General features: G+C 36.3%; 5 protein-coding genes across 14 annotated transcripts; 3 read left to right on the top strand and 2 right to left on the bottom strand.

Annotated features, from left to right (window-relative positions):
- Positions 1-41,768: 41,768 nt before the first annotated feature.
- Positions 41,769-42,640, bottom strand: LOC147510853 (PHD finger-like domain-containing protein 5A). The gene is made up of 2 exons (XM_086602695.1): positions 42,538-42,640; positions 41,769-42,334 (listed from the first exon to the last, which is right to left on the bottom strand). Exon 2 carries the CDS (start codon positions 42,310-42,312, stop codon positions 41,980-41,982), a length of 333 nt encoding a protein of 110 aa, XP_086458821.1. The 5' UTR covers positions 42,313-42,334; positions 42,538-42,640; the 3' UTR covers positions 41,769-41,979.
- Positions 42,641-46,144: 3,504 nt separating this feature from the next.
- LOC147510852 (putative disease resistance protein RGA3) lies at positions 46,145-49,144 on the top strand. Its single transcript, XM_086598266.1, has 5 exons — positions 46,145-46,163; positions 46,716-46,954; positions 47,139-47,394; positions 47,430-48,489; positions 48,777-49,144. Exons 1-5 carry the CDS (start codon positions 46,145-46,147, stop codon positions 49,048-49,050), a joined length of 1,848 nt encoding a protein of 615 aa, XP_086454392.1. The 3' UTR covers positions 49,051-49,144.
- A 15,411-nt stretch (positions 49,145-64,555) lies between these two features.
- LOC147510851 (DNAJ heat shock family protein) lies at positions 64,556-66,922 on the top strand. The gene is made up of 3 exons (XM_086602694.1): positions 64,556-65,094; positions 65,215-65,645; positions 66,176-66,922. Exons 1-3 carry the CDS (start codon positions 64,930-64,932, stop codon positions 66,612-66,614), a joined length of 1,035 nt encoding a protein of 344 aa, XP_086458820.1. The 5' UTR covers positions 64,556-64,929; the 3' UTR covers positions 66,615-66,922.
- A 7,845-nt stretch (positions 66,923-74,767) lies between these two features.
- Positions 74,768-84,355, bottom strand: CENP-C (centromere protein C). Of its 5 annotated transcripts, none has more exons than XM_086602691.1 (12): positions 84,103-84,355; positions 83,844-84,007; positions 83,676-83,767; positions 83,486-83,597; positions 83,194-83,385; positions 82,410-83,088; positions 82,140-82,328; positions 80,948-81,050; positions 79,472-79,557; positions 77,780-77,900; positions 77,584-77,691; positions 74,768-75,273 (listed from the first exon to the last, which is right to left on the bottom strand). In XM_086602691.1, the coding sequence occupies exons 1-12, from the start codon at positions 84,241-84,243 to the stop codon at positions 75,158-75,160; spliced, it is 2,103 nt and encodes a 700-aa protein (XP_086458817.1). In that variant the 5' UTR covers positions 84,244-84,355; the 3' UTR covers positions 74,768-75,157. The 5 variants fall into 5 exon arrangements, with proteins under 5 accessions (XP_086458817.1, XP_086458818.1, XP_086458815.1 ...); XM_086602692.1 differs by having other exon boundaries at positions 79,472-79,548; XM_086602689.1 differs by having other exon boundaries at positions 82,101-82,328; positions 84,103-84,354.
- Positions 84,356-92,553: 8,198 nt separating this feature from the next.
- Positions 92,554-98,462, top strand: LOC147510849 (AT-rich interactive domain-containing protein 4-like). 6 transcript variants are annotated; one of them, XR_015219043.1, is made up of 6 exons: positions 92,561-92,794; positions 92,886-93,081; positions 94,189-94,290; positions 96,869-96,969; positions 97,153-97,737; positions 97,884-98,462. XR_015219043.1 is itself a non-coding variant. In XM_086602683.1 (4 exons), exons 2-4 carry the CDS (start codon positions 93,041-93,043, stop codon positions 98,139-98,141), a joined length of 456 nt encoding a protein of 151 aa, XP_086458809.1. In that variant the 5' UTR covers positions 92,561-92,794; positions 92,881-93,040; the 3' UTR covers positions 98,142-98,462. The 6 variants fall into 6 exon arrangements, 4 of the variants coding, with proteins under 4 accessions (XP_086458810.1, XP_086458809.1, XP_086458811.1 ...); XR_015219042.1 differs by having other exon boundaries at positions 94,134-94,290; XM_086602683.1 differs by lacking the exons at positions 96,869-96,969; positions 97,153-97,737 and having other exon boundaries at positions 92,881-93,081; positions 94,134-94,290.
- Positions 98,463-108,362: the final 9,900 nt, after the last annotated feature.

Below are 108,362 nucleotides of genomic sequence, written 5' to 3'. Positions count from 1 at the left end.
GTTGAAAGAGATTGATAGACAAATGAAAGATGGCAAGTTGCGAGAATGCAGGGCTGACGTTAGACCAGTAAAGACTGCAACAATACATGAGAAACCCCTTGGAGTAATCAACATGATCTACAAAGGGGATATACCACAGAAGAAAATCATTCGCAATAAAATAGGAAAGATTTTAACGGTAAAAGAGGTGCTCGAGGTTAATGTCGAGCCTATTCTAGTAAATTAGAGTCTGGTATCGGCGAGCATTCTAGGAGCAATTATGTTCGTTCTCGATGACTTATCGAAGGTGATGTTGCCACACGATAATGCATTGTTAATCACTTTGCATATCTTTGGCTATGATATACAAAAGATATTGGTGGATTGTGGTAGTTCTATGAACATTTTATTCTGAAAAGCATTCACAGGCATCGGTCTCGATGAGACTCATCTAAAAGAACCATAGTTAAGCCTGTACGGTTTTAATGGAAGCTCTACCAAGCCCGCTAGAGAAATAAAATTGCCAGTTCGAGCTAGACCTCAAATGGTAATGACTAAGTTTGTGGTCATCAAACACCATTCAGATCACAATGCAATCTTGGGAAGGAAGTGGATACACGACATGCGCGTTGTGCCTAGTACGTTCTATCAAGTCATTCGATTCCTAACAGCATACAGATTACATGAGATCAGAGGAGACCAATCAAAATCAGAAAAATATAATTTTGTCACTGTAAAGGGGATAATGAAAGGAAAAAGGCAAGACACTGGGGGCGTCTTGGAAAGCTCTAGTTAGCAGTTACAACAACTAGATGGATATTCATAATACTTCCAGATTCTGATGGCTATTTTGGATCAGCTCAAAACGGCGTTCGTCGTAAATAGTGGTATATAATGCTTCATCAGAATGCCATTTGGGTTGAAAAACGCAGGAGCTACTTATCAAAGGTTAGTGGAAAAAATGTTTAAAAAGCTCATTAAGCGTCAAGGTGTATATCGATGATATGGTTATAAAATCTATGAGAGCTGAACACCATGTGAAAGATCTCGATACCGTATTTCAGATATTAAAGGAATTTAATATGAAGCTTAACCCAGAGAAGTGTACTTTCGGGGTTAGCTCTTGAAAATTCTTGGGATATATTGTTCCCAAGCGAGGTATCAACGCTAATCCAGATCAAATACGAGCACTTCAGCAGATGCCATCACCAACAACTAGAAAACAGATACAAAGGCTGATTGGAAGAATAGCTGCTCTCAACAGATTCATTTCTCATACTTCTGATCGATGTAAGACTTTTTTCAAGTTGCTTAAAAAGAATACGAAATTATATTAGAATGAAGAATGCGAAGAAGCATTTTCTGAGTTAAAGAAATATCTCTAAGAAATGCCAACACTTACAGAACTAGATGAGGGAGAAAGTTTGCTATTCTATTTGGTTGTATCATAATTTGTTATAAGTTCAGTGTTGGTAAAAGTTGAGAATGGTGTCGAAAAACCATTGTATTTTCAAAGCAAAACAATGCTCGAGGCTGAGACACGGTATTCGACACTAGAGAAGTACGCGTTAGCACTTTTATTCTTATCTAAGAGGCTGAAGCCGTATTTTCAATCACACTATGTGATTGTGATGACAAATCTCCCATTAAAGCAGACTCTAGCGAAAACGACGAAGTCAGGAAAGATGTCGAAGTGGTCAGTTCTAATAAACGAATTTGGAGTCGAATACCAAAACCGGGTATCGGAAAAAGTCAGGTACTGGCCGACTTCCTGAAAGATTTTCCATGTGAAGATGCTAGTTGGGGCATGGAAGAAGTGGAATTCTCAACGCTGCAAAAGCCTGAAGATATTATTGATACAAATGATCCATGGGATGGAACAAATGGTTGGAGACTATTTGTCGATGAATCATCTGGGAATAAGGGATGTGGCATCGGTATCGTGTTGGTCACACCCGAAAATCAAAGACTCAAAATAGCAGTAACATTAGGATTCCATGCATCTAACAACGAGGCTGAGTATGAAGCTTTAATCGTTGGGCTCGAGATGGCCAAGTCTCTCAAAGTAAAAGAGTTATCAATTTTTAGTGACTTAATGCTGGTGGTTAGTCAGCTTAATGGAGGATATTTAGCAAAATGTGAAAACATGGTGGATTACTTGAGTTCCATAAAAACCGAGTTGAAAGACTTCAATAGAATAAGACTCCAACACCTCAACAGAAATGAAAACATGCATGCCGATGCCCTGGCTTATGTTCCAGTGATGTTGGAAAACATTGAGGGTCGCACCTTGCACATTGACGCTCAACAGATGCCAAGCATCGATATCGATGAATAAGAGGTTATGGAAATCGACACACTGGGGGCGTCATGGATGGAAGCATATATATCATACTTATTAGATGGTAAATTACCTGAGGACAAAAATGAAGCCAGAAGGATTAAGTCTGATGCACAAAGATATGTATTGCTCGATAATGAACTATATCAAAAAAATCCTGGAGGTCCGCATTTGAAATCTATATCACCCAAGGATGCGCATCTAATAATTGCAGAGCTTCATGAAGGAGAATGTGGAAGCCATTCAGCTGGAAGATCATAGGCAAACAAGATAACGAGGCAAGGATATTTTTGGCCTCAAATGCGAAGAGATTGTCTTCGATATGCAAAAAAGTGTATTCAATGCCAAATACATGGAAAGGCTATACATGTTCCAACTGAGGAATTGCACTGCATCTCGAATCCATGGCCTTTTGCGCTATATATGGGGCATGGATATTGTCGGTCCTCTAGCACCTGGAAGAGGTAAAAGGCGATTTATGCTCGCTGTAACAGACTATTTTACCAAGTGGGTAGAAGCCATAGCGTTAAAACACATAAAAGAGCAAGATGTGATAAATTTTCTTTTCGAAAGGGTAATATGTCGATACGGGTTGCCATATGCTATTATATCATATAACGGGCTACAGTTCGAGGGAGGCAAAGTAAAAGCTTTCTTGGAATCATACAAGGTAAAACACTTCACTTCTGCACCATATTATGCTCAAGGTAATGGGCAAGCTAAGGCAACGAATAAAACCATTATGGATAACATTAAGAAAAAGCTAGAGGACAAGAAAGGTCTCTAGGTGGATGAACTAAACAACGTTCTATGAGCTTATAGAACGACACCTCGAACTGCCACTGGTGAATCTCCTTTCACATTAGCTTATGGCATGGAAATGGTAACTCCATCAGAAATGGTGGTATCAACATCCAGAACCAAACTCTTAATGAATGGCCAAAATAATGAAGTAATGGCAGCAGAAGTCCTCAATCTCGAAGAAATAAGAGATCAAGCAAGATTAAGGCTCGACATTTACCATCAGCAGCTCAGAAAAACTTTCAACAAGATAGTAAGAGAAAGAGGTTTTCAGGAAGGTGATTTGGTCTTGAAAATGGTCACTAGCAGCAAGCTAGGAAGGGCCTTATATCATTCACAAAGTAGGGATCAATGGAGCTTATTACTTAAAAACAGCTGAAGGTGTAATAATACCAAAGTCTCAAAATGTAAGCAATTTGAAAGTATTTTATCAATAAAGAATATTCTAAGTTATGCATTCAATAAAGAGAATGAAATTTTCACAGACAGTATCTATATAAATATTGTAAATATGGCTATCTGTAGAATTATATGTTAATAGCAGGTCAAAGAAAAAATCATGGTGATCTGTAGATTCTCATACTGATACCAGGTCAAAGAAAGAATCCTAGTGATTTGCAGATTTTCATCTCGATACCAGATTAAAGAAAAAACCCTAGTGATCTGTAGATCCTCATCTCGATTCCAGGTCAAAGAAATAATCCTGGTGATCTGTAGATTCTCATCTTGATACCAAGTCAAAGAAAAAACCCTGATGATCTGTAAATCCTCATCTCGATACCAGGTCAAAAAATCCAGTTCTTGGCAGAAATGTCGAGTTTGGGTCAAAAAATCCAGTTCTTGGCAGCAATGTCGAGTTCGGGTAAAAAATTCTAGTTCTTGGCAGCAATGTCGAGTTCGGGCAAAAAAATCCAGTTCTTGGCAACAATGTCGAGTTCGGGTAAAAAAATTCAGTTCTTGGCAGCAATGTCGAGTTCGGGTCAAGATCGTAATGAAAATCCTAGTGTTGGTAGAAATGTCGATATCAGGTCAAGATCGTGATGAAAATCCTAGTGTTGGCAGAAATGTCGATATCAGGTCAAGATCGTGATGAAAATCCTGGTATGGGCAGAAATGTCAATATCAAGTCAAGATCATGATGATACAAATCAAGAATCATCCTGAGTCATAATCAAATAAGCTCAAAGAAATTCCTGGTATTTGTAGTGTCGTGTTCTCGATACCAGGTCAAAGAAAAAAGAGGCAAACAACTAAGGTATGCAACACAAAGGACACTACTTTTAAGTGGAATAGTATCGAATTTTTAATTGTTGATTCAAATATGTCTTAATACGAATCGGTCCTACTTTTGAGGCGAGTAGTATCGAAATTGCAATTGGTTTTCCAAATTATTATAGGGGTCATTTGATAATATGTGTAAAGGGTGTAGCATCGAAATTTTTGTTGTGGGTATTGCAATGTTAAGAAATTGAACATTTTAAGCACAAGTAGTGTAAGGGGGATTTCCCGTCATTGAATAGATGACACGTGTATGGGAAATAACCTAAGAATATAGATGTCCAGAATGAGACGAGGACCAATGGATCAGTTCTGTGAATAAGTGATCTCTTGCTTAACACGAGTGTTTAGTGGACATGTGCCAGGCACGTGGCTGACCACCTCTAAGTATAACAGTTCTCCAAGTCATTAGGAACTGACATAGACAATTCTTGAACAGAAGGAAACTGAAAAGGGTGCACGATATCAAATGCACATCGCCAAGCAGATGAGGATCATGAACAGCGAGCTGACTACAAAAGCTCAGGTTAATGCGGTACCCACAAAGATCCACTCATCCTCTTCACTGAGGCTGACAGTTGTAGCATCCAGAGCCCCCATGAGGATGCACTTGTACTGACACTTCCTTTTGGAGATTATGATTTGCATCGCATATTGGTTGATCTAGGCAACTCAACAGATGTGTTATACTACGATGCATTCAAGAAGATGTAGATTCCTAATTCTGAAATGGTCACCACCAACTCCCACCTATATGGATTCAGTGGGGATAAAGCTCTGACAGTTGGGGAGATCCAACTGCCCGTAGCTACTAGTCTAGTGACCTTGCCTCTTTTTGTGTATGTAGATGGTATATGGATGATGTAGATAGATGATGTAGATGATGTATGGTCGTTGAACAAAATAGAAGCGTATCAAAACCTAATTATCCCTCAATAAGTAAAGGATGAGTAGGGTATCGTTCCACTTTTAAGTGTATGTTATGTGAAGGACAGGACTGGAAAGGGGGTTTAAGGGATTAAAACTATGATTGTAGAGATTTTAGATTTTAATGCTAAACTAAACTAAATTAACTAAACTATTAGGAATTTATAAGAGAAGGAATTCAAGAGATTAGAATCCACCAATACTTTTAATCTATGACCTTCTGCTTCATGGTTATTCTTACAAGTAGACTACAATTAGACAATCGAGCGAGTGTCGATACCCTCTTAGACGAAACATCGTTAACAATTAACTCTACTTAAGGTTGTTCCTATGTTTATGCTATTAATATCTTCTTTCCTTTTATGTAAGCTCGGGCAGCCATTCAATATATTACTGAGAGCAACATCAAGGAGTACTTCCTAATAGGGCGGCCATTCAATGAATCACCACCTAAGGCAAACACAAAGAATACTTCCCCTAGGCAGCCACTCCCTGAGCTACCCCTAAGGCAACACAAAGAATACTTCCCTAACTCTAAAGAACTATACTACTAGAAGAAAAGTAAAAAACACTAGCATGATATTAATATTGCAAAACATAAACCCTATTCTATACTTCCATCCCCTGGTGTGGGCAATGGAACTAATAACTAAAAATATAAAGAACTAACCTGATTGAAGAACACCATGAACCAGAAGAATCATTAAACCTTAAGCATCGACTTTATCTCCTCCCTTAAAGGAGAAGATTAACCTTCCATAAAGAAGGAAGAACACGAAGAACAAGAAGAAGAAGAGTCGAAGAACATAAGACTAGAAAGACTAATTTATTAAGACTCAGCTAGTTAAAACCGATCTTTTATTATTAATCTCTCTCTGCCTCAAGTTCTGGAGACAAGAATATAAGTGAATTGGCAAATTACATGAGGCACTTAGGTCCTCTATTTATAGGGGTTACAATGAGTTCTAGAAGCATTCCAAACCATCATTTGTTTTCTAATACAAATAGACTTCTTTCAGAGTCCAACTTTGTCTCCAAAACTGAGAAGGAATTGGCTACAGTGTCGTTTCATGCGTCTGGACGCACGATCCATGCATTTCGGACGTGAGAAATGCATCTGGACGCGGTATGCATGCGTCCCAAATGCGAGAAATGCATCTGGACGAATGATCCATGTGTCCCAGACGCAAAAGTCTATTTTGTCTCTTCTGCTCTATCCTTCTATCCTCTTTTGCGGGCTGTGGTCCAAGTAACGAATCCTTTGGCCTTGGGCTTCCAAATAGGCTTTAAAATAGGTCCAAGTTGCATCTTTATTAACTTCAATTCCTTGGTCTTCTCCATGATTGTCCACGGGCTTCCCATGTGATCCTTAATGCTCCGAATTGCTCTGTTTTACCCCTTTTTCTCTTATTTTCCACAAAACTCCCTCTTTCACCTGTAGAATCATAAAACATAATTTACCAACACTATTAGTCCACTAAGATGGCTAAACAAGAGGCATAATCGAGAGTTAAATTGCACCTTTTGAGCACTTATCATCTAGTTACTCTCATCATAAATTTTGTTGTGGTAAAAGCTAACACACCCTATCATATGATCTTGGGCAGGACCTGGCTGCACAGACTCCGAGCTGTTCCTAGTACCTATCATTAATGTCTGAAGTTCCCGCATAATGGGACAGTTAAGACGATTAGAGGGGATCAGGTGGCTATCAAAGCATGCTATGCTCTGGCAACGAAGCAGTCCCCACTCCCTTTTGAACCAATGGAGGTGGGGCGACCCGCCAAATAGCAATTATAGTTGGATCCACCTCTTTCGGACCTCGTCTCAGGAGAGAGGGAGGATCCCCCCTCACTGATGCCGTTAGAGGAAGTGGAAATTGTAGGAGGCAGCTCGCCAAAAATCACTTTCATTGGCACCTTGTTGAGTTATGAAGAGTGTCAGGCTCTGATACTGTTCCTCCGAGAGTATAGAGACATGTTTTCTTGGTCATTCGAAGAAATGCTAGGAATTGACCCCCACATGGCATGCCACCAGCTTAATGTCTGTAGTGATGCAATAGTAGTCAAGCAGAAATCGAGAAGGATAGGTGCTGACAGATCTAAAATGGTAAAAGGTGAAGTTGAAAAACTAAAGGCAGCAAATTTTGTCAGGGAAATCAATTTCCCCACCTGGATTTCTAATATTATCCCAGTAAGAAAGAAGAATGGGTCATGGAGAGTTTGTATTGACTTCACATATCTTAACCGTGCATGTCCGAAAGACAGCTACCCTCTACCACGAATTGACAAATTGGTGGATGCAATGGCTGGACATGAACTGTTATCTTTCACAGATGGGTCATCTGGCTATAACCAGATCCTGCTGCATGAGGAAGACTACAAGCATGCTAGTTTTACAATCGAGGATGGCCTATACTGCTATCAGGTCATGCCATTCTGACTGAAAAATGTTGGGGCCACGTACCAGCATTTGGTGAACAAAATGTTTGAAAGATTGATAGGAGACATTGTGGAGGTGTATGTAGACGATCTCCTGATCAAGAGTTTGAAAAGGAAAGATCATCTATCCCACTTGAAACGTGCATTTGACGTTCTCCGATAGTACCGCATGAAACTCAACCCTGCGAAATGTGCTTTCGCTATATCATCAGGGAAGTTTTTAAGGTATTTGGTTACTAAGCGAGGAATTGAGGCAAACCCAGATCAGATCCGGGCACTCATAGAAATGCCTTCACCTAAAAATATGAAAGAGGTTCAAAAAGTTACAAGCAGGTTAACAGCTCTGAACAGGTTTATCTCCAAGAGTTTAGATAAGTGCAAACCTCTATTTTAGTTACTTAGAAAAAACACCTCCTTTGCATGGATGGAAGAATGCCAAAAAGCATTCAATCAGCTCAAGACATACCTGGGGGCACCCCCAATCCTTTCCAAACTAATTGAGGGATAAGTTTTAGGTCTTTATCTTTGTTCATCTGACTACGGTATCAGTTCTGTACTAATACGTGTGGATGAAAAGAATGTTAAAAAGCATGTCTATTTCTTGAGCCGCACGCTCCTACCAGTAGAAACAAGATATCCTAAACTCAAAAGAGTCGTTTTAGCCCTTGTTTTTGCAGCAGAGAAGTTACGACCGTACTTCTAGTCCCACACTATCAGGGTAATCACAGAATACCAGTTACGATTAGTTCTGGAAAGGCCGAACAAGTCAGGGAGATTAGCTAAGTGGTCCGTGCAACTGTCAGAATATGATATTATCTACGTTCCACAAATCTCCGAGAAGAGTCAGGCACTTGTAGAATTCTTAGGAGATTTCCTAATGACCTACACTAGGTATGACTCAACAACTCCCAGTTTAGATGAAGGCATCCTACCTGAACCTCCAAACGCCTGCCCAGACCTATGGGAGTCGAGCTCCAAATGGCGACTGTTTGTGGATAGGTCTTCAAATGACAGAAGTGAGGAGTGGGAGCTGTGTTAGTTACTCCTAACAACATGCAACTGGAGAAATCCATCTGGTTGGGTTGGAACACCTCTAACAATGAAGTAGAATATGAGGCGACACTTGCTGGCCTCACAATGGCTCTCAACCTGGGACTAACACACCTCACAGTTTTCAGTGACTCACAACTAGTTGTGTTTCAAGTTGATGAAGGATATAAGGCCAGAGATGAGCGAATGGCCAAATACCTAGAACTGGTAAGGGGTCTTCAAGGCAAGTTTGAGAATATTCAGTTCTACCAGCTGCCTCGATCAGAAAATTGACACGTAAATGCTTTGGCATATGTTGCCTCGATGTTGGGCAACAACGAGTCTCATTCCATCCCGATAGAGTTCTAAGAGAAATCCAGCATCCAAGCACTCACAATTACAACAGTTTATGTTGTTCAAGCCATCACTCCAAATTGGATGGATCCATACAAGTCCTACCTTAAAGATGGGACACTCCCTGAGAATAAGAATGTAGCAAGGCGTCTGCTTGCAAAGATACAAAGATTTACCCTCATTGAAGATGATATGTACAAGAATTCCTTTCTGGGACCTTATCTCAGATGTCTCTCCCCAAACCTCACTGAATAGGTTATGCGAGAGGTTCATGAAGGAATTTGTAGCAACCACGCTGGGGGCAGAACACTAGCTCTCAAGATCCTAAGGCAAGGATATTTTTGGCCTTATATGTAAAAAGATGCACAGGTGTTTGCCCGCAAATGTGAAAAGTGTCAACAACATGCTCTGCTTATCCATGCTCCAGTATCGGAACTGCACCCATTGGCCAACCCATGGCCATTTGCACAGTGGGGAACTGAAATTGTAGGACCTCTGCAACTGGCTCCTAACAATGTCACATTCTTACTGGTCGCAACAGATTACTTCACCAAGTGGATAAAAGCAGTTCCCCTGGTCTTCATTCGAGAACAGGATGTCTGAAAGTTCATTTGGAACAACATTGTCTGCAGGTTTGGCATACCCAAAGTTATCATCTCAGATAATGGGCAACAGTTCGCTAGGGGATTGGTCGCTGAACTCTATGAGGAGTTTCACATTACCCATCTGTTTTCAACTCCAAGGTATCCACAAGGCAATGGCTAGGCTGAAGCCTCTAACAGGGTCATCTTGGATAACATGAAGCATAAATTGGATGATGCAAAAGGTTTATTGGTCGAGGAACTACCTAAGGTTCTATGGGCATACCGAACTATACCCAGTCGATCAACTGGTGAGTCCCCATTTTCACTGACCTACAGAACTGAAGCTGTCATACTTCCTAAACTGGTAGCTCCTACTCAGAAATCTGATGTTGTGCACACCCTAGACAATGAGGAATTGTTATGAAGAGAAATGGATCTCTTAGATGAAAAAAGAGAAGGTGTCACACTACACTTATCTGCCAATCAACAGATTTTGAAAATATCATACGACATTAGAGTCTGGATTCAATCTTGCAAATATGGAGATATGGTTCTGCACGAGATCCTAGAGCCCAACGACAAGCTTGGGCCTAACTGGGAAGGACCATACATCATCGACACGGTTGGTGGAATTGGTTTTTACTACCTACGCACTATTGAAGGGGACATTTTTGTCAAACTATGGAATGCACAACACCTTCGCAAGTATTATCAGTAAATTGTTATTTTATGCTTCTTTATGCATTGTTGACTCCTCTCCATGTCATCAATAAAGTTCTCCACATTGCCATCGAATTTATTCCTTGCATCAGTTCTTTATTTATGATCCACAATGGACTAAGCCTTTAGGGAATTATCTTCTCACTATCTGTTCAAGAATATTGTATACCAATTTGCTTTAGATCCAGTGATACTGAGTATGAGAAAGTTGAACTGTATGCCAAATCCTTTCTTATTTTCATGCAGCTGGAACTGTACGCCAGTTCTTTCAAACTGCGATTATCCTCGATGGGTTAAGCCTTTAGGGAATTGGACCACACTAACTATTTAGTAAACTGTATGCTAGTTTGACTTGGAGCAACAGATAGTATTCTTGAGAGCCTGAACTATATGCCAATTCTTGCTGCTCTCAAAACATCAACATAGGAGTTGCTGGGAAGATCTAGGTTGGATCCAGATCCTAGCACGCAAATCATGGGCCTAGAACTGTATCGGCATGATGGCGCTGAGAAAGACCTCCCCCACTGCTGTTCTGGCGATACCCTATTTATTTTTTAAATAAATAGGACCTATCGTTATTAAACACAGTGTCTTACTCATGGCACCAAGTTACTTTCGCAAAGACATATGACTCTATTGCGATCGAACTCCTAATTACAGTTAACTTGAATGGCTTCCATGATATCCTGATCAAATTTTGGTCATACCTCATTTTAATCTGTTAAGCCTACTAGGGTCACTTATTGTTGTTCCAAATAAACTTTGGGGGCATCAGGGGTAGAGTGTGCATAGTAACATATATCATAAAATGCTTCTAATGTATACATAAACTAGAAGAGCTACAGAGCTCAGTAAGTAAATATTATGTATACATAAACTAGAAGGGCTACAGAGCTCAGTAAGTAAATAGTATGCATGCATAAAATAGAAAAGCTGCAGAGCTCAGTAAGTAAATTGTATGTGAGCTATATAGCTCAATATTATAGACCCATAGAATAATTATTTAAAAATAATTGTTTATGTGAATCATTAACTGAAAGGCTTATGAAGCAAGGGTGGAATCAAACTTTGGTTCACCATCAGTGCTTGCTACTGCACCATCGTCAAGAACTCTTGTTTCACTCTCATGAACAGACTGTGTGATTGGATTAGCTGGAACGGTTAAGAGCTAAACAGAGCACTCACCTGAAGCTTAAACTGGCAGAAAAGGAAGTTGAATGGGAGGCATGCCATCATCGGTGTCTTCTTCAAAAGATGAGGAGGCATCAAGCATAAGTTCATCCTGGATAGTTGAGATACTGGTGTCTAGGTCAGGAAACAAGATGAAAGGGTTGGTCAGTCGCCCCTGATCATCCAACTGAGAGACATATCCAGTAGCCTCAATAGCATCATCAAACTTAACTTGTCTGGCTGCATGGAAGGACTCTTCAGAAACATCAAGCACCCTTAGAGCAAAGCGAACGACATTTTCAGCTGACCACTTCTTCACCTCCTTTACCACTTGAGAATAGAACTCAAAGGTCTCCACCAAGAGGTCACCAGCCTTCTTATCAGAGCGAAGACGCTTCTCTTTTAGAGCCCTCTCATAGCCTGACATGACCTCATTTGCATGGGCAATGGCTTGGCCAAGGGTCCTCATCTTGGTGTTCCTACGATGAAGTTCCCCTTGGACCTGGTCATGTTTTGCTTGCAGGGTAGTGAAGTGGGCACGCAGTTCCAAGAACTTCACTTTCCAAGTGGCAGCATCAGCAGCTCCTTTTGGGCTTTCTCTAGAGAGCTCTGAAAGTTGGAGACAGTGCCTCTCATATTCTTGAAGCCAGTATCAAATTTCTTCTCTTTCGCCAAGAGCTGGTCAACCTGCATCTGCAGCTCCACAGTTCTCTTCTCAACAGCATCTTTCGCCCAGATCAGCTAACCAGTAGCCATGGCATTAGAGGATGAATCGGCGAAAGCCGCAAAGATGGATTCTTTCATGGCCAAAAAGCTATTCACTAACTAGAAAAGAATATAGGATGTGTAAGTAACATAATGAGAGAAACCGAACATTGAACAGAGAAGAAAGTCTTACCTTGGCAAGGTGAATAGCAGATCTGCAAAAGGACAGGTCCAAGGTCCCAACTATGTTGGCTTCAGCCTTATCAATATGAAGTCGCGCAGCTTCCAAAACTCCAAACGCGATATCAACATCTTTAACAGAGTGTTTGTTGGTAACAGATAGTTCATCAGTTCATCCCCAACGCCTCATCTCCACTATCATCTCCCTTTCAGGGGAATCTGGAGATCTTGGCGAAAAGGGAATATCGTCACTCTCCTATCACTAAATTGAGAAGGAGGGAGAGCGATAGTAACAACAGTTGTTTCAGCAATGCATTTCCCCTAGCGATTATCAAGGAGGGAAGGGTTAACAGTTAGAGGGACTTTGTCACCAGTTTGTGCATAACCTATGGGAGGATCTGGAACTTGTAGGGGTATAGCTACTTTCTCAAAACCGAAATGGGGAATAGTCACAAGAACCTTAAAAAGTGTTTTTTCATTCACAAAGAGAGGGTGAAATTTCATCTTCTTACCAGACAGGGCAACATCAGAACCAAAAGCAGGAGCAGCCCTCTTTAGCTTATGACAGTTGGATGCACGCACTTCCCTTTTAAAATTACTAGCTGCCAGTAGTTCATGAGGCAGTTCAGGGCCTCTCCCACCAGTGATCACACAATCATCACTGACAGCAAGCTCCTGAACTGGGCCTGATGCCGCAGCATCACTAGAGGTGGCCACAGAGCTCTTCTGCTTACGGTTTCCTCCTCTTCTAGTACTTAAAGAGGACTCATCCTGAACTGGAGGAGGAAGAAGTCCAGCATCCTGGTTCATAGGAGGAGGAAGTGTTGTGCGCCCAGAATTCACAGTATTTATCCCAAAAGGGGAAAAGCCAGGGGTAAGTTGCAGCAATTCTTTAGCAGACATGTTGAAGTATTCAAAAAGACGAGTGGGATCAGGAACTATCACCCAAGGCATCCTCTATTCCTTGGGGATCTTCTTGATGAAGTCCACCGTAGTAGCATCAATTATAGTTAGTTGATTCCATGGGGAAGAGTCATCTAAGGAAAAATAGTAAAGAAATTCAGTTGAAAGACTCTCATAATGATTGCAAAATTCATAAGGATAGAGACTTACTGGTTGGAGCATGGGTGTGTTTTCTGGGAACAGGAATTCTTACAGGCTCACCATCATTATCAGAAGGACAAACGTCTCATGCATCACCCAGCACACAGAGATAGTGGTCAGCCCAGCCTTCGTCACTCTGCTTCCCCTCAAAAAAGATGATTGGAGAGTTCTTGTCTCTGGTCATGAGGTAGTAGTAGGATTGGTCTCAAATACGCTGATCCTCATAAAAGTAACCAAACACCCAATGGTTCAGAGCGAATCTATGTCTCTTGGCAAGAAAGGCAGAATACATGACAGTTCTGTAGAACAGGGGTGTTGCTTGACCAAGAGCAAGATTGAAGTGAATCAGACACTCTCTCAACAATGGGTGGAAGGGAAAAGTGAGTCCAGCCCTAAGCTGACCAATGGTGATGATAGCCACTTCCTTATAGGCCAACTCATCAAATAGCCTTTCCCACTCCAAGCCAATATCTTCAGGGATGTGAAATTTCTCCCGGATCAGTTCTAGGGACAAAAGTTTACAAGTGACCAGTTGGGATTCATGATCGGAAAAGAGGAAAAGTTTCAAGTTTCAGTTAAAGCCTAACGGGAGATCAAAAGGTTCAGTATACAGAAAAAAGTAGCAGAAGAGATAATGAGAGTTCTCTCACCAGATCCTTTATATACAAATAAGATGGACAGTTACGATTAGCCCAAGTGGTGCGCCTTTTTGGGATGGAACTGCTATCATTACCTTTTTTGGGAAACGGCGTGTCTGTTCGAGTCGTCTTTTCAGAGCCTTCATTGGTTGGATACGTCAGCAGTTCTAGTAACAGTTTAAGAAAAAGATTCTGGCGCTAAAAGCAGTGTCGCTTCAAGTGACCACGTGCTAAATGGCACGAGAGGGGGCATCTGTAAGGGGATTTCCTGTTATTGAACAGATGACATGTGTATGGGAAATAACCTAAGACTATAGATGTCCAGAATGAGATGAGGACCATCAAATCAGTTCTGTGAATAAGTGATCTCGTGCTTAGCACGAGTGTTTAGTGGACATATGCCAGGCACGTGGCTGACCGCCTCTAAGTATAACAATTCTCCAAGTCATTAGGAACTGACATAGACAGTTTCTAAGCAGAAGAAAACTGAATATGGCGATCTCTGATAATAAGGAAGGAATCGTGATGACATATCTTAGGAGTTACCTTTTAGACATAATCTTCCCATACATGATGGGACATTATGATCAACAAGGAAACTTATCTCTCATAATATATGGTCTAGATTTAGACTTCCATAAGAAGAGGAATCCTAATAGGAAGGCAAAGTCCAAAGATAGAAGGGAACTCACAAGCGGTGAGAACAGTCCTAACTTTAGGACTCTCGTAGCTCTTCCTATATAAACCATAGGGATTTGCTCTTAGGAACTACGCAAAAGAGGGTTTGATTCTCCTAAATAAACAAGGAGATATGTAGGCAGCCGTCAAATGGTTCAACCCTGAACTCACAATCATCTCATCCCTTCTCCATTCAGTCAAAGCTCCTAGATCACATGGCATAGAGGAAGATCAGGGGATATTCGAAAACTCCCCTACAAGTAGTACGATAATATTTCATCTAAAAACAGAATATTGAAAAGTAAACAAAACGTTACAAAGTAAAGAACATAAAGAAAACATCAGTCATCATCCTCATCCTCATCATCATCTTCATCTTCATCCTCGTCATCTGCCTTATAATCTTTATACTCATCACCATTATCACCATCAGTTGAATTCCCTTCATCACTTTTTTCTTCATAACAATAAGGGTTTCGAAGCCACTCATCTTCTTCTTCTTATTCTTTTTTTTCTTGTTTTTCTATTTTTTTCTTGTTCTTTTTTTTTTCTCCTTCATCGTCTGAGTACTCACTGGTAAGACAATCTGACCAATGAGACCACTTAGGGAGAACCATGGAACCAACAAAAGCAATAAGTATGAAAGATGAGACATAAGAATTTGACCAAGTTAGTTGTTTCAGTAAGAAAATTACAAAATGCAGGTTAGATTCATGTAGTTTGAGGGTCTTTTTAAAGAAATAAAAAATTATAGAAACGATAAAATTTAATGGTGATTAGCAAGAAAACGAGGAAGCTTAATGGAGTTAGTTGAGAATTTAATTCTTGTTTATCGGTGCACAGGAGTGTTAATTCATTAAATGATAATTCATTAAAATTTAATGGTTTTGGTTTTTAATGCATGTTGGATTTTGAACTAGTTTTTCTGAATTCATTTATTATTGGTAATGTGAGTCTTTAAGTTGAGTAAGTATTCAAGCCAATAGGTAAATATTACAAGTTTCATTACCAAAATTGTCGATCAAGACCAAAGCTACTAGTTCAAAGGTAACGGTATCTATACAGCTATCTTGATACCCAAGGTATGTTATAAATTGATTCTACTTTTACGTGGTGTAGTATCGAAATTCCAGATTTCTTTTCAAAATTTGCTAAGTATCAATTGATACTACTTTTACGTGGTGTAGTATCGAAATTCCAGATTTCTTTCCAAATTTTGTTAAGTATTAATTGATACTACTTTTACGTGGTGTAGTATCAAAATTCCAGATTTCTTTCCAAATTTTGCTAAGTATCAATTGATACTACTTTTACGTGGTGTAGTATCGAAATTCCAGATTTCTTTCCAAATTTTGCTAAATATCAATTGATACTTCTTTTACATGGTGTAGTATCGAAATTCCAAATTTTGCTAAGTATCAATTGATACTACTTTTACGTGGTTTAGTATCAAAATTCCATATTTCTTTCCAAATTTTGCTAAGTATCAATTGATACTACTTTTACGTGGTGTAGTATCGAAATTCCAGATTTCTTTCCAAATTTTGCTAAATATCAATTGATACTTCTTTTACGTGGTGTAGTATCGAAATTCCAAATTTTGCTAAGTATCAATTGATACTACTTTTACGTGGTGTAGTATCGAAATTCCAAATCTCTTTTCAAATTTTGTTGTATCAATTGATACTACTTTTACGTGGTGTAGTATCGAAATTCCAAATTTCTTTTCAAAATTTGCTAAGTATCAATTGATACTACTTCTACGTGGTGTAGTATCGAAATTCTAGATTTCTTTCCAAATTTTGCTAGGTATCAATTGATACTACTTTTACGTGGTGTAGCATCGAAATTCCAGATTTCTTTCCAAATTTTGCTAGGTATCAATTGATACTGCTTTTAAGCGTAGTGGTATCGAAATTCCAATTTTCTTTTCCAATATTTCTAAATATCAAAAGCTACTAACAGATTTATTTTAAACAAGCAACAAGGAAATTTAAGAAAATGTTGCACGGTCATCAAACCATTGTATCAAAATATTACAAAATATGAGAAATCCTCCAAAGGAATTTAGCTCTGGCGAGAGTCGATGGTAGGGTCTAGATCATTGCATCTGGCCTCGAGGCTTTCATCAATGCAACCAAGCATATCGATTCCCTCTAGAGCGGAAGGAGTAAGAAGTAAGGCATTTGGGTTGAAGGATGAGGGAGTTGAGGTATCGACTAGAGGAATTGCTTCCACATCATCATCACTTGCTTCCTTATCAGTCTTAATAGCCTCTTTATCAACCTCGACCACCTCCTTGGCACTCTTAATAGCAGCTTCAGAAGAAATTACATTCTCATCATCATCATGAAGGTTATACTGGTCAATAAGATGTTGAGGAAGATAGGGACTGAAACTCTTCATGGTGGTGACACAATAATTCATGTTTTCATCAGCTTCAGCCAAATCGAGATCGGCCTGGGCCAGTTAGGCTACGAGCTCAGTTTTCTCTTTCTCAAATTCAATTTTTTCTTTCTCATATTTAGCTGTCATCTGGGCATATGAGGTTTTTCAGATCATCAACAATAGTTTTTCTAGATGTTTCTGCAAAGCCAAGCTTTGTGATGGTGAAAGCATGTTTCTTCTTTTTTTTTTCTTCAAAAGAGTGTTGGAGGCGTTCAATGTCCTTTTTCAGTTTTTCATTTTCTTCCTTGTAATGGCAGAAGGAAGCCATATCGACCTCGAATTGACTGACAACAGCAACTTTAAATTGGAATCAAGAATACAGAAGATGGATGCATTATACATAATGATCGAACAATTATAAGGACAAGCCTAAAAGTTTTATACATACCTTTTCAAGCGAAATGCACATGATTTGGAATCGTTCATTGACCAAAATTTCAGCCATTGTTGATCGATCTCGAGGAAGAATGGTGTTTAGTACAATAGCCCCACCAAGTTCAGGTGTTGAAGGCTCAGCAAATAAAGAAGAAGATTTTAGAACCCTCCGATTATTGCAGAGAACAAGATCTAGCACAAAAACCTCACCAGAAGAGAAAGAAGTATATATGAGATTTAGGTTGAGCATTAGTGTGATCAGTTGAGGAAGCAACTGCATGTTTAAATGGCTTTGAGATAGGTGCGGTCGATGTTGTAGTCTTCAAAAAATTTGATGTCTCGACATCAGGCAACACTTCAGTGGTAGAAGGTTGTTTTCTTTTCTTCTGAGGCTGATGAGTATCGGTAGACTTTTCTTTGGAAGAAGTGGGAGCCTGGGATGAGCTACCTCCAGTGGATTTTTTTGAAGCTAGAAAATTGCTAGTTCCTTTATTGTTTCCAAGAGGGAGGCGAGATGACATATCTGTGTACAATAAGCAGTGGTGATCAAACACATCTTGCAAAAGTGGATAATTATAGAAGTCTGGAACTTCTTGTTTGATTTTTGGAAAAAGATCTTTAGTAATAATAGAGCCATTAATTATATAATCAAAATAGCATCGAGGAGTATTATCAGGAAAAAGATCTTTAGTAATAATAGAGCCATTAATTATAGAAGTCTAGAACTTCTTGTTTGATTTTTTGGTTGTGATTTGTAGTAATATAAAGGAGTACGTACTTGATGGGATGTATTTGTGAGGTTTTCTGTTTATTGGTAACTTTTGTGGAATTTTCAAAAAAAAAGTGGGGGCATTTTATGTAAGTGATTGGTGAAGGTGGTAAACGTGTGGCAGGAGAAAATTATTTTTTTTTTCAATACAAAATTGTTTTGTAATGGCAAAAAAGCGTTACTAAGCTCTTCAATAAGTAACACTTATAAAGTAGGAAAAACGTTAAAAATGGATGCAAAAACCGTTAGTAAATGATTCAATTAGCAACACATACTACACAAAAAAGTGTTACTAATTTCTGATAACTGTTACTAATATCTTCATTAAGCTACATGTATAAACCGTTATAAATTGTAGGAAACTGTTACTATTGTTGAAAATATTTAATGCAATTGAGTCTAGAAAACCGTTAGTAATTAATTTTAGTAACGCTAAATAACCATTACTAAAAAGAATTTGTAACGGTTAAAAACCGTAAGTAAATAACTTAACATATTAATAACGCCCAAACAGTTACGGAAATAAACCGTTACAAATATTTTTAGTAACGGTTCTGAGCCGTTAAGAATATCCTGTTTTGGCATAGTGGTGGCGGGAATGACTCAAGGTATTCATTGAATGTGTCATGAATGACCTGTTAGTGTTATGATGGGGATTCCTTGAATGTGGCAGGAATATGACCCAAGGTATTCATTGAATGTGTCATGAATAACATGTTACTATTATGATGGGTATTCCTTGAATGTTGTGGGAATGACCCAAGGTATTCATTGAATATGCCATGAATGACCTATTAATACTATGATGAGTATTCCTTGAATGTACGGGAATGACCTGTTGTTATTGTTATGCCCAAAAGAGGCTTTGTTTATGCTCATTGAAAGCTCAGAGATGGTTGTAACTTATAAGTTACTAGTTTACAAGATGGAAATATGTTCCTGGAGGCGATATCCCCGATTAGGAGATATGTCTTGTAGTGGTACTCGGTGTGAGTGAGACACACGGGTATGTGTGATTTGGCAAATGTGAAAAGTACAAATCGTGGAGTAGGAACTAACGGTTGGCCAGTGTCTATTAATAAATAAGCTAATGAGATAATTAATAAGCAAAGTAAAATATTGATTTTATATATGAGTGAGTTATTGCATATGAGTATGTATGTATTATGATGTACATGATTTCTTAAAAGAAATGTATTCGTGGTTTGTGTGAGTTGATTCTCACGAGGGATGAATGTACTCTCTAGTTATGATATATTTTCTTGTTCTCATAAGTAGACGAGTAGGTTTTAAGTAAAATATTGGTTTTATGTATGAGTGAGTTATTGCATATGATTGGTTTTGTATTATGATATGATGCATATAATTTCTTATGAAGGAATGTGAATGTGGTTAGCATGATATGATGGATATGGTGGTGTGACATGAATGCTAATATTGGTGAGATATTATGTCATATTGTGTATTCTCATAGTTGTTGTGAGAGCAAAGTAGATGTATGATTTAAATGTTTATGTTTGGGAAACCTAATTTTATTTTTCAGGAGGGTAGGACTTATTAACATTTTATGCAGGGACGTTATCCTACCCCCAACACGTAAGCAGTTATAGGTAAGATTTTAATTAAATTAATTTACTAGATATTAGGATTGAAATCTTACTTGGGAAGAAACTACATATCATTTTGAGAAAACGAAACTAACCTGTCTTCCAAGTTTAAATGATTGAAATAGTATATTTTTTTATTCGAAAGATATGAACGTATTGATATTTTATATTTAGTCTTACTCATACCAGCAAATTCAATTTGCTGACCCATGTTTGCTTTGTGTTGCAACAGGGGTGTGTTCTTGGAAACATAGATGGTAGAATATAGTGGATGACGACGCTTGATTTGGATTCACTCTTGGAGTCTTACTTGTTTAAGTTTTATGAAGTGTAAAGTTTTGATTTGAAACAGATGTAATAGAGTTGGTTAGTAATTTGTGAATTCATGAATGAAGAGTTGTTATTTTGATATAGCTTGATCTCAGATTTTTTTTATTGTCGTGTTTATAATGGGTTATTAGGGTTTCCTTTCATCCTAGGTTTTCAAATTATTGAAGAAGGTGATGATTGAGATAATTATATCTTGGATAATTCCCTATTTTAAATTTTCTGGAAATTTGAGGTGTGACAGTTTGGTATCAGAGCCTAGGTTAGCCTAGAATGAGAAGGTCTAAGCGATCCTCGGATTGTGGTAATAGGTAGTAGGAGTGCTTCTTTGTGGTGTTGAACTTCCTTGTTGATTTCATGTTTGTTTTGTTTTAGACTTTGGTCTGTATATATATATATACAAGCCCGATCTTAGAAGTACATACTTATTTTAGTGTTAAAATAAGTACGTAAGTAAAACGTCACCTAGAAAATGTATTCAACTCTAATTTTTTGTGGGTATTACCTACATACCATAAAGATCATCTCCACAAAATTTGAACTCATTTGGAAACCTCTAATCTAGCTAAAAATTGTTGTTATCTTTAAAAAGAAATCTAACGGTCCAGAAAATAATATTTTTGCAATCATCTTTTGCCTAAGTTAGAGATTTCCAAATTAGTTGAAATTTTGTAGAGATGATGTTTATGGTGAGTAGATAATATCCACAAAACATTAGGTTTGAATTCATTTTCTACATGAAGTTTTACTTACATACTTATTTTAACTTAAAATAAGTATGTACTTCTAAGATCGCATTAAAATAAGTATGTACTTACATACTTATATATATATATATATACAGCCCAGCTCCTAAAAGGACCTTAAATAAGTACCAAATCTAAAACACCCACAACTTCACCTACAAAATGATTTAAACCCTAATCTTTTGTGCATATGATCTGCTAACTATAAAGAACATCTCTACAAAAATTCAACTCGTTTGACAATTTTTAACACTGGCAAAAGATGAATGCAAAAACTAGACATTTCTGGACCTTTATATATATATTCAAAAGTGGAAAACAATTTTATCTAAGTTAGAAGATATCAAACGAGTTGAATTTTTGTAGAGATGTTCTTTATGGTTAGTAGATCATATGCACAAAAGATTAGAGTTTAAATCATTTTGTAGGTGAAGTTGTGGGTGTTTTAGATTTGGTACTTATTTAAGGTCCTTTTAGGAGCCGGGCTATATATATATATATATATATATATTAAGGACCGGCTACGATGACATACTATACTAACATACTATCTTGACATACCCAGCCAACCCTCAGATCAAACAAAATCTGAGGTCTAGATCTATTTCTAAAAAAAATAAGGGCAAAAATGACATTTTATTTGTTTTGTAAAAGGAAAACCTTTTTTCTTCTTCGTAGCTTTTAAGCTTTTACACCCAAAAAAACACCAAAAAGAATAACGAGTCGCCATCTCTCTCTTCCTATCTTAAACTTTCTCATGGTCGTTCTCGCTAGCTCATTCCACTTCTCTCAATCTCTATCAATTTTTTGTTGGATTGAGATCGCATTAATTCTCTCTCACTTGAAGCTAACTCTCTCGCTTGAATTGGTGCGCAAAAGAACAATATTTAAGGTCCAATTTATTTTTATTTTTATTTTTTGGACTTTTGGTAACAATTTTCAGTGATTATAAACACTTAGAATCAAAGTTTAATCCCCATGTGTAACGTCACTTGTAGTATACACACATTATGTTAAGTGGAAGTATATTTATGTGTGGGCACTTTTGAATAGTATATTTATATATTTATTATGGTCAATGGAAGTATATATACATTTCAATATTTGTTGTGTCCATTGCTCATTATATTTCAATACTTGCTTTGTTCATTGCTTGATCCTTGGTTGAGTAGTTACCCAACAAAGTCCAACCAGCCGCCCAACACCTAATGAAATTATGTAACAAACTAACCGTGTAACACCAAAGTGTTTGTGGATTGTATCAGGTCATGTCTCATTACAAGAAATATCATGATGAAAATATCGACTTGGGTATTGATTAAATGAAATATGACATATATGCATGCTTTTTCAGACATAGTTTTTTTTTTTTTTTTCAAAAGTTTAGAGGTTATGGCAGACCTCAACCTGTATTAGAAGAAATTCTCAAGTACATAGTTCCTTTTCTATCCTCCTCCACAATACTATGTAACTTAAGATCAAAAGGTGGAGTAAAAGAAATGACAAGCTCATCCCGAGATTTGTACAACTTTGAAAGGTAGTCAGCTGCCTGATTACCCTCTCTATATACATGCTTTAAAGTGCATTTAACAAATAGCCTTCTTAAAAAAGCAATTTGGGACACAATGTTTGCACAGTACCATGGGCTTTGGCCTGGATCCTAAATACTGTGGATAGCTCCTGTAAAGTCCGAGTTCACTTCTAACTTGGAGATTCCTTGCGCTATCGCAAGCTGAAGACCATTTGCTATCGCGAGAAGTTCCTGGTATACAACTGATGTTTTAGGTGAGCTGCCAGGATACGCCAATTTAACAATCCCAAGAGTATCTCTGATGATCCCTCCAAAACCATTGCCATTGTCTTGGACAGAGCCGTCTATATTGAGCATGAATGAGTCTTCCTCTACAGGTGTCCATGTGATCCAGTTGGAGATTGGATCCTTGAAATTTAGCTTCAGTCCCAATCCCAATCTTGCTGCCAATATTCTAAGAGATGTAGATTCCTTCACATCAGTTAGATTCCACTGAAGATATAGCTGCATATTTGACATGATCTTGATACTTAACTGCAGAGCCGAAACCTTTTGATTTTCTTTCTTTCTTTTATTTCGCTCACACCATATTTCGTGTACTGTAGCACCAATACATGCATTATAGATATCAACACTGGGGGAGTTGATTCTACAAAGTCGTAAGATCTTGTACCATTCTTTAGTAGATCCCTTTACATCCCCTCCTATCCCAAGTCTCCTCTTAACAAGTTCTCATACGTTCTTTGAGTATTGATAATCAAAGAATAAGTGCTTGGAGTGCTCTGTCGAAGCATTATAGAGACTGCATTCAGAGTGTTGCATCACTTTCTTTTGGATCAACCTGTCTTGCGTAGGAAGGCAATTTGAGAGTAATTGCCATAGAGTGAATGAATGTTTTGGTACAGAGAGCTTCCCCCACACCACTCTATACCATTTTACCTTTGTTCTCACTTTTCTTAGCACTGAGTATGTTGACTTCACTGTGAAATCCCCAGTGGTACTAGGGGCCCATACCACTTCATCCTTCTCCAGATATCTATTAACTTCAGTCTCCAGGATAATATTCTTGATGTGTCCATCTGGGAGAGAGGTAATAGCTTAGGACCATTCTCCTTGCTCCAAAACATCACTGACTTTTGCTGCCTCATTAATATTAAAAAGATTTCTTGCTTCCAATATCTCCCATAGAGGTTTGCTTGAGCACCATAGATCATGCCAGAACCATGTATTAGTGCCATCTGCAATAATATACTTAATATGATTCCTGGCTATATCTCTATGTTGTAGGATTCCTCGCCAAACCTAAGAGCAGCTGGAAGGAATTCTCATAGTCTAGAAATAGTGTTTTTTGATATGCTGGCTCCATGTCCAATTTGCCCACAAAGAGTCCTCTTTCACTGCAATTCTAAAAACCAGACCACAATATGCAGCCTTATTCCATGTTCGTGCATCCGTCTTGCCCAAACCACCCTGCTCCTTTGAGAATATAAGAACTTCATGACTTGCATGGTGCATTTTGTTTGTCATGCTAGGTCCAAACCAAAGGAATCGATTGCAAATCTTGGAAACCTTGTCAAGCACTTTCTTTGGGAGGACAAAAGTTTTGGACCAATAAACTTGAAATGAGGAAAGCACTTACTGAATGAGTTCAAGTCTACCTGCTCTTGACAAGGTTTTATTCTTCCAGTTTGAAATTCTGGAAGTTAATCATTCCACCAATGCGAGACAATCTCTTATTCCAAGTCTTGATGACGTCAGGGGGAGCCCAAGATAAGAGATAGGAGGTGATATGAGAGAGATGCCCAATGCATTTGCTAAGTCTTCACCAGCAGCTGAGGACATACAACCAACAAGAAGAGTGGATTTGGCCGAGTTTATATTCAGTCCTATAACTTGAGAGAATTTCTGGAGTATCTTCTTCACAACTAGAATGGAGTCCATATCTCCTTTGCAGAAAAGTAGGGCATCGTCCGCAAAAAATAGATGAGAGATACTTAGTTTTTTGCACTTAGAGTGGGGGGTGAATCTGCCCAGAGATGAGAGCTTGCCTTAGTAGCCCAGAGAGGATCTTCATTACAAGAACAAACAAGTATGGCGAGATAGGGTCACCTTGTCGCAAACTTTTTTCACCTTCAAAGAAGCCTTCAGAAGTGTCATTTAACATAATGGAATATGATGGAGAGCAGTAACACATTGTAAGCCATTCTATGAAGAGAGGGGGGAAACCAAAGTTATGCAGAATCATTTCTATGGCCTTCAAATTAACAAAATCAAATGTTTTCCTGATATCAATCTTTATAACACAATTTCTAGATCCATGTTTCCTTGAGTAACCTCGAATCAATTCATGGGCCAGAATGAGGTTATCTTGGATGTTTCTGCCTTGTACAAAGGTAGACTGGGCTCCAGAGATTAAGAAAGTGATACAGTCCTTCATCTTGCTTCTAAGAATCTTAGTAACACATTTATAAATAGTATTACAACAAGCAATAAGTCTGAATTCATCAATCTTAGAAGGAGCAAGAGACTTGGGTATTAAGCATAATAAAGTAAAGTTTGTACCACTCTGGATGGCTTTATGTGAAAAAATATGCTTAATAGCAAGAATGAAATCATTACCCACAATGTCCCAGGATTTCTTGAAGAAGAAGGCATTAAACCCATCTGGACTAGGGGTTTTGTTGTCCTCCATAGAGAAAATAGCTTCCTTGATTTCCAAGTCTGTGATATCCTTCACCAGGTTGTTGGCCATATCTGAGGTTAACCCAGGGAGATCTAGCTGCTCTAAGAACTGAAGAGAGCATGTAGATAGAGAGGTTTCACCCAAGAGATCAGAATAATAAGATATAAATAATTGGGCTACATTGACTTGACCTTCCTGCATATCTCCTTGTGCATCAATAATAGACCAAATATTATTTCTGGTCTTCCTTTCTTTGACAGAGTTATGAAAGAACGCATTGCATTTGTCCCCAAAAGATAGCCAATCAATGTGAGTTCTTTACAAAAGATCATATTCTTCCATGCAGGTGCCGACTAGCAAAGTCGGTAAAACCTTTGGGTGATGATACCAGAGGTCTGGGGTTCGAACCCCACCAACATCAAAGAGTTACTGATCTCATTTAAAACAGGCTTGCCAATCAAAAAAAAAAAAAAAAATAATATTCTTCCATGAGCATGAGAGAACAGAGCTCCGACGACCTCTTTAATCTTTCAAGATTAAACAAATGAATCTCTAGAGGTTTTGAATGCAGCCTTTTTTGTATATCTTCAAGATTTGTTTTTGTAGTGTTCACCAAATTCTGAAGATCTGTGGAGGTGAGTCTCGGCCATCCTTTGAGAGCAGCCTTTAGAAGTTTGAGCTTCTTAGACAGCATGTAAGAGGGATTTCCTTGAGTTAGTATAGACCAACATTTGCTAAGGGTATCCTTGAATAAAGGATTAACTAGCCAATAATTGCAAAAATAAAACGGAGGTCTGTAGATAATCTTATTAAAGAGAGTTAACACAATCAGAGTATGATCAAAGAGTCCCTGTGGTAAGAACTCAACTCCAGAAGAGAGGAACATAGCTACCCACATAGGGTTAATCAAGCACCTGTCTATCGTAGACCACTTTCAAAATAAACCATCTCCATTGTTAGTCCAAGTAAAAAAAAACATCCACTCGAGCTATGATCATAAAGACTTACAGTATTGAGACAGTGAGTAAAGGGAGTAGTTTCCCTAAGATGCACCAATTCTGAGTTGATCCTTTCATGAGAGTAAAGGACATTGTTAAAGTCGCCCATCACACACCAAGGGCCAGTGACTGTTCCATGCAGATTGATGAGGTCTTGCCAAAGTATATGTCTCTCTGCTCTTTTATTGCTTGCATAGATACTTGTAAGGTGAAACACTTGTGAAGAAGCTAGTACCGTGACTTGAGCATGAATAAATTGAGTATTTTCCAGAATTTTGAAAACATATAGCTGAGAAGGATCCCAAGATATCCAAATACGACCAGAGTGGTCACTAGAGTAATTGTTCTCAAAAGACCAAGCAAGGCAGCAAACATTGCTAATACCTTGAAATTTTTCTCTTTTAACTTTTGTTTCAAGGATGCAAAAACAGGATAGTTTATTTCGAGTTCTAAAAATATTTAGATCTCTAGATTTTTTTTCAGATCATTTATTTCTCTAATATTGTATATGCATATCTTCATAAAAAACTATCGTTTTTGTTTGTTTTTGTTACCTGAGCCCTTTGGCCTTCCTCTACTTCTTTTGCTAGATTGTTGCTGCTGTTGAAGTTGTGCTCTAGTAGTCATTTTCTCGCATGGTGTTAAGCTAGGTTGAATAGATTTTATTTTGCAAGTTTTGTAAACATTTGAAGTTGTATTTTGGTCGGTTGGTTGTTTGTAAACTTACATTGGATAATTAAATTATTTAGTAATTAAATGAAATTGTTTTTGAGATTGTTAGTTGTGTTATATTGATGTGGATGGCAATGATTTTATACAGGTCAATTGTTCTCCAATTTTTTTTTTCGAAACAAGTGATCCACTAAAACCGACACAAGAAGGGATCCAATTTTGTGCGGTTTATTTAAAGAATAACCGACACAACAACTCTATTTCTTGTGTCAGTTTGTGCTTTCCCCAGAGCAAATTTACAGTTGTGCAATGCTAAAACCGACACAAGTAGTATACCTGTTGTGTCCGTTTATACTTAAAAACCGACACAAGTACTATATCTATTGTGTCGGTTTGATATAAACTTGTTGTGTCACCACTACTTGTGTCGGTTTGATATAAACTTGTTGTGTCACCACTACTTGTGTCGGTTTGATATAAACTGTCACCACTATTTGTGTCGCTTTGTAAATCAAAAAAACCGACACATCAGAATTGTTGTGTCACTTAAAAACCGACACAACAAGCCTTTTTTTTTAGTAGTGCCTGAAAAAATAATTGAAAAATCGTCAATGCAAATAATGCACCATGCATGGTAATTAGTAATTAACCCTTAAAGCAATGTTGATGACAAACTATTTGATCATCTTCACTTAAAATTGCACTATTGCAGATCGATTATCCCATTCCTTGGAATACAGTTTAAGGAAACAAATACCTAAATGTATTTCTAAACATGGAATCCGTTCTTATGCCTAACTGGGAACTACTTTTGAACTGAATATGCAAAATTGAATGGTGTGGCAGCTCACCCTAAAGGTAATGAGAGCAGATCACAATTTTCATTTTTTTGCTAACTATGTTTCTACTTGCACTGGATGAAAAAACAAAGTAAATTTACAAGGTTCTAAGTGCAAGAATAAATAGCACCAAGTGTGTAAGTGTGTAGTAACTTACTTAAACATGAGATAAACATTCATGGGGCCCTCCACTTTATAAAGCACACTGTCCTTATGTTAACATGTGTAGCACATATATTTTATATATATACTTTAGTATAAGGGGTCTTTGATCTGTGGTCTTGGACTATTGGAAAAAGGCACCACTATAACAAAATAAGAAGTTAAATGGAGTTCAGGATAAAGGATCATAAACTTTCAGAAACCAAGTTAACTACTCTACATCTTTATCACTTACATTATTTACTACCATTTGTATACATAGCCAACAAACATAAACTATATATATCCAAGTCTACTTCACAAGATCACATACCAAAATTGCAGTCGATAATTTTTTTACACTATTATTAGTTTAGCCATAGTACCATAAATAAGAGTCACAAAAGTCAAGTTGCATACGAATAAATGGCTCTTAATGCAATACTATAAAATTTGAATCCACTACACAATCTGGAATGCGCCCTTAACTTAAGCAGACCCATAAAGACCACTTTAACCATCTAAGATCAGTGCAGCACATTCGGAAAAACAAGAAAAGACCGGACTTCAAACGTACTTGTGGTCAAATCAAGCAAGCAGTACTTAAGGCATATGATAAACCAATCAAAGTATAGCATGGATAATTAAGTGCAACAACTCAGCCATATGCAACAAAAGGAAGACCACACATGGAAAAAAAAAACTTAGTAATCACAAAATGATCGAAGTGGGTTGTTCTTCACAAAACGTTCTCACTTGATATTTCCTGGTCGACCCCTTTTTCCAAGACTTACATCAGGAGGATTCTGACTTGGGGACAGAGAAGCAACCTTTGCTGGTCCATCATGAGATGCATTCTTGGTAGGCCGAGAAAATGATTCCCCTTCTTGGGAGAATCACTACCAAGGACAGAAACATTATGCATCTCAGCGTCACCATTGCTTGTGATTAACTTTGCAGATTTTTCTGAAAGTGCATCGCCTACACTAGGAATAGCAACATCACTCTCCAGATTTTCAGTACCCTGGCCAACAGATAACATAAACGTGTGATTCGATATATCTGATCAAACGATGTATATTTGGGGTTCCAAGAACATATACTTTTCAAACAAAATAAGTACATGCGTTGCCTTATTTGAATTAGTTTTCTTTTGCGAACTTCTATCAGTAGCCTAAAGCACGCCAAAACATTGAATCAGAAATTTCAAAACAGTCGCCTACTATATTGTACTCGTTGTTTACGCAATGTGACAAAAAAAAAGGCAGTAGGTAAATGTGCAACATACTCTAGAGTCTAGACCTAGTAAACGTACTTCTCAAATAACAGAACCCCATCTAGCCTTTTATCAAACATCTAATATGCAAAGAACATAACCCCCACATCCACAAAACATTTCGAACAACTACTACAGAGAATCAAAATTTAAGCAAGTACAAATACAATGCAACAAAACATTTTATGTGAAACTAGATTTTCAATAAAAAAGACCAACTATTTCTGATAAAAACTTCCAAAAAAATAAACTTTTTTAGATCGAAATGTTAAGCAACAGGATTGCAAAGATGAAGAGACGAAAATAAAAGTACCCACATGTTTACCATAAATTCAGCAAATATCGAATTTTTCTTCTCAAAATGTGCAGCAAAAATCTTCTCCCATGACTTTCAAAACAAGTCCAATGGTTAAGCGAACTCCCAATGGCTTAGGAAGCGGTTTCGAACGTTGAAGAGAAAAGAAAAATATACGGTAGAGGAAGCTTATCCAGGGTTTCAAGAGACTAGCAGAGGCGAGGGACTAAAATTGGTTTCAAGAAGAGAGGTCACAGTGCGTGGGAATTCTATTCTTTTATTTACTTTTTGTGCTTTATCTTTTCTTTTCTCGTGAGACTGTGAGAGGCTTGACCACTTGACTCCCAAAAGCAAATAACTCGGCGGGTTCAAACCCTTATTGACGGTTAACCTAAACTGTGTCTTAAGTGACGTCATCTACTATCTATATACTAAAGTATAGACCTCTAATTGAGGATTTTCTCTTTCCTATGTGGCACTCTAATATGAGAGAGTTAGTTTTTTCTCTCTCCTATGTGGCACTTTAATATAAAAGATAGTCTTTTCTAATAGCCTACAATTTCACATGCATAGAACCTCTTAGGAGAGTTTGAGTGTATTTCTAATTATTATATTTGGAGAGTTTGAGTGTATTTTCAATTCTTACATATTTGATCAAATAAAAAAAATTGCTAAAAAATAAGTGATTTGTAAAAGGTAATTTCCTATTATGAATCAAACACTTTTAGTGTTCCAATTCTTATATATTTGATCAAATAAAAAAAAAAAAGGTAATTTGTAGAATTCCTTATTACAAATCATACAATTTTAGTGTCTATGATAAAGCACCGACTTATTTCGAATATATTCTTAACACGGCCTCAAAACATAGTTAAAAACAATTATACAAAAAATAACATCACAAAATATATAATCGAAAATGAAAAAAAAAATAATAACGGCAAAGCAATAATGACAAATATTTTTAAAAATTGCTAAAAAATAGGTGATTTGTAAAAAGTAATTTTCTATTACTTAATCAAACACTTTTAGTGTTCCAATTCTTATATATTTGATCAAATAAAAAAAATTGCTAAAAAATATGTAATTTGTATAAACTAATTCTTTACTACAAATCATACAATTTTAGTATCTATGATAAAACACCGACTTATTTCGAATATATCCTTAACATGGCCTCAAAACATAGTTAAAAACAATTATACAAAAAATAACATCACAAAATATATAATAGAAAATTAAAAAAAAAAAAAAAAAAAAAAATAATGACAAATATTTTAAAATATATATAATACTGAATGAAACTAACGTAAAAAACAATTAATGGGGAACCGAAAACTGGATGCAAATGTATCGAACTAACCTCAAATAATATTTAACGGAAAATCAGAAACTGGATCAAATGCAAACATTAAACTAATCTTAAAAAGTAATTAATAGAAAATTGGAATATATATGGATGGATACAACTGTATTAAACTAACCTCAAAGAATAATTAATGGAAAATCAAAACTTGGATGCAAATACATCAAACTAACATAAAAAAATAATTGTTGGCAAATCGGAAACTGGATGCAAATGCATTGAGCTAACCCTCAAAGATTAAATTAATAGAAAATCAGAAACTGGATGCAACTGCATTGAATTAACATCAAAGAAAAATTAATTATTAATTGGAAACATGATGCAAATGCGTGGAACTAATATTAAAAAATAATTAATGGAAAATCGGAAACCGGATGGAACTGCACTGAACTAATCTCAAAAAATAAACTTGATGCAAATGCATTGAACTAACCTCAAGAAATAATTAATGGTAAATAGGAAACTGGATGCAAATTCATTGAACTAATCTCAAACAATAATTAATGAGAAATCGGAAACTAGATGCAAATGTAACTTTATCAAATAATAAACGAGAAATCAGAAACTCGATGCAAATGCATTAAACTAATCTCACAGAATAATTAATGAGAAATCAGAAATTGGATGCAAATGTATTGAACTGGCCTCAAAGAACAATTAACAGGGAATTGGAAATTAGATGCAAATGTATTGAACTAATCAAAAAGAATAATTAACGAGAAATCAGAAACTGGATGCAACTGCATTGAACTGATCTCAAAAAATAAATAACGGGAACTAACCTCAAAATATAAATAACAGAAAATCAGAAACCGGATGCAAATACATTAAACTAACCTCAAAACATAGTTGGGTTATATGTTGTGGAAATGTCTCGGTAAGTATAGTTTTGCATTTAAAATGATGTTTATCTTATCTCTTTCCGTATGATTGGGAACTCTTTGCTATTCAAGTAGCTACAATATATATGAACTTCACCTTATTAGGCAATCTCACAAAACTTCAATCAAACTTCTATTATTAAACAACAAAATGAAGTTGAAGGGTTTTATTAAATGTACATGAGTTATTTTTTTTTAATGGAGAATAAGGTTTTCACGTTATAAGAAATTTGGTTGAGTGATCAATATAATATTAATATATAAAAGTTTTGCATATTTACAAATATTTTTCAAAATAATTAATACAACAACACCCGTTCGTAGATAATCTTTGAAGATTCTACATAGTAAGTCATGCATAATTTAAAGAATAATTAATGGGAAATCGGGAACTGGATAATCTTCAATGATCCCACATAGTAAATCAAACATAATTTACTTTTTATGTCATGTTTGTAAGGACACTACAAATGGATCAGTAGAAGTTGGTATTATACACCACATTGGATAATTAAAAGGAAATCGGAAATTGGATTCAAATGCATAACTGAGCTCAAAGAGTAATTAACGGGAAATTGGAAACTTTATGCAAATGCAATAAACTAAACTAAAAAAGTAATTAACTATAAATTGAAAACTGGGTGCAATTGCATTAAACTAACGTCAGATAATAACTAAAGGGAAATTAGAAATTGTATACAAATCCTTGAAAAATATTTAATGGGAAATCGGAAACGGTATGCAAATATATCAAACAAACCTCGATAATAATTAATGTGCCGAAATCGAAACCGGATGCAAATGCATTGAACTAAACTCAAAAAATAATTAACATAAAATAAAAACCGAATGCAACCGCATTAAACTAACCTTATAGAATAATTGGTGGGAAATCGAAACTAAATGCAAATGCATTGAAATAATCTCAAAAAATAATTAACGGAAATCGAAACCCGGATATAATTGCATCGAACTAACCTCAAAGCATAAATAATCGAGACTAGATGCGGATGTATTGAACTAACCTTAAAGACTTATTAGCGGAAATCGAAAACTAGATCCAAATGCAATGAACTAATCTCAAAGACTAATTAACTAAACATTGAAAAATGGATGAAACTACACTTGAACTAACCTAAATGAATAATTATCGGAAATTATAAATGTGATGTAACCGCATTGAACTAACCTCAAAAATAATTAACGGAAATCGAAAACTTGATGCAAATGCATTGAACTAACCTCAAAGAACAATTAACATAAATTCGAAATTGGATGCAACTGCATTGAACTAACCTCAAAGAATAATTAACAAAAACCAAAAACTAGATGCAACCGCATTAAACTAAAATAAGATATTAACTAACGGAAATCAGAAATTGGATGCAAATGCATTGAAATATCTTCAAAAAATAGTTAACTGAAAATCGAAAGTCGAATGTAACTGCATCGCACTGACCTCAAAGTATAAATGTCGGCTTTTTTAGCCTTCTCACATGAGTAATTACGAGTAATTAGGAACCCAAAATGAAAGTGAGTTTAAAAAAACAGACTCTTACATGTATGCAAACTGTATAGAAATTGTAAACTATCGAACTAACCTAGAAAAACAATTAACAGGAAATCAGAAATTGGATGCAGATGTATTGAACTAACCTCAAAGAGTAATTAAGAGAGATTAGAACACGGACGAAAATTCAATAAACTAATCTCAAATACTAATTAACTAAACATAAAAACTGGATGCAACTCAGATCAATTAACCTTAATGAATAAGTAACGGGATATTATAAAATGGATGCAATTGCAATTGAACTAACCTTAAATAATAATTGATGGGAAATCGAAACTTGATGCAACTGCATTGAACTAACCTCAAAGAATAATTAATGAGAATTTGGAAACCGGATGCAACGTCTTACATTAAACTAACCTCAAAGAATAATTCATGAAAAATCATAAACTTGATGCAAATGCATTCAACTAATAACCCTAAAATATATTTGTATTATATGTAAGGGGAATAAATGTCTCGACAAATATAGTTTTGCATTTTAAGTAATGTTTATTATACTTCTTTTATTGTGATTGGGAATGTCTTGCTATTCAAGTAGCTTCAATATTATCTTCACAAAATTGGACATTCTCAAAAAACTTCAATCAAACTTCTATTGTTAAAACTAACAATGAAAAGAAGTCGATGAGTTTTATCAAAGTTTGATGCTTCCTTTTTATAGAGAGTGGTGCAAGAAATTTAATTGAGTAATTAATATAATTTTCATATCTCATAGCTATGCATAGTTGCTAATATTTTTTAGAATAATTTAATATAACGGCACTCGTTCGTAGGACACGCTCATGTGATAAATCTTTTCAAGTGGGAGTAGTGTATTCTTTGAGGATATGGAAACAATCAATCTATTTTAGTGATTTGTACACATTAGTACGTAAGCTAAGCGGTGATGATTTACCGTTAAATCACCATAAATCTAATAAAACTATTATACAAGCTAGATCAAGTTTAAGATAATTCTATTTGAAAATTACGGATTAATATCCTAAACCACAAAGTGAAGAGGCTATCTCAATTTGATCCCTTAGTTTCCAAGTACTTATACACCATAATCGCTCCTCGGCTATCTCAATTTGATCCCTTAGTTTCCAAGTACTTATGCACCATAATCGCTGCTCATTAACGTATTTCGGTTTATTTTCAATAAAAATATATTTTGATTCGAAAATTTGCTGCTAAATCACCATAAATCTAAAAAAACTATTATACAAGCTAGATCGAGTTTAAGATAATTTTATTTGAAAATTATGGATTAATATCCTAAACCATAAAATGAAGATGTTATCTCAATTTGATCTCTTAGTTTCTAAGTACTTATGCACCATAATCATTTGCTCATTAACATATTTCGATTTATTTTCAATAAAAATATATTCTGATTCGAAAATTTGTGTGAGACATTTTATAAAGCCTTTTCAGCACACAAAATATTTAATAGATCCCGGGCGTATGCCCGGGTCCAAAATCTAGTAAATTTCTAAAGTCGTCGTAACAAAGAAGTCAACTTGACAGTTTTAGAAAATTTGTCATAAAATCATCATATTTTCTTGACACTTCTATCATACCCGACACAATCTTACGGTAGTTGTCATAATAATTGCACTAGGGATCTTATCTTGACGGTTTTTAACAAAGTCATCAAGATAGAAAAAAAAACAGTCGTCATAATATGTCTTTTTTTAGTAGTGTTAGAGGCCTTCACTACCCTTACTACCCAAGCCAATTTCATGCTTAACTGCTGACCACACATCTTTGGAGTACTGGCAATCAAAGAACAAGTGTTTTGAGTTTTCCCTTGTAGAGTCAAAGAGACAACATAAAGATGTTGTAAGGACTTTCTTATGGATAAGTCTATCTTTTGTAGGTAGACTTCCGAAGAAGAGTTGTCACCCATTAAAATAATATTTCAGCTGAACTAGCTTTCCCCAAACCAGTGTGTACCAATTTGATTTGCTGTGTTTTCTTCTTAATGCTTGGTAAGCTACTTTTGAGGTAAAAACTCCAGAAGATGAGTTCAACCATACCACCCTATCCTCATTCAAGTAATTGTTAATATAAGTGGCTAAGATTCTATTCTTGATGCCTGCTTCCTGGAGATTCATAACATGATGGTTCCATTGGCCATTTGAAATAAGAATACTAACCTTTGCATTCAAAGGAAAATTCCAGTTATCTCTTGCTTCCTGGAGGTTGATCAATGGCTCCTCTCCACACCATGGATCATGTCATAGAAGAGTCTGATTACCTGTTGCTATGGTATATCAGAGAAGCTTCATATCATATTTTATGTTGTTCAGGATACATCTCCAAGACCATGAGCAATCCCTAAGCATTGACATAGACCAAAAAAACTTTTCTTTAATATGTTCAGCCCAAGTACGTCCATGCATGTGATTCACAATCCTGCTTCTTTGCATGCAAGTTTGTAAATAAGACCACAATAAGCTGCTCGATTCCAAATGATAGGATCATGTATATGTATTCCAAGTCCTCCTTCCTGTTTAGGATATTGGATATTCTTCTTGCTTGATTGGAATTAAAACAATCATTTTACAATTTTCTCGGGTTTGTCTCTTTTAGTGGTTAAGTTTCAATTCCCCAATCATTCGATCATCTCCTTTCCTCTCCTCTCTTCTTTGAACTCTTTTGAGGTTGTTGTGAAAAACCATTCAATGTTTATGGTACTAAGGATTATGAATGGTGTTTTGTTTATTTTGTATATTAGAATGATTTGTTTTGTGCGAAGTTGATGCGTTCACTTTCATCGGTTCATGTGTAAAAAAAAAATGTCCATGTGTACAAAATATCATGTAATCATAGTACAAAATATCGGAATATATCGCGATAAATATCGAGATTTCAACAAAAGATATATAAATATCATGATATGTTTAGAGATATATAAAACTGCAAATATCCACGATATTTCGACGATATTTGTGATATTTAGATATATTTAGCGATATTTTGTGTAGGTAACAATTTTATTTAATATTTACCATTATATTTCAAATAAATATAAATTATATATCAAGAAATATTCACAATATCTATGATATTTATCGATATTTTGGATATATCAACGATATTTGCATATGAAATCATAGGACAAAATATCCCGATATATCGCGATATTTGGGGATATCTATCCAAATTTCAAAGAAAGATATATAAATATCACGGTATGTTCAGAGATATATACGACTGTAAATATCGGTAATATTTCGACGATATTTGCGATATTTTGTGTATATAACAATTTTATTTAATATTTACCATTATATTTCAAATAAATATAAATAATGTATCATGATATATCAAGAAATATTCACAATATCCACGATATTTTGGATATATCCACGATATTTGCATGTGAAACAATGTCAAATATCTCTAAAGAAGGGGATATATCCACGATACATATCCAGAAATTGAATATCGATAAATACTCATATCCTGATATTTTGTACTATGTATGAAACAATGTCAAATATCTCCAAAGAAAATGATAAATCCACGATACATATCCATAAATCAGAGATCGATATTTTGCCATATGTGAACCTTATATTTTCCGTTCTCAAGTGTCATGTGTCCTTGTCTGTCAATCTTGTGTCCTTTTCTGTCAATGAAAGTTCAATTTTACAAAAAAAAAATCGTTGTTAATTGTTTTTGTCTATGAAATAACATTGGAGTAGTTTGTTTCGTTGTTAATTTCTGACATGCATAATTCAGTGTGATCGGAAACTTGGAAAGGTTGAGATTATTCACCCTCGTGGTACTCAAACTATGTTTAGAGCCCAACCATATATGGGGAGCCTTGTATCACTTAAATCAGGTACCTATTTGGGGAATGTGCACAGATATGGAAAAGATATAGAGAACCTATATATGATTTTTCTTTTTCTTTTTCTTTTTTCTTTTTATTATTTTTATCAATCTTCTTATTTTCCTTGCGTGAGAAAAAACATCCCACCAGATGTTAAGTTACAATGTTCTCACTTCTCAATGTGTTGTGGATTTCAACATTACATTTTTGATATCGATTCACTGACTCGGGTGGTTATTGCTCCTTTTACTCAGGGAAAATGTTCCTCTGGTACAAGTTGTACAAAGAAGAAAGTTTATACCGAAGAATTGAGGAGGTAAAAGTTTTGACGTGTGATATATACTCTTGTTACTACGTGTTTAGTGTGATATATACTCTTGTTACTACGTGTTTAATTTTACACTCTATTATCTTTTTTTAGCTACCTTGTCTCGGTGGAGGCTGTGTATAGAGATCTTTTTTTTTTTAATCAATTGGGAATTTTATTGATAATGACTATTATAAATAATTAGAACAAGCGTGCAACAAGCTCTGCCGCAAGTTCTTTCTGAATAGCAAATTCTATCCTTCGAAAAACAAACTTATTAGATCGAACCAGTTGTCATAATGTTACTGTCTATAACTTTCGGAAGTCTCTTGAGGAGTTTAACAGAATGTCGTTCCAAGAACCCAAAAGTATCAAAACTAAACGGAATAAAACAGTACTGGTTAGCCCTACAAGCTTCTTCATGATTCTCCATCTTCCCTGTTACTGCTCTCTTAGCTGTTTCTCCTACCTCAAAATCGCTATCCCCCAACCCTACCAACGGAGAGACTCCAATTACATCAACACATGTATATTTTTCCTCAGATCAACTGTAAATCAAGACATTCGCAGGCCAAAGTGTCGATCTGCCCTCATTCGGATCAGTAAGAAAGTTAACATGGGCATCTTTCTTCACTTGTACTCCAGCCCTCCGAAATGCATCACACAAAATGTCTCTAACATGATTGTGTCCGTATTTAAAACCGGAAAAATTTCTACAATATGTTGCATGATCCCCAAAAGCATCTAATCTACTCTTTTTGCATACAGTGTAAAGACCACCATCAGAGTACGGAAGACTCATAAGACGGTACCGGAGAATTGCACAATACTCCACCTGTGACATACATTGTCCAAGTCCCTCTATCGGAATAGCAAGTAGAAAATCTTTTGCATGTTCTGACTACAAGCATCCAATTTATTTTTTTTTTTGTTCTTGTGATTATTATTATTTGTTTCTTGCTTTTTGTGGACTTATTGTCATAGATTGCGCCTCAAGCCCTCAATGGACGTATCAACCATATCGTCCAATGCTTTCGAAAATTTAGTTTTTGTAATCATTTTGGTGATTAGTTGCATGGAAGTTGTTGCTTGTGATATTTGAGAGGCAAGTTAGGTACTTAGGTTTCCTTGATAGAATTCAGTGGTGTTGATTCTCTTCGCAGGAAATACCACAGGTTTTGATGTTTCGTTTTTTTTTTTGGGTTGTTACTTTTGTTGAGAATCTCTTTCAAGTCCTGGAAATTTGCATTCGCTTTAGTTTGTAGATGACATGATGAGGGGGAAAATACTAGGTCAAAGAAAATCCATGCCTTCAAGGGTGCTAACTTTTATTTATTTATTTTTAATGTACGTTTCAGTAGCTCCTGCAGTTTCATTAGTTTTGATTTAGGAGCTAAAATCATCATCGTGCATACAATAATCTATGAGGTTTTTTTATCTGGCCTATCTAACTAATCTAACGTCGCCAGTGATCAAACAGGACGGGTTCCCCAGCCTCCCGAATATAGTTGTCACAACTCACAATCGTAGGGAGTTTTATACTTATTTATCTCCCCAAGTTCTCTCGGTTTCGCCATAGCTCATGAACTTCGGAGGCACTTACAAGTTAGCTAGTTTCTGTAGACGATGATTTCCTAATTATGTAGCAAACATATCCACCAAAAAGAAGAAATTTCTATCACCATTGTTAGCAGATTGCCAAATTGTGAACAAAGCATTTTTAGCAGTAATTGGATAAGTTTCTCCATGGAATTCTTTTTCTTCTGTAAAGAGTAGAGAGAGATGAAAAAACTGTGTTCCACCCACTTTGAGCCAGTGAGAACTAGATTTTTGCTTCCACAAACTTTCCTCTCTTTCAAATTTTCAAGCCATTCAAGGAGATCAGCTTTGAGCTTAATAGAGGAGGCAGGTGAAAAATATGTTGCGTTTGGAAAGGGAAAATGGGGTCCAACGTATTATACACATGAACAGAACCACGTCGATTTAATTCAATGTTCAAGTTTTTCCGAAATTGATTACTGGAAAAAGCGTGAAAATTGCAAGTTCAATTTGGAACTATTCCTAGCCGCTCCATTAGATACGGAGCAACAGGATGACAGGCCATTACAAAAGGAACAGACAAGACTCATCGAAACTTCAACGTTCATATCCAATTCAACATTAAAAAAAACTCTTAATCCCACTGGACATCAAGTGGGGTTCTAATTTCCATAGCAGTATATGGAACATAAAAAACCCTGTAGCAACATACAAACGCCAGTAAGAAATTATCAAACTATATACAACACCAAAATTGGTAGCACACACATGGCACACACACGTCGAAAATTCAGAATGATCATAGCTCGAAGAGCACTGCCTTGAGGATTGCTTAGCAAATCCCAACAGCCGCACAGCTAACCAACAATCTGTCCATAACTATATTTACGCTTAGTTCATAATTAAAATGAACACGCTGAAAAGCTACATGCTATAACAAAGACTTGGGGTAAATTTTACTGATTAATGAGGTAAATCAGAACACATCATCTCGAACAGATAATTATTTAACAAAAGGGAACCGTCACTTTAATAGAGTATCTTCAAAACAAGCATCAAGCTTCCTTGGTTTCCCACAGCTACAACTTCTAGACAACAACTGATAAGAAGGCATACACACTACAGAATACACGTAACAGTAGTAGGCAGTGTGCCCTTTTATTAAGCGCGGGGGTGGGGTGGGGTGAAGTAGGGTGATGCTACCATCACATCTAAAGAGCACCTTACACACTAAAGATTTTTTTTTTTTTTTTCACAATACAAGTATATAAACAAGTAATACAACTTCCTATATGCAGACCTAGCAACACCCAACTCACCGAGTCGTATTCAAGATTTCAAACCATTCATGATACAGCCGTTCTAGAATTCTACCTACACATGATGAGCATGGTAGCTGAATTGCACAATTTAAAGCTGACTAGATCTCCTACATAAGTAATTGAACGAAGATGATGGATAAATCATCCACAACTAGGAACTCTGGAGAACATGTTAGCTGAGACTGCTAAGACAGGGTATCTCCCCTCCTTCCAAGGTTATCCCCTACCCCCACACCAACACCCACAGTGCCAATTGAAAAATAAAACCTGCACACAATCATGAAAGTCACCCTTCTCTATTTCAAAAAACAAATTACTATTAGCAGTGTTTCGATCACAGTGTCCTGTTTAATAGACTATAAGCAATCTTTCCTTCTTCTCTCTCGTTCTCCCGTCTCACTCTCCTTTAAGTTTCTCTATTTTAAGCTAGAAAAATTAAAAAGGAAAATTTCATTTAACTGGTAAGAAACTAGTTGCAATTAGGTTCATACAAATAGATAAATCACTTATCAATACTTTATGTTCAATCAATAACAATTCAACCAAAAAAGTAACACTTTCCTGAAATTCATTTACTATTGAAGCTCAGAAATCAACAGATATATCACACCCAGCACAAAATCATAAGGCAAAAGCACAGACGTTCTGCTTAAAATCCAGACATCCAAGTCAGAACTTGGAAGAAAGATGAGCAGAAAAAAAAATTATGCGGTGCATGAAAGAACAAAGCCAAAATTGCAATAGCCTCCAAGGAAGGAAGTTCATTTTTGTTAACTTAACCATAACAAAAAATCAGAGTGCATTAGGCAATTATAAAAAGAAGGGCCTCTATTCAGCTATTCTTCATATCAAGGACCAAAATATAGAGTTCAGTGAATATCTCGATGTACCTAAAAACCGAAATATATCGGATATATCGGAGATATCTATTTTTTTGTTGACCAGTCAAAATTTTGTTTTGTATGTCGATATATCAGATATATCGAAAATATTGTCAATTATATCAGAAATATCGTCAATATATTGGTCAAAGTCAACAATATCGGTCAAAATCAACAATTTATATCATATATATCGGTCGATATATATTGTTATATCAGAAATTGCGAAATATATCGAGAAAAAACAGATTCAATATTCGGTTGAGATATATCGGTTATTTCCATCTTGGTGTACTCAAAAAACGAGATATATCAGCAATATCTCGGATATCTCGGCGATATTTTGGGCCTTGCTTCATATCAAGTAGTTAACACTTCACAGTACATGGTACATGATACTAGATAGATAAATATAATTCAATGAAAACTTAAGATGCTAACAAGTAAGTCAAATTAATAATCCAGTATTAATGTTTAAAACTAAAATTCCAATCATAGGAAACATCAATTTTTTTCTGATCAGATCCTCAATTAGCACCAACTTCTTAAAAAGGATTTTCACAATACTCAGTAACAAGTTAATCACCTCACCATCCAACAACTCAAATTGCAGAAAGTAAGAATCAGAAAATTACCACATATGCTTCATCTTTTCTTGAAACCATACTTCTTGCGTTCATAAAAGAGATCAGTTTTGGCACTTCCTAAATTGACAATTTTAGGACAGCCATCCCTATCTTTCTCTTGTTGAGTACACTCCTTGCAGTAATAGGCATCAGATATACCAACTCCCCCACAGATGACGCAGCGACCCTGAAAAGATCCATAATTACATTCATCACAGACGCGAACAAGTGTGCAAGGACGCACGTAGGAGTCACAAATTACACACTTGCCGTCACACTTTTCACAAAGGCGTCCAATGGCGATTCCTGGCTGCTTCCTGCACATAATCAAATCTGGATGATGCTTGGCCATGCTTTCTATAAAAGTATATGTCCTGCAGATACATATGAACAATTGTCAGAAAGTTACATCACTAGAGGGCTTCCTTACAATTTATCTTCTTCTATTGTCGTAATAATACATGTTTATTTTATGCTAAAACTTCCCCTGTTCTAATTCTTCTACCTATTAATGTGTTAAGGTTTGTAAAATTTGCGATTAAAAATAATATAAACTAAGTAGGAAAAAAAAACTGACCTGATGTGAAAGAGAACCAAAAGGAGGAAAGGATTCTTGGAAAAATAACAATGAATGAAAGTGTAATAATGTGCTGGGAAAAGAAAAGAGGGCTTGTGTTTTATACTTTTATTTATTCATGTGGCGAATGGATTCGGATAGACTTGGGCCTGGGCCTTTGGGTTTGTCTGTCCATTAACCAGGTTCTACCACCAGTCCATGCTTAGGGATGGATGGAAATCCGGCGAGTCCAAGCCCTGCTCTACGGGTTTTTATTTTTGGGCTTAGGCTTCGGGCATCCTACTTGTGCACAAAACATCATCTACCCCTATTTCAAACAAGCATCTTTGCCCTTTAGGCTATGCTATTTTTGGTGAGTTTTGTATGTCATTGTTAGCCCAACCAGGTCTACCAAAAATGAATTATTCAAAGCAAATTAAATTTTAATTAATATTAATTTTTGGATCTGATATTATCCGAAATCGGATTCGGATAGAATTTTTAATAACCGTCGGATTCATATATCAATATAAATTTTCGGATTCGGATTTGGATACAGTCATATCCGAATCCGAACGTATCCGTTTGCGCCCCTGGCCCTCCCCAACACAACAACGTCATACCTAGTGTTGGCTCGTCCTTTATGGGAAAAAGGTGACCACTAAGGCCTCACTCTGAGAAAGGGCTCATAAGTTGCTTGGTTTGTTTCCCAAAATTCACCTTAAAAATAGGCCTTAATTTTGTTTATATCATAAATCCCAAAATAAGTTTCTAAAATTAAGACTCTAAACATGTAAATCTCTTCCCAAAAAGAAGGTCTCCGCTAGAATATGTGGAAAAAAAAAACTTTCCAAAATTTATAGGCCTCAATTCTTAGTTTCTTACGCCTTATATACTGCTAGTACATAGCCCGTGTCGTGTGCCACTGAAAAACCTAACAGAAACCCGCCTACCAAAAAGTCCGGCAGCCTTTGTTAACTTCAATAATGATCCACTACTCTTGTTGCCACTTATTATCCAGTCCACACCCCATAAGCCTTTAGATCCGCCATGTCGTAAGTTAGCTAGATCCAAAGGTTTAAGTTGTTTTTGGGGGGCCCATACCGTCTCTTTTTATTAGATAGATTTTTCTTTATTAAAATTTTGAGAAAAAATGCCTCAATATGAAATCCGCCTTAGGCCACACTTTGGGTTGAGTTGGCCCTGGTCATACCTTCGTGGCCCCATGCATTTAAAAAGGCCCAGGCTTGGTGAGTTTTTTTTTTAGAAACATCATACTTAGTTTTCAATTTCTGATCATTTAAACCTTCTGAAGGTATCATTTTAACTGCCAAATACAGACAATAAGCTCAACTGCAGAATCTTGAATGTAAAGTAACTTACTCTCAAGTTGTTAACTTTTAGAAATCCAAGTTTGAGCTTAGCTTTCAGAAGTATAAGTGAAAAGTAATTGTTAAAAAAAATTACTTATCATTTTTAATACTTTTTCAAAATTGGTGTGTGCTGTTTGGATATAAAATGACCTATCAATTCTATTTTATTTATCAACAAGTTCAAATTCAACATAAAAAGTGAGAAGTGAAAAACACATATTTTAGAGTTTATTAAAAAAAGTATAGTTTTTTCTTTTCACAAGTAACTTTTTGCAGTGCTGCTATCCAAACATATTTTTTTGCTTTTTCACTAAAAAGCTAAGACATAGGTGAATGGTCGTGGCGACGATGAGGCTAAAGCCCAAAATTGTCCTCCAACTGGGCCTCTCTAGGGGGTCAAACAAACCGCAATGCTCGCACCCATCAACGTCTAGCCCAGATTGACCCAATGGATCCTCCATGAACAGTAAAACCTGGATTTGATGAAGTGTGCACACTTATCCATAATAGTTGGTATGAGGTGAAGTAAGGGTGGGCAATAGGCCGGGTCGGGCTAGCCCGGCCCTAAACAATTAAAGCCTTTCAGTTATTAGGGCCGGGTCATAAGTCTAAATTTCAAGCCCTGACCCTACCCTAAGCCCTCTTTAACAGTTTAGGGCGGTTGGGGCTATATATTTTTTCTTTTTTCGCATCAGTTTTAAAACTCATTTATATTACAAAAAAAATTCAAAGATTTGCAAACTGAAAGTCCCACCACTTTGAAATTTGAATAACAACCAATCTAGTAATAATTCTTGATAAGTCTAACAATTTAAAATGCATATCCACAATCTAATAAACTGAAGTACATAGAGACTCATATTTATATTTCAAAATTACACAAGACACATTTTGGAATGAGCTTTCACTGACATAAATCCGTTATTTCTTGTACTCAAATCTCACCAAAATTACATTTGACATTGAAGAACACAAAGACAAATAAGAGTATGGAATGAGTTTTTACTGACGTCAACCTATTTTTCATTAGGCTAGTGCCCAGTGCTCATTATTGTTCTTGGCGACTAGGTTAGACGGGGAGTTGTGAGGTGTACGTGAGTTGTAAGATAGAAACAATTAGGTTTACAAGTTTTTATGATATAAGACAAGTTATTAGAAGTACCCATACGGTAAGTGATAAATTACAAAGGACAGTGTTATTTTAATTGAAAATATGTAACAAAGAGTTGGATAGTTTTAGTTGTGTATTTTATAATGAAATTATAACTAGGGCTTAGTTAGGGTCGGGCCTATGTTTCAGAACTTTAACCCTGACCCTGTCTTAGAAGGCATTATGGCCGGGTCGGCCCTGCCCTAAACTCTGTGAGGGCTTTAGTTGTAAAGGCTTTATAGGGCTTAGGGTCTGGTCGGTCAGGGCCGGGTTAGGGTCGTTAGGGCCAAATTCCCACCCCTAAGGTGAAGCATTGACGATACTACTTGAACGGTGTCGTGCTCATATCTTAAAATCGTCTTCAACTAAGTTAGGTTGGTTCAACTTTTTCTCTTGGAATCTCCTTCCTCATGTGTTAACTAAAAATGAAGATGTTTTCATCAAATCGTGCAAATCACATGCCATAAATTTGTATCAAAGTAATGCATGGAAATGTCAAAGTGTAAATTATTGTTTGTTTGTATTAAAATACTTTTAAATCTAAACAAAACTAACATGAAAATATCCAAATTGTTGGACCTAAATAAGTGTTGTTGAAAAACCGCAATAAGTTAATGCCAATGGCAAACAATATTTGAGAATGTAATGAGCTTTTATGTTACTAATGAAAAGGGGTAGGGGACCTCTTTGAAAACCCTGATTGCTTACTACAAAACCAAAAAAAAACTTTTAAATATAAAGAAAATTAACATGAAAATATCCAAATCGTTAGACACTTGGACCTAAATAAGTGTGGCTGAAAAACACAAATGACTGCAAACAAGAAACATCAAAAACTGAATTTAGAAGTCTTCTTAATCTTAATAATCTTTTAGGAAATGTTTTCATAATTTATTATCCAAATATTTAACATCAAATTTTATATTAGATCCAATCGGATTCAAGGCCAATGGAAATATTATTCCAAGACTAGGTTCAGCATAATTAGCAGGCTTTCTAGTTTCTATCAGGTTCTACGTTTGGGCTTCAGGCCGGGCTAAGGGTTATTGGTCCCGCTTGTCCATTTAGATTTTGTGGGTTTCGGTACCATGGAGTCTGAATGAATATGACATTGAATATCGGGCGTACGTTTTCAATTGCTTCATAATATGTATGTAAGTCTGTTACAACTTAGAACACTTTTGGTCTCGCCTTTTTCTTAACATCATACTTATAAGCAACCACTCAACTAGCAATGTAATGTCGTCCATCATCCTTTCAAGACTTCCCGTCAAGTCTCTCCTGTGTTTTAAGTGTGTATTGTTGCTCATCCCGACTTTATCACAATACACCTCAATCAAACCATCTATAACGACAACTGTAGTCTCATCCTTTGTCGTTTCTCCGAAGTGTAGAGTATGTCCTTTCAGTTCAACTTTGTTTTTCAAGTGGGATGTTATAACGTCTACAAAGATGGTTGTGGGGTATGTACTAACATGTCTTCATTGAGAATATAATATTGAGATAGTTATGTCGATATATCATTTAATTTGGAGAACGATAGAAAGCAGCATTGACTTTGCAATTGCAGCCGAGCATCTTCTCTTTTCATTTTGACATCCATCCTCACCTTATCATAATGGCAGATGCCCTAATCTCTGTTGTTTTGGAGCAAGTAGCCTCTATCCTCTGACTAGAAATCGAACAAGAGGTGCAGCTAGTGATAGGTGTATGTGAAGAAATAGAAAACCTCAGTGATACACTCACCATCATTCGAGGAGTGCTAGATGATGCAGAGGAAAAGCAATTCAAGAACAAAGGAGTGAAGGTTTGGTTGGAACAACTCCAAGACATTTTCTATGATGCCGACGATGTACTGGACGTGTGGAACACTAGGATTCTAATCTTACAAAGTCAAGCACATGTTGGTGACAAGGTTTGTTCTGACATGTTCTCTCTCTTTTCATGTTTCATTCACGTTGTTGTACAACATGATGTTGGTGGTAAGATAAGGAAGATAAACAAACGACTAGATGAGATTGTTAAAAAGAAAAAACTATACAATCTCACTGAAAGGCAAAGTTGTCAGGAACCTCGATTGCTAACTAGCTCTTTCATAGATGCATCAGATATTTGGTCGTCTTGATGACAAAGAAACTATAATAATCAAGTTACTAAGTGAGAGTAGTCATCAAGATTCATGTGTCCCAATTATCTCTATTGTTGGTACGGGCGGTTTCGGTAAGACTACTCTCGCGCAACTAATCCTCAAAGAAGAGGAAGCAATTACGAAATTTGAGAAGCTGATTTGGGTTTGTGTCTCTGAGCCTTTTGATCTTGAAAGGGTTGCCAAGTCAATTATTGAGGAAGTGAAAGGTATAGTAACATCCCTAACATTGTTGCCTTGCAAGCTTTGCATAAAAGCTTGTTGGAATCCATCAAGGTAAAGTGTTTTCTCCTTGTGTTAGATGATGTTTGGTCCAGTGATGACAAGCTTTGGAGACCATTGAAGCTTGCTCTGGATGGTGGTGCATCGGGGAGTAGAATTTTAGTCACCACACGGGATGAGAGAGTGGCAAAGATGATCGGCTCTGCCTACATACATAGGTTGGGGCAACTATCAGATGATGACTGCTGGTCATTGTTTAGACAAGTTGCATTCAGAGAAAGACAAGAAGATCTCGAAGTGTTTGAAGAAATTGGAAAGAAAATTGTAAGGAAATGTGGAGGTGTTCCTCTCGCTGTAAGGATTTTAGCTAGTCTGATGTGCTTAAAAGAATCAAAACAAGATTGGAAAGATATATTAGCCAGTGACATGTGGGATGTGATGTCGAATGATGAGGATGGGTTTTTACCTTCTCTTTCATTGAGTTACTATGCCTTGCCCTCACACTTGAAGCAATGCTTTACTTATTATGCCATCTTTCAGAAAGCTGAACAAATAGAAAAGGATGAATTGGTGAAGCTATGGATGGCACAAGGTTTCCTTGGCTACGATAATACAGATGACCTAGAGAAAATAGGTGGAGACCATTTCAATAATTTGGCAATGCGATCTTTTTTCCAAGACTTTGTAAAAGATGATGAAGGCAACTTCATTAGCTGCAAGATGCATGATCTCGTTCATGATTTTGCAAAATCTCTGAGTAATGAATTTTCTATTTTAAAGATGAATGGCAGAGAAATTGGTAGAATAAAGTTTCACCAGCTGAGTTCATCAAATTTGAAGAGTCTTGATATATTCGAACCAAAGAATCCATGCACATTCAGACCCTTCAACGTTGGATGCATCTCTAGAGTGCATCTTGGATTATTCCAACAGTTGATATGCATCAGGGCATTGGATTTGAGACATCTTTGGTTGGAAGAACTTCCAAATGAAGTAGAGAGACTATTACATCTACACTACCTCGATTTGTCTAACACAAGGTTGATGGAATTACCTGAAACGGTCTGCAATCTATTCAATTTGTAGACCTTGAAATTGAATTCATGTTTTCTTCTGCAGAGACTACCTCATGCAATTGGGAAACTATCTAATCTAAGACATCTCGAAATTGAAAAAACTCGTGAACTAAGATTTTTTTCTCGGGGTTTGGGAAGGTTGAGCTGTCTTCGAACATTGTGTAAGTTGATTGTGGGTGGTGAAGGTGATAACTGCAAAATTGGAGAACTAAAACTTCTCAACCATCTCCAAGGAAAATTGCAAATATGGGGGCTGGGGCGAGCGACAGATGTAAATGATGTTGCACAAGCAGAACTACAGAAGAAGGAAAACCTCCGTTCTTAACTCCCTGGTTTGATAATCTTTACATGGGACAAGAAGATCAAAGGGAAGATGGTGGAAAGAGGATGGAAGGGGTTCTCGAAAGCCTCCAACCACATACAAATTTGAAAGCATTGACTATAGAGAGTTACCTTGGTGCCAAATTTCCTTTCTGGATGTCGAGCAATACTGTTTTATCCAATCTGGTCAGACACGATTGTACAATTGCAGTGAATGCTTGCAATTGCCTCCTTTGGGAAGACTAGCATCTCTTGAAGCTCTTACTTTATCTAATTTGAAGTCAGTGAAACGCATTGGATACGAGTTTTATGGATTTGGCAAGAATAGTAGTAGCAGCAGTGTTGCCAATTCAGTACAACAACCAGAAGTAGTTTTCTCAAAATTGAAGAAACTCAAAATCTTGCATATGAAAGAGTGTGAGGAATGGGATCTTCCATTTGAGAATGGCAAAGGTATATTTCCGAATCTTCGTCAAGTGTTGCTCACAGGGTGTGAAAATTTGCAGAGATTACCAGCTCTTGGAAGACTAAAATCTCTAGAAGAACTCGAACTAATAAGATTAGAAAAAGTGAAATGCTTAGGCCTTGAGTTTCTCAGAATTACGACTAGTGTTGATGCTAGTGCAGAAGTTGGAGAATTAGCACTTGTTATTGCAGTGTTCCCAGAGCTAAAGAAACTTAAACTCGTGAATATGTTGGCGTGGGAGGAGCAGGAGGAAATGATTCCCAGAGTTGTCAAGAAGGTGTCTCCACTATCAATTTCATGCCTTGTCTCAGTACCTTATGCATCGATATATGTCCAAAGTTAAAGGTGGTGTCGCACTACATGTTCTCTCACGCACTGAGGGATCTACGGATAACTTCTTGTCCACAACTGATGGGAATGCAACCTTTCCTTCCTCCACTCCTTGAGGACCTAGAATTGAAAGGCAATGTAGGTGTCTTCTCAAGGTTGCCTATCAGTAGTTGCCCCAAAAGCAACTACTCAAGCCTGAATTTTTTATATATCAAAGCTTGTCCTCATTCATCACTCCCGGAAGGCTTTAACCAACTCACAGCAATTCAAATGTTGCAGTTTCATGAATGTGAATTCCTACACTTCATGCCGAAGGATTTGAAGCATCTCCCCATGCTTCAACAACTGGAAATCTATCATTGTCCTATTCTGATAGAATGCTGCAAAAAAATAGAACATTGGAGCACCAATTCCTACATTCCAAAGATCCTTCTTGATCTTACTAATTTTGTCCCAGAATAACATATTCTTCAGGCAACAAGGACTTTTTCATGTATAATCCGGCCTTAGACTTATATGCAAACTTCTTCTCTGCACCACCAGCTCGCATCATTCCTTCCAGTTGTATCCCTACCCTTTTTTTTCGATAATACAGTTGTATCTCTATCGGAGTTTGCATTTTCAAGTTTCAAAATAATTGGCGTGTCTTTATGGGCTGCCAGCCAACCGTATTAGACTGGGTTTCAGTGGACAGTATGTAGTGTGCAAACATTACACATTGATTCTCAAGGTCTGCCGTGTTATTAATAAGGAACTCGATCTTGTGAAAGTAGAGAATATAGGCTTGTTAGTATTGCTATCTACATAATCAAGTTGAATCTCTTTTAACATATATAATATCCTTGTATTATCCTTTAATGATGATATCCTTTCGAAGAAAATTAGGAATGATTCTTACAAATATATGTGTCAATTTTTGCTCTTCCTAGTGGAAGTTGTAGGTTGCACTGTTGCACTGACTTGTTTTGTAACTAGACAGTTATTAGGTAGAACCTTTTCTATCTGCCAAGAATATAAACACACATCATAATCAGTCCAGGAACTCATTCAAACAGTAGATACTTAGAATTGTCTGTTAAGAAGTTGTAACTCCATTTTCCCTGGGTGCATTGACTAATGGTTTCATCAATTGTAATTCACAAAGGGTTAACTAGTATTACCCCCCCCCCCCTAGATGAGCCAATTAGGATTCCCCCCCCCCCCTACCAGATGGCCTATTAGGGTCTTCCCCCTAAACACACGGTCAACTTGGATTGACCGTTAAATTTCAAGTCAAACAACTGGAAATGACACAAATGCCCTCATTATTTTCAAAAAAAATGTTCAATTTTAATTAGGTGAGGGCAATTGTGTCATTTTCAACCATTTGACTTAAAAGTTAATAGTCAAACTAAGTTGACCGTGTGTTGGGGGGGAGACCCTAATTGGCCATCTGGGGGGGGGGAGTGGATCCTAATTGGCTCATCTAGTGGGGGGGTAATACTAGTTAACCCATTCACAAATTATTCCATTGGGCTATCTTCATGGATGGTTAGAAAAGAAAATATATGTAAGTTATCAATTTCTGCGGTTTCAAGATGAGCAATTCGACCTATTTAAAATGGGTCCTGTATTGGGCGCCACTGAAATTAGATTGGGCAGCCTCTAGCCCAAGCCCAAACGACAAAGCCCAACCAAATTCCCAGTACACCCCCCCACCAAATCGCAAAACCGGAAAAACCTCCTGAAACCGGTCATCTTTATCGCACAAACCCTTCAAACCCTAAAAAAAACCAAAAAAAAAACCCAATCTTATTGAAGCAATCCAACGGGCTGTCAAACAACTATTGATTTGGAAACATGACACTATTGTTTCAGAAGCTTCAGCAGAAATTATGCACCTTTTTTTGGTTTTTCTCCTTTTGATTATCCAATTTGATCAGTATATGCATGGGTGCTCAAATCTGGTTTGCGTTTTTGCTCATTCACTTTGGTGATTCTTGCTTAATCTTGTTTCGAGAGCTGATTGGTTTGTGACTAGAATTTTGGTCTTTGAATTTTGGTTTGTAAAGAAATCAAATTATACGATTTGTATTTTTCGTGCGATCATCGGATTATGTGGGTTTGGATTATTGTTGTTCACTTAAATGCTTGTCATGGTAATTTCACTGAAATGCTTGTCCTTGCTCTTCTGAAAAACATGATTTGTTAAGCTCTGTGATATTCTTTTAGAAGTGAGTGGTGGTTTGAAGAGTGGGGAATGCGCTATTAGAGAGAGAAAAAATTATGGGAAGAGGAATAAGATTAATAGTGCTATATATGAAATGGCGGGAATAAGATGATATTAGTTTGCTTGATTCTGTTAGTATTGAACATAAACTTAGATTTAATGTTGCTTACCTTTATTTGCATTGGTTGAAGCTTGTATATGTGTGTTTGTTGGTTGTTTCAATCATTATTACCACCACCCAACTGCATGTCATTACAATGACATCTCTCGACTTGCTAATGAATCACGTTGTAAGCTTCGTTATTGTTGTTATTTTTTTTTTACTATTAATTTGATAATTAGAATTGTGTTTTGTGTGTTGTTGTTGCAGTTTCGGTTAATGAAATAGAGGCGTTATATGAGTTGTTTAAGGAGTTGAGTAGCTCAATTATTGACGATGGTTTAATTCATAAGGTAATTCTCTATTTATTTTTTGTAATGGCTACATGTTCGATTACCTTTAGGGATAGCTGATCGGCAAGGGGGGCACACCCACCAAACATTTGAAAAAACCCTTATGTTATACTACAGCCCCTGGCCTTCGGGCAATAATAACTAGTAATAAGACCGACCTGTTTATTAGTTTACATACGCTCAGCTTATTTTGACCATTCTCCAAGCTCCAAACAGCTTCTAATGACAAGTGTGTATCATACTTAGTGAACCAATTCCAATTCTGAGGTGCATGACCATAGCAAGGAGTTGATTTTCGCATGTAATGTAGGAAATTTGGAATTCATTCATTGCTTGCTTGCTGCTCATTATGGTCCATTGCTTGTTGGTCATTATAGTAATTAAATTACCTTTTCTGTGGCTATCTGCGTGTTTCTCAATCGGGTTGTGCATATCATAATGATTATATGGTTTCTTTGTTTATCTATTTCCTAGGAAAAGCTTCAACTGGCATTATTCAAGACTCCTTACGGCGAAAATCTTTTCCTTGACAGAGTAAGCTCGTTTAAACTAAAAATTACCTTCTTTTGTCACTCTTGAATATTTAGGTCATGCATATTGTATGACTAGGATTGGTAGTAGTCTTCCAATTTATGAGTTCTATTGACTTGGACAAACCCTCATTGATTTTTTTGTTATTCCGTGAGCATATTATCATTTAGTTTGGATATGCTTAAATCTGAATTTCTTGAAAATTTGATGGCGAGAAGGTTTATTTATGTGCTTTTGCTTATTTATTTGTAAAACAACAAATTGACGCAAATGTAAGCTACTAAGCTAGTAATGAAGATATGGCATATTGCAGTGCCATACACAGCCTTAGTTTAGATGTGTCTTACTAGTTGAAGGCCTCATTAGTGCTAAGTGGGAATGAGACGGTCAGAGCTAGACTCATTATTATTCATAAGAATAACCCAAATACAGAATGTATGTTTCTAGGTAAGGATTCACGGTTTTTAAATGCAAAGTTTTTGGTTTGTTCGATTAATTATAAGAAGTAAATAAACATGGTTTGTTATCAATTATCTAATGCCAGTAAATTCTTATCTATGAAATAGGAATGTTTTCTCTAACTTTCTTATGCTACTATATTATATTGATGAAAAGAATTCAATGTCGAGTCTTGCCGGACTTGTCTTACAATAGAGTTGTATGGAAGCGCCGATGTTATAAACATGTAGGCATATCTCCTAGTCCTTGGCTTCAATTTATTAACTAGAATAAAATCTTAATTTTTTTGTTGACACTATATGTTTTTATTTACATTTCCAAGCTATTGTTCAACCTAATATCCAAAAATAGCTAAAAAGTAAAAACTTTATGTAATCATATCTCTGAAATTTAGGTAACGTGTTATATTCTATATCATCCTTTCATTTTTTTTTCAATGAATATTTGTCCCAAAATTTCAAATGTCAGTAAAGAATCAGTTGTTCCAACTTTGGGGTACTCAAAACAATTTGTTGTTTACAACTAAAATACTTTAAATAAGAGACCAGTTATTACAGAACTAAGCATCAGTACGGCTTACATAAAAGAATTCGCGTGGGACCACAAAACTTAACAAAATATATTCCAATAGGGCAACAAACGGAAAATAAATGAATATTTATGGCTCACCTTCGAACAATGGATACTCCACACAATTTCTTGCAAAAGTCAACTCCTGTATAAACTGATCCTGGAGATAAAATAACATGGATTGGAATGATGCCATGAGAGTTAAAAGTAACTTATTAGGCACAATATGCAAAGAAAACAAATTTAGGACTTGTGAGAGAGTCAAATGAGGTGGATGGACTAGAAGAGTGTCTATTGCCATATTAAAGTTAGTGGGCTACAAGTCTACAACCATTACAAATCTACAAACTTCACTTGCCAGAACAATTTTTCTGCAAGGGTGCGTTTGATGCTTGACTCCCTGAAAATCGGGAGAAACACAAGGCAAATATAGAAGTACACGAGAGTGACAGAACACCATGAGAGATCAAAATTAGGTTAAGCACGAAGTGCTTTCCAATACTGATCCATCTCGCATTTCTTTGTCCCTTCCCTAAATAGTCTTCCAAGGCCATTAAATTTGGTTTGATTGAGTTAAGGGAAAGTATTCACTGAGGCCTTCTTTTCCCCGATGAAATGTTTTCTGGGTGCGATATTTTACTACCGGAGTTGGAGGGCATGTAATCAGTGATTAAGGTCAGGCCTTGGGTGGTTGTTTGCAATCTCCTAGGTATAAATTCCACTCTCTTAATGTGGAGAGGAGTTAGGGGTTTACCTTCCATGCTGCATTATCATGAATTAGAAGGAAAATTAATAACTATAACAAAAGATAATGTTCTCAAGCTTGACCACAAGATAACAGCATGACAAAGCAATGCTAATTATTTTCCTCGACAAACCTGTAAGAGTCGTTACTTGCTTTTCTGTAAATGGTAAATGACCAAGACCATGCTCCACAACCTGACATGTAATTTATATGTTAACATTAGGAAACTGGTGATTTTGTACGTAAAAGAAGGAAGAGAGGATTTGCATAAATTACGAATAAGACGATCTGAATAGAAGACAAAATCGTGCTTTGTTATTTCTCGGTCTCTTATTAGAGTGTGCATCCATCTTATCTGCCACAACAGTCTTCAGTATGAGCACAAGTGCATAGGAATAACAAATCACAAATGGGGAATGACTGACATGCTCCATGTTTTCTTTCAAATTGAGACTTCAAAGGCCAACTTCAGTAACAAATTTTGATTATAATAGTAGATGTATATTGATTGTTTAACTCGGGATGAATTCTACCACTTGTACTTAATTAATTAATTTTCAGATTCTACGTTGATATGGTATGGTAGAGTTTTTGTTTAGTTTAGCACCATTCACTGTTATGATGATAAATGGTATCATTAATTTCCCTTTAGTTGCATTTAATCGAAAATCATTTGTTTTACCAATTTAAAGAATTTCGTGTATTTGGGATTTGGTATAATGTATGAGGCGATTATGACAGGTTTAAGTATATGAAACGTTGACCAAACAAAGGAAACTCTGCCCAAAATTCGATAGAATTTGGATAGCGTAACACCTCATTCTATTTCTTCATATATACTTGGAGTTATCATAGCAAGCTTATAAGTATATTAGTTTTACGACTGGGATTATCTCCCTTTTCTAGTGTTTTTCTTTGTACATTGTTTCTTTAAATATGGTTTATTTAAATATGGTTTACTAATACTTGTTTTATTTTTCTTTGTAGCGATGGGTCCTCGATCAAAGAATGTGAAGAATGTAGCGAAAACTACATTCAAGGGTGTGAAGAAAATGTTTGGTGGCGGTTCCTCTAGTGGTGACGCAGTTGGAGGAAAGAGACAAAGGGCAGAGGGATTAACGGCATCAGTGCGTAGAGGGGACTATTTGGAAAAGGAGGTTCTTGAGGTTGATTCATCGAGTGAAGATAGTGTAGATAGTGATAACAATGTAAGTAATATAGGTTTAGATGTAAATATGAACAAAGGAAAGATTATAGTGGAAGATGAGAGTGAGGAGGATGATGTGGAAGAATATGTGGTAGAAGACATACCACCAGTGGAAGAAGCACCTCCGGTATTGGATTTCGTAAGAAAATCCAATGATGATTTGGAGTTTCAAAGAGGTATGTATAAGAGTAGCCCGCATGAGTCAAAGTTGTTGTATGACTATGCAGTGCATGTCGCTAGCGACGTTTGGGAGAGAAGGGTAATATATTTTGTTTTTCTTGGGTACTTTGATTTTCTTTTACAAAATCTTTTGTTTCTGCTCATATATATTTAATGCATGCTCGGTTGTTTCAAGAGGATCACAGAGCGTTGAAGTGTGTTTCGCACTTAGCGAAGTTATCCCAATGGGATTTCAATAATGAATGTGAAAGGTCTCCGAGATTTGCCATGTAGTTGAGAAAAACTGGGTTGTTTGATCTCGTGGAAGGTTATCACGAGCATATTGATCCACCATTGATCTGCGTTTGTGGAGAGATGGCATCCGGAGACCAACACCTTCCATATGCCAATTGGGGAGATGACTGTGACTTTGGACGATGTTGTCCAAATCTGTGGAGTCACAGTTAGAGGAAGAGTGGTGCAAGGGGACAGTGAGCTGAACTTACAACAATCGATACATCTCCTACATATTGGTCTGGGGATCCCTATTGATTTGATTAGGGCGGAGATGGAATCTAGCAGGTTCACTTCAAAAGTAAGGCTAGAATTCATCCGGAAGCATTTTGCGAACAAGGTTCATGATAGCCCTATATGTGACGCTGCTGGGAAGGTGGTGGAGAAGGCCTCGAGTTTCCAGGAAGTTCAACAGGCTGTTAGAGCATTTATCCTGGTTTTCTTTGGATGTGCCATTTTCACTGACAAGTCTGGGACTGGAGTGCCTATATGTTATCTGAGGCCGTTGTTGAAATTCAGTGAGATAGAAGAGTATGCATGGGGTGCAGCAATTTTGGCGTTTTTTGTATAGAGGTCTTGGGGCTGCCACATGTGCGAAGGTGAAATGGGTTACAGGCTATATGACTCTTCTACAGGTAAAACTTGAGTATTTTAGAGTTTATTTTTTTTAATGTTAATTTTATTACTCTATCAATATGTTAACTATTTGTGTATATCTAGGCGTGGATCTATGAGTATTTTCCGGTATTCATAATAGTCTCAAACTTCAACTATACCTCGTCTCAGCCGCGTGCTCATAGACACATCCCAGTCGCTCCACACTATTACGATACAATGTATGCATTATAGTTTTATCGAGCAATAATTGATGATTTGAATGAATTCAATGTAAGTATTAAGTTCAATGTATGTAAGTATTGAAGTTTAAGTTTAAGTACTTAAGTTTGTTTATATATTTTTTTAGTAATTGATCATTGGAGTTGTTAATGACACATTTGATTTTGTTTCAGGTTGTTTGGCATCCCTACAAAAATGTCAGAGATACAAACCCGATCGATAACATTGCATTTTTTGAGGGATTGCTATGTTTTTTCAACATCGTCGAGCTTTACTTATTTGCCGCAAGGGTGGTGCGTCAGTTGGGTCACGTGCAGCTTGTACCTAAAGATCCTCCAATACCAAATTGGAGAACAAGAACTGTGGCTGGACGCGGGTATGAGGTGAACTGGACCAATATTGGGCCACTTTACTGGGAGTCGTTGCAGAATCACATGATCCAACCCTGCAACTATCTCGTCTTATCCATGGGAGTGTCATCAAAACTACATGACTTGGTATGCGAAGAATTCTCATGTAGTTTTGGTGAACCCTGAGCTTCTTCCTATTCATCCCTCCCTGGAGACATTGCCTAACTGTTCACCGATTGTAAGTATTGTGATTTTTAATTGAGTTTCTCTAACTGTGATTTTTTACATTCGATTGGTAACTTAACTTGATTTCCCTTTTTTCGACAGAACGACGTCATCGATGAAACCAGTCATTTGCTAGAGAGAGGTCTGCAATTGGCTAGGAATGATATGCCAGAGGAAGCAAGGTCCTCCTTCGAATGGGCATACAACTTGACTAGGTGCAAGTACATTGGTGGGCGTTATAGTTCATGATTTGTTTCAGTTTAAGGTTTGTAACTTTGTAATTTGTTTGATGGATGGATTATTTGAAACTTTGTTTCAGTTTTAGTTTGATGGATGTAATTTTTTTTAATTTAGGGTTTGTAACTTTGTTAACTTCGAATGGATAGATATGATGTTTGAATGAATGTTTGATATTTGAATGGAATTTGATGAATATGAATAGATGAATTTGATGAATGGGTGCTTGATGTTTGATGTTTGAATGGAATTAAGTGGAATTTGATGAATATGAAAGTGTTGTAAAAACGAAATGAACTTTCAAAAAAAAAAATCCAAACAACCCAGTCGCATCGTTTGGCATAAAGGCCAAACGACCTCTTCAGATCGTTTTCCCTTTATACCAAACGACTTCGGCAGATCGTTCTCCTTTAATCCCAAACGACCCAGCCATATCGTTTGGGATTAAAGGCAAACGACATGGCCAAGTCGTTTGGCCTTTAAACCAAACGATGTGGTCATGTCGTTTGGTATAAAGGCTAAACGACTTTGCCAGATCGTTTGGTTTTTATACCAAACGACATGGCCACATCGTTTGGTATAAAGGCCAAACGACTTGGCCATGTCGTTTGCCTTTAATCCCAAACGATGTGGCTGGGTCGTTAGGTATAAAAGCCAAACGACTTGACCGTGTAGTTTCGGTCATTATTGACAACATACGAACATTATTTCAAATCACTCGATTGCCGTCCGAATCAACTAGTCGATTTTTCGATTGCCATCCGAATCAACTTAGTTGATCACTCAATTTCCAAATCACTCGATTGCCGTCCGAATTAACTTAGTCGATCACTCGATTTCCAAATCACTCGATTGCCGTTTGAATCAAATTAGTCGATCACTCGATTTCGAAATCAAATAAAATAAAAGCCCTAACATTATTTCCAAATAACATAAAAATCAAATCAAATTACACTTGTTCCAAATTACATCAAAATATCAAATTACATCAAAATATTACTTAGTCGATCGCTCGATTTCCAAATCACTCGATTGCCATCCGAATCAACTTAGTCAATCACTCGATTTCCAAATCAAATCAAATAAAAGCCCTAACATAACAAATAACATAAAAATCAAATCAAATTATAAGTGTTCCAAATTACATCAAAATATCATATCGACAACATACAAACAACTTAGTCGATAACATGTACTGTTGGGTCTTCAACGGGCTCGTTTTCCCATATTAAATTGGAAATGTTCAATGTCATAAATTGCAATTGCCTTACTGTCAAGGCTAAATTCCAACTTTCAGCAATATCATATCGAGCTCTAAGCCATTGGCGCATTACTGGAGGAACCGGACAATCTTCAACAAGTTCAACATTGACAAAATGATTTCCACCAACATGTGCGCTACCTAACACTTGGGTCACTTTCTCAGGATTTGCTTGGGTTCTCAGCGGCATGAGAAGGAAGCACTGACGAGCTCCTAAATGCAGAAGGACAACATTAAATCTTGAAGTAAATAAGTATCCAGCAAAGGGCATGCTCATCCACTTATTTAAGGGTGTGTAACCTTCTTTATGTAGGATTTCCTTCATCGAATAAAAAACCTCACTTTGATTGTACAAAGTACAATAAAGGGGGAGGTTGTCAGTAAGCTCTTCATACAACTCCCTTCTCATCTGTGGCCATTCTTCTTGACTTCTTTCTAATGCAATGCAGAAAGCTCTATAGCCGCAGTTGCGATCGCCAACAAGGTTATAGACTCTAACAATGTATTTATGCATTTCTTCAGGAATATCAAACCCGTAATCCTTAGGACCCCTTGTCTTTCCAAAGTCTAACCCATCTCTCACATTTCGTGGTGTGGCTGTTTTTGGAGAAGACTTATTTCTTGGTGTGGTTGTTTTTGGTATTTTTGGAGAAGGTTTATTTCTTAGTGTGGTTGTTTTTTGTGTTTTTGGAGAAGGCTTATTTGTTGGTGTGGTATGGATGTTTTGGGTTGGTATTTTTGGAGAAGACTTCTTTCTTGGTGTGGTGTGGGTGTTTTGGGTGGGCGTAGTGTGTGGTTGTGACGAGACCTACTCCTCATGGTCACGTTGAGAATGTTCAAAATGAGATGGATCTCGCTTTGAAGAGTTATCATCTCCAGTTGGAAGCTTTCTGCTGCAGCTACCTTTCGGCCGACCTTTGGTTTTTGCTTCCTCACGAGGCAGTACTAGCCATGTACTTTCTGGTACGGCAATCTCCATAAGCTTTATAATCATAACCCTCTGCTCTTCTTCAGAAACCATTGCAAACCTATTCATGAACAAGTCCATCGAAGGTGTAACATCGGGACCAACACCCACTGACACATTGGGAGAAGCAGACAATGTTTTCCAAAAAGGGTCGATAGCAGTCAAAGGGATGGACCGCTCTTGCTCTTTAAACTCAATTAATTTATGAGCACATGGCAGTCCATGGCTCGTGCGCAAATAGTACCAACACCGTATCTCTCCATCTTTAACACGCTTTACACGGGTATCTATTTCTTCAAATAGCAAGTCCAAACACTTGCGTGAGACAAGGCCTCTGAGTTCACGAAACAAAGGAATCCGGTGGTGGTGTTAAGTTACAATCATACTTCTCTCGAAGGTAGCTCTAATCTCGGACATCTGGATCTCTAGAATCAGGTGGATTAAGCTAAATATACTCAAAAAATCATGACAGTTTGCATTTCCTAGTACACGCTTCACCTGAGCATGAGACCCTTCAACTCTATTGGTCGTTGTACTCCCAAAGTGAATGTGTTGGTCAGTCCAACAACATACGAATCGATCCCTGTGAGGAAACCAAGTCTCTCGCAAATAACTAACAAAATTGGAGTACTCAACCCTATAATATTTTTCCAAAGCATCCCATCTACGCTGGAAAATAACATCTGTCTTCGATTTGACTACAGTGTTCCACGAGAACTAGACCTTCTCTATAAGTTCTGTAGTTGGAAAAATATCGTAACATTTTGAAAGGACGCACGTAGCGATATGCCATCTACATAGATGCTTGTGTGCGTTAGGGAAAATTTTGTCAATGGCACTCATCAGGGCCAAGTCCTTGTCAGACACGATCACAGATGGGCTTATGTCACCAAGCAAGCCACTAAAATGATGCAGGGCCCACTCATAGTCGACTGTTGTTTCAGACTAAAGCAGCACCTGACACACGATGAAAGACTTTCACGTTGAAGTCACCCCAACAAACTGTACAAAAGGCCACCGATACTTGTTAGTTTTGTAGGTAGCGCCTAACATGAAAACTGTTGGAAAAGTTCGAGCCAACTTAACACCTTCTGGATGGGCCCATAACAACCCCGTTATCTCCTCGGTATTCTCATCCTGTCTCAACTCCTCAAAATAATGTTCTTTTGCTAACAACTTACGCAATCTCTACAATTGTGTGAGACCGTTCATATCTAATTTCTTCACCTTCTGCCTTGCAGTGTAAACTTGGGATATACTAGATATGTTTTCATGATACCTATTCTTGATGGAATCCAAAATTTGTTTAGGCTTTATTCCACACTTACTCATCTCTGACAAGTACTCGAACTCTGGAACGGTCAGACGAGTAGCAAATGCATGTCATTCAAGGGTCTTCACCAATACATGGTTGTGAATACCATTTCTAACTTCTATTTTCCAACTATCGACAATGCCGCGTTGGAAAACACCTTTTAACTTAAATGGACATCCCGATTTTTTGGTTCCCGACCTTCTCTTATTAGCCCTCTCTTCGCCTTCCTTCTTGTGTGACCGATACACACCCGAGCACTCGCAAGCCAAATTCAATCTTGCCACTCGGTTTCTCTTGGCACACTCCGACTTTTCAATGACCACAACAACATTAACTTGTCTTCCTCTAGCGGTTGCCCAACTGATTGCCTTGCTACGTGTATGAAATACCTAAACACATAAAAAAACAACAACTATTATTAATACACTAATAAAATTATATTTAGAAAATTTTTAAAAAAAATGAAATCAATGCCTACTCAATCATACCTCTTCCGTAGTAAAAATTTATGTTGTATCACTTAAAATCGGTTGACAATCCACATCATTCGAGTTTGCAGAGGATCGGTTCCCGGATAGCGGCAAAGAATTCTACATATAGAAGAATAAAACAAGAGTCTCAAACAATTTGCATTTAGTTTCAAAGTCACAACAAAAAAAATGAACTTTTAACTAAATTTAGTCCAAACGGCCCAGCCATGTAGTTTCATAGAGGGTCCAAACGACCCGGCCATGTAGTTCTATAGTGTCCCCAAACGACCCGGCCATGTAGTTCTATAGTGTTATCAAACGACCCGGCCATGTAGTTCTATAGTGTCATCAAATGACCCAGTCATGTCGTTCTAGTGTTCTCAAACTACACCGCCATGTCGTTCTATAGTGTTCCCAAACAACCCAGCCATGTCATTTGGGCTCGGGTTTTGCATTCATTCAAGTGTTTTGCATCCATTCATTCATTCAATTAATCAAGTGTTTTGTATTCATTTTAATCAAGTGTTACCTCATTATTTAGATTTGCACTTTGTCGTCGACGATTTCTCGGCATCTCATTTGCTCGACTTATCGCATCTTCAAATTCTTCACCTTGACCTTCAATATTTTGTTCCACTTCTTCACTTTCAACATATCTTCTATTTTCTCCTTCTCTAATTTGTTGTTGTACCTCAAACATTACATCAAATGCTTCTTCTTCATCTTCATGTTCCATTTAGAGAAACTTAAGTATTCTAATATGTAGAGAAACTTAAGTATGTAGAGAAACTTGAATATTCTATGTAAGGAGTAAGAATTTTGATAAAAAAATGAACAAGGAGGAGTAATGAGTATTCTATATATATTTGAAATTTTGATATATTTCGAATGATTGAGTGAAATATGTTTGTAAACCCTAAACTCTAACCCCAAACTAGTTTATTATTCACAATTGAATAAAAAAATATGGAAAATAACAAGTTTAGATAAAAAAACAAATTATTATTTTAGATTTGGATAATTGAGTGAAATATGTTTGAAATTAAAAAAAAAATTATGTCGGTACGAAATTGGTAAACCCTAAACCCAAACCCCAAACCCCCAAACTAGTTTATGATTCAAAATTTGAAAAAGAAAATAATAAATAATAAGTTTATAAATAAAACAAATTATTATTTTGAATAATATAATTAAGTAAAATATATTGGTACGAAATTTGTAAACAACCCTAAACCCTAAACTTCAAACCCCCAACCTAGTTTATGATTCACAATTTTAAAAATAAAATAAAAAATAACAAGTTTAGATATAAAACAAATTATTATTTCAAATAATTAAGTGAAATATATTGGTACGAAATTTCTGAACCCTGAACCCTGAACTCCAAACCCTAAACTAGTTTATGATTCACAATTGAAAAAAATAATAATAGCAAGTTTAGATATAAAACAAATTATTATTTTAGATTTTAGCATGTTTGATTACATGTTTTAACTTGGTTATAAAGATACTATGTCATAACAGATAAAGAGTGCAGAGTGCATGTAGTTGTGTTAGTGTAATTATGTTGTTTCTAACCCAATTTTTTAAATCGGATTTCAATTTTCCTAATTCAATTGGAATGTGTTGATAATTAATCATTACTAATTCAATTTTGTACATAATTGTTTAAATAAATTATTATACACTTATGATCGATTAATTATTTGTATTATAAGAAAAGTGTTAGTGTTTATGTATAAGAAAAGTGTAATTGGTGTTTATGTCCAAACGACTTCACCATATCGCCCCATATAAGTCCTAAACGACCCACTTGCATGTGATATCAAATGATTAGCCAAATCTAAAATGCACACACAAACGATATGGCCACGTCGTTTGAGTGCGTTTGAGTATGCACTCAAACTACATGACCATATCGTTTGAGTGTATACTCAAACTACATGGCCATATCATTTGAGTGTATACTCAAACGACTTGGTCATGTAGTTTATACACTCAAACTACGTGACCATATCGTTTGATTGTATACTCAAACTGCATGACCAAGTCGTTTAAGTGTATACTCAAACTACATGGACAAATTGTTTTGAGTGTTACTCACACTAACACTCAAACGACGTGGACACGTAGTTTGAGTGTTAGTATGAGTAACACTCAAACGACTTGTCCATATCGTTTGAGTATACACTCAAATGACTTGGTCATGTAGTTTGAGTGTAACTCAAACTCAAACTAACACTCAAACGATGTGGTCACGTAATTTGAGTGTACACTAAAACGATATGGTCATGTCGTTTGAGTGTAAACAACCCATTCGTTTTGGCGATACCGGTTGAATTGGTTGCTGGGCTTGGACTTTGATGGCAAACTTGTAATATAGCAAACATGTAAAAAAAAAAAAAAAATTAGGGTTCCCCAATCCAATTTGATGAGTGCCCGATAGAATCACCTTTAAAATTTACCAACGCTGTCGGTTGTCCTAATAATCGATAACTCTATATAGAGGGTACTTTGCAGAATCATATTTTGGAGTTTTAGTGTATTTTTTTAAGCTTGAAGATCAAGTCATATCAAGCTGGCCCTTGGCAATAAACTACGGTTCTAAAGTGCCACGTGTGAGGATCATAAGTTATTGTAATGCTTACCGGACTATCAGAATAAACCACCAACTGTCATGAAAATGTCTCCTTGATCTTCGATCTTCCCATTTCCCACATTTTTTCCTTCCCCCAATTTTCCAATCAATTGCAGCAAAACTTTAGCTCTTTTTGGCAAAATTCTTTATAAATTGATTACAAACTCAGCACTATTGCAAAAATCTCTACAATTTGATAGTCTTCTTTTCAATAACACTTGACGTTTGATGAATCTTTTGTTTAAGTTTTGATCTTGTACTGAAAAATGGTGTGTATATTTGGGTTTCTACAGATTTTAATATCTGTATAATATGAATTTTTAATTGGATATAAAGGGGTCTCATTTTTGTGGAAAAGATTTGAGCTATACATTGTTGTTGGTGTTTGAGTTTGAGTTTGAGATGGGAGTGGATTATTATAATATTTTGAAGGTGAATAGGAATGCAAATGATGATGATCTTAAGAAAGCTTATAGGAGATTGGCAATGAAATGGCATCCAGATAAGAATCCTAACAGTAAGAAAGAAGCTGAGGCCAAATTCAAACAGATCTCCGAAGCATACGATGTAAGCTTGCTTTAATTTTTATTGTGTTTTATGTTAATATTAATATCTGCATATATATGTTTGATGTAGTTTTCTTTAATGAAGTTAGATGAATTGATTTGTCGAATGTTAATTGTTTAGGTATTAAGTGATCCGCAGAAAAGGGCTATTTACGATCAGTATGGGGAAGAAGGATTGAAGGGTGCTCCTCCACCAGGTTCACCTAGTGGTAGCGGATTTCCTTTTGGTTCAAGTGCCTCTAACGATTTTAGGTTCAATCCTCGCAATGCAGAGGATATTTTTGCTGAATTTTTTGGAAGTAGTCCGTTTGGATTTGGGTCTACAGGACCTGGAAGATCGATGAGGTTCCAATCGGATAATGGAGGAATGTTTGGAGGGTTTGGTGGTGGAGGTAGTGAAAATGTTTTTAGATCTTATAATGAAGGAATGGGCGCAGGCATGCCGCGTAAACCCTTACCAGTGGAGACTAAGCTGCCTTGCACTCTTGAGGAGCTGTACAGTGGATCGACGAGGAAAATGAAGATCTCTAGAAATGCCGTTAATTCTAATGGGTACATTACATTCCTGACTTCTCATTGTACATCATGGTTGTCTTCATTGAGCTTGATTTATGAGGGTGTTTGTATCTGTTAACATATCCTCTTTCACATAGTAATAGGTCCTACGGTCCAAGATAGTTGTTGGCATTTCATTTCATTTTCCTTTAAATTCTCTGATTTATTGTCCTTTGCTAAAACAGAATTATAGTTGATGATCAATAGTTTATAAGCACCCTGCGATGCATGTTTTGTCTGCTTATCTGTTGTTGAGTTGTGGACTGAGGCTAGGTGGCTAGCCAGTCAGAATTAGTATAGAAGTTATGGATCAATGGACGGGCGTTCTTTGGATAGTAGGCATCATATTTATACAATTTACTACTTATTAAAAGGTCAACTTGGTGTTGTGCATGCTGGTCTGCTAGTTATTTGACCTTGTTAGCCTTGTGTATATCGGTTTACTAGTAGACAGTCCACATAAAGACAAATACACTGTTTTTACTATATATTCTTCCGTTAAAAGAGTTTAAACCAAACAATTGCAGACGTCTAGTGCCTGAAACGGAGATATTAACTATTGACGTGAAACCCGGCTGGAAAAGGGGGACAAAGATAACATTCCCAGATAAGGGGAATGAGCAACCAAATCAGCTTCCTGCTGATCTAGTGTTTGTGATCGATGAGAAACCCCATGATGTCTACAAGAGGGATGGAAATGATCTTATCGTCACGCAGAAGGTCTCACTTGCAGAAGCTCTAGCTGGGCCCACTGTGAATCTCACAACACTTGACAGGCGCAACCTAACATTCCCAGTGTCAGAAGTTGTGAGCCCTGGTTATGAAGTCGTAATTGCCAAGGAGGGGATGCCAATTGTGAAGGAGCCAGGAAAGAGAGGCAACCTCAGGGTAAAATTTGAAGTCAAGTTTCCAGCTAGATTGACTTCCGAGCAACGGGTAGGTCTCAAGCGCATCTTGGGAGGTTGAGGATGATTACAAGGGTTTTGTTCTTGATCGTTTTTGGTTTTATTATTTCAGTTAACCTGGAAAGTCTACTGTATCTTCTAGGTTTAGGTTTTTTTTCTGTAATTGGCTGTTTCATATATGTTTCTTTTTTTTATTATCTTCAATTTGTTGTAATTTTAATGTCAGATGTATTTCTTGGTTTGTTTAGTTGATGTATCAAAATTGATGGAACTCGTTGTCAACTTTTGTAATCTGATCTTATCTTTGCTTTTCGGAGAATATATATAATATGGCATGATCAGGGAATTGTTTTCATACATAGTTACATACATGAAAAGGTGCAGTTACCTCATGTTTCCTCTACCTTCAATATAAGTTAATAGTTTGAAATTTGGCTTGTGGTAGTTACTGCTTTATCAGTTTGTCATAATTTCAGAATGATTAGGCTCTATGGATTATCAATGAAAAGTTCAGGTCTTATCTGCTGTTCTCTTTAAAAAAAATACTAAGCCTGTCAGGGCACTTGATCAGAGTTTTTTCGCTTACAGTATTATGTATTTCAGTTTACTGTCATCAGCATGTTTTTCAAGTCTTGTTGGCATAGCATGGAATTATGGTACATGAGATTGATGAGATGCAGGTTGAACTACTGTTGAAGTAGTATCAGCCATTCATATAAACATTAATAGCCTACACAAACAGGACAGGAGGTGGTACCGCACTACTACCCCGCACTGCTATCACTGATACGTACCCAATGATGAATTACTCCCTAAATTGGAAGAGTGAAAATATTATATCTTGTACAGTTAGTGTGGCTTCAAGATGAGAGTTTTACAATTGAACCATAATGGTCTCTGCGACCGCACCCCTCACATTGCAGCCACAGAAATTACAGTTTCTAGTTTGCTACACACCACATCATAGTTCATACGCACCTACATACGCACCTATGAATCTATGATCCATCATTGCGCATCAAACAGCAAAAAATATTTTCATTACTTTGCTATCTGAAGGAGAAGTTTCTTCCATCTCTGGAAAGAAGTGGAAGTCCGAATTAACAATTTCATGCTAAATTGTACTTCAGTTTATAGGATGTCTCCCTTCGTATTCCTCTTTTCTTGGAAAATGATACTTCCAAATTATTTGAAACGCCATCCCATTAGATGGAAGGATATATTGCATAATCTCCATAAAGAAAATATGAAGTGTAGGAAAGAGTGAATCTTGAGGTTTAGATACATTACCTCACCAAACCACTAAACTCATAAATATTGATTTCCTACATTTATATCTATATCTTCATATTAAAGCTCCTACAAGGGGTATTTTTCTAGCTCTCTTAAAATTCCACGTCATCAATTCCTATTAAAACGAGAATTCCTCCTATTGAAAAGAGAAATTTTAGCACTTCTAATTAAAACGGGATTCTTTCTCTTATTATAATGGAAATTCCTCCCCTATAGAAAAAGAAAAATCTAACACTTCTAATTAAAACGGGAATCATTCTCCTATTAGAAACGGGAATCACTTTTAAATTAAAACAGAATCTCTCTCCCTATTAAAAAACGGGTTTTTGAAACTTAATTAAACCAATTTATTAGGAAATTAAAACGGGTTAACGACAAAAATAGGAATCATGATTTGTTAGAAAATGTATATATGTATAGTAATTTTAGCACTTCTAATTAAAACGATAATCTTTCTCCTATTATAATGGAAATTCCTCTCTTATAGAAAAAGAAAAATCTAACACTTCAATTAAAATGGGAATCATTCTCATATAAAAAACAAAACGGGAATAACACTTTTAAATTAAAATGGGATCCCTCCCCCAATTAAAAAACGGGTTTTTAAAACTTAATTAAACAAATTTGTTAGAAAATTAAAACGGATTAGCGACAAAAACATGAATCATGATTTGTTAGAAAATTTATATATGTATAGTTATGATCATTGAGCAAATTTTTAAAAGAGCTGATACGTATGCACGGGTTTACTTTCTAGTCATAATATTAAAGCTCTTACAAGATGTATTTTTCAAGCTCTATTAAAATTCCACATCATCTCCTATTAAAACAGGAATTTCTCTCCTATTAAAACGGAAATTTCTCTCATATTTGAAAAACGGGAATCTTTTTTTATAAAGGGAATTTCTCTCCTATTATAACGAGAATTCCTCTCATATTAAAACAAATTATAGCACTTCTAATTAAAGCGGGAATCATTCTCCTATTAAAAAGGGAATTCTTCTCCTATTGAAAAGAAAAAATCTAGCATATCTAATTAAAACATGAATTATTCTCCTATTAAAACATGACTAGCTTTCTAACTCGTCCTACGAACGAGTGTCGTTATATTAAATTATTCTAAAAAATATTAATATTATGCAAAGCAATGAGATATGAATATTATATTGATAACTCATCTAAATTTCTTGCAACTTGAATAAAAACCCCACAGTTTGAGAATGCCCACATAAAGCCAAAAAGATATTGAATAGAAAGACATTCCCATTATACAAAAAGAGAGATGACAAACACCACTTTAATTGCAAAACTATATTTGTCGAGACACTCTCACTACATATAATACAATTATGTTTTGAGGCTAGTTCGACGCACTTGCATATAGTTTCAAATTTACCGTTAATTATTATTTGAGTTTAGTTCAATGCAGTTGTATCTAGCTTTTGATTTCCCGTTAATTATTCTTTGAGGTTAATTCAATGCATTTGCATCCAGTTTTCGATTTGCCATTAAATATTCTTTAGGTTATTTCAATGCAATTGCATACAATTTTTGAATTCCCGTGAATTATTCTTTGAGGTTAGTTCAATGTATTTGCATACAGTTAGTTTTTGATTTCATATTAATTATCCAAAAGTGGTGTGTAATACAAACTTTTATTGATCATTATGTAATGTCCTTGCAAACATGACATAAAAGTAATTATATATGATACATTATATAGGGTCATCAAAGATTATCAAGTTTTTGATTTCCCGTTAATTAATTATTCTTTAAGAATAGTTATACAATGCATTTAGATCCAGTTTCCGATTTTCCGTTAATTATTCTTTGAAGTTAGTTTGATGCATTTGCATCTAGTTTTTTATTTCCCAATTAATTATTCTTTGAGATTAGTTCTAGTTTCCGACTTTCTGTTAATTATTCTTTGAGTTTAGTTTCAATGCATTTGCATCCAGTTTCTGATTTTTCATTAATTATTTTATGAGGTTAGTTCAATGCAGTTGCATCCGGTTTCCGATTTCTCCAGTTAATTTTTTTTTAGGCTAGTTCAATGCAGTTGCATCTAGTTTCCCATTTCTCGTTAATTACTCTTTGAGGCCTACGATTTCTCGTTAATTATTTTTTAAGGTTAGTTAGATGCAGTTGCATTCAGTTTCCAATTTCTTGTTAACTATTCGTTGAGGTTATTTTTATACAGTTGCGTCTAGTTACCGATTTTCTGTTAACTATTTTTTAAGGTTACTTCAATGCATTTGCATCCAGTTTCCGATTTTCCGTTAATTAGTCTTTGAGTTTAGTTCAATGCATTTGCATCCAATTTTTTATTTCCATTAATTAGTCTTTGAGGATAGCTTAATGTTGTTGCATCTAGTTTCCGATTTCTCGTTAATTATTCTTTGAGGTTAGTTTCATGCATTTGCATCTGGTGTCATATTTTCCGTTAATTATTTTTTTGAGCTTAGTTCAATGTAGTTGCATCTAGCTACTTTCCGATTTCCCGATAATTATTCTCTGAGGCTAGTTCAATATTTTTGCATCCCGGTGCCGATTTCCTTTTAATTATTCTTTATATTAATTCAATACATTTGCATCCAATTTTCGATTTCCGTTAGTTCTTCTTTGAGCTCACCAATGTAGTTGCATTTAGTTTTCGATCTCCCATTAATTATTCTTTGAGATTAGATCAATGCATGCATTTGCATCCAGTTTCAAACTTCTCGTTAATTATTCTTTGAGGTTAGTTTAATGCATTTGTATCAAGTTTCTGATTTTCCATTCATTATTCTTTGAGGTTAGTTCAATTCATTTGCATTTACATCCCGTTTCCGATTTCCTATTAATTAATATTTAAGATTAGTTAAATGCATTTGCCTCCAATAGCTAATTTCCCATTAATTATTCTTTGAGGTTAGTTCGATGCATTTGCATCAAGTTTTTTATTCTTTGAGGTTAGTTCAACGCATTTGCATCCAATTTATGATTTTTCATTCATTATTCTATGGGGTTACTTCAATGTAGTTGCATCCGATTTCCGATTTCCCGTCAATTTTTTTTTTTTAAAGGTTAGTTCAATGCATTTGCCTCCAATTTCTAATTTTCCAATTAATAATTCTTTGAGGTTAGTTCGATACATTTGTATTTAGTTTTTTATTTCTCATTAATTATTCTCTGATGTTAAGTTTCTAATTTCACGTTAATCATTTTTTGAAGTTAGTTCGATGCATTTACATCTAGTTTCCAATTTCTTGTTAATTATTCTTTGAGATTACTTCCATGCAGTTGCATCCAATTTTTTATTTTATGTTAATTATTTTTTTAGGTTAGTTCAAAGCATTTGCATTCAGTTTCCGATTTCCCATTAAATATTTTTTTAGGTTAGTTCAATGCATTAGCATCTAGTTTCCGATTTTTCGTTAATTATTCTTTGAGGTTGATTCAATGCATTTGTGTCCAAATTCTAATTTACTATTAATTATTCTTTAAGGTTAGTTCTATGCAGTTTCTGATTTCCTATTAATTATTCTTTGAGGTTGGTTCAATGCATTTGCATCATGTTTTCGGTTTCTCATTAATTATTCTTTGAGGTTAGTTCATTACATTTGCATCATGTTTTCGGTTTCTAGTTAATTATTATTTGAGGTTAGTTCGATGCAGTTGCATCAATCTAGTTTTCGATTTCCCGTTAATTATTCTTTGAGGTTAGTTCATTGTAGTTTATTCAAGTTTCTGATTTTTTGCTAATTATTTTTTAGGTTAGTTTGATGTTGCATCCAGTTTCTGATTTCCCGTTAATTATAATTTGAGGTTAATTTAATGCAGTTGCATACAACTTCTGATTTCTTGTTAATTATTATTTCGGAATAGTTCAATGATGCAGTTGCAAACTGTTTTCGATTTCATGTTAATTATTTTTTAAGGGAATTAAGGCTAGTTCAATGCATTTGCATGCAATTGCATCCAGTTTCCGATTTCCCGTTTATTATTCTTTTAGGCTAGTTTAATACATTCGCATCCAGTTTCTGATTTTCCGTTAATTATTCTTTGAGATTAGTTTGATTCATTTGCATCGAGTTTCTAATTTTCTATTAATTATTATTTGTGGTTAGTTCAATGCAGTTGCATCTAGTTTTCGATTTCTCATTAATTATTCTTTGAGGTTAGTTCAATTCATTTGCATCCAGTTTTTAATTTTCAATTTCCAGTTAATTATTCATTGTGGTTAGTTAGATGCATTTGCATCCAGTTTCTGATTTTCCGCTAATTATTCTTTGAGATTAGTTCGATGCATTTGCATTCAGTTTCCGATTTTACGTTAATTATTCTTTGAGGTTTGCTATATATATATGATTCACTGTGTGGGATCATCAGAGAATTCTAACTGCATTTATTTTAAAAAAACAATTGTAATTGATTGTTGTGAATATAACTAAGAATTGACTGCATTAGATATTTTTTATTTAATGGTTAAAAGGGATAATTCTTACAATATACATAATTGAATCTTTTCTCAAAGTAGATAATAATCCATCAAATAGCAATGGTGAATTTTGAATGCTCTTGGTAAAATCTAGACCAATTGAAACAGAGTACATGGATCATGAGTTTACGTTAGAATACAACTCAAATATTGGTACGGTAAAATAGTGGAGTCAACTCTAAAGCAAGGGAAATCCCAATTTCATTTTGGGTTTTTGAATGCGCAATATATAGTAACACAGTGCATGTAGATAAAAATTGCTTCGTGTCCCTCCTTCTCAAGCAACTTTGCATTGAGATTTACTCTACCGTGACATCTTTCTTAATGAATCCCCTGTGAACGAAATAAGTAGTAATAACTTCTTCTTTGTGTTATCCTGATTTTGTTCGATTTTTCATTCACCTACATCATGTTTAAAAGTTTAATATAAGTATACAACATACATCTTACCCCATATTTAAAACTCGCCTCAAGTCAACTAATTTCCTTTTTCTTTTTGCCTCCTTCCATTTCCTATTAAACTGAACTATATGGAGTCTACACTCTAGATATAGTAGTGCATATGAAAATAGAAATTGAGAATTAGTCACCTGTTAGCGTCTAACAAATCCTACCTATACACTTATACATAGTCTATATTTCTTTTGGTCCTACATCTCATTTGTGGTATGCGTGTCCCTTGTAGACCAATTTCCTAAAACATAAACCTACATATATGTTTTGAGAGTGTTTACTACCACAATGTTTTTTTCTCTAGTGATTATTTACTGCTAAGTACTTTACGTATTCTACATAATTATCTAACTGGTCTATAATGCATCCAACTATCCATTTAATAAAAGAGTTCAAGAATATGTAACGATCCAAATTGTGATTAAGCATCAACTCTCTAAGCAAGTTGATTGAAAGTTGTTGGCAAAAAATGATATTGAATAAAAGTTGAGATTGATGTATAAACTATCAGCCAGAATCATCAAAACATGTTAAGAGTTAGCACCACATTTACAATTTCAGGTTCCACTATCTCTTTTAATAACTTGTAACTTTAAAGCACGTAAGAAGCGGAAGTCACTCTACTGCTCCCATAAGTGTAGTTTGATTTGAAGTGTCGCAACGTCGGAGAAGAAGGTAACCATCCAAAATTTGCAATTACAAACAATAATCATAGTCACCATCTATCAAGTTCTCCGAAGACACAAACACATGAAGAAGCTCGAGCTGTATACGATCTGATCTGATATCTTAACCAAACTTGCTAAATTTTTTTTTTTTTTTTTTTTTTTTTTTTTTCGGTATTGAATAATGATGGAAGTATATTGACTCCTCTTGGTGAGGTTTAAGAGAACTTGGTAATACGGAGAATAATGATGGAAGTATATTGACTTCTTTTTGTGAGGTTAAAGAGAACTTGGTAATAGGGATAAGCTTTCCTTTCTAGTTTGAGACGCAAGGTTTTTCCTAAATTTTGTAATTAGTTTAAGTGTTGTGAAAATATTAGAGTCTTTGTGAAGGCTCTAAAAAATAGAGCCAAGAGGGTATAACTATAATATATATCTATTAAGTATTAAGTATAACCATCCACTAAGTAGTAGAAGCCCTCAAAGCTTGCATAATTTATGTACATAGGTTTTATCACTTGGTTGTTTTGGGCTGACGGATTTTGTTATTGATTTCTCTCGATCTATATCAAGTTACCAACTTGTGTTTAAGTGTTATATTCATGTGCTTCATACTATGTTGGATGAAACCGAGCTTTATTTTGGCTTTTAGGCTTTTAGCTCAAATTACATCCAAAGCTGAGATGAAACTCAGGTGGATGGTTAAAACTTCCGTGTGATGGGTTAGATTTGGAGTCAACTCAATAGCAACCCATCTATACATCTAGCTTGGGCCCAAAATGAGCCTATAAAAACTGTAAGATAAAGCTAACACAAAATACAAATTTCTTATACAACCCATATTGTAGCGTTCACAGACATGTACTAAATTTGGTTGCTCTATCAATGTCTTGGTCATTCCGTTCCACACTAAGACCAAACAATGAGTCATAAACCTAGAAGCTAAACTGATCCAAGAAAAAGATAATAAATGTCCAACAAAGAAGCTGTCAATCTCTTATTTGTCTGATTTTCCTTAATGTCAAATAAGACATTAGTCAAAGTGTTTAGCAAATATTGGAGACTCTGTGAAGGCTCAAAAAATAGAGCCTAGAGGATATAGCTATAATATATATCTAAAGTTCTCTCTCCCAATTAAAAAAACACGAATTTTTAAAACTTAATTAAAACAATTTGTTAGAAAATTAAAACGGATTAACAGCTAAAACGGTAGTCCCAAATTTCTAAAAAAAAACTAAATATTTTCAAAAAAGCTAGCGCGTATGCACGAGCCTACAAATTAGTATTTTATTATTTCTTCATTTGTACCGAGCAAAAAAAACAAAAAACAAAAAAAAATATATTTCTTCTTCTTTTTTGTACTCCTTGGTCATTAACTCATTTTAATAAGCTTCCGAACACAGATGGTTACCCCATTGAACAATCCAACAGACTGTTCTCTTAGTTTGTAGATGGTAACAACAGGAGAAATAATAACTAGTGTCCAAATGTTACAGCCGCCATAAAACAAAAAAACCCTTACTACAGGACTAGGTGCCATAATAGTACAATACAAAAGACTATCTATGAGGTCTAGGTTGAATCCTTGTACTCCATCATCAACAGATACATACAAACCAGTAAACCAACATTTGAAGATTAGTCTCCCATAGTTGATGTGAACAAAGACCTGGAGGAAGGACATCCCAGGTTGTTCGGTCCAAACAACCAAATCTAATACAAAGATTGCTTTTCAACTAGATCTTTGTAATCGTCAGATACAAAAGAATGCACCTTGAGTTTGCCCTTTGCTGGTGATGCATACTTGTATGCAATTACAGACGGTAGACCTGCAATAAGACACAGTAATTAACACTTGTACAACAGATCTTATGGAGATATGGTGTGTGTTGTGCCAAGTCTCCATATCCAAGCAAATGAAAGGGGTATATGTGATTCCAGTAGGCCATATTCAGCCAGTATAACATAATAGTCTTCTTCTCGGGTGAATAACGTATGTTTTAGAAAGTATAATAACACTTACGGAACTCAACAATTTTCCAAAATTAAAACTAAAGCACCCTTTAAATCCCACCTTAGATTAGGGAGAGACATGGTATAAAATCATTTTTAGCTCTCTTTACATGTCAAAATATCACGGCATTCCATAATTCATGGACTTAGCAATTGACTTTCAGAAATTCCATGAAATCAGCAGACGCTCTTTAATCTGAATATATAGACTTTAAATTAGTTTACTTGTATCCATTACCTACCGTGACGCAAATCTGTGATAAGAGTGTACTTGTATCCAATTACAAGTCGTAGACCCGTAAGAAATGTACTTTGTCCGTTTGAGTCTTCTTATTTCAGCACTCCTACTTGGTCAAATTTTTCCTAATTGTTGCTTCTTATTCCTTCTTTTCCTGGTCCGATCATTTGGGGAGCTAAAGTCCCTACGAAGATTTTTTCATTTCGACCGCTTCTTTGGAGCGGGTTCTTCCCAGTGATTATCTTAGGAAGCATAAAAAATATACTGTTAATTATTTTCAATTCTCTAGGAAGAACGGCGAATTTGTAAATCATGTTTTGTTAGGGTGTTCTTTTCTTGGAGCATTTCAGTGGTCTAAGACTTTTATAGAATTTAGGAGCGTTCCTTTTGAAGGTAGAATAGGGTTTTGTATTTGGAAGTAGAATGAGTGGTTTTCAAGTTAGCTTCCTGTGGCTATGTTTTGCTTTTTTTTCCCTGTTTTCTCACTCTTGTAATATTCTATTAGTAAGCTTTCTCGGCCTATTTCTATATTCACAAGTAATGGAATTCAACTCTACCGAGGAAGAAAAAAAATGGAAGAGAGGAAAAAGCATAAATTATGTAAGCACAAAAGATAGTAAGGGACGGACTCCGGAGTCCGGACTCCAAGATGTGTCTAGCACAACATGCGTCCTTTTGAAACATTTCATGTAGGAAACACCGACTACAAGATCAATATTGTCCCCACATCCGAAACGTGTCAAACACTCGGAGAAAAATGCCCTAATTTTTGCAAACACAGAAACTCCGCTGACACCTCTGGGACAATTCTAGGAGATTTTGGGACACAATTAACATGGTCAGGACAGTGATCTGTGCTCAAGTCGATTTTTACAACTTAAACTCAACAAATCTTCATTCTCAATATGAGCAAAGAAGGAAACGACATAAATAGGAAAAAAGCATAGAGGAAGAGCAAAATGGAGGAATATAAAGCATTGAAAATTGGGAATACTTCAGGGTCTTTGTTACAACTTACAAGATATAGACTGCGGAGAATATTTGAATTATTGATATGAGTTATGAATTTATAATAAGGATGTATATTAACAACTAATAGAAAAAGAGGAAGTATTGTTCGAGTATATTTTCTTGGTCGACTTGCATGTAACTATGTAAGTTATAAATTTCATTAATGGTGTTTTTGACTAGAGACACATCTTTTACGATGCATCCAGATGAGGATCATTAAAGACCGACAATTTAATATTGTAACTTTCCCCTACAGAAATAAGAAAAAAAAATCAAGAAGCATAGACTATATGCCACGTAACATAGACGATAGAATGATCAATGATGAAGGTGGGTGTACTACAAAAACACCTATGGAGCATCTGATCACCGTAATCTACCTGCTTTGGTCTTCTAGCAACTCGTTTCAAAGGGTTCACAATTCCAAAGTCACGAAGTTTAAATTTCCAATCGCTACTCAATCTCAAACCATCTCTTTAAAAAGTGCCTATTTGCTTGAGGAAGGCAGAACTATGAATGCAAATGTATTCTTGTGCTTGCTTTGGCAATCAAGGTAATGCATGAGTTACCGAATCCCTTGCTTTTCAGGTTGAATGATTCCCAAAAAATATTGGCGCGTGAGTCACAGTTCATGTAACTATATTTTGTCAGTGAATCTAAGCTATCTACACTATGGAACCCATTTACCATAATAAAAACAAAATAAAATGATTTTATAGTGGCAATACTAAGTTTTCAATTGGGTTCATTAAGCCTCAAATTGGTAAACCAGGTAAAAACTTCAGATCAATTGAAATAATCAAACAAATGAGAATCTAGGCCTTGCTTATATAAAAAGAGATTTGCTCAAGTAAAGCAATCAAATGAAGGCACTTACTTTCATGTACTCTTCCATACACAACTCGTTCCCCTCTCCAGTATTCCAATGGTCTCATTATATTTCTAGTGGTTCGTCTCACACCGCCTTGCCATTTGGTACCAGCACCTGAATATAGGAAATGGAGCATCCAAGTCAGTCTAACATAACTACCAATGGTTACAATGGGATGCATTCGCCATGTTTGCTATACTACCTGCAAGGCTTCTGCGTGAAACTATTTTACTTTCTCTTCCACTCCGTTTAGGTGCTTTTTGTTTAATTCGAACATTCAATGATTCTCCAGGAGGTTGCTGATGTGTCTGTCCACCACCAGACTACATATGATGTAAATATGTGAGTATCATTGCCAAAATCAGACAAATAAAACATGCACAACAAAGTTATAGCGCAATCAGACATATTTTAGCTTATTTGAACGGAATAATCTTATTTGAGCTAAAATCAGACAAAGATAAAACATGCAATAAGCTTATTTGAGCTTATTTGATAAAAGCACAACAAAAACTGTTACGCCTGTCTTCACATATTTGAATGGAAGCAATGACCATGAGATGTAGAACACATTGATGCTGAAACGATGACATTAACAATGACATCGTGCTAGCATCATCATATGGAAGTGCTGATGTCATGATACTCCAGCAAGTCCAGAAATTCTCTTTTACTAAAAGGGTTTCGATTTTCAACTCTGTGTTAGTTTTTAGAAGTCCTGGATCGCTTACAAGTTAACTTTTGTTTTACGTTCCCTATTTCTTTTAGGTTTCCTATTTAATTTAGAAGTCCTAGTTCTAGTAGTATTTCGGTTTCTTAAAGTCCTTATTTTGTGTTTTGCTACTATTACAAAGTCGCCCTTTAGGTATATTAGATACCTTAGAGGACAAGTAAGTCATATCTGGGAAGGTTTCTAATTTGTAATCAAGGATTCATCTAATAAAGACTCCTAGAACAAAAATTGCATTCAACTTATCATTTATTAGACAAATTGACTTATTTTGCTTCTTTAATTTTGTTCTTTATCACCTAGATGTGATCTCTCTTCCTAGTTGAAGATTAAATCCGCTTATGCATGTGGTCACCATGGTGTAAATCATATCATCTTAGAAAATCTCACAAGCTTTTCTACTGCTCTAGGGAAAAAAAGTAAACAAGAGTCCAAATGACAAACAGATATCAAGGATGACCAACTCATCAAACCACTTCTAGATTTTGAAAAAGTAGGATCAAATAAATGCCCTACTCCAACGGTACTGTGAGCTGGTTGAGATTCATTTCTCATCGAGACATTGACAATATCGAGCAAAAAAAGACTTTGCTGGACTTGAAGGAAATAATTGCTAATCTGGTTTGTAATTCATGTGGAGAGAGACCCATTCAGAATCAGATTTATCAGCTCAATTTTGAGAAATTATCGCATAGCATTTACAAATTACCCTGTTGAATCAAACTGAAAGTATTTTCTAAATTTTAGACGCACTTAACATCTGTGTTTTTTTTTTTTTTTTATTGGCAAGCCTGTTTTAAATGAGATCAGTACATTCACAAATGATTCATATATTCAATTTACAAATAGATATATAAGAAAAGGTATCAATCAATTATAAATACTTTCAATTATCATTTCTATCATCTGCCTATAGGTTTCTAATAATGTTGGCATCGTTGAAACTGACAACAGAAGATCGTTCGAATGATACCTATAGGAACGAGGCTAACTTTCACAAGTGTTAGTATTCAAGGTGTGGTCTATTTATTTGGATTGGTATTATATTAATCATAAACTTCATTTACAGATCAAAAAAAATGTGGTCTATTTCAAGTTCAATAAGATATTATCAGAAATTTCACATTTTTATGAGATCTCATATAGTAAAAGAAGGATGTCAACCTCAATATTCTGCTCAGGAATTCCGACTGCATTGTCTGAATGTACATGTCCTTCATTATCCGCATCTATGGTATCACCTGAAACATCTGTTAACTATTTTAGTTAAGATTTATGGCCAGGATTTTTTTTTTTTTGGGGGGGGGAGAGATTTTAAAAAGCACCTCCGTTTATATATACTTTTAAAAATAAAATAAAAACGACTGAGTCTTCTAAGGCAGCTCATTGAAGGGTAATTAGACCCCCTCACCCAAGTGTACAATGCACTGATTCCACGCCATAGGAATATGCACCAAAAAAATTTGACACAAAAAGTAACAGAATTCCATCATATCTATGTCCATCGCCCCATTCTTTCCCAATAAAATGGAATCACATTAAAAATCTATTAACACACCATAGTCCGTCCGTCATTCCTCTAATATCCTCCACTTCCTCTCAAATTTGACCTTTGAGAGAACAGTCCACTAGTCCATATATAAATGTAACCACAAGCCAATACCAATCCTCTCTCCATCCATTTATACCATAAAGAACCTCCCATGTCTCTACCACTTTATCCCAGCTAAAAATAGACCTTGGCACCCTACTTCTAAGAAAATAGACGAGTAACAATTGTTGTCACTCTCCCCACCATACACCTATTTGAGCTTTAGGTGCGTTTGGAAACTATGAGAATTCTCACCATAACCAAATTTGGTGAGATTTCAAATTCTAATGTGTGTTTGGATGCCTATAACAGCCATATCAATCATTAAGTATCAAGTAAACTGGGATTGCATCACCTAGCACACACATATCGACATTAATGTGCTAGACAATTGAGATGTATTAGTCCAAAATACAGTAGCAGTCGATCACAAAGATAAGGGCCTGAATAAGATTCCAATGCCAAACAAATACCAACTGAATGTGAGAATTCAATTAGCTATTCAAAAAACGAAACCTAATTAGCTCAATGCCATCAGCATTCAACACCGAACAAGTGATGCCAATTTGTATGTCTTTTGAATTATCTGACTTCAGAGGAGTGGCCCACCAAGCATACAAATATTGTTAGAATTATGAAATATGCAATACTTTTTTCCTTGCGCCTGATCTGATGGTTATGAAGCACCAGTCAATCAGACATTTTGTCAGCGTATATGTCTGTTTGTGTGCGTGTACTCATTTTCCAAGCAGCATAATCTGGTCAGATTTTATGTGCATAATTTTTCACAGAAAAATAATCCAAGAAAAGAAAAGAAAAAAATAGGCATGATTGCCCAATAGCCTCACAAAAGTGCATGAGACCTTAGGCAATGTTTCAGATGGGAAAATTCGACCAAATATAGAGACCAAGAAAGGGAGCCTGAATTAGATTACCCTAGATTACCCAACTAACTCGAATGAATGCCACTTGGAAAATGTCATTAAGGTCAACTTATGTAATTTGTAGTACGAAATTTTTTCAAGCTCGAATGAAAAAAAAAAACTTACCCAACTGACTTTCAGGACCATGCACATTTTTCATTGTCAACCCTTCACAACCATCTTCTGCCACTATAGAACCCACAGTTTCCTGCTGCTGCATGCCATCAACCTGGTTAACACATAAAACCACACAAACTTCAACTATAAGCACAAATGAATTTAGCTTTTATTGATGAAATAAAACTCATAAAGCAGTACGGAACAGAGCATCTATCCACAAAATTTATTATTCCAACCTAGGTTACATTGACACGCCGTATCGGACACGGATACGAATTGTCGGACACAGCAAAATATCAAAATTTGAGGTAAATTACATGCAATATGTGTCCGACACAGACACGTATCCGACACGAATTTTTTTCAAAATATGGTGTGTCCATATAACCTAGATTCCAACAAATCCAATGTCGTTTGCACGTCTAAGGAAAGCTTACCACTCCAAGATAGTTGGGTAGTGACCAAAGGGGTGAGAAGAATAACATTTCGCAATTTTGCCAACTAGGTGTAAATTCAGACAAAATGCACTTTCCAACCATATAGAGTGCTCTCCCATGAGTGATCTGCACTATCGATTTTGTTACTTGGCCCAGCCCTAAGTTCATTATTTCATACACAATAAGGCTAATGCCAATTGCGTGAGAACACCACAAGTCTGTTTAAGACTCTAACAATTTGGAATTTTCAGAATGAATTAAATTCTGCCGTACATCTGAGGGAACCATCTAAACAACATCCAATATACATATCTTACCATGATTTCAATCACTATATTATTTTTTCAATAATATAACACATCCAATATACATATCTTACCATGATTCCAATCGTTATATAGTTTCCATAATATGATTTACACATCTACAAATTAAATGTCTTTTAGCAAAAATCTAACAAGACTCAAAAAATATAATTAACAACAAATATTAGTTATACGAGTAGAAGTTATATCCATGTTACACATAGGTTCCCTGAAAGCTCTCTGTGTACTAGAGATTTTCACGTTGGACGCTCTCGCTTCCGATATTGCTCTTACACTCACTTGACATTTTGGTTTCTTAGGTACTCACCCAAACAAAGAAAGAAGAACAACAAATAAAATTAACGATACCGATAGTAACAAAGTAACAAACCCATCAACAAAAAGACAACTCCTTACCGAAATTGAGTTAGTATCAAAATATGTATCTGTACTCACTTCGTCCTCCAAGTGACCATCGCATCCATTTAAACTATAATCCATGTGATTAGTATGTTTACTCGAGCTGCCATCCAGGGGATCAAGTGAATGGGACGAGTCCTCTGTCCTCAACTTATCTAAAACTATTGTACTCCCAGCGGGGCTCTTCTCTTTACCAACTGGTTCAGGCTGTTGCATGCCATCAACCTGAATGACACGTTGAAAAATGAACTTTAACTGTTGAGATTGCAAGATCAAGCTAGTATTGAGAAATATAAACATGGTCACCTCATCCTCCAAGTCACGATCACATCCATTTACAGTAAGATTCACGTTGTCGTTAATTCTACTTGAGTTGTGCTCCACCTGATCAAGAGCATGAACTGAATCCTCTGTAGCCAGCTTATCTAAGACCATATTACTATCAGTTGGGTTCTCCTTAATCATCGACTCAAACTTGCCAGAAAAACTCAATGCACTCCTATTAACCTCTGCCGATTTAGAAGTTGAATCAACATGAGGGGAAGGAGCTCCATTTTCAATGCCATTAGCACGGGTAGAATCTCCAACAGGTGATCTGTCACTCTCACTAAACAAGAATGGGTCGCTTGGTCGATCTCTCTGAGATACATGCCTTGATAGCATAGAAAATGAAGAAAATGGACTCTTTGGTGGGGTTGGAGAGTCGTTATGCGTTTCTACAGATCCTTTATCTTTTGACTTCTTTGTCACATTATCTGCGTAGGATGATGACTTTCTTGGTCTGGGCACGTGCTCGAGCGGTAGCCTAACATCAGTTTTACGAACACTACCCAGCTCAGGAAGGCAGAAATTGTCCACATTTACTGGTCTGATATGTAATCGCTCCTGCAAAAGTTTAACAGCTCCATCTCCTTCCATACAATCAGTAGATAGAAGCTCATCTAAGATACCATCCAATTTATTCTTTTCTTCAGCTACTGAATCTGTCCAAAATAAATTGCTCATTTCAGAACACAGTGCCAAATCCAAGATTATGCAAGAGAGATAAAATCAAAAGAAAATGGTAATTAAAAAAGAAAAATGTTTTCCTTGAATGGCATCGATGCATCCATCAACAACTGCCTCCTTCTCTTGTGATGCTCCATGCATATCTGTAGTCTCTAGGTTCACAACACTGTAAGACTGACTGTGAATATCTACGTATGATTCTTGAGAGTGGACACTTGACACATCAAAATCAGCAACTACTGAGGAATACTGATGTTTATAACCAACTTTTTTCCTGGAAATTAAATTCAACAATTAAATTAAGATACTAGAAAAACTATCAACAAGTGGAGTGACTAATATACATCTACTGAGAACCAAAGGATAAGGAATACCGATCAAGCCCCAAAATTCCAGGTCTACGTCTTCGTGCTTCTATAGACGGCTTATGCTGAGTTGTATCACTGTAAGTTTCACCCCTTAGTTTCTTTAACTCTTTTTCAGCCTCTATTATTGAATCACAACAGATAAGAATGCAATTATTTGACATGTACAACTAACGGATAACAACAAAGGAAAACTTACTCTCTTGCGTTTCAAAAGCCGCAAAGAATTCCTCCGGGTCTTTCAATTCATCAAGGTTTAAATTCATACCTTGTCCGCCCACAGACGATTGGCTGCCACAAACAGTAAGTTAAATTACAAAATAAGTTTAAACATTTCATATAAAAACAAAATTTCAATCTGACATACCTTGTATTTGCATTTGGCTTAAAAGAAAAGCGGGCCCGTTTACGACCAAGACCAGGTCTTCTTTCTTGAGGAACACAATCCTTATTCCTCGGTGGGATATCTCGGTCTTTCATTCTTTGGAGGGATAGCTCTGCTGAATTATTACGATTAAGAACAGCTTTTGCCTGTTCCGATAAATTACTTTAACTCTTCACTGCCTAGAATTAAATAAATAATAAACCAAATGTAGTAAGTATTGACTCAAAATAAATACTGTTACCAAATCTTGGAGGATGTGGTTCGGTATACAAACTCCGCCACTACTTTTCAATTCCTTGAACGTTCGATTCAGTAGAGACACTGTTGTGGAGTAATCGTGCAATGGGTCGACTAGATCCTGTGATTGTAGGGCTACCGCCATTTCTTACTCCTCAAAAATATATTTTAATAAAATATGTAAACCCTAAGAGAGAGAAAAGAGCGGGAGCAGCAGATTTAACTTTCATCATGTTAACACGTGTCTACGCCTACCATCACGTTGACATTTTTTTCTTTAAACTATAGGGCCAATTTCGTAATTTTAATCAAATGCGGGGGCATTTTGGTAATTTTGGAATCCAAATCGCATAAATTTCCTCTTCACCCTTCATATCATACTTATTTACATTCGATCCTTTCAATATGTGATTGTTATAAGAGAAAATAATTATAGGTAAAACCGGAAACTGGCCCTGTAGATGTGTGTGACTTCTTCAAATAGAATGGTTAGGTAAACAGTGCCAATTTCCCATTATACCCCTATCCAATTTCAAATATTACAATATTATTAAAAAGATAATTGTGCAATAATATAGGTGAGGGAGGGATATAATTGGCATTTGACCAGTAAAATTCACGTGTTCTTTCTTGATTTACCACATTGCTTCTATGTTATCAATTAATTACAAACCAAAGTCTAGGGTGCGCCTGCTACACCATAGCTGTGGTGCGCAGCCTTCTAAGCCACATGTACTACAAGGGTAAAACCGGAACAATGAGTGAACAAGTTGTCAAACAAGTTAACGAAAAATTCGAAAAATAAATAACAAGAAAAAAAGTTTTCATATTCTACTTTAGCACTAGTTTCGTTCTCCCTCCGATCAAACCGAAAATCCAACCGTAGCGCTAGTTTCCTATTCCACTTTAGCGCTATAATTTCAATGTCATTCTCTGATCAATTTTTCTTCTTCTCCAATCTCTAATTCCAATCATCAAGTTTTAGTGGTTCACTAGTAGGGACTAGAGTTTTAAGAGGGCACGATCCTGGTTCATATTGAAATCGACAGGTATTAGATTTTTCTTCTTTCTTATTGGTTTCAAATTTGTTTGTTTTAAATCGGCAGACCTAATTTTTTATTTTATTTGTTTTTAGCATTTCAATATAGTATATAGTATTTATTTGGGTTTCTTCATGGTGATCTGTGTATTTGACGTTTATGCGCAAATTAATATTTAAGTAATGTCATAATCTCGGTATAAACACGAGTTATAGTATAAATGAATCTGGACACACATTGAGAAGAAATCAATATCAATCAATGTACATAGCTTATTGGATATTGCATTAATAACTACTGCTTGTATGCATAGGTTAAGACACTAACTATGAGTGGATGTAGAAAGAAATGTTTAGGTCTATTGGATGTCAATTGGAAACTTGTGTGCACGCTATATTTGTAATCTCCTCTTCCTCTTAGCCAATGGTAGACGCCTAGACGAAGGAGAATGGAGTAATGGGATGACATTACTGTCAGAGAAACAGTGTTCTCAAATGATTTGTAATTGAAATTAATAATGTAATGCGTGTTAGTAATTGAAATTGTCTCGACAATGTTTGAATCAGCAAACTAACTTTGTACTAAAGGCTGAGTTGGCCAATGGTAGACGCCTAAACGAAGGAGGATGGAGTCGTGGGATGACATTTATGACAGAGAAACAATGTTCTTAGATGATTTGTAATTGAAATTATGAATGTAATGCGTGTTAGTAATATAAATTGTCTCGGTAATGTTTGAATTAGCAAACTAACTTTGTACTAAAGGTTGAGTTGTTACGCCTTGTTTTTTATATTACTTTTATATTATTAGTAAACTAATAATATGTGTATGTTCAGTAATAATTTTTGTTCGTTATTTTTCGGTTCATATATACTTTTATCCATTATTCTTGTCATATATTAGTTGATTACGTGTACAGTTGTTGGTTTGGTATTGTAAATACATATGAAGGTTGTTTGTCATTATTAATCTGTTTCTATATCAGCTTGCATATAAGGTTGATCATGATATCTTTTTGCAATTTGTTTAATAAATGTTTTTTAGCTTTTTCATTCAGTTTTTCCACTACTACTCTCCTCTACCCACAACACCAACGTACCATTCCTGGTTGTTTGCTCTTCCTCTCACAGGTGTTAATTTCGATAATTGATTTTGATATTTGTGAGTTAGATTTATTTATTTAATTTTACTAGGGTTTGATTTTGTTGTAAGTCATAAAAGTATGGCCGAGGAAAACATAATCCCCCCCCCCCCAACTTTTAAGATGTTATTGTCCTCTTGACGCGTCATGTTTACATGTATCAAAAATCAACGACAATCCAAGTCGACAGTACTATAACTGCCCCAATTGGATGAGCTATTTTTGTTTATTGTTACTAATTTGAATTATTGAAAAATTATATATTGGATTATAACTGGTGATTTTAACATATAATTTGGGTTATTTTAGAAACATAGGATGCTGAAATCTTCAAATAAATCCCAAAAATCAAGTTGTGATTTTTTCATATGGGCTGACAAAGCCATGTTATGTCCGTGTGGAGGTGGTCTTTGTAAGCTATTTAATTTGGTGTGGTTGGGAATGAAAAAAACAAAAAATGGCGATATTGTATTTGCCCGAGATCAGTTGTGTATGACAAAATTGTAAGGAATAAATTGTGTATCGTTTTATTTTTATTTCTTATTAAGCATGTTATCTAATTGGGTTGTAACTTCCAACATTTAACTATAAGATCGATTAAAATGTTGTGGGTTTGTCTATTGGTTTGATAGTAGAACACCAACCTTAGAACAAAGTTCCAGTTATACTTATGAAAGATGTTAACAAGGGTCCAGCTGTACATCTGAAAGGGAGTGAAAGGCGTCTACGTATTCGTGTAGCGATCAATTCTACGGTATAGAACACCTTGGCTGCTGAACTTTCAACACATATACTTAGAATCTTGGCACGTATTAATTGGAACTTGACATTTTTTCTTTAAAGTTAAATATTGTAATTTTAATAAAATACAGGGGCAGTTTGGTAAATTGAAATATGGGGCATAAAAAAAATATGGTGGATACACGTGTTGCATTGCCAGGTGGCACAATCTAGATACCCGACCCGACCCAGCAAAACAATCCACATTCCACAATCACCACATCAAACTCTATTATGTTTTTCCGACTAGTGGGATTCAATAAAATAATTAAAAATAATAATGGTTGATCCAGTTGGAAAAAGAAATCTACCATCATGGGTGGCTTCTAGAGATAATAATAAAACTACTACTACTACAAGTAGGGATACACGTGTTGATACATTTAGCTTCTCGAAACTACTGGTAATTATGAATTATTTTTGAAGCCTGGAATTATTTTTATTATTTATGAGTTGTATTTAGTTTTCTATAAAAAAATGTGTAGGTTGGAGTGGTGTTTGTGTTGTCGGGGTTTGCATTTATCTATCAATAATCTGTTTTAAAAACTACGCAGGTGATACTTCAATAGCATCAATTGGTAAACGTTTTATCCTTCCATCAACATTATATTTACAGGAGTCCCTAGATACATGATACGTACAAACCTACCAAGATGTTATTGCCATATGTAGATGGGCAGGACCACCTGATCTTTTTATAACTGTGAATTGCAATCCAAATTGGAATTAAATTATTAGTTTTCTACAAAAAGACCCTGGACTATTGCCTAATGATGTTCCTAATGTTGTATGTCGAGTATTCAAAATGAAGTTGGAGTGGATCATGAAAATATTGCATTATGGAAATCATTTCGGCATAGTGATTGCAGGTTGTAATCACATACATTTTTGTTATATAATAGATCATGTCCAGCATGACTATAAATTGAAGTAGAGCAAAATTCTGCAATACGTTAAACAATAGTTAATAATTTTTTCATAAATGTGAAATTCATGTTTGTTGTTAGCTGTAAAATGTAAATTTATGTGTTTAAACCTCCTATATTTAAACAGGTGAGAACACTTACACATTTGTCATAAGTCTTTTATATTACAAACGAATAGGAATATATATTTTTTACTTATTGATAAGATTATATGCCTTTATATATATATATATATATATATATATATATATATAAAGGCATATGATCTTATATATACGGTTTGTCTAGGGTGCCACTCTTAGAGTGCCACCCTTATCTCACTCTCCTCTTGAGCCGTCGGATCCACCTCAAGATCTCATGATCTAACACTTCAAATTCTAACCAATCAAGTGGGGGTAAAAACGTCTTTTCTTTCTCATCTTCTCAAAAAAAGAAAAGAAAAACAGATCTACCAAAAAAAGAGAGGGATCGACTAATCTGAGGGATCTACAAAAACAACCAACCTGACTTTGCTTTTGGAGTGTCGTTACATCTCATCTTCTCAAAAACAAAAGAAAAAAAACCAGATCTACAAATATAAATCAGTTCCTTAAGCTTTCCACCCCGGAATTGTTATTAAGGTTTGGTCGTGGATTTGTTTAGTACCGGTTATTAATCTTTGGTGTTGTGGTGGTATTCAAGCAAGCAAGAATACATATATTGCTTTGTCAGATTTGATTTCCATCTCGTGCGACTCTTCTTTTGCTGCATGCCTTCACTGGGTATGTGAACTTACTGGTCTAATTCACCACATCTAATTTAAGAAATGTTTTCCGCTTATGTTGTTGGGTTCTAAAAGGTTATTTTTTGTTACAGGTGTATATTTGGTGGCTCAATACGCTGCTTGAAATCAAAAGGATAGAAGCTGCTGTCTCGATACTTCCTTTTCCTCGATAGCATTTCATATATCTTTAACTTATATTAAACTGAACCTTATTCGTAAATAAAATTAAACCAAGAATATTCTTTTTGTTTTAAGAATGAAAATTTGCTTATGAAGTGGATGTGATTTAACTTGCATCTATGTCATATGACTAGAAGCAACAACCAATAACCGATATAAATATTGGATTCGAGCATTTTGCTTCTTCAGATTATTTGGAAGATCCAAATGCAATATGACTAGAAGCAACAACTAACCTATCCAATATCCTTGAATACTTTCGACACCACCCTTATTTGTATTAGCTTTAGAGTCGCTTTTAATTAAGCTGCAATTGTGCGCCTACTCTTATGCTTAGCGGTTCAAGGAGCTAAATGTGTTTAATTAGGTGTTGGTGCAAGTCCATTCAAGGAGCTAAATGTGTTTAATTAGGTGTTAGCATATTTGATGAACTCTGCCGAGTTCGGTGAATTCTGTCGAGTTTTGAACTCTCGCCGAGTTCGGTGAATTCGTCGAGTTTTGAACTTCGCCGAGTTCGAACTGGGTGAATTCTGTCGAGTTCTGAAAAGTTTGAATTTCGCCGAAAATTCGGTGAACTCGGTGAACTCGTCGAGTTTTGAATTCGCCGAGTTCTAAATTCTGGTCAAAAGTTCGATGAACTGAACTCTGTCGAGTTTTGAATTTCGCCGAGTTCGTGAACTTCCGTCGAGTTTTGAATTCTCGTCGAGTTCTAAAAACTCTGTGAACTTTAGTTTTGAATTCTATCGAGTTTTGAATTCATCGTTAGTTGAACTTGTTTTTGAATTTTGAGTTTTGAATTTCGATGAACCGTCGAGTTTTAAATTCGCCGAGTTCGGTGAATTAAATTGAAGAGTTTTGAACTCTGTCGAGTTTTAAATTTTGAATTCCGAGTTCTGAATTCTGCCGAAGTTTTAAATTTCGCCGAGTTTTGAATTCGCGAGTTTTAAATTTCTAAATTTTTTGAATTTGAAGTTCGGAATGAATTCTGTCGAGTTTTGAATTTTCGAGTTTTGAACTCGCCGAGTTCTAAATTTCGCCGAGTTTTGAAAGTTCGATTTGAACTCTGCCGAGTTTTGAATTTCGCCGAGTTTTGAACTCGTCGAGTTCTAAATTGAACTCGTCGAGTTTTGAACTCGGCCGAGTTTTGAATTGTCCGAGTTTTGAACTCTCGTCGAGTTCGTGAACTCGTCGAGTTTTGAATTCTGTCGAGTTCGGTGAACTCTAAATCGCCGAAATTTCGAACTCTGTCGAAGTTTTGAATTCTGTCGAGTTCGGTGAACTCGTCGAGTTTTGAACTCGGCGAAGTTCGTGAACTCTCGTTCTAAATTAATTGCATAAGTAGCATATTTGGTTAACTCGTCGAGTTTTGAACTCGGTCGAGTTTTTGAACTGTTTGTTTATTTAAGTTATTTACACTATTTATGTACATTGGGATTTTTGACCGCTTAAGTTATTTATATTTTTAATTTTTTCGATTTATAGAAATGGAGACAGAGACATCAATGTTATGTTTATCCAAGTTCAAAATAAATAAATCATTAAATCAAACAATGAAGTTATGAACTTATTGTCTCTCCTGTTGATATCACTAGATTTTTATTTGAGGCCATATCGACCGAGTAATTTGCTTGATTCAAAATAAATATATAGCTCTGCTTCAGGTAACTGTTCTATCTTTCTATCTTCTTTTTTATTATATATATATATATTGTTATGTTTGATTCAATTCTTTTGAATTCTAGACACCCATTTTGTACTTTCCTGTTGATATCACCCATTCTCATTGATATCACCCATTCTTAAAATGAAGTTAAGAATGCATGAAAACCAAAATAAAGTTGAACCTAGCTAGTGGTCATCCATCTAACACAAGTTTCACAAGATTTCGAAAGTATAACAAAATTTATATTTTTTCAAGTATAGCGAGATATATATAGATATCGTTCCGTAAGATCCACATCAAATGATATCGAAGTTTTGCATTCACCAAACTCGGAAGGATAAATCGGTTGATAATCGAGAAGTGAAGTTAGACAAGCTCTTTGTGACACCATTTAGAATGGTGTAATAGGAAGTAAATACAAGCACAAACTAAGAGAAAACAAAGAACTCATTTGCCCTATGGAAATCCACCAAAGGGATAAGAGTTGTGTTACTAGAACTCACCACTCTATGGAATCCACCAAAGAGATAAGAGTTGTTTCACCAAGAAGAACCACTTCTTCTCAATAAAAGTCCTATATCTTCATTCAAATACTGCTCTACTTCCATTACAAGTCTTAGAGAATTTATAGCTAAATACAAACTTCGGATCTTGAAGAGACAAGCATTAAAACTATTCCTGATTTTCTTCTAAGTTCAAAGTCAAACTTGAATCTGAACAGGACGTTTCTCCATACATAACACACACCACTAGAAAGCTCATGAAGTCTAGTTTCCAACCAAATTTACTGTTTCGCAAAACAAAGGTTTCTAGAGAAAGTTATGATCATTTTGTCGTATGTTGTCAAACCGACTGCCAATCCAAATTAGACTTATTTGGGCTATATCTTGGACTTTCGATTGAATGTTTAGGTCATCACTTTGGCTTATCGCGAGGAGTCAATCCTGCTACTTGGGCGTTCTTCCTTCTCGAACGGTGAATAAAGCTAGGTACTACGAAAGTACAACAAACCCTTATGTGAACTAATGACCAATTCATTGTCCTAAATCAAGCCAAAGCGCCTCGTGCTTTATATACAACCAATATACTTAGATGCTTATTGTGTTTTGAGTTAACCGATCGGCACCAATACATAGTAAATCGAACACTTCAACGTCGATAAACTCTCAAAGGTAACTAATCGGTTACTACTCTTCAAATTCTCATCGATTACTAGTTTATGGTACCGATCTCGATCAACTAAATTAAATCTTTAAGTTGTACAAAGTCACAAACCTTATTCGAAATATTTCTCAAAAAGCTAACCAATCCAAAGTCTAAATCTTCCAACAAAGATGCGATCAAGAGAAATGTAGAAACGATACCAAATTCAACATAGAGTTCATACAGATCGATCAAAGGTGAAAAGATGACAAGACACCACTTGAGCACTAATTCGACATCACATATATTATTTATTTGGGATATTTTTAGTAATGTAGGGTAGCATTCTAGCAAAGCGCACTGACAGTTATAGGCTGGCATTCATGGCAGAGGAAGGATATCATAGAACAGCATCCTTTTCACACACCAAATGTAAACACTCATTCTTTTATGTTAGTACATTATTAGTAAAGAAAACGTTTGTTAAGCAAAGTAGATTTAGGTAACTCACACATAGAGAACAAGAGAAATCCAATAGCAGATCCAACTAAGCAAACACCCCAAAAATCACTACACCATAATAGGATATTTGCAACACAGACCTTTTTTGCTTTGCAACGGTTATTTACCGTTAGCAAATTGCCAACGCTATATAAGCGTTAGTAATGTTGTTAAGTGTTGCTTTAATTAGGGTGAATTTCAGGAATTTATTTCCAACGCTTAAAAATCGTTTGAGAAGTGTTACAAATCAAAATTTTGAAAATTTCGCGAAATAGGAAACCAAAAAAAATCGCGCTCTATTATTTCGGTCGAAATATAAAAGATAACTTTAGTCTCTCTCTTCTCTCTCTCTCACCGCCGCTACACTAGGTCTCCTCCCTCTTTCTCACTGCCGGTGCCCTTTTCTCTCTGTCTCTCTCGCTCACTTCAATTATTGAGTACCATGAAGAAGAAGAAACCTTATATTTACACAGATCTGGTTTTCATTTTGTGTGTTAAACCGATCTAACTCACCATGGTTGCTGCTAATGCTCCCATCACTATGAAAGAGGCGTTAACTGTAAGTCACCAATATTACTGATTTGATGTGATCTATTAAGTTTCAATATCGATTTGATTGATTAAAGTTTCAAATTACTTTTCAAGAATAGGGAAACATCCAATTGAAGTTCCAACCACCGTTACACTTACACTAGAAGGCCAATCTTTGAATGTTAAGGGTCCACTGGGAGAGCTCTCGAGGTCTTACCCCCGTGAAGTGAAGCTTGAGAGGCTTGAGTCTGGGCAGATAAAGGTCAGTAAGGCAATGGATACTAGAAGAGCGAACCAGATGCATGGGCTTTTCAGGTATACACTACTACACCATTTCACGATTATTTATTGCTAAAAGAAAGTGTATTAATTGTGATTGGGATTGTTCCAGCTTTCAATCTTACGTTATATCATAAGTTGCTACAACTTTATATCTCAGCATGAATGTTTTTAGTTTTTTATGGACCTCCCTTGAACTTAGGTTTCAATTTTTGGGTGAGTTATGTCAACCATGTTGGTTCATACTCTGAAAACCTTAGTTCCATACTTGGAAACGTGCTCTCCAAAATGTGAAGAGATTGAAGACTAGTGTTCTATTATGATAACTTATTTTTGGTAATTTGGTGACCCCTTAACACTTGGGCATCTACCAAAGTGATGGAATACATCAAAGCACAAATTGGTACTAGGTGCTTGTGTTGAGAAGAGACAGTTTTCCTTTACAAAGCCAATTAACATAATCTCATATGCGGCGTCAGTATGAACTTTTATGATATAGGCTCATAAAACCAACTTAAATAATTAGTTTGACTCTGGTCTGAAAACTGAAGCTTCAATTTGCCATTTAACTTTTGTCTACACTTACCATTTTCCTATTTGTGTGCGTCATAGATATGTAGAATAAAACAGCCAAAGATGTGTATCATGGTGCAAAAGAGTAATTTAGCATGCATTACGAAAAATAATTTAACATGTGAGATTTTTCAATATTTTTGGTAACTATTTATCTTTGGACGTTTGAATGTCAATTTGTTTTAATTATTGATTTATTATTATTATTAAGTTTCTTCTAAATTTATCTCACTAACCAACTGATTTTTATCATATTTTGTTTTATTAATTTTGGTAGGAACAATAGCTTCTGTATCACCTGATATGGCTATTTAAAAGCAAACTACACGACCAAATCAGTTTTTTTCTTAGTAAACTTAAGCCCAAATCAGTTTTTCAATATCGATTTGATTGATTAAAGTCAAGAAAAGTTTCAAATTACTGATAGATCGATTTGATGTGATCTATTAGTCTTCAGATCTGTTGGATCTGAACCATTGAATGTTGAGCTGATTATGTTTTTATGTGATTTGTAGTTGCCTAGTATTGGAATCATTAAAGCCTAATATGGTGTACTTGCTAGGAGAACAGTTAGTTAATGAAGAAGGAGTTGGTTCACTGGTTTGGGGAGGTGTTGATTTGTCTACTCCGGAAGCTATATCTGGGATTTTTAATAGCACATTGGCAACTACTGTAAGTGTTTGTTACTTGGATTGTTAACTACTTATATAGTGCATGTATTGTACTTTGGCTTGCTTTGGCTATTTGTGTGAATTTACACCCTGAGAGAGACCTTAATGCACATAGCCAGCATTGGAAAAACATTTTTGTTTGTTGCTTTGGCTTAGGGTTTACAGTATGAGTTAGCATCTTTTGCACTACTGTTATCGTTTTAACCACGGTGAAGCTATTTGTAGTTTTATTAAGTCTTTTCACTTAACTAGAAAGGTGCATGCTTCCAGAAAGTGAAACTAGGACAATCTATCGTTTCTAATTTGCTAACTTCATTCTTGTTCTCATTGTCTTCGCTTGTACTAATGTACGTTAACAGTCACACTTGACCAACTAATGCTTGTGAGAGACGGACACCTGTGTCGTCGCTTGCAAATGCAATCCCGGCCAATTGCATGAGCTCTTACATTTCTGTCCTTAATTATATATTTATATTCAAAATTCTTCCATAATCAAGATTTTCATTGTAATGTACATGTCTTCATATCCACTGTTTTTTCATTCTGAAAAAGAAACTTGAAAATTTCTCAATCACAATGATTATCCTATATTCCTAGATAGGGGACTAAAAGATGGTCGAAAAACCCAAGTTGAATTTCTGTGGACAAAAGTAAATAATGCTAACGACGAAATCACGCCTCTATATTATGCAATATCATTTGCTCGTCTGTGATGCAATTGATATTGACAACCTCATTTCCCCCTTTTCACCAAGTTGAAGGTGCATTTAACTGTGAGCTCCCTGTAAAGGTACCAACTACCAACTCAATGCAACATAAATCTATAATACTTTACATAGATCCTTGTCACGGTTCGTTAATTAGATAACAGAAGAAAACATATACTCAGAGTGAAGCTTCGTTCTGTAATTCTAAAATAAAGAATGAGTAGTTCATACACTCGGTAAAGTGAACTCCCCATTTTAAATTAAACAAGTGCAAGTCTTCAAGAATTCAATACATCGCTTGGGGGAATACTAAAAACTTCAAGAAACTATATTACTCCTTCTTTGAGCCCTAGCTTGTTCTGCTCCTTCGTTGGCTAGGTCTAGTTCTGTCAAGATCGCATTCTGTTCCGCTAAATAGTCCCTGAACTCCACTCCACACACGGCTTGAAGGAGTATGCTAGCTGCAGGGCTTTCTACTCTTGCTAAGACGACTGCTGTAGGGGTTGCCTCAACTTCCATCGGCTATTCTTGGATCTTTCAGTGTCTCTTTCTTGCGTATCTTTTCCGCGATCGTTAATCCGTATTATATAAGATGATTTGATATAACGCCTTTTCATTTCTTTCTCAATGAAAATGAAACATTGATGAGGCCATAACTGAAATATTGATCGAGCAGGAAAATTTTAGGTAGATTTACTCGCTCAACTGAAAGGGCAAGGCTAGCTCCTCAGCTCAGAACAAAGGCAAGAGCTGCCCACCAGAGAGCTAGAGGTTTTGTTTACCAAAATTCGAGCTGCGCCTCCCAAGACATCAGTCCCCCGCCCCTTCGGACACTCCCGACTTACCCTTGTTCATAAGACTAAAACAAGAAAAATAGATTCTACTAATAGCAGCAAGGATTTAGCTCCTACTCTAAAGACCAAGAGCTACACCAGATATATGACAGAAATGGATAGCTTAAGTGCCATGTTCCTACAAGCAGGATCCCCCTACCGTGAGGGTCCTGATCTTGCTCGTTTCTTTTAGTGTATAATGATCACTGAACATCAGCCATTGAAGGAGGATAAGCCAAGCATGTCTAGATTTGCATGTCATAGGCCTGCACAAGAGTGCCGAAGTCTTACAAGTCCGGTAGCTCCCGGATGACTGCTTACGCTTCCTCCCAAACAACCTAATGGGTAAGCTCTAAAACAGCAGATGTCCGAGATCCGACCGGTGACTGACAACGCCATCCGTTGTCTAGTAATCAAGCCGGACTGCTTATCTCCAACCGTCGACCGACCGAAAACTTAAATCGATAGACCCATCCATCATTTCCTCCCTCCTTTCCCGATAGGATGTTCATGGGTCGGTAATAAAGTAAGTCAACACGTCGAAATTGAATTCTTTACACGAAGTCTTCTTTCTATAGATGGAGTGCGAGCAAGTCTAGTGAAAGAGCATAAAGAAGGTGTTCAAATCCTACCTACATGAGGTTTTTCACCAGGAAGGTTGGGAGTTAGGTAGGTGTTTATAGTGCGATTTGCAGAGCACATCGAGAGGAGTCGTCTTCAAGGGATGAAAGGTGTGCTGGTTTGCTCCGTTATCTAAATATTAGATGAATGGTAAGACCACAGCTGCTGAAGATCAATTTACCTAGTTTTGGAATCGTGATGATGAAGCAAGTCTTTCAGAGAAAATATATCAATATATGTAGTGAGATAATGAGATGAGTTAAATTTTCAGCATATTGGGGTGTGGGGCCTTTTGTTGAACAAGTTGACAAACTTATAAGCATGATGGACGTTCCTTTTGTTTCTACTGTTTTTTATTTTATTTAATTATTTAAATGAGGGTATCTGGCCTTGCAAGAGTCCTTTACTTTTTCTACAGCTATGGTGGCCGTAAGTTTGAGCACGTTCTGAAGCATGGATTGAGAAATGATCTCTATGTTGTCACCTTGGGGTGGTTTGTTGACAGTGTTAGAAAGAATGGTGAGTCCAAACAGCTTTTGGTATCAGTTTAGTTGTAACTTTAGAGAGCTCATTTATTATTGCTTGTATGTCTAGAATTTCTATAAAAATTTAGCTTCTATTGAGGGGAGAAGTTTTTATATAGACGTGTGAGTGTGTGCTAGTTATCTTTTAGCGAATGAACTCATTGGGATATTTCTGCAGTGAGATTGAGAGAATCACTTTACTGTGTTAAAAGTGCCGAGGAAAATGGTCTAAACACGAAGTCGAATCGCCTGGTCAGGGTAAATGATACTGAGAATTCTTGTCTTCCTGTTGGATTGCGTGAAGATAACAAACACTCCAACAGGACTCAGCAAGCACAGCTATCTGGAAAAGAGTCTGGGACAAGGGCAGATTGGGTTCTCTCCGTCAAGTCCATATACGTGGATTCAGAAATTTCTATTTGCACACGGAGTGAGATTTCTATTAGGGGAAACGTGACTAGGAAGGAAACCGAAATTATAGAAAGTCTCCAATTGTAGAAGCCGTTCGGAGTTAGGACTCAGTATGGCTCGAACAAACCGACACAAAAGAGGAAAACTAGTAGTCCCTCCCCTCTATAAATACATCACCCCTTCAGGGTCTCTCTCCTATAAATCAGTCTACAGATCTCTGTACATTGATTCCTGTGTTGTTGTTTCTTGAGATTTTTTTGTTTTTCTTCTACAAAGATGTCTACTGCTAGCTTAACTTGCTTGCACTTACGCTTGCATGCTCCTCCACCTAATTTAGGGAATCCCTGTCACGGTAACTTTCTCTCTCACCCCTTAAAAGTTTTAATTGTAGTCTGGTAGATTTGTAAGTTAGGCTTTGTTACTTGACACTACTTCACAGGCAGCAGAGATGATTACGCTCTGAACTAGTTTTGGTTTCTTTGATTTATCTGTTTACAGGCAGAAAAGATAGTAGCAGTGGTGAAAGCTGCTAATGTGCAAGTTGAGGCCTATTGGCCAGGTCTATTTGCTAAGCTTGTCCAGAAGAAGAACATTGAGGATATGATTATGAATGGTAGCTCTGGTGGTGGCGGTGCTCCTGTTGCCATTGCTGCATCTGTTGCTGTTGCTGTTGCTGCTCCAGAAGCTGAGGAAAGGAAGGAAGAGCCAACGGAGGAAAGTGATGACCTAATCACCACTTCTCGATATTTTTCATAAACTTGGAGCTCCATTCCCTTCCAGTATATGTGATTCCACAATTTTGCAAGTTTAGGTTTTTGATTAAGTGTTGTTATTTGTTTAAACGAGAAATTAGTCTTTGGATTTCAGTGCTAGCGTGTTTTGTTTTGCGCGAGGTTATTGTTATACATACTCTACTCTGAATTAATTGTTGAGATTTTACAAGTTGTTGAGATTTTATAGCTTGTGGTATTGAATCTTTATCTGAACGTACCTTGATGGTTCGTACATATGTGACGAGACAAGAGAATGTCTCTGTATTGGTCTATATCCTTAATCTTTTAGGTAAAGTTTGTGGTATTTTCTTTTTATTTATAATTTTATAGAGCTATTTAATTGCTTGTGTTTATTTTACTTGTCAAATGGTATGAAAAAGCATTGGTATTTTTCTTTGTTTCTATATGAAACCAGGAGGTGCAGGTTTATGGCAAGAAAAAAATAAAAATAATTTTTTTTACAATATCAACACATTAGTAACGGTTGTAAACCGTTGCAAAGCAAAAAATAAATATTAAAGTATCATCAATAATCGTTACAAATCAAACTACGCAACGCTTTTTAACCGTTAGTAATAGTCACTCTGCAACGGTTAATAACCGTTGGAAAATTTCTTTTGCAACGCTTTTTAACCGTTAGTAATTGTCACTCTGCAACGGTTAATAACCGTTGGAAAATTTCGTTTGCAACGCTTTTTAACCGTTGCAAATATTTCCAACACTTTACCGACGCCCTATTTGCAACGCTTAAAAAGCGTTGCGAAAATTATTCGCAACGGTTTTTTGCCGTTGCAAATAGCCTGTTATGGTGTAGTGAATCTTATCCACACAATACAATATTGATACATAATATCCCACTATTTAGCAACAAAGTCGCGAGAAAATTGAGTTTTCCAAAGTCAGAGCTAAATACACTAATTAATAGAAGAGTTATTCAGTTTTTTTTCTCTTTTGTGTGTGTATGTGTATCACTAGATTTTTATTTGAGGCCATATCGACTAGAGTACTGCTTGCTTGATTCAAAATAAATATATAGCTCTGTTTCAGGTAACTGTTATATCTTTCTATCTTTTTTTTTTTTTTTTTTTTATATATATAATGTTATGTTTGATTCAATTTAGTTTTTGAGTTAGAGACTTAAGATCGAAAGTATCGGCAGTTGTTCCCTTTGATTAGGGGTGGTCATCGAGTCGAGCGAAATTGTATTGGCATGCTCGATTCGGCTCGTGAGTTTTCGAGTCGAGTTCGAGCCGAGGTCAAACTCAATGTCGAGCTCCACTTTGTGCTCAAACTCGACTCGATTTGAATTATAATTAGCTCGAGCTCGAGCTCGACTCATTTTACAAAACGAGCTCGAGTGAAGCTCGACCGCCGAGCTTCGAGACTTCGTGAGGTCATGAGCTTGCATCTAGAAACAGTGGCATATATACTCAAAATTGTTGAATAAACCCCATTTTTGTATGATTTAAGTACAAAAATTCCAAAAAACGTAACCAAGGTCTGATTCTAAGTCACAGTTAGAACTGGTGCTTACACCGAAGCAGTTGTCGTTGCCTTAAAGTTACTTAACTACAAGTAAAGAGAGAGTCCCCGGGGAACTTGATGAGGATTATATTAAACTTTAGCCGGGTCTTGCGGATATACCGGCATCGCGGGGATGAAAACAAAAGAGGGGAAAGAGCCGCCTTACTCGGGTGAGCGCCAAGCCTTAGTAAAACAAGATGTGATTTGATCTCAACCTCGATCTCTATAGTTACTCATCACACTACAAAAAGACCAATCTCTTGTTACTAATATTCGTAATCCGGGGACCACATCATTTATGTAATGCCTCGCCAAGAAGGGGTACTACCTCTCACAACATCCCCTGGCGAGGGGTAGGTGGTAGTTTGGCTTAGCTTTACCCCCAACCCGTGCCAACTTATATCTAATTTAGGCAGGGGGGGGTAGGTGCAGAAAGTCGCCTTTCGGGGACATACTTTGTTGAAGACATCTCTATACCCATTCAGAGTGAAGGGCCTAGTAGGCTCCTCCTTGGGAGAGATAAGTAATCGATTGAGATAGATGCAGTCCTTGTAGAATTGGTTGGTAGCAGTCCTTGTAGCTAGGCGCATGAAGGATCGAATCTCTTCTTGTTGACAGACTTCTTCCCTCTTCTTCTCACCCTAGGAGAGCAAGATCTTCCTCCCATAGGTAGGTTTATAGGAAGCTAGGATAGATTCTAACCTATTAGATGTAGCCATCCGGTTCTTCCTGTAATCCAAGATTGCAAATTTTATCGAAGAGCGTAAGAAAGGAAAAAGAAGTAAGAAAGGGTATGCAAGCAATTTTATATAATGCATTTTGCAATTTTTATGGATCCAATAAGTGTGCTACTATTACGTCCATTCTGATTTTGTGGTTAGACCTTGTTAAGTTAGGATTCATACTTGTGTTTATAAAAAATTGATGTTTCAAATAATTTAGCAATTTTGATGTTCTACCTTGAATTGTAGATCTAGTGGTCATATCTTTGTTTCAAGCTAGCTTTGATGGGTTTTTGTCCCGCTTTTTATATCTCTCCCCAATGTGTTTCCATTCAGAATTTTGTTGTCCACTCCCATTGCTATCAATGTGTGTCCGAACTTAAATGACATTACCAAATTCAGTTTACCCATGTATAGAGAGACTAGCAGAGTTGCTTTTAGCTAGTCTTGTGCTCAATATGTAATGGAGGACAAAGAAGGCAAGATATATGTTAGATTTTAATGATGGTCATGGTCCGCAATAACCCCAAAATAAGTTTTAAAAAAAAAAATCATTGCAAAGCTGAGGGTTTTAATCTGTGGGTGATTTGAAAAATTCGAAGTTTTGTAGTAAGTTAAATTTATGCAAAGGATGTGGGAGGATGGGTTTTGACACACTTGAACAACTACAAAACTATATAGAGAGACTATAGGGAAGGAGAATCTCTCTATCTTCCCTATAGTCTGTGTAGTCTGTAGCTTCATTTCCTTACTGCATCTATTCTAGAAGGAGATGCAACCTATCTTCCTATGGATTTTCGCTTCTTCTTTCCTCTGTTAGTTATTGCCTGTAAGCTCTCTAAGGTGGTTATTCCTTCTTAAATGGATGTTCCTAGTGAGTTGTAGTACTTAGATTAACTTCCTTGAGTTTGCTGTAGTTTCTCTTTTTAAGTTTATAACAGATAAGGAAAGACAAGAATGTATTAGATTGGGCTTTCCCTTTTGGGAAGTAGGATGTAGCCTCACTTCCGTAACTAGATTGCGCCTCTAAGGGGGAGTGAAGCGAGGTCCCTCCTCTATCTAGAGGGAGGAGCGTAACGCCTAAGAGTATGATCTACTTTTTCTTTTGATAGCTCGATAGTGAAACCCGAGGCAAGTAGCTAATCATGCGAAAGTGCTTTCTCGATTCAAATAGCCCCGGTTTCTCATTCAAGTAGTATCATAAGGGTGTCACTATAAGGCGGCGAGGCCGGTTGTTCGTGTTGAGAGAGCTTCGACCGTCGCCATGCTTCTTAGATCGAAATCAACGCCTACTATTTTATCGCGCCTTATGTTATCTAGGAATCGAGATTCCGCTTTAACATTTATCACTTTCGCTTATGAGTCGGGGTAGACAAATGTTCCATCCATCCGATTTTGTACGGCAATGACCAAGTATAGTCCCATTCCGAATTAAGAGGAATGACGATGTTGCCGACCCTATTTCTTATCTTGTCTTGGAAGGCCATTTGCTACGGCGGATGGAAGTTGCCAAGAGTTACGCTCACCATGGCGGAGTGATCCTCTTCCTATTGATCAAAAGCGCCACGCCGGTTTAGAATTCTATTCTAAGGGCACCCCAAAGATCTCTCAAGTGATTAGGCAGGCTTTCAAAGAAATAATCGAACTTCGCCCTTGCAGCTTCAAAAGTTGGTTTATTGATGCTTGATGACATACCTTGATTGCTAGCAAAGAGTATTCCACAAAGCTTTAAAGGCTTTGAAAAGTCCCACCCCTTAATAAAAGCTTATGGCCTAAGAAATTCTTTTAAGTTTAGATGTTGTAAAATTTCAACTCACACGCCGCATACAAACTAAAAGAGGTTACCCCGACTTGCTAGTTTTCCTAATCACGCATGTCTTATATTGTCTTTCTCTTATGCCGCCATCGACTATTTTTCGTTTTACAAATGTGCTTCTTTTTCGATGACTCGGTCTTTTTATGCTAGCACAACAAATTTGCATTGAAGTATACCCGAGCCACCATTGATAATATGACTTGTACCGATGTAAGCATTTTTGTATGTAAATAGTTTTATTTATTAATTAATATTATTAGTATGTGATTAATGATTAATTTCCTCGATCATATGCTATTTGACAGTTGAATGGTATCCCTATGTTGAAGTCCGAGCTACACGGCGGTGGATGAAATAGCATTTTTCGAGGGATTTATATGCTTTCTTGATAATGTCGAAAGCATATAATGTTGCGCGAGGGTTGTCGCGTCGGTTGGGTCATATGCAGTTTGTACCCTCGGGATCCCCCAAAACCAAAGACCTCGACGCGAACTACTTCGGACGCTGGTATGATGTGAAATTTAATATTAAGTCTTTCTATCGAGTAATTGGCGAATAATCACTTGATTCAACTTGAACAACGCTGACCCATTCCGCCTTTATCCATGGGAGTGTGTTAGTAGATACATGAGTTGGTACGAAAACAATAGTCATATTGAATGATAAACCCCCGATCATCTTAGTCACTACTCCCTACGAGTCTTCCATATCATAATCGGTGAGTTAATATCTTACAACGCGTTAATTTTTGTTTTGTTTTGTTTTGTTTTGGTATTTTATAAATGTAAATGTATATACTAATGTAGTTTTGTGTTTTAATTTTGACAAACACCCCGTCGTCGATGAAATTTCTCGCTTGCTCAATCAAGGCCTCCGCAATTGGGTGGGATCATGATTCCGTGAGGATGCACATAACGAAGTTCATGGAGGCATACAATTTGACCCGTGCAAGTTCATTGGCGGACGATATCGTGAAGGAGCATAGGATTTAGGTATGTTGAGTTTGGTTAGTTTTAGGGTTTAGGGTTTAGGGTTTAGTGATTAGTTTGGTTAGTTTACCTCCTTTTATCTTGTGTTGGGGACGAAAGTGTTGGAAATGGAAATGGTTTGTTTGTGTTAGTTGAGATGATGCGGGAGTGTTTATTGGCATTTGAGATGATCTTTGGTTTTGCTTTACTTTTCAGTTTGTGTTAGTTGAGATGATGCGGGGAGTGTTTATTGGCATTTGAGATGATGCGGGTTTTGCTTTACTTTTCAGTTTGTGTTAGTTGAGATGATGCGGGGAGTGTTTATTGGCATTTGTCTTTCTTTGTTCTTTTGATTGATCATGACTTAAGTTCAAGAGTTTTCCAGTCAATGAGGTTTCTAGATTTGGTGTTGGATTTGACATATGTGGTACTATTTATACTGATTCATGTGTTTTTATTGGGGGGTAATTAGGCAAATGGTGGTGGCGGAAGATGGTGAACATGAGGAAGCAAGTGGAGAGGTTAGTTTTTCTGTCATACCTTAATAAAGCAGTTTGATTTAACTTTGCTTGACTGATCTGTTTATTCAATTTTTTTTGTTTTGCAGGAAGGAGATAAAGTCAGAAAGTTAGATTGGAAATCTCTTTGTAGTAAAAAAATGTTATGTTAGGACTCTTTTGTAAGTGCAAGTTGTTAATATGTAGCAACTTAGCTTTATGTTCAATAATTGCATAAATGTATTTCACATGGCAATGTATAGCTTTATGTTCAAGAATTCGCACAATGTAATTCGCACAATGTATTTCACATTGTTGAAATATGAAATGATAGTGATCTTGCTTTGGACTTGTCATTCTTTTTTCATGTTCACCTAAGATCCTAGGGTTTCATGTATTTCATGTCACATTGCCTTTGGTTATGTTTCGCTATTAGCGGGCATTGATTTTAATAGGATGTCCTTTGTCGATTGGAGTAAAACGCTATACTACTTACCGTGGTCTGCTAGCGTATGTGCATTGCTTAGATCTCGGTTTATACCCATTCAATGGCTCTTCTTGTGCTCTCCGACAATTTGGCGATTTTAATTTGTCACATCGGCATCTCTATTAATAATCTAATGCAGAACATTGTCCCAATGTTATCTCTATTAGTATCTCTAATGCGGAAACACAAAATCCCAATGTTATTTACCAAAAACACAAAATCTAATGCAAAGACGCAATGTTTTTGCCAAAACACAAAAGATCTGTTTTTTGCCTCTTGAACGGTGTGGCCATATCGTTTTGATTTGAACTTGCAAAAAATGGCGCGGTTCTGTTCGCACTTTGTCCCAAACGGCATGACGGTGTCTGTTTGGACTTTGAACTTCGCCAAAATGGCGGTTCGTTTTGACTTTGTCCCAAACGGCATGGCCAAACCGCTTGGGCGTAGTCCCAAACGGCATGGCCATCGTTTCAGATGCAAGCTCATGACCTACGAAGTCTCGAAGCCGAAAGCAGTCGAGCTTCACTCGAGACTTCGTAGGTCACGACTCGTGAGGTCGACTTCGTAGGCCATGCCGCGTTTGGACTTTGAACTTGCAAAAAAATGGTGTCTGTTTGGACTTTGTCCCCAACGGCATGGCCACACCGTTTGGACTTTGTCCCAAACGGTGTAATGCCGATTAAAGACAAAGTCAAAATCACACCGACCCCAAAAGTCAAAAGATATCAGACCGCTTTTGGCCTTAGTTCCAAACGGTGTGGCCATGCCGCTTGAGACTAAGGCCAAACGGTCCGCCATGCCGCTTTGGACTTTGAACTTGCAAAAAAATGGCGGTTCTGTTTGGACTTTGTCCCAAATGGCATGGCCACACCATTTGAACTAAGGCCAAACGGTGTGGCCATGCCGTTTGTTGACAAAGTCCAAACGGTCCGCCATGCCGTTTGGACTTTGAACTTGCAAAAAATGGCGTGTCTATTTGGACTTTGTCCCCAACGCGGCATGGCCAGACGTTTGGACTTTGTCCCAAACGGCATGGCCACACCGCTTTTGGAACTAAGGCCAAACGGTGTGGCCATGCCGTTGGGACAAAGTCCAAACGGTCCGCCATGCCGCTTGGACTTTGAACTTGCAAAAAATGGCGCGGTTTGTGTTTGGACTTTGTCCCAAACGGCATGGCCGCATCGTTGGACTTTGTCCCAAACGGCATGGCCACACCGCTTGGAACTAAGGCCAAACGGTGTGGCCATGCCGCTTTGGACTTTGAACTTGCAAAAAATGGCGGTTCTGTTTTGACTTTGTCCCAAACGGCATGGCCAAACCGTTTGGCCTTAGTACCAAACGGTGTGGCCATGCCATTTGGGACTAAGTCCAAACGGTGGGCTGGCTATGCCGCTTGGGGACAAAGTCCAAACAGACATTACACCATTTTTTTGCAAGTTCAAAGTCCAAACGGCATGGCTACGGCGTTGGCCTTAGTTCCAAAACGGTCCGCCATAATCGCTTTGGACTTTGAACTTGCAAAAATGGAGTGTCCGTTTTGGACTTTGTCCCAAACGGCATAAGCATGGCCCGTTGAACTTAGTCCCAAACGGCATACCACACCGTTTGGGACTAAGTCCAACGGTTTTGGCCATGCCGTTTGGGACAAAGTCCAAACAGACGCGCCATTTTTATCCAAATCAAATCCAAACGATATCGCCGCATTTCAAGTCCATATCGTTGATGTTGATGTTTTGGCAATTTATCGGGTTTGGTTTGTTTGTGTTGATGTTCATTGATGATCATATGAGTTGAGGTAAATTTGTTGTTGACAAACGTTGGCATTATCTTGGTGGTATAGTATCTGCATCAATACATCATATCAACTTACGGAACAAAATTGCAAGTGGGCACGGCTTTGTGTAACAACAAGAACATTTATAATAAGCACATCAAAATGCTTTATGCAATCCCAAATATTATTGTTCTGTATTACAACATTTAAGCACATCAGAATGAATTAGCAACAAGTATAGCCTGCCTGCACCTAGCTTTGGCTTGTTCAAGCCTTTCACTCCAAGTTTCATTTCTCTTCAACTCTCCACCTTCTTCAACACTACGCTTCTTCTCTCATCTTTTCACGACAATTTCTCCCCTTATAGCTAATAACTCAATTTTGACGCACTTTCTTCGAATGATGCATAGTCAAGGTGGCAGTGATACTGTGGCATCTTGTGGAACTGTAGCAGTCAGAAACATAACCGCAGAGAATGATGAAAAGACTGAAGATCGATTGATGCAAAGTCGAGGGTCGAAACGAAATTGGATGAGTAAGCGTATTTTTACCTAAAGCAAAGCTTTGCCTCCAGATTCTCCATTTCTCCTTGAGCCATACTTCTCTTTTCTACAATATCAATGAGATTAGAACTCAGTCTAATTAAACTCCCCAAATGTAACCTAAACCAGCAATATTAAAATTTGAAAATAAAAAGGGAGAAAGAAGTTATCAAAAAAAGCACCGGTCTATCATTATGATGTTTCCTATCTAGAGCCTAGCTAGCAGACAACATTAGATACTATCCAATGGACATAATGATGCAATGGAACACAACCCTCGACACAGTTCAACTTAACAACACTTGATAAAACTCTAACAAGGCTGCCATATCTAAACCACTCTTAACAAGTCCAGACATCAATGAAGTCCATGACACGGATAAAAAATCATTAGAACTAGTGAACATTTAGAATCAAAGAGTTTTGAATAAATCTATACTTACAATCGACAGACATTATTTTTTTCCCGGACAATTTCTCGAGTCATGGTTAGCAATCTGTCCACATCGTGACACTTTCTTCCCCTAATTGTTTAGGGCTATGTCTTTGGGGATTTCCATCTATCCGCTTTCTTCTTCCCCCCCTTTGTTTGAGAAATGTTGGGATTCAAAATCAATAGCTGAAATAAAGACAGAATTAAAATAAATATTTATATCAAATTAAACACCGAATTAAACACTAAATTTATATCAAATTAAACATTCAAATAAAAAACACGGATGTATTAACCGAAGGTATCGGGCGCTCATGAATGAGGCTCGCAAATTCTCAAATCTCCTTTGTAGGAAGTCTCATTAAGCTTTGAAATTTCAATAGCCATTTCACCAATCTTTTCAATAAAATATGAATAACCCTCAAAAGTATCGCGGCATATCGTAAAGCCACTCGAGAAGCAACCTTGGTAGAATGAGCCACTCTCAAAGGTTCATTTGAGACATTCCGACCACAAATCCAAAGATCAAACTCCGCTCTATAAGTGTTAGACTTTTGCATCCACCGCGTCAATCTAAAATGGTTTGGAATCTCTTCAATCTCAGAGTGCATAAAACCTTTAAGATATGACCACAAAGCAAACCCATAAACTGAAAGTACTTGCATTCGCAGTCTCCCTCTAAGGTTCCTCTATCGAAACTCACTCTCCAAACTGAATTCTTCAGCGGGTCTCTCCATTTCACCATGTAGCTTCCGGTTCCATACCTGTCAATTTGTTCCCCATCAATTTTGTACTCCATCTTTGCCTTTTCTAGTTGCTCTTTAAATTTATTGAATATTGAGATCGTATAGACCTTCGCGGCATGCATAATGATGAAAGCATCGTTAGGCACAATCCGTGAACTATGCTCGGTGCGGTAATCAGAATCTCTTTCTTTCCTAGCAAGCAAAGCCAAAGACTTCTCATTACCATGTACAAACTGCATAAGCGTAGGTCGCCGAATTGACAAACGGTCATAATGAGCATTCATCGATTCACTTCACCCGGTCGTGTGCATACCGCAAAAGGGTGTCACCGAGATAACAAGGAACCCATTTCTCCCCGTTGAATATATCTCTCATCAACCAAGGATTTTCGCACAACCTCATACTTCTCAATGATTGTACACCATCTTCTCTCAAAATCAACAATCCTATACCAAAAAGAAATAGTGTTCTTCAACTCGCTTACCAATGTCTCAAATTTGGTAAATGACATCTTCTCTTGAATTTATGCATAATATGCCAAAGACAAGAACGATGACGAGTATTAGGAAACACTTTGGCAATGGTCAGCCGCCATCGCCTATCATGGTCGATTGATGATTGCGGTTAGCGATTTACCACCCATGGCTGCAAGCCGCCTTAAATAGCCATATGAATGTATCTTACGTCTCATCAAA

This window comes from Coptis chinensis, chromosome 3, assembly GCF_015680905.1.
Source record: "Coptis chinensis isolate HL-2020 chromosome 3, ASM1568090v1, whole genome shotgun sequence".
NCBI classification, from domain to species: domain Eukaryota; kingdom Viridiplantae; phylum Streptophyta; class Magnoliopsida; order Ranunculales; family Ranunculaceae; genus Coptis; species Coptis chinensis.
The sequence above is the reverse complement of the archived record's forward strand: the minus strand, read 5'-3'. Positions and strand labels throughout refer to the sequence as shown.

Bases quoted from the DNA above. Each gene is read 5' to 3' on its own strand.
- LOC147510853 (XM_086602695.1), bottom strand. From the start codon at position 42,312: ATGGCCAAGCATCATCCAGATTTGATTATGTGCAGGAAGCAGCCAGGA.
- LOC147510852 (XM_086598266.1), top strand. The intron at 46,955-47,138 runs GTTTGTTCTGAC...GCTCTTTCATAG, and splicing joins AAGCACATGTTGGTGACAAG to ATGCATCAGATATTTGGTCG. The intron at 47,395-47,429 runs GTATAGTAACAT...TTGCCTTGCAAG, and splicing joins AATTATTGAGGAAGTGAAAG to CTTTGCATAAAAGCTTGTTG.
- LOC147510851 (XM_086602694.1), top strand. From the start codon at position 64,930: ATGGGAGTGGATTATTATAATATTTTGAAGGTGAATAGGAATGCAAAT. The intron at 65,095-65,214 runs GTAAGCTTGCTT...TTAATTGTTTAG, and splicing joins AGATCTCCGAAGCATACGAT to GTATTAAGTGATCCGCAGAA. The intron at 65,646-66,175 runs GTACATTACATT...AAACAATTGCAG, and splicing joins AATGCCGTTAATTCTAATGG to ACGTCTAGTGCCTGAAACGG.
- CENP-C (XM_086602689.1), bottom strand. From the start codon at position 84,243: ATGGCGGTAGCCCTACAATCACAGGATCTAGTCGACCCATTGCACGAT. The intron at 83,089-83,193 runs AGGAAAACATTT...TTTATTTTGGAC, and splicing joins GGATGCATCGATGCCATTCA to AGATTCAGTAGCTGAAGAAA. The intron at 75,274-77,583 runs GTAAGTGCCTTC...GTCTTATTGCAG, and splicing joins GTATGGAAGAGTACATGAAA to GTCTACCGTCTGTAATTGCA.
- LOC147510849 (XM_086602683.1), top strand. From the start codon at position 93,041: ATGGATACTAGAAGAGCGAACCAGATGCATGGGCTTTTCAG. The intron at 93,082-94,133 runs GTATACACTACT...TGTGATTTGTAG, and splicing joins CAGATGCATGGGCTTTTCAG to TTGCCTAGTATTGGAATCAT. The intron at 94,291-97,883 runs GTAAGTGTTTGT...ATCTGTTTACAG, and splicing joins ATAGCACATTGGCAACTACT to GCAGAAAAGATAGTAGCAGT.